The sequence below is a fragment of the Ananas comosus genome, linkage group 12 (assembly GCF_001540865.1).
Source record: "Ananas comosus cultivar F153 linkage group 12, ASM154086v1, whole genome shotgun sequence".
Classification (NCBI taxonomy): Eukaryota; Viridiplantae; Streptophyta; class Magnoliopsida; order Poales; family Bromeliaceae; genus Ananas; species Ananas comosus.
In genome coordinates this window covers 5,126,545-5,258,367 of record NC_033632.1, presented here as the reverse complement: position 1 = coordinate 5,258,367, position 131,823 = coordinate 5,126,545, and the positions used below count along the sequence as shown (strand labels likewise).

Sequence of the window (131,823 nt, the reverse complement as noted above, 5' to 3'; positions counted from 1 at the left end):
TTAATTAGAGGATAAACCTAACTAGATTAGGATTAATATTTAAATCTATTAGAGATTGATTAAGATAAATTTAGATATTAATTAAAGTATGAATCCTAAATATATTGGGATTGGGGTACGTTTTAAGTTGAGCATTATAAATAGGCATTGTGGCTCTCTTTTTTGGGTGAAGTACGGCTGGAACCATTAGGGTGTCGTACCAGAGAGAGAAAAAGAGAGAGAGAGAGTTATTTTAGTGCACCTTGTGCACGGGTGCACGCGGAGAGGTCTTCTTTGTGGGTTTATAGAAGACGAAAGAAGGGTAGAAGAGATTCAAGAAAGAGGGCTCGGGTTGTAGCTACTCTGTGCAGAAGAGGAGTCAGGTATAATCTTCTCTTATTTAATGAATCTTATTTTACCTGCATATTTTTCTCTTTTATGATTGTATCAGCTTTTGCTGAGGAGACGGGTTTATGGTAAAAACCCGATTTGACGTTTCCGTTGCGGAATCCCAACAATCGATACCGGATCCACAGCAGTCGGTATCGGAGCGGGTTGCGGATTCACAAGATCCGGTACCGGGGCGAGTATCGGATTCCCAACAATGTGAAACACTTGCCCTTATTTCTTTTCGTTTTTGTACTTAGAATGCTATGATTTTGCTAATATTGTCAATGGACTAAATGTCACTACTAACATGTATAGGTTGACACTTTGGAAGTGCACACCGGCAATGCTTTAGGACAATAAAAATTTCTACTTAGTTGCATGCTTTCTTTTCCATTACACACTAACACAAATATAACTGGATCATGTAAGAGATTTGTAAGTTGCTTAAATTGGTTATACGCCTACTAATGAGGGAAATGCATGATTCCTTCAAGTGTTCCTAAATTCAAAGAGCGTTTAAACTTCCATTTTTGTTGTAATGAATTGTACATAAGAATCACTCTCTTTCTAGGAGTACAATGTAATTATTTGAATGTAACATGGTAAAAAAGTAGGAAGAAGCATTTCTGCTTAAAATGAGCTAATGTGTAAGTTTGATTTTAGTAGTTATAGATGGTTTGATTTCTCCTACAGGGGAGATTAGCTGTTACTAGCTCCGGATGAGTATGTCCATTATCAGTTAGTCCAGCTTAGTTACGGGATTATTAGTCGCAGAATCAACACTTGCTACAGTATCCACTTTCCTGCCGATCTTTTTCTGGTTTAGCCTCCAACAACTATTTTCTCATCCCTTCACTCAGATGCTATTTTCTAGGGAGCTAAGGACTGATCTTCTTCGGCTAGGTACTTTTGAAAGCTTTTCAAATTTGCTTGAATGTCGATCATTTCCTTTACTAACAATTTTGTTCTTTAGATAGACCTTAGCAAATTTCTTGCTGCCATTTGTTGTCCGTCTCTGGGAATTAATTAGATGGCTATTTTCTGTTTCTTGTCTTTCTATTTTCTTTTGAAAAATCTATCTATTCTTAGCTTTTGGATTGATTGAGTTTGGATTAAATTGGTGAAAATAGTGTGTACTTCCCCTTGTTTCGTTTGGATGGAGATAATAGGCGAGAAATAAAGAGAAAAGAAAGAGAAATCAAAAAATCCCTCATGCTATTTGGATGAAAAGAAAAAAAATTTAAAAGAAGATAACTCTCATTTTCTCTCCACTTTTGGAGAAATGACACCCCAAATGAGTGCGGAATTAATAAGTGTCACAAAAGCAGACACGGAAAGAAACACTTAAATAAAGTGAAATGTTAAGCATTTCGAATCTAATTCATGAATTTGAATTTAAATTTAAATTTAATTTAAAATTTAAATTAAATTTTATGGATTCAAATTGAAATTTAAATTGTAATTTTNAGTTTTACGTGGAACTAAATTGCCCCTTAGGTAAAAATTACTTTTGTTCCACTATTTATTTTTATAACTATGGAAGTAAATTTTTTCTGCTCTGCCATTTTTAATGATGTAAAACTATAATTTACATATAAATAATAAATAATTTAATAAATAATAAATTGTAATATAATAAATAAAAATAATTTTTGAAATGAAATGAAGGTGTTATCACGCGGCAAATTAATGATCTCAAATAATAAATAAAAATAATTTAATTATTTTTCTATATAATTAAAAATTAATTAAAATTAGTGAATGACCCGCACGATACTACGAATATAAAATATTTTAATAATAAATTCTAATTAAAATATTTGTATTATTTTATTCTCTTAATTATTAATTAAATAAATTTTAAAATATAATTTAACTAAAAATAATGTAAATTGGTTTATGTGTCATATAAACTAGCGTAGGGACCCGCGCGATGCGGCGAGTATAAATACTTTAGTAAAAATCTACAAACTACAGATTTAACAAACAAATAAAAACGTTAAAAAGAAACGGAAGAAATATTTAAAATATTATGAAGGATAATAAATAATGAAAGAAAAACTAAAGAGGCTCAAATTCACATTTAACTAATCATATAAAGATATTTATCTATCCTATCATCTTTCCTTACTCAAATTAGATTTCTCTTAAAAGCTAATTATTATTGCATTTGCCTATGGACATCCAAATTGTCATGCGATCAGAGAATTAGTACGGAATGTAAAGGAATAGAAGAAAAAGTATGAAGAAATATATGATAGGATCTATATACTATGTTTAGTTTGTTGATGCAAATGCTAATTTAATCAGTTTTTTTGATAATTTTATTCCATCAATTTTTGTGTAACTCAAATGATTTATTCATGAACAGTAATGTACAATAAAAAAAAAATTGAGAAATAATATTTTTAAAAGTTGTAGCCTCTATTGGTCACATTAATTTTTGTGTAACTCAAATAATATTTTGTGTAACTCAAATTGGTCACACTAATGAATGGTGCTTTACACTTACAAGGGATGAGGTCTGCTATCCATGTATAGACCATATAACATTGGAAGACTGCTCGGATGTTAAGATAGTGGGAGAGTTAAGCCCAGATAAAAAATTTGAGTTTTTTTTTTGTCACACAAGCTTATCGAAGGGCACGAGATATAATTTGCCCACATAATGATCTAAGTGGTCTTCATTCAAATGCGCAAATGATTCGGATAAATAACTTCCATAGTTCACATAGATCCATTAATAATTTTGTTTTTAATAATATAGGACATATTGTGGGACTAACATGCTCTGCTGAACGAAGTATGGATTTGTCTATACATGTAAGCATGTTGAAACAATTCGCTCTTCCTCATATGAAAGAGGATAAAAGAAAGAAATCTAAAAAGGAAATTAAGAAAGGGTCAATGAAAATAAAAAGGAAGAGAAAAGTAGAAGATAGAAGCAAAATTAATAAGCAAAAAATCGAAAGGTCATTCTTCTGGTGTGTCTATTTCCATCCATGTGGTATTTCTTCTCTCGTTTGTTTAGTTTAGGATGTCTGGACTGTATTGTGAGAACTAAAACTCTTAAGAATGAAATTGACAGCAGAGTTAAACTTTCGGACTTAATTGTTATAATTGAAACCCTAAGGAGGAGAATGAGTCACAATTCAAACACAAATTTTGTAGTTTACCTTAGATTTTCAGCATTAATCACCCTATGCAGATATTACGAGCTATTTTTGTATTTGTTTCCATATTTATATGCAAAAGCAATTTGTTTATTGCTTGTTTACACCTGATATCATTTGTTTCATCTTTGGCCTGGACATTTCTCCTTATTTAATTTATATATATGTATGTATATAAATATATAAGCATTGATGTGAGAAAACTGTATAAATACGCTGTTATATTATTAATAGTGAAACAAATGTCCATTTCAATAACAAAAGTAAACTAATGGTTATTTAGGAGGAGACATCTTCCAGAATTGCACATTCTGATGAGATATTATGTATAAAAATTTTGTTGCCTTTCAAGATGAATGAAATAAAAAAGAACTAACCTAAAAAATGGGCTTATTCTTATAAAAAGTTAGACATTGTATTCTCTGAGAGAGAAATAGTGGATAGTGCTAACCATTCTCTTCTCTAACTTGTCAACTATTGATGACTTGTCAACCATTCTTTCTTTCGTATAACCTGTATATACTCAAATTATGTAACTAGTTGTTTTACACCGTATTAGGTTTTAATGTCTTTAGTATTTTTATTTTACTGGCATAAGTACTATTACGTCAGTTTGCTTGTAGGTTTTGGATGCATCTACCATTTTAACTACATAATTAATTTAAATTTTTCATCTTGTACGTCAAACTCTAAATCTGGATTTGTCTATTCGACATTTTTGATATTGTATGTGTGTTAGGATTTGGTTAGATTTGTAGTTAAATCCTATTTGGATAAGAATTAATATTTAAATCTGTTTGAGATAAATTAAGATTTAAATATTAATTAGAGGATAAACCTAACTAGATTAGGATTAATATTTAAATCTATTAGAGATTGATTAAGATAAATTTAGATATTAATTAAAGTATGAATCCTAAATATATTGGGATTGGGGTACGTTTTAAGTTGAGCATTATAAATAGGCATTGTGGCTCTCTTTTTTGGGTGAAGTACGGCTGGAACCATTAGGGTGTCGTACCAGAGAGAGAAAAAGAGAGAGAGAGAGTTATTTTAGTGCACCTTGTGCACGGGTGCACGCGGAGAGGTCTTCTTTGTGGGTTTATAGAAGACGAAAGAAGGGTAGAAGAGATTCAAGAAAGAGGGCTCGGGTTGTAGCTACTCTGTGCAGAAGAGGNTCAGATGCCTGAAATTGTTTGTTTCATTCAAACTCAGATTTTGGGTCGAACTAAAATTTAGGATGTGTTTGGCTTCTTATTAAATTATTTTAAAAAGGACTTTTTTTTGCAAATAGTCCCCTGATAAAAAAAAATTTTAAAATTGACCCTGTCAAAAATTTATTTGCAAAAATGGCCCTACCAACGCCACGCAAGCGCTACGTCAGCGTCACGCGGGCGGGGCAAGAGTTTAAGTTGAACACGATGAACCATTCACCGTGCTTGAACACGGTGAATGGTTCACCGTGTCCAATACAAGTATCCCCACTTAGCCAAAAATGGCTAAGTCGAATTAGTTGTTTTGGACATGGTAAACCATTCACCGTGTCCAATACAGTTAACTACCTAGGACTTAGCCATTTTTTGGCTAAGGCTGATAGTAAGAAGAGAAAAAGGAGGGAATCTTTTCATTTCGCTGAGTTATCCTGGTCGTTTTTACGTATCCATGTAAAGAAGGTTGGTTGAGGATCCAAACATCACTTTGTCATCATCATCATTAGAATAATGACACAATATACATCAAATGCATATAGAAAGAGATGAATGATGCCCTTTTGTGTCGAATGTACTACTTGTTCTAGACTTGGTCAATTTATTTTTATAATTAGGTCATTAATTAGCATTTTTTTATTATTTTAATTAATTTTTTTTACAAAATCCCTATAAATTTGAGGTAAATGTGAAGATTTATTTGTATCGGTAATTGTTCTTATCTATCCATTCATTTACTTTTAGGATCAGTCTGTTTTATTCAGTTAGATTCCTGAATTTTTTTATAGTAGCAAGTTTGTTGAGTAGAAAGTACTTTAATAGATGAAATTCAATTTTCGATATTTTTATTTTTTGCTATATGTTACTTAGGATAGATTTCTTGTTGGAATGAGCTTATGCATCTCATATGTTTTAATTTTCTTTATTTCAGATTGAAGCAACAAGCATGATTTGATGTTCGCATTTGAAGAATGTTTAGCTGGAGCTTTTCACTTTCCTTTTTCTTAACTTTCGAACATTTAGGGTTCAAATAAATTTCTATTGCATTGATTTCTATTAGAATATAAAAACTTATTTTGTTGTATTTTATCACTGCTCTAGATCATTGCTTATTGTTGTTTCAAGAATGATCGTATCATCTTATTGCAATTTAATAATATGACTCTTATTTTTTTTACGAATATTATAGATTGTTGGTTTTACAATTAATATCAAATGAAAAAGCGCTATTGTAATTTGTTGATATTAGTATTTTTTTCATATTAGTTTCAAATTGCCAACGGTCAAAAACTGTCGGTACATGCGCTTTACGCCAGTGTTTTTTTGTAGTTTTAACGACGGTTTAAGAACTGTTGCTAGAGATCATTTTCACCAGTGGTTAGTAAAAGTGCTGGGAAAAGGTTATACCAGCAAAGATATTGTAACGGCCACCTACACTTTTACCAGTAATTTTAGAACTGCTGGAGCAAATATTTCCAGCAGTTTTTGTATTCTTTTTCAGCAGTTTTGACTGCTGGTATATGCCTATTTTTTTTGTAGTGGAACTCAATTTTAAACTATTTTGCCAATCCAAATTCTGACGGATCCAACAGAAATGTTTAGAAATTTATTTTTATTTACAGTATCATAATTTTGAGTAATTTTATTTAAAATTTTAATAACAATTTTTTTTCAGACTGCTTAGAATAATTATATATTATTTTGGGTAATCCTATATTGTTACCTATAATTTTAATTTTCTATAATACTGGTTTTGAAAATATGACTTCTCTTTTACCTTTTCTTTTTTTTTTGTTGAGGAAATGATTATGTTTTGTTAACTATATTATTTATTAGAATCATATAAAATTTTGTGATTTATATGTTACCATATAATTATTACAATAAAAAAATAATAAAAACTTTATAATATAGAATATAAAATTGTCTTACTTTTTTAAAATTATTTTATAAGTTGCTCATTTATATTTTAAATAGAGTATTCAAAATGGTTAAAAATCATTAAAATGTATTATAAGGATAAAATTATTATATTAATTTGATTCCTTTTTTATATCTACCTAAATTAAATACCACCGATAATGAAAATTGTTCATTATGGCGGTGAAAGGAAAAGAGAGAGCTGGTGAGGAAGAAGGAAAAGATCGAGTTCAAGATCGGATTGCGGAGAAGAAGACAGGGAAGAAGAAAGGAGAACTTGCTTGTTCTACTCAATGGCGTAAGGCGACAGGATCTCGCGGGAGACATGCTTTATCGACGTCGTCGGCTTCCCCTATAGCAGAAGCTACGACAGTTTGTCTTCAAGGCAGGACTCAGCGACCAACGGCACTTAAGCAGCCTCGTGTTAATGAGGCCACCTACCCTGGCAAACATTGCTCTAAAGGATGCTTTGCCTCTAACAAGAAGGTGATATGGGCTGATGAGGAGCGGCTAGCATTAACTCACACTGCTCTTTGTTATCCTGAGGACCCCACTCCCACATCATGATCTACCGACACGTCGATGAATAACAACAGGAGGAGATCTGACACGGGATACGGGAAGCCTAAAGCCTCCTTTACTTCTGGTATAAACAAGACTTACAAGGAGGCTCTACTCACACCCACTCCCACACAGCTGCGAGATCCTCGCCGCCCACAGAGCGTCAACTTCACTCCCACCTTCAAAACCCCGACCAAAATATTCTTCAAGGGGAAGTGCTTCAGGTGTTTGGGCACTAACCACTGGGCGTCAAGCTATCGTGCGCCCCTCCGATGTGTGCGGTGCTCCAAGACGGGCCACGTTGCAAGATCATGCATGGACCGGTTGCCGATGGCAGTTTACAGGGAGATGCGGGCCAGACCATCGTACCTCAGCGCATTTGTCCCACAGATAGATGACTTCTACACCAGGCAGAATCGCTGTCGCAACGCGATTCTGGCTGACGTACTCCCCCCAAGAACCTGGGTCATTTCCCTCAGGATACGATAGCCAACAGGATGGCGAGTCGCTTCGGCGACTTCCCGACTGATTTTCACATCACCAAGTATAGTGAGCGTGATTTTCTAATTTTCCTCCCGGAGTGGGTGCCGGCAGACCAGCTAGTCCGAAGAGAGATCCTTTCGCTGGATAACCTGAGACTACAATGTTTTCCCTGGAATCCTTATTTTGGGCTTCGAAGGGCTTCGCTTATGTACCTTGTATGGATCCGGCTCGTAAGCTTACCATACGAGTGTTGGTCCTCTCGTACGGTGGCGGCGCTGGTCGGCGGATTCGGTCATTTCATACGGGCGGACGACTTCTCAAGACGCATGGTGGATCTTACGGGATACCGATGTCTCATTTCTGTCAACTACCTATCCGACATCCCGAAAAACTTGGAAATCACGGTGGGAGATTACCCGCTCTCGGTGCTCATCCAGCTTGAGAGATGGGGCCGCCGCGACGTCGTCAACCCTGGAAATCCACCCAACGAACTGACGGATCTTATGACCCTCTGCAGAGAGATCCTGAGGTTCATCGCCGCTCAGTCGGATCAGTAAGAGGGCGACGATCGTCGGCCGACGGTTCTTCAAGCACTAACGCGTCTTGGAATTCATCCGAAATTCGAGACAGAAGGAGGGAAGTTCTTTCTCCGGACTCTTCTCTGCATCAGAAATCTTCACCCATTCCGGCCGACTCCATACGGCAGGGCGAAGAGGAAACAATCAGGAAGGGTCCGGCGGTCGTCGGAACGCGCGAGGCAATGGTCTGGAATTCGAAATTCCCTGATGCTGACGTCGCATTAAATGAGATACCTGACGTGGAGGGGGGTTGTAGCATAATTGCGGCAGGCAGCTTTTATTCGGAGACAAAAGGAAAAGATTTTGTCCAGGCTCCTAGGTCAATGCTTCGGAGTTTGGAGCCAAAAGGAAATGCAAAGAAGAATCACCGCATTTTTTACTGTATCTGGGAAAAGTGGGCCAGCTTGTTTCCAGAGATTTGCTCATCCTCCTCGAGACCCGGGCTGGGGATGGCCAATTGCTTTCTCAAGCAGTGGGCCCACTCGACCCCGGAATCAGCTTGTCTCGGGCTTGGCCTTGTTCCGTGGGCCACTCACTTCACTGAGGGGAGGGGCCGACCTGGCCCATACAGACCAGAAGCCTGTTTAGTGTTTTGGTGGGGGCCTTTACTTATCTCTTTTGCCGGACCAAGGGGGCCTATTCTTATCTCTTTTGCCGGAGCTCCTCTGCACTTGGGCCCCCCTACTACTGTAAGTCGCCCGAGCCTCCCTAGCACTCTTTATCTCCTAGGCCCGACGGCTGGAGGTGTAGGCTGGGAGCCCAACACGAAGAGCGGTGATGCTTTCTTCAGGCAGGCCGATGGTAAATTTACACTGGGGACCACCGACTGCAGCTTCTCAACATTCATCTTCACCCTTATCTTGTCAACCATTGGGGGCCCATTTCGATCTATTCGATCTTCTCCCCTCTTGGGCCCCACTGGCTTTTCTACTTTTCCGGGTCTGACGGTTGGGCGGGTAGGACAGGAGCCCGACTCGAAGGTGGTTGCCGCCTGCCTCGGGTCGGCATTTTGGGACTGTGCACCGGGGCCCATCTCTACCCACAATTCTGCAAGCTTCGAATCCCAATCGTCCGCTGCTGATATGATCCCTGGTTCAAATGTTGGGGGAGGTCTACAAGAGGTCCGACATGTCGGTCGTCAGTTCGCCGCTTGGGCCAGTAGCTGGGGATAATAAAATCCCCCCCACTACCGTCCCCCTGACCGGTAAGGAGGGGGTATCTTAGCGCGATCTATTGGGATCGACCAAATATTGTGCGAGGCTAATGTCAGTATGGAAGGTTTCGGTGCTTGACCGGGTGAAACTGAGGAAAGCATTCCTCCTCGAAGGAGAGAACTCCGAGCCGACGTCCTTAGGTCACCAACGGAACATCAAAAAGGTTTTGAAGAAAAGTGCGCTCTGTGGAGTCAAGCTTACGGGGTGGAAGCCGAGGAGCTCCACAAGTTTATGCTGCGGGGTTGATCTGTAGCGGATCTAGAGGTGAGTTTGGGCCGCCTTTTGTGTGTGTGTCACTTCCCTTATATTTAATATTATTACTTGGAATGCCCGCGGTCTAAACGACCCTTGTAAGCATCGTAGTGTCAGGTTTACTGTCTCTAAACACTTGTGTTCGGTCGTCTGTATCTAAGAATCTAAAGTGGATTCTGTGTCTCGATCTTTTCTTCGCTCTTGCTGTGGTTCGAGTTTCGACAGATGCCACTTTATTCCAGCAATTGGAGCATCGGGCGGTTTATTCACATGTTGGAACTCCAAAATTTTCGATTGTACGGAGGCGTTGGTGCGCGACCACTCGCTCACCCTCAACTTGAAACATGTTACCAGTGGAACGAGCTTTTACCTGTCAAACGTATATCGACCGCCAACATGGGACGAGAAAGAAGAGTTTTGTTCTGAACTCCTCGCTCTCGGCGCGGTTTGCTCCAACAGTAAATGGGCTATTTGTGGGGATTTCAACTTTACTAGAAACCAGGCAGAACACACCGGGAACCGGTGGAGCACAAAAGCGATGTCCATGTTCTCTGACCTCATCTCAAATCTCGAAGTTATTTACCTGCCGATTTCCAACCAAAATTTTACTTGGTGGGGAGGACTTCTCAAACAACGTACCAATCTAGTGGAACGAAGTACCCGGTGAGAGGTCAGCTATCCTCACTTTAACGACGAAATTGAGACACTGCAGAAACAGGATGAAAGAATGGTGCAAGACGAAATTTCATAGTATATCCAACGCGATAAGGTATATACAGAAGGAAATTCGATGCATTGACCTATTAGAGAAGCGGAACATACTGCCTCAGAAAGTACGGGATAAACGGGTAGATCTTAAAGCACAACTCCATCTCATCTTGAAGGAAGAAGAAATCCTATGGAGAACGAGAGCAAAACAGCACTGGCTTAAGGAAGGTGATAGCAACACAAAGTTTTTCCACGCAGTTGCCAACGGGCGGAAGCGTAGTAATGAGATACAGTATGTTGAAGATGATGCTGGAAGACAAATCAGAAACGAAGCTCAAAAGAAATCATGTTTCTTTCAATCCTTCAAACGTCTGTTTGGGAGCGTGGAAGATGAGCCTTCTTCTTTCGGCAATTGGGCCGACTTGTATCGAACGGATGCCTTATCCGACACGGACTTCCTTACGAGCCCCTTTACTATAGACGAAGTTAAAAATGCTACCTTTCAACTGGGTAGTGACAAGGCACCTGGTCCCGATGGCTTCCCGCTAATCTTTTTCCAATATTTCTGGGAGACAGTAAAGGAAAACATATTTGATATCTTCATATTTGATATCTTCATAGACATTCAGGATACCGACCTCTTCACGGCACCGGCAGACTACTCATATGTATGTTTAATTCCCAAAAAGGAAGGAGCATGTCAGGTTAATGATTTCCGACCGATTTGCCTCATAAACGAAATTCAAAAGATTATCTCTAAAGTGCTCGCGAACAGACTCGCGGGCGTTTTACCATCAATTATCTCTCCATCACATTCGGCCTTCCTGAAAAATCGACTATTAGCTGACTCTTTCGTCACTGCAACTGAACTACTCAACTGGTGCGCAAGAACCAATAAGGAGTGCGTCAGTATTAAGGTGGATTTCGAGAAAGCTTATGACAAAGTCAGTTGGAGGTTCTTACAAAGTATACTACGATGGCTTGGGTTCAGCGACAAATGGTGGAACTGGATCGAACAATATATCTGCAACGCAAAAATCGCCATTTTAGTAAACGGCTCGCCGACAAAGTGGATAAAAACAAGGAGGGGGCTGAGACAGGGGGACCGACTATTCCCCTACCTATTCATATTAGTGGCCGACTGTTTGGCTAGAATCACGAAAGCAGCAAGGGGTAATAACTTGCTTTAGGGAATTGGACCGACAGACGAGTGTCAAACAGTGATTCTACAGTATGCGGACGACACATTATTCTTCTCTGAGCCCAAAAAGTCCGCTATGCATAACTTACTTTTCATCTGGAAGATGTTTGAATGGGCCTCTGGCCTTAAGATAAATATGAACAAGACGGAACTTTACCACTTGGGAACCACCGCAAACAGAGCTAAACGACTCACGGATATTTTGGGGTGTAGCGTTGGTAACCTACCGTTTCGCTACTTGGGGCTTCCGCTACATATCAAACCCCTTCGAAAGGAAGATTGGACTCCGATCGTCAGCTGCATTGAGACGCGCATTGAAGGATGGAAGGCAAAACTCCTCTCACAAGGGGGGAGACTCATCCTGGTCAACTCAGTACTCTCGAATCTTCCGTTATTCTACTTTGCAATATTCAAAGTGCCGCATTGGGTTCTGAATCGCATTGAAGCGCTTAGAAGATCCTTCTTTTGGAAAGAGTGTTCCAAAATTTCAGGGGGTTCATGCCTCGTTGGTTGGAAAACGATATGTAAAAGCAAAAAAGAATAAGGTCTAGGGATCAAGGATATGGAAGCAATGAATAAGGCGCTTTTAGCCAAATGGTGGTGGTGTTTCTTCAATGAGAGGCATCTGTTATGGGGGAGGTTGATCACAGCATTATATTACACCAAAAGAAGGCCGTTACACGAAGGCAGATCCTTCAGACCTTACTCCCAGTGGTGGAGAAGCGTGATGAGCTGTCAAGACGTGTTCAAATGTGGGGTTTCGTATGTTCTTGGCGACGGGAAAAACATCAGGTGGTGGTCGGACATTTGGATCAAAGAAACCCTTTTTAGTACCCGATTTTCAGGAATTTTCTGCAGAATTGCAAATTAGGATGCCACAGCCTCACAATGCTAGAATGAAAGAGGATGGAGATGACGCTTCATAACCAGAGGCCTTGCTATATATACCAATTGTCAGAACCGCCAATAGACTACGTTGCTCAAAAACCTGCTCTCTCAGTATAGCCCATCGGTCACACATGACAAACTAAAGTGGCGATGGACTGCCAACCAAATTTTCATCGTCAAATCCCTTTACGAATTCATAACCGATGGAGGTCAGATCGATCCTTTGTACGAGCATCTTTGGGGGTTAAAAATCCCGCTCAAGCACAAAGTTTTCATTTGGATTCTACTTCGAAAGAGATTACTTACAACAAACAGACTGGTTCGCCGAGGGTGCCCTGTGGATCAGCATTGCATGTTCTGTGTGTTACTTGCAGAAACCTGTGACCACTTGTTCCACGACTGTATCTTTGTCAGATGCCTTCGAATTAAAGCAGGAGCCTTAGTGGCGGCTGATTCGAATGTGGGGGATGTACGACGGCTATGGACACAGATCTCCGACAATCCCGATGTCGTAACGAGATCGAAAAGTTTAATCCAGTTGGCGGCAATCTGGTCGGTCATATGGACGAAGCAAAACGGCATTTGCTTCTGCGACGTGCCTCTTAATGCTTCCCCGACGTGCCTCTTAATGCTTCCCGAGCTCTCGAACGTGTCGCTTCTTTGATCAGAGCCTGGAACGATGCCCTTTGAACCCTCCCGTGCTCTGCCATCCGTTTTTTCCTATGTTTATTTTGTTTTCCCTTGTTTGCTATGTCTAACCTAGTTTTATTGTTTTCTCTTGTTTTGCTGGCTCGGTTCGGACGCCCTAGCTACTTCTAGTATGTATGCTAAATTCATTTTGCTTAATGAATGAAGCAGGTAGCTTGCTACCTATTTCTCAAAAAAAAAAAAAAAAAAAGTTCATTCCGATTCCGATTCAAGTGACTAGCCAAATAAAATGAAATAATGAGTCATTCAAATTTCGATTCCAGCTTATTTTTATTCCGATTCCAATTTTAATTTCGACTTTGAACCAAAGACACCCTAACATTTTAATATTTTGTGCATAACAAACTTACAACAGATACACCAGCCCTCAACATAAGGAAAGATCCTAAAGTTCCATTCCTATGGGTCAAACCATTTCATAAGAACCATAAAACTCTCAAGCATACAAAATCAGCTACAAGGTAGGAAAAAACAGAAAATGGTGATGGAGAAAAGCTATTTAAAAACTCTCATGCTATATCCTCTGAAGCACTCTTTCAGCAGCCTCAACTGTTTGCTCAATATCTTTAGAAGAGTGTGCTAAGCTCGTAAATCCTGCCTCAAACTGCGAAGGAGCAAGATAGACACCCTCCTCCAACATTCCACGATGAAACCTCGCGAACTTTGAAGTATCACTCTTCTTGGCATCCGCAAAATTGTGAACTGGACCACCAGTGAAGAAGAACCCGAACATTCCTCTTATATGCCCGCCGCACATTTCATGTCCCCCGCGCTTACCAGCATCCAAAATTCCATTAACGAGATCACCAGTAATATTATCCAAGTAATCATAGCAACCAGGCTCCATCAAACGCTTAAGGGTGTGAATTCCTGCCGTCATCGCTAAGGGATTCCCACTAAGAGTCCCGGCCTGGTACATCGGCCCGGCTGGCGCTACCTTCTCCATTATGTCTCTCCTCCCGCCATAAGCACCAACTGGAAGACCACCTCCTATGATTTTCCCCATTGTGGTCAAATCAGGAATTATCCCAAAATACTCTTGGGCCCCGCCGTAAGCCAAACGAAATCCAGTCATCACCTCATCAAATATCAAAAGAGCACCATTTTCTTTTGTAATTTTGCGAAGAGAATTTAGAAACTCAGGTTTTGGTGTGATGAACCCAGCATTCCCAACAACCGGTTCGAGGATAACAGCTGCTATATCGCCCTTATGGGTATTAAACAGATTCTTGATAGTTTCAAGGTCATTGTACGGAGAGGTTAGGGTGTCAGAGGTGGCCCCTTTGGGCACGCCAGGGGAGTCGGGAAGGCCGAGGGTTGCAACGCCACTGCCGGCCTTGACAAGGAAGGAGTCAGCGTGGCCGTGGTAGCATCCCTCAAATTTGATGACCTTCTGCCGTCCAGTGAAGGCACGGGCAAGGCGGAGTGCCCCCATACAGGCCTCAGTTCCAGAGTTAACGAAGCGAACCATCTCAACACTTGGCACAGCTGAGATCACCATTTCCGCAAGCACATTCTCCAGCACGCATGGGGCACCGAAGCTGGTGCCTTTCTTCAGTGTTTCAATTAGGGCAGCATTCACCTGTCATTACAAATATGATGAGTCATGATAATGTTTCCCAACAGTTAGTTAATACCATGTTGTATCAGGAATTAATTTCAGTTCAGAATCCAATTGATCCAAAATGGCACAGTAATGCATTTACCAAAATGAAGTGTTCTTGAGCATAGTTCATTTTACAAGGTTTTGATCAGTGGCAAAAATAACAAACAATTCATTGTGTTTCTCATATTTCCACCAACACATTTGGGAACAACAAATAATAACAATTTAATTTGCTTACACATAACACTAAAAGATGCAAAGCAAATTAAGAAGATTCCATAATCTCAAAAAGAAAAGCTTCTGGAAATAAAATATTTAACATCAATAGATTTTGCTTATCATCTTAGTACTGAAGGGATCCTGAAAAATGTAAAAAGAGCATATTCTCTGAATAATTGGGTTTATTAATACAAGTATGAAAAGCGGATTGAACTTGTGCTCCTACTATTATTAGGTTCCAAAAATTCCAGAAGATGTACCATTAAAAGATTGTAACGACATCATAGAGGATTGAGATTATCTTGTCTTTAGCATTTTTAGATCGAAATCTATTCATTTTTCTTAATGTAGGTTGTACCAAATGTTCATGAAACATATTTGATTATCATTAGACAATCGCATTATCTGCACAAGTATGTTTATGACTGAATAGTCTGTTCAAGTTAACATGCCTTTCTTTATGTTATATGGTGTATTAACTTGTCACAACCCAATCAATCATGCCGTCCTTGGTTCACTTAATTTGAAGGCCAATCTGATCTACAATTTTAACTGCCCTGAAGTCACATGATAATATGTAACACTTAGTAGTCCTACAAATCTAGTGCAAGCAATTTTTTAATTTAAACTCATTGCTTATGCATAATATACTGTCAATCCTCAACATTATACAACTAAAGCAAAAAAAACCACAAACAAACACGTTTTATTCCTTGCTATAACACCATCACAGTTGCCCTATACAATGAAATGTCAGGCCTGTTTGAAAAGGCAAAAGAAAAAAAGAAACATTAGGTATGGACAAAAAAAGATGAAGAGAAATAGACAAATAGGAGAATACTCATTAGGTTTAAAGCATTTCCTATATGACATGAGTCTCATAAAAACTATCAGATCTTCAAAAGGTTGTAGCTAGAAATTCGTGTATTTGTTTGTTTAAATATTCTTACTACGTAAAGTTAAAGAAGAGAAAAAAAAAGTCATATTTTCATGTCTTCAGTATATATCCTTAGCGGAGATCGAGAAGTCATCCAAATTCATAGGAATGTTTGTTTTGTATTATCAAAACCATCCTTTACAAAGGCAAATTTATACGCCAGAAAAACAACCTTTGCAATGGAATATGCAAAATTAGCCTTGTTTGGATGTTGGATGATAACTTACTCAGTATGGAGTTTTTCTTGTGTAATTGAAGGTAGGAGTTTGATTTTTTCCCCTTGAAAAGCCTTAGCATTCATAATTTAGTAGGATAGCATATTTTACCCATGAGATAATTTATCTAGTTATCTAATTCCAAAAAATGACTTGAAGGCAAAATATGCTATTTCCATTCAGAATATTTAACCACACTCTTAGCTTCCAATCATAGAAAAAAAAAATCCTTACAGCAAGTAGGATATCACCAGATAACTAATTCCGACCTCCAAACAAGGCTTTCAGGTTGAACAAGGATATATATGAAATTTGCAACGTCAGTTAAGTAAATATCTCAACTAAGATATGAAGTTCACCTTATCATCAGCATGACCAATGATAGCAGGACCCCAGGAACCAACATAATCAATGTATTCATTACCATCAACATCCCACATCCGGGATCCCTTTACAGAGTCAAAAACGATGGGCTGGCCACCAACTGATTTAAAGGCACGAACAGGTGAATTAACACCTCCAGGCATCAGTTCCTAAAACAAAAGGATGCTTTGAGATCAGTAAAATTACACTCGTTGGCCAAAATTTTAGAAAAAACTCATTAGAACTAAATTAGAAAAGAAACTATTAACATTAGAATGCAGCAACTGAAATCAAGACCGGCGACAAAACATTTTTTAATTAGTTGTTCAAACCAAGATACTTATAATTTGAATAACAAGAGATAATGTGATTTGTCGAGCCATTAGGTGCCTACAATCAGGTAAATGACAAAAATATAAAGTTGTGATGGCAAGAAACAACATATATTTACAGCTGCAGATATTGAAGCAAGCTTAGTGTCAGGGACTTGGCGACTTTTCAAACTGGCCCAAGTCCTTGGCCCAAATGGGCAGCTAAAGGGGCACCAAACCAGCAGCCATTGTGGGAGACAAAGGGTCATGTAACTGCCAACGGACTTGATGGCTCCAAAACTGCCAATGAAAACCCAAGGGCCATGGGCAACCCTTGGGATCACCTTGCATTCATGAGGGCTCTTTACCATGTGATAGTTGGTGAGTTAATGTATGCTTAATGGGTGAGTTATTGTGGACTAGGTTCATTTGTGCCTATAAATAGAGGGTTGGCTAAGGCCAAGAGAGAGTAGTTTAAGAGAGTGTTTTCTGTAATTTATATTTCTAAATAGTGAAGTACTTAGTTTTTGCAGAACCTCTATCCCTCCTCCCTCTCTCGTTTTCTTTTTCTCGCACTTAGTCTTTGAAGGCGGATGTCTGAACTTGCAAGACTGAGGTAGGTTTGCCCATCTTCTCGAGTAGGAAGGCAGGCGTCGCACGGGCTTTGGCAAGCTAAATCACGAAGTCCGTGACATTAGGCTGTTTTAAGGTTGTCCCATTAGACATAAACAGGTTCAGATAGAAGAAACATCATAGTGGTGGGAGCATCATACATAGGCTAATTGTTTTCTCACCCATCAACATTAAAGATGCCATCTTCTATTAGACAGATGAGAACCAAACTTGTCCAACCAATCATTAATCTTATTTCTGTCCCAAGGTAACAATATCTTAAGAAAAAGAAGAAAATGATCAGAAACAACAAAAATTCTACCCTACCCAACTGAAGCCTGTATACAATGGCAAGCCTAAGCCAAGAACTCAAAACCAACTTCAAATCATCTTATCAACATGGAAATCAAATCATCTAGTCAACATGGAAACTTATAGTTGATGGCTTAGCTCTTCAGAGTGCACTTGTCTTAGAAGTGTGTACAAGTGATTACTGTCCCGAGGCCTTGGTGAGTGGTCAATATCCATCCTTTATCATTTGATGATTTGAGCAGTCCTAGGTCTCTAACTCTGGCATTAGTTTTTTCAATTAACAATTTACAAGGATTGTTAATTTCTGGATGCAAATTTCATAGCACTAGTGTTGCCATGTGGTATGTCCGTATTGGCTGGTTCTAATTCAATCCAATCCACATGAGATGTCAATTAGGATTTATCCTAATAAGTTAAGGATAAAGACATTATATATTAGATATTCTAATCCTAATCTCTATGTACGTTTACTTGTACAGCGATAGTTAGTGGATTTAGTTTTATATCCTGCTCTAATACATGTTTAGTTGTTGACTCCTAGGAATTGTTGTATGCTAGTTGTAGATTCCTAGGATTGCTACAGATTTTGTTGGATGCTTCAAATGTGCAAAAAATTCTTGTACATGCGGCGGATTTGTTGACATACCCCTGGAGCTTCCGCTGTGGACCCGGGGCATGACAGAATGTATAAGAGAAAATTGGCTAATGTGGCCAAGTGGAAGATTGTTGCCATGTGGTTAGGGGTGGCAATTCAGCTCGCTATTCGCAAGCCAGCTCGTGTTCGGCTCGAAATGAGCTCGAGATCGAATCGCTCGTTTAATAAACGAGCCGAACACAAGCTGGGGTCAGCTCGCTCGTGTTCGGCTCGATAACAGCTCGAATACATATATTTTATATTTATATATATAAATTAATAATTATATATGCATATAATACAAATTTTTATTATTTAACGTTTAGCCCAACCTAAATATAAAGCCCAACTCAATTATAAAATGGTTCATTTATATGTAAAATTTTAACCATTAGATCAAAGAATAACGGGTAAGATCTTACAAATTTATTTTCTATATGTATTCTTTCTAATCCTTTTAAATTCTTATTCATAAGTCAGCTCGTATTCAGCTCATGTTCAGCGGGCCAAATTGTTCGGCCCGAACACGAGCCGACCCCAGCTTGCTCATGTTCGGCTCATTGACACCCCTACATGTGGTATGTCCACACTGGTCAGTTCTAATTCAACTCAATCCACATGAGATGTCGATCAGGGTTTATCCTAATAAGTTAAGAATAAGAACAAATTATATATTTTTTATTAGTTAAAAAATATATTTTCTAATAAATATCTTACTAGGAAAAAAGGAAATCCTCTTTCTTCTTTCTCTATATTCTATCTGAAATTTCCACCTACGTTTCCGGGGTTTTGGGGGTGGGCAATTGTGGAGACTCTAATAGCCTTTCACGAGGATTAAGCGTAGAGATTCTGACACGACGTCCGATCGCAGATCCAGGAGGTCATAAGATGAATACGACGATCCGAAAAGTTCTTCCGTTGGAACTACTATAAATATGATATTTTACAATCGTTAATTTTCCTACAAGCACTACTATTTAGCCACAACAGTTTTCTTATTGTATATCATGTGAAGTTTGAAATTCTTTTATATAATATGACTAAAAGAATCTACAAGTCTTTTCTAATCATTGAGAAAATAGTCCATATTTTCCAAAGTTTTACCTTTTAACGTTCAAAATAGCATATCACATAATCACTAAGATTACAACACAAGAAATCTTCACTTAAAAGCTCCTTCGCCGGTCATTTTTGTGTTCTTTAATTAGTATTGAGAGAGAGCTTAGATCAATTTCATTTTTATTCTATGCAGTATCGGTAGAAGAGCAGCACTATCTCTAATAACAAAGCACTCTAGTTATACAATAGAAAGCAAGCTTTCCAATTCACAAAGAAAAGCATAATATTTATAATCAAGCTATTCTCACACAATTTATTTATATTTTGTAAAGGTTTTTAACTATTAAAATTAGTGCCTACTTGTAAAAGGGTGTTTTCAAAATCAGAAGCAATTTTTATGCTGTGTGCACCCATGCTAAATTTTTATGCTTATTCAAACTAAAATTTAACTTGAGCACTCCTATACCAAAATGCTTTGTTCATTTTGATTAATGCATTATTTTGCAGAGTTCAAGTAGTGTGTTGGTATAGATTCACAAGCATTTTTACTAAAGCAACAATTTGTGAGTCCAGCCATAATGTCTAATAATGCATTAATCCTTTTTCAAAAGTAATTGGTATTTCAACTCATCGACTCAAGCTATCAGCTATAAGGTTTTCATAGAATGTAAAAATAATCAATAAGAACCAAAATCGACATAGCAAACTAACTCAAAAATGATAACCAAGATCATACTTTTCAGGAGTGGAGACTATAAATTAAATCTACTCGGACGAGCAAAACTCAGTGACTTCTTGAACTCAAAATCTTAGAATGCATAAACAAATCAACAAACAGATTGCATTCAACACACTAATCAGCATAAACAGTCAGGTGCATTCCATGAACCGACAAAACGAGCAAGCAAATAATCGAACACAAAAATAATGCAAAATTTCTCCTGAACCACATAAACCCATATTTACATCTAGGAGTTACAATTGATACTCCTTTAAAACAAAAAAAAAAAAAAAACTGAAAAAATAAAAAGTGAATATAACCATTCTGCAGGAAAATGTAAACCCATGACAGGAGAGAGCTAAGCAAGACCGAGCCATCCCAAACCAAATAACCGAAATTGTTTAAAAATAAAAACTGCAGACACAAAATACCCAAAAATAGCATAAAATTGTAGAGGGAAAAAAGAGATGAAAAATAAAAAAGGACATGAGAATGCAACCTTTGCAGCGTTGAATATTTCCTCAGATTTGTCGAGAGTGAAGCTCTTCTTCTCGACGGAGACCGCATTTCTTATCACGGAGGCTACGCGGCGGCTCGGCGAGCGCGATGGCTTCGTCGAGAGCGCAGGGAACAGAGAGCGGCTGTAGCCGACGCCGGAGACGCTCGTCATCTCCCTCCCTAACTCTCGCTGTATATTCGCGGATGAGTTGCAACAAGGAACAGATAAGAGAACTCTTTCTGGTTCTAGGTCTAGGTCAAAATAGTAGAGGTTGTGGATTGGGTTTTTCTTAAGCGGGTTTTGGTGGCCGAAAACCTACGACCACCACATATTTCAAAGACAAAGGAGGAGGCGAGGAGCAATGGGTCCCGCGGTACTTTCCTTCTTTCCTTCTCTCTTCGTCTCTTTGTCTCTTTCTCCGTGCACTTTTGAGAAGCGCGTAACATAGCAGTAAGATTTTTTTATAAAATAATTCTATAAAATTTTGGTACTTGCAAAATAAACCAACCAAAATTATATTTGAAAAAACTAATCCTCCTTTTGTCATATAGAAGACAAATTAAAATTTTCTCTTAAAGACGATGAATCCTCGTAAAAACGGTGAATTATTCACCGCCTTCTTAATTTTTCACAAAAGCAGTGAACTATTCACCGTTTTTTACTTATTTACTTTTCCTTTATATATGCCATATATAATTCTAATAACCACATAAATATTCCGACAAACTACATATAATTTTAACAATCTGAAAATTCTAATAATCTATCTATATAATCCTAACAATAAAAAAAAATCATAATAATCTATCCATAATTTATTTTTTGTATAATCTATGTATAATTTTAACAACCTCATTTTTTTTCTCTTTCCTATATATAATTCCCAACGCGTAATAAAAAATTGTGAAGAAGACGGTAAATCGTTAACCGTCTTAATAAATGCGGTGAACAATTCACCTCCTTTAAAAGACCTTGGGGTCTTTTAGAATGCGGTAAACGATTCATCGCATTTCGAAAGTTAATTTGCCAAATATAAATTTCATAGGGTTATTTCGCAAATTATAAAATTTTAGATGGTTATTTTGTAAGAAGGTTCTAGCAGCAATGAACATCGCATTCTCCCCTTTTCGAGGAGGAACCAACAACAAGAGGAAGACAGGGAAGAGGAGAGGGAAGGAAGAAGATGGTGATGATAATGGTGACGGATGCTGTGCTCTGCGATGAGCTCCTCGAAGAGATTCTCCGCCGCCTCCCGCCTTCCTCTTCTTCCTCCGTATCGCTTGTCTCCAAACGATGGCTCTTTCTCCACCGCTCTTCGGCTACCTCCTTATCTTTCCGAATCCCCTCTTCTCCCTTTGCTTCTTCAACTGCCGACAACAATAATAATAATAATAATAGTATGTCTGCTGCTACTATGGTTTCTAATATCCTCTCCCACTACCCTTTCCTCTCTAGTCTGACTGTCGTCTCTTCCGGCCATGCCGGCCATCCTCCTCCTACTGCTGCACCATCGTTGTCGTCCGATGATCACCTTCTAGTCGTCGCGACTGCCGCCTGCTCCCACCGCCTCTCCCACCTGCCACCTGCGCTTCCACCCTGCCGACGACTCGCTTTTCTCCCCCTCCACCCTCCTCTCCACCTCTTTCTCCCTCTGCCACCTCACTTCCCTCCACATCTCCGCCCTTCTCCCCCTCTCCTTTTGCTCGCTTAAACACTTTACCATATGGTATGTCCGTATTGACCAATTCTAATTCAATCCAATCCACATGAGATGTCAATAAGAATTTATCCTAATAAGTTAAGGATAAAGACATTATATATTAGATATTCTAATCCTAATCTCTATGTACGTTTACTTGTATAACGATAGTTAGTGGATTTAGTTTTATATCCTACTCTGATACATGTTTAGTTGTTGACTCTTAGGAATTGTTGTATGATAGTTGTAGATTCCTAGGATTGCTACAGATTTTGTTGGATGCTTCAAATGTGCAGAAATTACTTTTACATACGGCGGATTTGTTGACATAGCCCTGGAGTTTCCGCTGTGGACCCGGGGTATGATAGAATGTATAAGAGAAAATCGGCTAATGTGGCCAAGTGGAAGATTGTTGCATGTGGTATGTCCACATTGGCCGATTCTAATTCAACTCAATCCACATGAGATGTCGATCAAAATTTATCCTAGTAAGTTAAGGATAAGAACAAATTATATATTTTTTATTAGTTAAAATATATATTTTCTAATAAATATTTTACTAGAAAAAAAGGAAATTTCTTTTCTTCTTTCTCTATATTCTATCTGGAATTTTCACCTACGTTTTGGGGGTTTAAGGGGAGGACAATTGTGGAGACTCTAATAGTCTTTCACAAAGATCAAGCATAGAGATCCCGACACGACGTCCAATCGCAGATCCAGAAGGTCGTAAGCTGAATACGACGATCCGAAAAGTTCTTCCGTTGGAACTACTATAAATATGATATTTTACAGTGGTTAATTTTCCTACAAGCACTATTATTCAGCCATAATAGTTTTCTTATTGTATATCATGTGGGGTTTGAAATTCTTTTATATAATATGACTAAAAGAATCTACAAGTCTTTTCTAATTATTAAGAAAATAGTCCATATTTTCCAAAATTTTACCTTTTATTTTCTAATCACAAAGATTACAACACAAGAAATCTTCACTTAAAAGCTCCTTCGCCGATCATTTCTATGTTCTTTAATTAGTATTGAGAGAGAGCTTAAATTAATTTCATTTTTATTCTATTCAAGAGCACACTCCTATACCAAAATGCTTTGTTCATTTTGATTAATGCATTATTTTGCAGAGTTTAAGTAGTGTGTTGGTATAGATTCACAAGCATTTTTACTAAAGCAACAATTTNAAATAGTCCATATTTTCCAAAATTTTACCTTTTATTTTCTAATCACAAAGATTACAACACAAGAAATGTGAATTGAAAAGCTCCTTCGCCGATCATTTCTATGTTCTTTAATTAGTATTGAGAGAGAGCTTAAATTAATTTCATTTTTATTCTATGCAGTATTGATAGAAGAGCAGCACTATCTCTAATAGCAAAGCACTCTAGTTACACAATAGAAAGGCAAGCTTTTCAATTCACAAAGAAAAGCATAATATATGATAATCAAACTATTCTCACACAATTTATTTATATTTTGTAAAGGTTTTTAACTATTTAAATTAGTGCCTACTTGTAAAAGGGTGCTTTCAAAATCAGAAGTAATTTTTATGCTATGTGCACTCATACTAAATTTTTGTGCTTATTCAAACTAAAATTTAACTCAAGAGCACACTCCTATCCCAAAATGCTTTGTTCATTTTGATTAATGCATTATTTTGCAGAGTTTAAGTAGTGTGTTGGTATAGATTCACAAGCATTTTTACTAAAGCAACAATTTGTGAGTCTAGCCATAATGTCCAATAATGCATTAATTTTTTTTCAAAAGTAATTGGTACTTCAACTCAAGCTATCAGCTATGAAGTTTTCATAGAATGTAAAAACGATCAATAAGAACCAAGCTATCAGCTATGAAGTTTTCATAGAATGTAAAAATGATCAATAAGAACCAAAATCGACATAGCAAACTAACTTAAAAATGATAACCAAGATCATTTTTTCAGGAGTGGAAGCTATAAAGTAAATCTACTCGAACGAGCAAAACTCAGTGACTTCGTGAACTCAAAATCTTAGAATGCATAAACAAATCAACAAAAAGATTGCATTCCACACACTAATCAGCATAAACAGTCAGGTGCATTCCATGAACCGACAAAACGAACAAGCAAATAATTGAACACAAAAATAATGCAAAATTTCTCCTAAACCAAATAAACCCATATTTACATCTAGGAGTTACAATTTATACTCCTTAAAAAAATCAAAAAAATAAAAAGTGAATATAACCATTCTGCAGGAAAATGTAAACCCATGACAGGACAGAGTTAAGCAAGACTAAGCCATCCCAAACCAAATAACCGAAATTGTTTAAAAAATGAAAACTGCAGACACAAAATACTCAAAAATAGCATAAAATTGTAGAGGAAAAAAAGAGATGAAAAAATTATAATAATCTATCCATAATTTATTTTCCGTATAATCTACGTACAATTTTAACAACCTTACTTTTTTTCTCTTTTCCATATATAATTCCCAACGTGTAATAAAAAATTGTGAAGAAGGCGGTGAATCGTTAACCATCTTAATGAATGCGGTGAACGATTCACCGACTTTAAAAGACCTTGGGGTCTTTCAGAATGCTATGAACGATTCATTGCATTTCAAGTGTTAATTTGCCAAATATAAATTTGATAGGATTATCTTGTAAATTATAAAATTTTAGAAGATTATTTTATAAAAAAGTCATAGCAGCAACGAACCTCGCCCTCTCCCCATTTCGAGAACGAACCAACAACCAGAGAAAGACAGGGGAGAGGAGAGGGAAGGAAGGAGATGGTGATTATGATGGTGATGGATGCTGTGCTCTGCGATGAGCTTCTTGAAAAGATTCTCCGCCGCCTCCCTCCTTCCTCTTCTTCCTCCGTATCGCTTGTCTCCAAACGCTGGCTCTTCCTCCACCGCTCTTCGACTACCTCCTTATCTCTCCGAATCCCCTCTTCTCCCTTTCCTCTTTCAACTGTTGACAACAACAACAACAATAATAATAATAGTATGTCTGCAGCTGCTATGGTTTCCAATATCCTCTCCTACTACCCTTTTCTCTCCCGTCTGACCGTCGTCTCTTCCGGCCACTACGGCCATCCTCCTCCTGCTGTCACGCCATCATTGTCGTTCGATGATCACCTTCTAGTCGCCGTGGTTGGCGCCTGCTCCCGCCGCCTCTCCCACTTGCGCTTCCACCCTACCGACGACTCGCCTCTCTCCCCCTTCACCCTCCTCTCTGCCTCATCCTCCCTCCGCCACCTCACTTTCCTCCACATCTCTGCCCTTCTCCCCCTCTTCTTCCACTGGCTCAAACACTTTCGCTGCTTAATATCCCTCTCCCTCGTCTGCTCCTGCGCCAAGCAATTATCTGGACGAGAATCCGAAGAAGAAGAAGAGGAAGAGGACGACGACGATCGCGAAGATACTGATCGTGAGATTTTGGTGCTGCCTCTCGAGAGCCTGTCGCTGTCCGGCATTCGCTCGACAGACAGTGGACTCTCTTGGCTGTGGCGGCGGTGCGGTGGTCTGCGCCGACTGCAGCTGCGCGCCTACGACGGCACGGGCCCGCCCTCCTCCTTCGCACTCTGCCTGGCGGGCCTCCTCTGCCTCGAGCTCCGCACCTGCTGCGCCATCGCCGACCGCGTCCTCCACCAGGCTGCTGAGCACTGTCGCACCCTCACCATGCTCCTCCTCTACGACGGCGGCAGCCATGACGCCCTTCGCCAATTCATCCAGCAGCGCAGCGCCGCCCTCCGCGTCCTCGACCTTCGCCTAGCCCTCGACCTCCACAATGACCACCTCTTCGCAATTGCCGCTGGCAATAATCACCCTAACCGCCGCCCCCACAGTGCGACCGGAGTGGCAATGCAGGGACTCTCGGCCCTCCGCCTGCAAAGCTGCTGCCTGGTGACCGGGGATGGGCTCCGGTCCCTCGTGCGCTCGCCCGTGGCGGCAGCAATCGAGGAGCTCGCACTCGTTAACTGTGATGTTGTCGAGCGCGAGCCCAGCCTGCTCACTTTTCTCGGGCAGAGCATGCCAGGGCTCCAGAGGCTCGACTTGTCGCACAACGAATTGCTTGCCGACAAGGAAGTTGCGTCCATGCTAGCCTCATGCCATAATCTGGTGGACGTCAGGCTACGAGGATGCACAAGTCTAATAGGAACGTCCCTGCTCTCTTTACTTAAGCACTGCGGTCGAGTGCTCTAGGTCGTCGACGTCTCCAGTTGCCCCGGAGTCAGCGTCCACGCTATTGAGATCTTCGTTCTGAACGCGACTCGGCCGGATCAGATTACGGTCGAAGAAAGCAAGCTGTCTGATGCTGCTAGAGCCTTTGCATCCCGGAAAGCAATCAAGACCTCAGAAGCTACTTCAGCAATCACAACAAGGTGCATATAAATCTTTTAAGCCCACCGAAGGCTCTACTAAACCTTGTTCGAGAGTTTGCTTTGCTTATTCTGTATATAGTTATGATGTCCTGTCACAGATGTTTCTGTTAATGTATGATGCTGTATGTATATATCTATATCCATAGTCATGGCAAACAAGGTGTTGTGGATATACTCAGTCAAATATTTCCATAAAAAATAATGAAACAAAACAAAACTTGATGAATATTGATTACCCTTCTCGTTGAGCTATTGCCTGTAAGAGCTTAGCTTAGAAAAAGGTTCTTTCATTTTTCATTGTATATGATCAAACCAATAAAAACATATCATGTTTAATATGTTAGTCATGTTTCTATCTGCATGACCTCTTAATTTGCGTCTCTGTATGTTTTTTTTTTTTTTCTTTTTTCTATTTGTTAGTAATTTGTCCATGACATTTCTTTTTCTTTTTCTTTCAGTAATCGTGGTTTGTATTTCTCTTTTGTACGTTCTCTTAACGTTTCTCTTCGTTACGAACTAAGTGCCTTTTTATAATCATGTCTTAAAATTATCTTGATGGGCTTAGAGATTTTGATAGTGTTTGGTTCGGAAATAAGAGGAGAAATACGCCATTGTTCCTTCTTTTGTTCCCAAACACTATTTTCGATATTCGAGAATAGTAATTCTTTCATTTCTGAAATAAGCTGGCATAACCCGGTATAACTTTGGAACAGTGGTTCCAACTCTTTTTGGAAAAGCCTATCCTTAAGTAGGAACAACATTAATTAAAATCTAATCTAATTTTAATTATAATATTAAATTATTAATTAATTTAATTAAAGTATTTAAGTCATTACCTATTGCTTAAATAAATAGTAAAATAATTAATTAATTTATTATTTATAAATAATTAACTAATTAAAATTAATATTTTAATCAATTTATTCAATAACCAATATTTATTTTGATCAACCATTAATATTTTGACTAATCTATTTCATTTTTAACTAATTATCTAACTAAAATAATTTACTAACTAATTAATAAGTTAAGTTGTTTTTATAATTAACTAATTAATTAATGTATCGATTAATTATTTAGGATGCCTAAATGAGTAAATCATTCACAATTATCATTTTCACAAATTCTATTAATCAAACAATGCATTAGGTCTGTTTGTTTGGGTGAAAGTGGAAAGGGGTGAAATCATTTTCGGCTATAAACTATCACTTTCGCTATTTGTTTCCCCATAATAAAGATACGGCCGAAATTGAGTTATCCGAAACAGCGTAATTAACTTCGGCTCACTCTTCAATTACAGTGAAGAGAGGTGAAGAAAAAATAATAAAATAATACAATGAGTAATACTAGTTATATTTAAATATATTTAATTATGGTACTAATTGCTCTTTTATTTAGTTTGCATATTTTAAATATGATAAAATTTGATTAGTTAAGTTTTAGTATATCCTTCATTTCGTTTGTACATCTAAAATATGATAAAAATTGATTAGTTAAGTATTTATATTTTTTTAATTTATAATTCATTATTGTATATTATTATAATTTATGTATAAAAAAATAATTTAGTTGCTTTAGATTAATTCTTTAATTATATATAATATAATTATATTATTTTTTATTATATTATAATTATAATTTGTTAAGTTATTTATTATTTATACATAAATTATAATTTTATATTATTTATTTTTTGCGAAACAAATAGAAGAACTCAAGAAACTTCACGTTCATATATAGTTATAAAACAAACGCATAGAAGAAGTAGTTTTTACCGAACTCCACTTCAATCCAAAGTCTACTTTAATCTAAAGTCCAATTTTGATGAAACAAACATGCCTTAGTGAATAATGTGATCGATTTGGTTACAATATAAACCACCTTCACTCTCTAAGAAGTTAGGCCTAGGCCTAGGTATACTCCCCCTAATATTTTTTCAAAAAAAATAAATTTTATTTAAAAATAATTTCTAAATTTTAAAATTTTATATAAATAATTATTTAAATTTTAGAATTTAATTTTTTAAAATTTTATCTAAATAAATTTTTAAAAGTTTTATAATTTTTTAAATTTTGCCCAAATAGCTTTTAAAGGATTAAACTTTTATTCAAATAATTTTTCAAAATTTAAATTTTAAATATTTTTTTTTTAAATTATAAATTCTAATTTTGTAACACCAATACCCCACTAACACTTAGAAAAAAATTATTTTAGAATTTTTTAAAGGGAAAACTTCAAAAACCCCCCATGTGGTTTCAATTTTTTTCACTTTAATACCCTGTGGTTTAAAATGTATCGAGTTAGTACCCCGTGGTTTCTCACTTTATCACTTAAGTACCCTGTGGTTTTAATTTTGTATCAAGTTAGTACCCAATAGTTTTTTAAATCACAAGGTACTAAAGTGATAAAGTGAGAAACCACAGGGTACTAACTTGATACACTTCAAACCACAGGGTACTAAAATGAAAAAGTGTGAAACCACAGAGGATTTTTTTTGAAGTTTTCCCTTTTTTAAATTTCAAAAAATAAAAAAAATTATATGGCCCGGCCTGTGCCCTAGGTGACCAATGGTCGTGTTGTGCTTTGGGTGTAGTAAATTCTGTCCGGAACGACCTGACCCGAATTTGGGGCCGGGCCAGGCCAGATGTAGGCCTGTTTTCGGCCCGAATAGTGCGGCCCGTGCAAGCCGGCCCACATCACCCCCCTACGCCACGTTGGGATGTCAATATGTACGAATATTCAAAATTTTTATTGAATTTGAATCCGAAGGGGATGATGGGTTTACTCGATACTAAAATCATATCGAATACGAAAAATAAAAATCCGACATATTTAAATTCGAGTATAAATTTTGTTCGTATCAGATCTGAACCCGAACATGACGCGAACCTGAATTGATTTTACATTACATAGCATATATAAATATTTAATATTATATTTAAACTTATATTTTAAATATAAGTTATAATAAAAAATAATTATTTTAAGTTCGGATTTCAGATTTGAATGTAAATTTTTAAAATCTGCGGGATTTGGATTGAATTTTTAGTTTTGGACAGACCTAGCGGCACGTGAATAGGGGGTGATTGGTGAAGTGTGAACCCCACCACCTCGTGCGTTCGCCTGCGTGTGCAGCGTCCGCGATCTCTCTTGCTCCTTTCCGCCTTGCTCATCCAGCGCGGGCGGCAGGCCCGGAGTGCTGACTGCTGCTGAGCTCGACGCCATGGCCGACGAGAGGACCTCCAAGGTCAGCTCGTCTCCGCATCTCCTGCCACTCTTTTGCTTGCTTTGATTACTCAACATTTAGGCGCCGAAATAATTATGGTTATGTTTAGGGTATCTCTTGCTGGCCGGATTTTCTGAACGGTCGGTCGATATCTTTATGCCGTTCTTGAATTTCTCTTGGCATTGCTGTATGTGTTGTTGATTAGGCTATTGTGCTGATCTTTTTTAAGTCGCTCTGGCTTGTATTAAAGCCAAATATACTTGGGAAGAGAAAAGAAGAGAAAATGGCTCGCGACGCAGATTCCGATAGCTAGGGATTCATCAATCGACACCGCCGTGGAGTTGGAGGGTGTTGGAGGGGTATATGGGGCGGGACATAGGGGTGAAAATGGTCGAATATTGTCGGATTTTTGACAAAATCATATTCGCATTCATATATATATTTTTTTCAGATGCAGATATGTGTTGGATGCTAAATTTTTGTTACCATGTCCGCTAAAAATGAAGTCGGATTTGTATTATGATATTATTCAGATGATAATATATACTAATATGCATATATAAATATGAACTAAAATTTGAGTGAGTAAGACACACAATATATAATTAAAAGTTCACATTCGTGTTCAAACCCTCGCATGCCTATAATTTATTCAATAAATGTAATACTTTAACAGACATAAATGCAATTTTAACATGAAATCCTTAGTAAAGCAAACAAAGAACACCGCTGAAAATAACTTTATCTTCCTACAATATATTAACATCCCTCTTATCTCTAAGGGGTGAAAACGGTCGAATACAATTGGATTTTTAAGAAACCGTATGCACATCCATATTTTTTTTGATTTTTTTTTTCAGATGCGAATTTGGATACGAATATATGTCAAATGCTAAATTTTGACAACCGTATCTGCGTCCTATCGAATCAGGTGTCGGATTCGATCGAAGTTTATCCTAACAATTTACACACCTAGTGGGACATATGTTGGTGAGACGGGCATAGCGGGGTATCCCTCCTGCTAATGATCTTGCATCCCTATGCAGGGATATGTATAAGCAATTTTATCAATTATAAACTAAATGCGGTCTGTTGTTGCCCTACCACTGATGGTCGTATTCTGTAAACTGAGATCAAGTCGGCCAAATTCTTGCTTTGATTTGTTGGCACAATCCTTTTCTACACATTTGCGAGCGTTTTTGAAGGTAATGTTCTAATGGAAAGAAGAGGAGATTGGTTCATGATGACAGCCACTATGTAGTAGGACGGATTGCTAGTATAATGACACCATGCATCATGCATCATGAGCGAAAAGGATTGTTAGAGATAGGTTTAGATTTCTTTGTGAATCAGGACAGAAGCATCTCATGTATCTATTGGAACATCAAAATTTTTTTATTTTGGGAATTTAGCCCTAATTACATAGGATGTTTAAAAGTTCTCCTTTTTCCTTTGTCGTGATTCGTTATTAGTTTCCTCAAGATTGACTATGGTATGATAATCAATTGTAAACCATTCACACTTGTAAGAGACTTCTGAAATTTGTGTTGTGCTCCAGTTAAACCCCTGAAGCCACATTATTGTTAGAAGGCTTGGATAAAAATCACATTTTGTTTGAGTAGCTTGGCTTGATGCTTAAATTATTCAATTATGGTGGTAATTGTACTACATCTTACCCTCAAACCCCACATTGCTTGGAGCTTGTGCACCCTTTAGTGTTCAAAAATTGCTAATTAACAAATAGAGCTATATATTAAACTTTAACGTGTAGTAAACTTCTATGTTGTGACAATCTTCAAACTTGATGGGATATTTTGACGTTTTTATTATTATTACTTCAGCTGTGCACTTCAGCTGGTGCTAAGTTTAATATTTTCCAATAAAGCATGTAATCAGCTCATCAAACAGTCAGTTAAAGTTAATTTACTTTCCCTTTGTTTCCTTATTTAAATGTTGATTATTGTCGTTTTAAAAATGCAAGCATAAATGGGAACACTTTTCATAAGAACTTCAAAACCTAATTTTATAAGTTATTTGTATTTTCTAGTGATTGGTTACAGTTGTAATTTCTTGTTTGTGTGACCAGAACATTGACATAGTTACAGCTGTTCAAGAACTCAATGAAATGTCCTCTAGAGAGCTCAGCAAGTCGCTGAAAGAGTCTGAAAATTTTACAGTGCAGTACACAACAAGAGATGGTTTTGTCAAGCAAGTAATTTCTCTCTCTCTCTGTGTGCATGCGTGTGCACGCGCTCGCGCGCGCTCTCTGATTACTGTCTTTTTATCTACTTCTTCGTCATTACTTTTTTTATTCCCTGACATCAGTGTTCTTTTAGATTGATATGGAAAAACTTGCCTCTTCTCTTCCTCTGCACCTTATGGCTGTCATCTTGTCACCCGATAGAGATACAAAAATGGCGTATCTGCTTCGTGGTATTCGTCTTTTGCATACTTTGTCTGAATTGGCAACGCGGCATGCTAGACTTGAGCAGGTACGTCTTCACCTAGCCATATTCAAGTATAAGAATGTAACTAAAGATGAATTTACTAAACATGTCCTTTGTCATTGTCATGGGAGGTTTCCATGTGATAACTTCAGCTTTCAGTTGCTAATTCTGCTAGTGGTTGGCATCACTAGTCTATAAGTAAATTTAGTCATCATCCATCCTTTCTACATTTTGATGGTTGTTTCAAATTAGATTGAGAACAATACGCCATTTGGTACCTTTAAACTATCATTGCCCACTTAATGGGCTCTTTCTTCTTGTAAAAATGTTTGCCTAATAGATGGTTCAAAGTGTAGGATCACTTTGGGTTCCATCTCTTTCCAATTTGATACTCTTCACGCCATAGGAATTAAATTTTTATACCAATTGCCGTGCTTCTAATGTATGATTTTTCTCCAGGTTCTCCTTGATGATGTCAAACTATCTGAACAAGTACTGGACCTGGTCTTCTTCATTTTGATTGTTCTTGCACATCAAAAGCAGGTTCAAACCTCTGCAAACAAAATCACGATTACTATAACAGATTGGTTATTGGGCCTATTTGGCCTCGTTAGAACTCTGCAGAAGTTTTATTTGAGTGCAACTGTTTCAAGGAGAACTAGTTTCTTTCTCTTTATTAAAATCTCCTTAATAGCTTCTCATTATAGTGTAAGCAGAAGCTTCAAATTGAGTGTTTGCTTTAGGGCCAAAAAGCTCATTTTTCTGTCAAAGCCAGAGCAAACTGACAGTTACATCAGGTTCCTTATGAAATTTCCAATAACTTTTTTTTTTTTTCCCATAATTTAGGACAACCATCTTGGCGCATCCCCTTTTTTGCATTCTGCACTCGTAGCCTGCAGTCTCCACCTTCTAACAAGTTATCTTTCATCACAATGGCCTGATCTTGTTCATGCTTTACTAGCGCATCCGAAGGTATAAGTTATGCAAACTGTTGCTTGCAACAACTTCAACCCCGATTGTTATTCGAAATTTCCCTTTTCCTGTTAAGTGTTGTCAAAGTTTGTGAAGTTGTCTTTTCAGTGCTTTGTCTATGGTATTGTTCTTCATTGTAGAATATGTACTGCCTTGACTTTTTCTTGACGATGAAATTATCGTGAGTGTATACACAAACACAATAAACTTGGTTGTTTTACTGCATGCATTAAAAGATGGCAAAATATATAACCAAGAATTTGGATTATTTATAGGGCCAAAGCAAATTGATTGCTGAAAAAAGGACTACCAATTAACTATATTTTCTTGTTGTAGATCAAAGAATTAGGTATTAAAGGGTTTATTTTGTTTGTTTTCTTTCTAAATGTTTTACATCAAGTGCATCTCATTTGTGTATATATCAGGACCTTTTACGTAGTTTGGTTGCTTCATGTTGAGCTTGCAATACGTAAAGAAACAAAATGGGACCAGAACACACAATGCCAACAGGTGTTTGGATAGTGAGTGTGAATTTACAGTGGGGAATCATTGACTCGTCCAAGGAGCAAAATGTGAGTTTGAACAGAAAAAAAAAGGAGATAAAGGAAGAGAAGATAAATGTATGTTAAAGTTTAACTAAGCTGTGCTGGGATAGTTTGAGGGAAGCAAGGAGAAAAAAGTAAAAACGAGAAAGGACCAGTTGTACCTGGACGAGAACTCAACAAGAACCCCAAATCCAGATCTTGTGTCCTGAAGGTGCATTTCAACCCTGGATCACACGAAGTGGTGAATTTATGTTCTAATTTTATTTGTTAGGTTACACAAAAAGAAATTTGATTCACAAGATAAATAATAAAAAGAAATCAAAACGTACGAAGAAGGGGAAAGGTGAGTTTTAATTAGGATATAAAATAACTTATCCAAAAATGTAATGGAAGGGATGTTAATACACAGATGAGTTCATCTTGGCATAACATTCTTAACAGCAAATCTAATTTGGAGACTAGTTTGGCATCAAATCCACCTCAGACGATCTATAGAAATGACCCATTCATAGCAGTTTTTAGATAGAGAATACGCTATTTTTGACTGTTTGTTTTTGGAAGCATGCTTCCTAATTGTTGTACTTTAATTATTTATTTGTTTAACAAAATCTATACTAATTAACAGAAAAAGAAATGTTAAGTGTGTGCATGTGCATGTTGCATGCAGATGTGTTATCAACAAGTTTCTATGTACATATGAATGTATATATATAGAGTCCTGCTTTGGTGCTTTTAAAGGCACCAAGAACTTGGTGCTTGTAAGTTTTCCACCGTTAGATTTATCCCTTTGACCAGTTCCACCCAGATCATGCTATTTCACCAACCACCCACTCAACCCTAGGGGACCAATATCATCCTAATGCTCCAAATTTTCATCCAAAGGCCAAAAATTCACAAGCACTTATTACTTGGTAGTTTTAAAAGCATAGGAGCTCAATTATATATATATATATAGAACTAGGCTACTATACTATCGATAGCACGGAGCGCTCCGTGCTACCAAGTTGTTTTCGATGATGCGGCTTCCAAATCGACGATCGGCTCCGTTAGACTTNTTGGATGCTTGCTTGGCCCAAGAGGTCAAGAGAGTTAAGCGTGCTAGGACGACAGTAGTCTTAGGGTGGGTAACCCCTGGAAAGTTGGGGTGTCATTTTTTTTCTTATATTTAATTATTTAATAGTTAATTAAATTTATAATATTTATTATCTTCATATATATATAGAACTAGGCTAGAATACTATCAATAGCACCAAGTTATTGGTGCTATTAGTTTTTTAGCCCTTGGATTAAGAAATGTACGGTTAGGATGATGTGGGCACTCTAAGGTTGAGTGGATAGTTGGTTGAATAGTATAATCTAACGGGTAAAAATAATCAAAGGGTTAAATCTAAAGGTGAAAAACTCGATAGCACCAAATCCTTGGTGCTATCGATAGTACCCCAGCCGGACTTATATATATATATATAGAGTCCAGCTATGGTGCTTGTAAAAGCACCAAGCACTTGGTGCATGTAAAAGCAACAAGCACCAAGTACTTGGTGCTTGTAAGTTTTTTACCGTTAGATCTACTTCTAGGCTCATTTTCAACCATTAGATTATACTATTCAACCAACCAACCACCCACTCAACCCTAGGGGGCCCACATCATCCTAACCGCATATCTCTTAATACAATGGCTAAAAATCTACAAGCACCAATAACTTGGTACTTCTAAAAGCATAGGAGCCCAATTCTATATATATATATGAACTAGGCTGGAATACTATCAATAGCACCAAGTTATTTGTGCTATTAGTTTTTTAGCCCTTGGATTGAGAAATGTGCGGTTATAATGATATGGACCCCCTAGGGTTGAATGGGTGGTTGGTTGAATAGTATAATCTAACAGATAAAAACAATTAAAGGGGTTAATCTAACGGCAGAAAACTTGATAGCACCAAGTGCTTGGTACTATCGATAGCATAGCAGCCGGACTCTATATATATATATATATATATATATATTATTTATTTATAATAGAGTGGGCTGGTATGCTTATGGAAGCACGGAGCCCTCCGTGCTTCCAAGTTGTTTTCGATATTCGGACTTTCGAATCGACGATCGGCTCTGTTAGAGTTGATCTAGACTATTTGAAGTAACTACAAATAAATTTTGTGATTTTTCGATATCATTTGCCTATGATCGAAGGGGCTCAAAATCAATAATTTAATGGCCGCTGGTGAGCCGGTTGTAAGTTTAACGGTGTAGAAATATCCAAATCACATGAAATTTTGATAGAAAATTCTTTATATCATATAAAACAAGATCAATAACTTTGATATAAAATTTTAATGTTGTATCATCATATTTTGTAAGATTTTTATTTTCAGCCGTTGATTTTGAGCCATTTCGATCACTAGGCAAATGATATCGAAAAATCGCAAAATTTATTTTCTAGATACTTCAAATACTCTAGATCAAGTCTAACGGAGCCGATCATCGATTCGAAAGTCCGAACATTGAAAACAAAGTGAAGCACGGAGCCCTCCATGCTTCCATAAGCATCCTAGCCGCACTCTCTCTCTCTCTCTCTCTCTCTCTATATATATATATATATATATATGCATGCACTAATGTATGTGTGTACTATATGTGTTATATATATGTGTTTGTGTGGCGTGCACATGCCATGAGTTTCTCAAAGTACCATATCTGTACAATTCTCCTAATATATACCAACTATAGCCTTTTTGGGTCCCTGCCCTTATAGGACATGTTTGTTTCACCGAAACTGGACTTTGGGTTGAAGTGGACTTTGGATTGAAGTAAAGTTTAGTTAAAACTATTTCTTCCCCATTGTTTGTTTCGTAGCTGTGGAAGTGAAGTTTCATTAGTTCTGCTGATTGTTTGGTAGAGAGTGTATGATGTAAAACTATAATTTATGTATAAATAATAAATAATTTAATAAATAAAAATAATATAATTATATTTTTATATAATTATAATTTAATTTAAAATAATTAAATTATTTTTTTATACATAAATTATAGTACTACAACAATAAAATTATTAAGTAAAAAAATTATTAATACTTAATTAATCAATTTCTATCCTATTTTAATTGTACAAACTAAATAAAGAAAATATTAAAACTTAATTAATCAATTTTTGTCATATTTTAAATATGCCAACTGAATAAAAGAGTAATTAGTACCATAATTAAATATATTTAAATATAACTATCTTTACCTAGTATATTATTTTATTATTTTTTTGTCACCTCCTTTCACCGTAATTGACTTCGGCCCACGATGGGCCAAAATCAATTATGCCGTTTCAGGTTAACTCGAGTTTCGACCGTAACTTTTTTACGGTGAGCCAAACAACGGAAGTAATCGTTTATGGCGAAAACGACTTCCCCCCTCTTCACTTCCACCCCACTTCCACCCAAACAAACATGCCTATACTGGGGCGAGTGGATGTAGCCCAAGTTCATTATGATCTTGGACGACAGGTTGAGTATACAAGGCATTATTTACAGCTCGCTATATTTGAATTATAAAGTCAACTAAGATTCAAGAAATCCTGTTAGTACAATCCTCCTGATGTCATTGTGGAACTGGAATTTTTACAATTCGATTTAATGTATGTATGCTTAACTTGTGAACCCATTAGATGTTTCTGGCATTGCACAAATTTCTACAGCTCGTATATGTTTGTGTATTTTCATATAAGTCAAACATTTTTACTTTAATAACTGGTAACAAAAATAAACACCTGTGCATAGCATCCATATTAATTAATGGCACATGTGTGGCACACATCATGAACCCAAGGCAGGTTTTGAACCTTACACCTCATTTGATACTGTTGCCTTTTTTTTTGTTTCCTTAAACACAAATACATGCGATAGCGTGTGCAAGTGGATAATAAACTACTGTCATTTCACATATCTACGGTGCTTCTTTTGGCAACAAAAGAAATGTAAACTTAGTAGTAACTTCCTTTTTTTTTCGTTAATTCATTTTTTTTGAAGATGATGCCATTCCATATCCAAGCGTTGTACTTCACAAGCTAACTTGCAATGATAAGAATAGGAATTCCATTTGCCAGTTCAATCCAATTACATAGAAGCAAGAATTTAAGTGCCATAGCAAGGGGAGCTCGCAGGCCGTCAGGCACGGTACGACATTGTGCGCGCTGTATCGTACCAATGTACACTGGTTACAAAAATACCCATGTGCCGACACACTATAACATAAAATATTAAAATTTTTTTGGCACCAATATATTCTATTTGCTTATTATATAATTTTATCTAATCTTTTTCACTTTATGGAAATAAGTATTTGTTAATTTCAAAGAAAGAGGACGTTGAGCCGTGCCATCGACATAGGGTTCATATTGTGCTGATGCCTTATCAGCACGTTACGGCACAGTGGGCACGGCCCGTGCCGATAGGGACTTAAAACCTTGCATAGAAATTGTGTTTTAAAAAAATGCCACCGATACCTAATGAGGCCTACTTATTTACTTTTTTAATTTGTCTACACTGCTCATGTTCTAAATAGTTATATGCAATCAATAACACCTCCGTTGAAATTCATGCTAATAATAATTCTGAAAAACTTGAAAAAAAAAACTTGAAATTTATAAGATTGATAGTCTTTAAATTAATTCAAGGTACTCTTTTCTTGATTAGTTTATCTTGTACTTTAGGCAATTGCTAGCACCTTGCTGAGCTTGTTTCCATGGTCATCTTGAATCACAATTGATGGCGTGCGTGCGCAAAGGGAGCTTTACACTTGATTCGTGGCTTGTACTTTAGAGGCATTACTTTGACAGCTCATATTTATTTGTTTAGCCACATTCTTTTCCTTGTTTCTTGCATGCTTTCAGTGCATGTGTGCTTCAACATCTAGTTTTTCACCTCTGGTGTATATGAAATTTTTTTTTTTCTAATTTTAATCGTATTGCTATGTCTCATTTATTGCACTGATGGTTTAGCATGATTTGTTTCTTTCTTAGGTTGATATATTCATGGATGTAACCTTCAACAGTCTGCACGAAGATATTAGGATTTTGAGGACCAAGCTGTCAACTTTAACTGATGAAGTCTTACTCGACAAGTCTAGTCTTCCGGCTGCTTTGAGGACTGCTCATTACATCTGTCAACAATGTGAGGCTTCATTGCAGTTTCTTCTGTCGTTGTGCCAACAGAAATCATTCCGCGATCGTGTCCTTAGAAACAAGGTGAAATCGAACAATGTGCAGAATTCTTATTTTTGTTCGACTTCGTATGTAGGGCCTCTTTGGCCCGGCTGGATTTTTTTTGCACAAATGATGTCCGAGTTGACCTATAAGCAATAAAAAGTTTTTTGTTAAAGTATCCATGACAGCTTTTGTTGTAGCAGAAGCAAAATCTTCAATTTGGAGATTTCTGCTTTTGGCATTCAGAAGCTCATTTGAGCTTCTTGCTAGACTGAAAGCTCCAGATTTTTAATTGGCCAAAAACTTGGCTCTTGAACGTTTCTAGTTTTCTACATTTATAAAGTGGATAGCTCATTTGGGACCCAGCCTAAGCAGGCTTTTTCTGAAGATGGGGAAAAGCACAATTTTTAGTAAAATGGATTTATGAGCAGAATGAGATTTATGAATATCTTTTATACCATGCTGCTTTTCAACATTGCTATTCAAGTGTATACTTAATCTTATTGAACTAACTCTTTAAATATAATGCAGGAACTGTCTAAAAACGGTGGCATTCTATCACTGGCTCGAACAGTTTTAAGGTTGAGCGTTCCAGAATGCCTTAAGGAGTCTTCTGATGTTGTTTCTGCTGTTTCCAGACTGAAGGCAAAAGTTCTATCTATTGTAAGCTTTATCGAATTGCATCATTATATCTAATACGAACTGAGAGTTAATAATAAGCTACTAGTTCTATTTCTCTCTCTCTCTCTCTCTCTCTCTCTCTCTCAGTTGCTGCAGCTCTGTGAAGCAGAAAATATCTCTTACCTTGATGAGGTCGCTGGTTCCTCAAAGAGCAAGCAATTGGGACAGTCTGTTGCATTAGAGGTGAGTTCTTTTGCTCGGAGATAAATTACTAATTATTATGCCTCATATGGAACTTCTTACATTGCCAAAATAATATTTGTTTTTAATGCCCCATGAATGCAGTTTCTTGATTTGCTGAAAACCCAATTCAGAAGAGAAGGAAAGCAGCCTGCCACTTCTCATGAGAGGAGTAATCCGAGGGGTTTCCTGCTCATAAATGCACTGCGTCTAGTTGACATATTCTCTGATGACTCAAATTTCCGATGTCCTATTATGACTACTACCGTATAATAGACATCCAAATCTTGCTGTAATTTTTCTTAGGGTTATCTGCACCAAGGGCTATCCAGCCATTTCGCGAGGTTTCACTTCCATCCCAACCTTATATATGTTATAATTAAGTCCTTGTTGGTAGATTGTGTAGACCCACTTGCATCCGACGTGGGAATTTCTGTTCAGATGGTGTGGACAGTAGACCCAAATGCATCCCACCTGAGTCGATGGAGCTCTGTGGTTGTAGTACAACTAGAAGGATTTGATTGCATTAAATACGAAAGTTTAGGCGCAAATTGTAACGATTGAAAGGTCTGGGACCAAAGTGAAACCTCATGCAATGGTTGTTTAACCCTTGTGCAACTTACTCTTATCTAAAATCTGATTTATCTTCCAATTTGTAATCTTGTTTTTTCCAGGTTCCTTTTCTTACTGAAATTTTAGCTGTTCCGAATGAAGAGTTTGTTGGCAGTTGGTGCTCTGAGAATCTGCGAACAATCGAAGAAGATGCTAATCTAGAATACGACCCACTTACTGCAGCTGGCATTGCACTGGTTTCTCTTGGAGAATCAACTTCTTTTCTTTTGACTGAAACTAATTATGTATGCCCTTTTATTATAAATAGCATGCCTTCAGTTACGTATGCCCAACAGAGGACTTCATGTTTGGTCAAAATAATAGCAAATCTCCATGTTTTTGTTCCTAACATATGCAAAGGTCAGATATCTTACTCGTTATGGTCAAAGTGTTCACTCATTTCCTGTATATGCAGCTAATCAAGTTCTATTGCTGTAAAACAGAACAAGAAAGAGATTTGTTCCTTCGCGAGTTCCACAATTACTTGCTCCAAGAGAAGCCTGAATCTTCCACATATGTCCCAAATTCCTATTTACCGAGGGCTACCTCAGTTTATAAAAACTTATGTACAGTTATTTTACCATCCTCTTGGTTAAGTATATGGCTTTTTTTTTTTTGCAGAAAGAAAAAAAGAAGAAAATCTTTCATTTTTGCAACTACAGCTCACTTTCAATTTTTGCAACCAAACTGCTTCTCCACCAGAGGGTTCTGTACTTAAAAATTGTGAACTAATTGTCAAAAATAGTGCAACATGCTTATGTAGTGCAAGTGTTATATGGTCGGTTAAGGGCTATAATTGCAAAATGAAGGGGTGTCCTGTTATTGCAAATTGACCAAAAAAGTTTTTTTTTTTTTTTGTGCGAAAATGTGGGAGTATTTGCTCTTAGAGTTGTCACTACTATTTTCCCTCATTTGAATTTGTAAATGTGAATGTGCAGGTTCGCTGTTACTGTATGCGAAATCTTTGATACCTAACCTCTTGATTGAGGATGATGTCCAACTCCTAAGGTGACATGAGCAATTTTTCATCAAGAAAGTTTTCTTTTGTTGCTCATTTCCTTTTTCTTTACCAACAAAAGAAATAAAGTTTAGTGTACATATTATTTTCCTAACCTTTCATTCAAGATGGACTCTGTAGAGAGCTTTTCCCAGAAAGCACTCTTCTCTAAAGAAATCACATCAACAAAATTGAATACATTATCAGAAGTTAGAGTTGTGCTGTATTAGGAGAATTGCATAAATATGTTTGGTCTATTATTTTTATTTTTATTTTTAGTGATTCGATTGTTATAAATCAAATGTTGCTGTTTTTCATTGCTGATAGTTCTTTTGCAGGATATTTACTGATACACTTCAGAATTTGACTCATCTACAGGTTGGAGAAAATCTTGTAAGTATATCTAACCGTAATTGTACCGTGATTAACTTCATCTGATATTAATTTGTATGAGCCATACCATTTATTGTGCCTCACACATCTTTGAAATTTACTGCAAAAATTGAAACTGGTTATAATTTGCATTAAACGTATCTGGATTACTTGCAATTAAATGTATCTATATGGTTTTGATTACATACCATTCAGAATGATCAACAAAATAAGTTTAATTCTTCGGCTTTGACATTGTAGTTGTTCTTCTTTATTGAGAAACAAATGTAAAGCAAAAGAGAAGGCTCCTTGACTGTAATGTTCTTGATAAAATATTAGTGAGTCCTAATTATTTTTTTCCCTAAATCTTCCCTTTTTATCTATATATTTTCCTTTCAATTTTTACAGTCCCAATTTCTTTTTAGTTCACAGTAAACAAAAATAAACACATTCTATTCCCCCACTATAATTATGACTTTCGTTCAATTGCGATCCAAATTCCGCAATTTTTCGTGATAATTTTTGTATATATATATTTTTTTGCCCAATTGATATTTCTGATGAACCTAAAAGCTTTTATTCTTTTTTTAAACTTCATTTATGTCATATCCCGAATAGTCTTTTTTTTTTTTTCTAATTCAGAAAAATTAATAAAATCCAGAAAATACTGCAAAAATATAAAATTTTTTTGAAATTCAGAGAATTTTTCAGTGTTTCTAGAAAAACTTTGACTCAATTTTTGTTTTTCTTTATGCCCAATTTGATATATCCGATGAGCCTAGAAGCTATATTTATTTTCTAAACTTCTTGGATTACTCTAAAGCCTTATTTATTTTTCTTGTTCCATCTTATTCCAACGTTGAATTTACCTGATCAGTAGGAATGTTGGCACCCGCCTTAATTCATAAGTGAATTGCACGTTAATCTGATTGATCATTCTCATGAGGCCGACCCACTTTTAGCCGCCTGACTGTCAATGCAGCTATTGCTTTTGCATGAACTACATTAGGATTTAACCGAATGCAAGAGGAAAGTATTAAAGAGTTTATCTGCAAAAACATTATGAAAATGATTGGATTCAGTAAGAATTTATTGACTGTAGCATCCCCCTGGTCCCTGCCCTTGCCCAACACCCCCACACACCCACCCACAACACCACCCCCCCCACATTAAAAACAAAAAAAAAGAAAAACAATTCGTAGGATATTGTGAACTGCCCTAATGCCACTTATAGCTTTGACCAAACTGCGGCATGGCTGCTCATGCTTGATGTTATAATCTTAGGTCATGTAAACTCATTGTTAGTTTGCCACTGTTGCTTCTGATTAAAATTCAGTCATAATTTCACGTTCAGTCTCTTCTAGAGTCTTAAAGTTCAAGTTTTGGAAGTTTTAACAGTTTCATTGTAGTTAATTCTTGTAGTTCAGACTAAAAAATTTAGAAATTCAAAGATGAAGTCTAGTACAAGAGCAAAGAAACAAATTTCTATAAATTTGGAGATAGGTCCTTTTTTCTGTCTATTTTAATAGTTTCATTGGTCTTGAGCCCTCTTGGACTGGCGCTTTTGCCAATAATTGAGAAAATGCACCTTGATTTTTGTTATCAGGTTTTGTCATGAATGTTCGAAGTCAAATACTTCCACAAAGTTATAACTTTAAAATTGCAAGTAACAAATTTCTGCATTGAAATCTGAAAAGTGAAAACTCATTTTGTGGAACGAATAATTTTCCATTGCATACTTAATAGGAATAACAATGTAAACAACTAGGAAAAACTACTGTTCATTTAAGCATTATTGAGAATCACATAGGTCTTATAGTGTAAAATATAACTGTTATATGAACTATAGTTAAAAGAGGCTAAAACTTTTGTAGAAAAACGAAGTAGCTTTCTAAGAACAAATAAAATGAGGTTTCTCCTATTGAAAGTTAGATCTTTGCTTGAGCTTGTAGAGCCCCGTGTTAGGTCTTTAACAGGTTCTGTTCTGCTTTGTTGTCATCGAATAAGTTTTGTCATCCGAAAATCTTTTGTTTACTAGAATTTTGACCATGCTTGCTAGCATTGTTGGAGAGAGAAATTCAATCTTCTAGTAGGTGTTCGTGGGCTCATCGTTCAAAAGTCTCAAGCTGTGCAATTTCTAGGCAAGCAATATTGTGCTAAAAATAATTTCTCAGCCCTCCCTTCTAGTTGGAACCTTATGAAAGAAATCCTTAAAATGCTGATTGATCTAAATAGATCTTACATCTACTATTTGCATCATGCAGAAAATCCAAAAAATTTAGTACAATTTATTGTAAAACCCAAAAACTTCCCACCAAATTTATATAAATTGTTTTCTTAACTAGTTCTGAGCATTAAATTGCTAAAGTATTTGAAACCAAATATTACGTAAGGTGCTTCTTGAAGGTTGCTCTCAGCATTCCTTTGCCACTCCACATGTTCTAAATGAAGGGTCTGTTTTGCCTGACTGAAACTTTTGTAGAAGTTTGGCTTAGAGCCGTTCGAAGAAGCACTAACAGCTTTTTTAAGTAATACTGTTTTATCAGCTTCTCACTGCATTGGAATCAAGAGCTGCATTTGCGGCCTAAAGGCTCATTTTAGCTTCTCGTTGTAGCAAATGCTTCAGACGTTTTGTCACACCTTGTTTTTAAAGCTATTGCTTTCTAGAGCAGGCAAAAAAAAAAAAAAATCCTGAAGCCCAGCTGAGCAGTCAGTAAGCGAGTTGTGCATAAGTAGATAGAATATTCTGCACTTAAATTCCCTATAATTTGTATGGCACAAAGTCAAGCTGACCTAAGATCATTTGTGTTTCCTTCACGTGCCCTCTGTGTAGTCATATTGCAGAAGCACGAGTTCATTCCTTTGGTTTTGTGCATTCTAAAGTGTTCTAGATCATGACTAGCTGATTTGATGTTCAGTTTAGGGCGGTGATTCACATATGTTGATTCCATTGTAAACATCGTAAATGTACGCAGATCAATAAACGTTTACTGCTATTTGTGATGTGCTTATATTGGCTTTTTATTTGTTTTTTCCTTTTTGCTGCGTTTGTCTATTTGGATATGTACAGTGACCCCCAGCACTATTTTTACTATAGCTAACTTCATTAATGATGGTTTAGGCGGCCAAAGATGAAGGCAATCCAGATGATGGTGTTGAAACTATAAAGCAATCTTTACCAAAACTATCAAATTCTCCTGACTCCAATTTCAACAAAATTCACAAGGTAATTTCTGAACGGTTTTTTGCATATATTGGTAGGGTTTAGGGTTTAGGGATCATCAATTTCGCAATTGCTACATTAAGAGGGATAGTTCTTTCAATTTGGCGTTGTTTCTAATTTTAAATAAAATTGATGCTGAAAGGATATTCAAGATGGAAGTGGTAAACAAGAGACTTTAAATCTTGGAATTGACGTTGCAAGAGATCCTGCCAAAGACCTGCCTAACGATTTTGAGGTCAATCAAGCTACCAACAGAAATAAATATGGATCTTTTAGGAGCATAGAGAAAGAGATTTGTAATGTCGAAACAAACAGTGTGGAGCTCAATGGTGGCAAAATGGATCTTGATGTGATACCCCATGGTGGCGAGTGTGCCAAATCAGGAGAGTATATGAAAGAAATTGGCTTACAGGAAGATGAGAAAGCAGAAGCTACTCAAGGGGAAGAGAAGCAGCCGAGAAAACGAAAGCGTAATATTATGAATGATAAACAGATATCTGCTATTGAGGAGGCTCTTTTGGAAGAGCCTGAGATGCAGAGAAATGCAGCCTTGTTGCAGTCATGGGCAGATAAGTTGAGTAGCCAGGTATTGACATTAACAACTCTTATGTTTTTCTCTTTTACTATTACAATTTTTTTGTTTGATCACAGGATTGCTTATTACTTTTTCCAGGGTTCAGAAATCACTGCATCTCAACTAAAGAACTGGTAAAATCTAATATTCATAACATTACCTTAAATTCACCACTGGTCATAGAGTGGTAGTTCCTCCTTCTGGCTTGTTGTTTTGTTTTAATTAGATGCTCTCTCTCTCTCTCTCTCTCTCTCTCTCTCTCTCTCTCTCTCTCTCTCTCTGCGCGCTCTCTCATGCATGCACGCACACACGGTGTGGATGTCGGTGTGCTTGTGTTACTAGTGTGTGGCTTGCATGCATGCACACTTTATATATTGATTCATACTCATCATGGTCAAGTTACAGTAATGTAATCTTTACACACTTATAAGTGAAATCAGACAGCAAAATCTGTAAAAGTGAGATGTAAATGGTAAATTATTTGGTGTGATCTTCAACAGCAAAATCTGTAAAAGTGAGATGTAAATGGTAAATTATTTGGTGTGATCTTCAACATCTAGAGGGTTTATACTTTATGTACTTAAAAATCATAAGGTTTGGACACCCAATTTTTATAATTCCAACATCGAATACTGCCCCTTATTTGAAAAATTATAGATCATTGATGTGTTTTTTGGTGCCTCATAAACAGGTTTTCACACTTAACAACATGTATTATGATAAACTACATTCGTAAATGAACTTTGTGGTGAAGTTTTGTTTTAGATTACTGAACTTCAGTTTGTTTTAGTCAAGGCAATCAAACTTCAATTACTGTTTTAATTAGGTTATGCCATTGAATTTCATTTAATTTTCTCATAAAAGGATGATATGATAATTGAATCAGCCGTCACAGGATGATGTGATGATGACTTGTTAGCTGACTTACTGTGTCATCCCAGATGTATTATGATTCAATTATCACTTTTATCTTCAGGAAGTGATTTGACAGCTGTATCGGCTGGACACATTGTCACCAAGAGGTGAACTACTAGTTATCGCATTTTTAAGAAATGGTACAACAATTGAATCAGCTTTACATTATCGTTTTGTTCGGAAAGCTAAATAGAGGTCATAAAGTGATCTGACTGGAAGGGGTTAAAAAAAGTGTAGTGCCTCAAACAATTCGGAAGCTTGGTGACTTGCAAGAAATTTCACATTTAACTTGTATAACCATTGCTGTAATTTACCCTATTTATATAGGCATTTTACTGCTTTAGATCGCATGCAACAATTCATATTTCAATTTAGGGCCTCTGTGGCTTGATTTTGTCGCGCTCTCCATCATTGATCAATGTGTTTTACGATACTGCAAATTATTGCATGAGTTTCAACCATTCTTAAACTGCAGGCTGAACAATAGGAAAGCTCGGCTTGCTCGAGCAGCGAAAGAAGCCCGCCATCCGTCGGAAGCCGAAACTCCCGACAAACCGTCTGGACCCACGACCGCTCAGTTCTATGATTCCCCCGAGAGTGCTGGTGAAGAAAACTATGTACCCTCCACAAGAGCAAGCAATCATCCATCCGTGCTCAAATCCGCAAAAGCAGCAAGCGGAGAGGATAACAATGACATTATCCCTCAGCCGGCCGGACTCGCTCATGGAGTTCAACAGCTGAACAGCCCTGCGGCAAAATCTGCATCATTTAAACCAGACGAACCTTCTTCGTTAGTAGATAAAGAAAGTAAGGAAGCAGGAAAAGAACCTTGACTTTACCAACATAAGGTAACAGTAATGTAAAGCTACTGACAGGACAATTAAATCGCAAGTCTTGGGCATCAGTAATGTAAAGCTACTGACAGGATAAGTGGAACTAAATGATAGCCTGTTTTCATTGGTTCTGTTTGCTTCTCTATTTCCCAGATCATATGCAGGAGATGCAAAGCTGCAAAAAAATGGCAGCCAGAGGCGGAGTATTACATGCGGTACGGCTCACGCCATTACAGTCTTTCTGCAAAAGGTGGAATTAATCAGGATGAATTGATCCACTCCATTCAAGACCGGTTTGTGTGCGATGCCCAAAATATGCAAGCCAGTCTGCTACGCAATTTGCTGTCTGATCAATCATGGTAACATCAAAAGACTGGAATGTGTTGACAGCTTATAAACTATCTTCCATGCGATTCTGACAGGCTCACGGAGGGTCGTCTTTGGATGTATCATGTCGACCGGTTTAGTTAGAGTCGTAATCAAGGTTTTAATTGCCGAGACATGGGCTCATGTGCTGCTGAGTAGTGGTTATAGCTTACATACGGCTAATATTATATCCCTGTGGAAACTGACAATTTTTGTTTGGTTCGATCATTTTGATTGTAGATGGTTTGGTTTTAGTTCGAAAAACTTTCGAACCAAAGGTGTTGGACTAGTTTTGGATTGAAAAATTATAAAATTTGCTGGCTGTTCAATCATGCTTTCGAAAGTACAGGGGCTTTCATCTTTGTAAATCGTTTTTGATGATGGGATATTCAATTCGGATATTGGTTTCGTTAGATATGATCTACGCTATTGGAATTATTTAAAAGTCAAATTTTATAATTTTTTGACTTCATTTGCCTATTGATTGGGTAGCTTCAAAATGAACAATTGAAAAAAAAAAAAATTTCATAAAAAATAGTAATAAAAGATCCAAATTTTAAATTAGAAATATTTATCTTGTTATTGGTGTTAAGTATTAAAGTTTCATGTAATTTGGATTATTTTATACCGTTGAATTAAAAAATGTGCCACATCGACGGTTAAAATAGTCTCTTTTGAGATCTTTTGATCACTTGATAAATGATGTCGAAAAATTAAAATTATGAAATTTGTTTTCTAGATAAGTACTAATAGTGTAGATTATGTCTAATAGAGCTGATCGTCGAATCGGATGTCCTATTATTGAAAACCACTTACAAAGTATAAAAGCTTCTGCACTTTCAAAAGCACAGGAGACGTACTACGTAAGTTAATTCTAAGCTCAACTTTATAAATAAAAAAAAAACTTAACGAATTTGCTATACAAATTATAATTAAAAAAATTAAGTGTTCAAACCGGTTAAACAAATCGAAATCAAACCAAAATTTGTGGCTTGAACGAATTGGTGTTCGGATCCCATTGGTTTGGTTTTGATTACAATTTTTCTCAAACCGAATGATTTAATTTCAATTTATCTTGTAACGTCAACCGAATCCAACCATTCCCACACGAAAATGGGATTTTTTTTTTAATAACAATAAATCCTGATTGTTCTTTTGTAATCTATTGAGGAAATTTGTTATAAATTTTTTTAAAAAAAATCTAAAAGCGATATGAGAGTTGAGTAAATTAAGAGCGTACGTTTGGAGAAAGCCAATTTCATTAAAATTTTAAATGTGATTGCATGCGTAAAGCTTACAATGGATGTTAAAAGATTTATTCACTAGTGACAACTCATTGTATCAAATATTTCATTAGTTGACGAAATTAAAGAATTTGGGAAGTAATTTTGCACTAATTTGGTGGCAAATTTATTCTAAAAAATGAAAAAACAAGAGGGGAGAAAAATAAAAAAAAGAAGTTTGAAGTAAACTCTGGAATTAAACAAGCTTAAGCAACAAAATGGAACGAAATTCACTTGAACTTCAATATATTTGAAACAAAAGATTTGAACTTCAGATTTAATATTTATAAATGAATTCAGCTGTTCTTGTTATTTGAACGCGGTTAATCACACCATCAGTTCGTCCCTAACCTTTATCTGCTTTGCCAAGTTGGTCCCTAACCTTTTTAATTTTTGTTATGAGGTCTATAAGCTTTAATAGTTTTACTTGAGGGAAGTTCCAACTATCCAAATTCTTCTTAATTTTAATGAAATAGGTCATGTCAACTCTAATAAAGTATTGTCTATTGATATAGATCATAGTATAATCCGATCATTTCTTGATTAATATCGACACTGATTTTTTTTAAAATTTTTTACAAGAGTTTGGTGGCACACCTGATTTGATGCCATGAACATTGAATACTTTGAAAAAGACAGTAGTCGTTGCATATGTAGTAGGGATGATTGTAAATGCAAAGGACAATATCGGAAGCCATAAGATTGGGCTTAAAGTGATGAGCACGCATGTGAAAGAAGGTATTACAGAATAAAGCGAAAAAAACGAATAAGAGATTAATTAGGGACCGACCGTCCCTAGAGCAAGTGGCAAAGGGTTTGGTGGTTGGTACCCGAGGTCCCAAATTCGAGTTCTAGTTGATTCACATTTCTAGCTAAGTTTATTTCTAAATGAAATAAATGAAGCAGATAGCATGCTATCTATCTCTCTAAAAAAAAAAGGTTAATTGGGGGCCAATGGTGCAATTAATTCTCAATTCTAAGGACGAGTTTGATTAGCACTATTTATATTATATGAAAATTTAATATATTCTCAAAATTTTACTTTACCTGCTTAAAGTGATGGGCACGCATGTGAAAGAAGATATTACAGAATAAAGCGAAAAAAACGAATACGAGCTTAATTAGGGACCGACCGTCCCTAGGGCAAGTGGCAAAGGGCTTGGTGGTTGGTACCCGAAGTCCCAAGTTCGAGTTCTTGTTGATTCACATTTCTAGTTAAGTTTATTTCTAAATAAAATAAATGAAGCAGATAGCATATTACCTATCTCTCTAAAAAAAAAAAGATTAATTAGGGGCCAATGGTGCAATTAATTCTCAATTCTAAGGACGAGTTTGATTAGCACTATTTATATTATATGAAAATTTAATATAGATTGCAATATTTGAGTTTATCATCCCGTGTTTTAAAATTTACACTTTTATCATTAGAAGATTTTCTCAAAATTTTACTTTACCTTCTTATTTCATATATAATATTTTGGTAAACTAAAAATTAAACTATAAGAGGGGCAAAATAAAGTTTTTTTGAATTATAAACGGACAAAGTGAGAATGAGTTAAACTATCAGACACAACTTAAAATTTATTTGTTTTTTATTTGAAATGAATAAATTTTTTTCTTAAAAAAAGGTTTATTAACAAGAAGGAAAGATATCTCGCGAAAAGAAAAAAATCTAAAAAAATATTTTCAGAACTTCCAACTATAATTAATTAATTTACGAATAATTCACGAATTTTCAGAACTTCCAACGATAGATCAGTAATCGGGTGGTTCTTTACAATTCAGGTACGATTTGAGTTTTCATTCTTCAAAGCAAAAGTTGGAAGCTTTTAGTCCATCTGATGGATACATTTTTATACACAAATGGCTCGAGTGCTTAAATTGAATGTATGTGTCCATTCTCTGTTAAGCCCAAACATAGAAGACCCAAACATAGAGCTAAATAATCTTAATTAACTTAGGGATCAGGAACTCTTGTATTATACCTAATCAATTTCATGATCTTGTCAACACTTGCAAAAGGAAAATTTGTTGTGGTCTTTCATGGATCATTGACTTAGTGGGGTTTCTACTTAATTTTTGAAACCTAACTTTTTAGTATTAGAAATGTAGCAATTTTTCACTATAAAATGAGAAGATCTGGAGAATAAGAGTTTGAAGATGTCTAACTTTAGAATCCTTCTCTTTCTCTTAACTCCGGATTTCCATGTTAGTCCTAGTTAAGTTGTTGTTACTTGTTGTTACATTCATTAATTTGCTTATTGTTGTATGAAGAGTGAAGACTCAGAACCGATGAAGTGGGATTTATTACTTACGAGTTAGGTTATGTTTGATGCATGATTGATGGGTAATTTTAATATTCTTTCGATGTAATTTTATTCTTTCGAGAATCCATGTTAGGCGGTCATGTGTTAGAGCTTGAAATATTTGAGTCGTTAATTTTTTTGTGCAGAAAAATGGTTCGAAAGAAAGATAGGTTTTGGATTCACGCGGAAGAATTGAATGAAAAATTTAAGTGCAAATATTGTTCTAAAGTGTACTCGGGTGGTGTCGCAAGACTCAAACCCCCCTAGAACTTTCTGTGCTTGTATGCTTTATGTTTATTCAAGCTTTTATGTATGCTTATATGCGGAATTATGAACTTTATATATCTTTTATTTGTTTACTGTTTAGACTTTAGATATGCTAGTATGCACTATGCAAAGTGCAAGTTTTAACTTATATTTAGTTTCCAACTATGCTTGTATGTGAACCTTCTATCTTTTATTTGTTTACTGTTTGGATTTTAGATATGCTAGTATGCACTATGCGAAGTGCAAGTTTTACCTTGTATCAGTTTCCAACTATGCTTGTATGTGAACCTTCTATGTTTTATATTTATATATGGACTATCTTGATCTCGTATTTGCTTATTTATTTATTTGTTTTGGGGCATAATATTGTTAGAAAATAACCGGCACATTAGAAAAAACGCAGCGGAAAATAATTTTGCACTTTTAAAATTTTTCGAAAGCTAAATACATATCACATATGAAAACCGAAAACCAATAAATCAAACCGTTGCCGGCGGATCATTCTCATGTTACTATGCAAAAATTAATCTAAACAAAAACTCTTTATGTTTAGAAATCTTACCATGGACCAGTTAAGGTCTCTTGATCTACTGTACGGTTGAAAGTGAATATGACGAATAGAGATTCCGATTAGCCACGCACATGCCCGGCCTCTACGCGTATCCACACGGAATTGGCGCATACCCGATCGATCTTCGTCTCACGAACCGGATGAGTCACGGACCATCTGGACGGTGCTAGCAATCACTTCATGATCTTTCAGTCGATGAAGAATAGAGAAGTTGATCGGAAAGAAACACGCGCGCATAAGAGAGATCGGAGAGAGATTGATTTCTATATGTATATAGATCAATAGCTATCATGGATCCAATTAATTAAGGTGCATGACCACCTTAATTAATTTAGAATTCCATTCTATACAGCACAGGGTGCCGTACGGCTCCATCTTTTATTATTATTATTATTATGTATTCACACATACATATTTATCTATATATCTATATTTCATAAAATCTTATCTAGTAAGATTTTCTCTCTCTCCAATTTAACAATTAAATATTCATGCTTATCCAAGTAAATCAAATCTAGTAAAAATCTTACCTTATAAGATATTATGAATATTAATTATTCTCTAATCCAATTAGAAATAAATATTAATCTCTCCAATATTTAATTAGATCTTATCTTATTTTAATCTTATCCAATAAGATTACTTACTAATATTTAAATCTCATTTAAATAGCTTTTATGATTAAATATTATCTACTAATCTAATTAGAGATAAATATTAATCGCACTAATATTTAATTAGATCTTATATAATTTTGATCTTATCCAATAAGATTACTTACTAATATTTAAATCTCATTTAAATAGCTTTTATGATTAAATATTATCTACTAATCTAATTAGAGATAAATATTAATCGCACTAATATTTAATTAGATCTTATATAATTTTGATCTTATCCAATAAGATTACTTACTAATATTTAAATCTCATTTAAATAGCTTTTATGATTAAATATTATCTACTAATCTAATTAGAGATAAATATTAATCGCACTAATATTTAATTAGATCTTATATAATTTTGATCTTATCCAATAAGATTACTTACTAATATTTAAATCTCATTTAAATAGCTTTTATGATTAAATATTATCTACTAATCTAATTAGAGATAAATATTAATCGCACTAATATTTAATTAGATCTTATATAATTTTGATCTTATCCAATAAGATTACTTACTAATATTTAAATCTCATTTAAATACCTTTTATGATTAAATATTATCCCTAATCTAATCAGAGATAAATTTAAATCTCGCGCATAATTCTCAAACTGATTCTGAGATCCTAATCTAATTAGGACTATCAGTTATAACCGAATCGAATAATTAAATCTAATTTAATTAAACAGCTTTTCATCGCTTACACTAAACTCTTTAGTGAATAACTCTCATCCAAACAATTAGGTGCACACAATTCCTAATGTGTGTGACCGCATAGGTTCATTACCATTCGGCAGTGGAACTCAACATCAAATTCTTTGATATTTAATTAGAACTCTTCTAATCGATAAATAAGAACAATTCAATTCGAATTATTCATATTCTCTCACCGTCCGTGAGTGACACCTAGCAGTATATCACGGCAATCCAGAATGGTGATGAAGAATGAACCTTTCCGCTTACAGTTACCATATGATTAATTCCTTCCAACATGCAATGTCCCAATCGAACTAAGGTTATGGTTACTCGCCAAACCTTATCATTCGACCATATGACTAGACTATCTGAAATCAACTCAATATGGCAACACAGTTGGAAACTCTTTCCATATACCATGTACCCTGGCCAGGGGTTTTCCGAGTCGAGTTTGATAGACTGCATAGGACATTCTCCCTCGTCATTGAGAGTGTTGGATTCCTTATTGCGCATTCACATGCCTCATCGCATAAATCACTACAGCCAATCAGTACCGAACATAGACCCGTGTCTAGAGTCTAAGTATTAGTACTGTCAAACGGTAGCAATCTATACGTGAAGCAACTATGATGCCTCAGGTCCAAGGAGTACTTCACACAACTGTAGCAATGAACTTGTCACTGGCGAGCATAGAACCATATGACTGTTCAACTAAATAGTCACGCTCAGTGTACTTGTTCTCTAACAAGCACCTGTATGCTTGTTCTAGTGTCCCTACACTAGTGACTTGAGATCCGTCACCTCAATTAGAAACATAGCATACACCGGCCTATCCGGAATATCACCGTCCCTGTAATATTCCTCTGGCTAGGAGCATTTAAAGAGTCTCGTACAGAAAAATACATACCTCAAATTCCTAACTCTTAGAAATATGTTTTTTCAAACAAAGACTCTATGGACGATTCATGTCAATATTGAACTGCTATACAATAGACATGAATAGAATATCTGCCCTCCTATTATGAATTATAAATAATTAATACATAAATACCCTTAAGCTAGTGTCACCAGATTGGCTTTTGGGCATATAACTAACAAATATAGTTTGCAATTTTGTTTTTACGTAATTAGCTTAATTTTGTAGCTTTTTATTCTTATATTCTTAAGAATTATGAGTATTTATGCTAATATCATAAATCTTGAGAGAAAAAAAAAATAATTTAATAGCCGAATTTTTTATTTCGAATTTTTAATTGGTGAACGTATAATATCCGTATAAATCACGTATCCGACTAATTTGCGAATCTATTTTTTAGCCCCTTTTTTCAACGAATTTAAAAATTAAAAGATGAATTTTATCCGAATTATATCCGTACCGAACTTTTGCCGAATCTGAATTAACTAACTATGTTTCCAACTATCCAGTAACCCTCATCAATAAACCCTCCTTCCGCCCTCCCCTTTGTTTTTTAATATTCATTCTCTCTTCCTCTCTCTCTTTCTCTCTCTCTCTCTTCTTTGCTCATGATCAGGTAAACTCCTCATCTCTCCCACTCTCTCTTCCTCTCCCCCGCGCTCTCTCTCTCTCTCTCTCTCTCTCTCTCTCTGTAGCAGATCTAGGGTTAAGATCATAATTTCCCATTTGCTTAGACATGGGGTTAAAGACGCACATTAGGGCTAGGGCGCAGAAAAGCGGTGCCCGCGAGGAGGGAAAATAGGAAGGTGAAGAAGGAGAAGAAATCGGAATGCATGGTACTTTTTAGGACAAATTTGGGTGCATGAATATCTTGTTCGATAGTTTTTTTTTTTTTTTTTTTTAGGCCTTATTTGGATGTATCAACGTCTTAATTCAGTGTATCCCTTTGTTGATCAGTAGTGTGACAATGTGATAAATTGTCTTTTTTTAAATTTTTGGTATTATATAAATTACCTTGTTTAGATTTCAATTTATGATCGCCATAATGACTGTTGCTATATCTATAAGAAAATCTTGATGATTGATCCTTTTTCAGCATTTGGTTTGGGAATTTAGTAGCATGTAGAAATGGTTATTCTCATAATAAGCTGTTTGCAATTTTTTTGTCCCTAAAACAGGCTCTATCCATCTGTGTCAAAAAATAATGCACTTGGTGGATATAGTTCCTGCAGCCACCAACACTGTAAACACAAAATTCATTCTACTCGACAACGGCAGAATAGTCGAAGATGGTAAAGAAACCACATGCTTGGCTCTGGTTGCCGACGAGACGGCCTCGGTTCACTTCCAGATGTGGGGGAGCGAGTGCGGGGCATTTGAACCAGGCGACATCATCCGTCTGAGCGACGGCATTTTCTCGTACCACAAGAACAACCTGGTTTTGAGGGCTGGCAAGAGAGGGAAGGCCGAGAAGGTGGGTGAGTTCGCGATGTTGTTTGTCGAGACGCCCAACATGAGCGAGATCCGGTGGAGCCGTGATCCCAATAACCCCAAGAAGTTTGTGCAGGAGTCAGTTATCTCACCTTACTCCCAAATCTTTAAGCCTTTACATTAGTTTCTTGAGCAAGTTGATAATTTTGAGGTTAATAGGATATATATCTTCTCTTTGTAAACTGATGAGTCACTAGTTTTCGTCATTAGTTTCGGTTATTCACTTTTGTGATCATGTCGGGTGGAAAATGCTCACAATTCTTTGTAGTCATGTACCTGATTTTATGCTGAGAGATAATGCTCATAATTTTGGGGTGACCATTTTTTGTTTATCCGGGGGATCCATGCACCTGGGGGAACTTTATGTAAATTCTCTCCCCCTCTCTATGTGTGTATGTTGTGTTCTTTCATCAATTCTATAACTAGTATTGATTGGTATTGGGTGTGTAGAAATGATGTGCTTCCTCTTCTGCATCTTGCATTTGATTGCAATCTATTTAAAAGAATGTACTCATCTGTGATAGTTTACTTACCCTGTTTATTACTCTGCTCGATTTTGATTTCAGAGACTAAAAAAAAATCCTCTATTAATTTAATGAACATTTTTTGCCCCCCTCAAAACAATTAACTTCCTTTAGTTCTACTGTGAAAAGAGTAGTCTCTGTTGGTGATGATTATATTAATTATTTTGGATGCTATAATTTTCATAAGAGTTACTTTGGATACTGTGAACTTCCATTTCTGACTAGTTGGTGATGATTATCATACAAATCATTCCCTTGGTTTCATTCTTAGCAATCTAATATTTTTGTCACCACCAGTAATGTATATTCTACTTCTAAGTTTCCAAAGTTTCTATATCTGATTGTCTTATTCAACTAATATTATCACTTTAAACTCACAATTCTCATATTGTGTCCTTAAATTGGCCAAAAAGATTGACTTTCAAATACCATGATAAGTATTTTTTGTGTTAATCTGTATTGGTTAAAATGTGTAGAGAGCTACTAAACTTTTTTTTTTCCTATTAAAATCTATTTAACTTTTTGTCTTGGCAATTTAATGAAGTTATGATTCCATCGGAATATTACAAATCGTAAACCAAACAGGCCTTAATGTTTTTTTTGTTTCGGCAATTGAATCAAATTACTTAGACATTTTACTAAATCCTGTCATCATTTCATCAAATTTGATCTCTCTAACTACTTACCAAATAGAATTACAACAAGAAATGACCACTATATAAGAGAGCTATCAAGTTTTACAAAATTGTCAATTTAATTAACAAAAAAAACTCAAATAGAAATTAAAAGATATAAAGTTGAGGAGGTGTATATAAAAATATTATTGTAAAAGCATGAGGGGCCAATGTTTGATTTGAGATTTCATCACTGTTAAAAATCTTTTAACATGTTATTTTTTGATTTGACCTAAATGCTATTTTGATGGAAGCTGACTTTTAAAATTAAAAGCTAATTCTACATAAAATAGTTTAGTTTTATTGGTACCAAAGAATAAGAGCTATTATATATATATATATATATATATATAGTTACGAAAGAATTGAGCTTCTATACTTTTAAAATTATCAAGTTATTGGTACTTGTAGGTTTTCGGCTTTTAAATTAAGGAATATGTGGTTAGAATGATAGTTGTCCTGTAGGATTGAGTAAGTGGTTGATTGAATAGTATGATTTAATGAATGAATATGGTTAAAAAAATAGATTTAACAGTGAAAAATTTACGAGCACCATGGTTGCGTTTGGTTCCGATATAGATAAGTATTCTAGGGGTTAGATAAAAGTTAAGGTATCAGTAGAAATTAGATCAATTTTGTATTTGGATGAAAGTTAGGTTGTTTCTGAGAATAAGATAATAGTGTTTAGATGGTTAGATTGAAACAAGAGAAATAAAAGTTATAAATTTAAATTAAAAATAGTTTATCTAATTATTTAACATCAAAATATTAATTAAAAATAATTCAATAAATTAATNTTAATAATTTCATAAATATATATTAGTTAATTAATAAGTTAATTAAGACATTAATTAATTAGTTAATTATAGAAATAGCTTAACTTTTTAATTAGTTAGTAAATTATTTTATTTAAATAATTAGTCAAAAATTAAATAGACTAATCAAAATATTAGTGGTTGATCAATATAAATATTGGTTATTGAATAAATTGATTAAAATATTAAATTTTAATTACTTAATTAATGATAAGTAATAAATTAATTAATTACTTTACTATTTAAGCAATATGTAATGATTTAAATATATTAATTAGATTAATTAATAATTTAATATGATAACTAAACTTAGATTATATTTTAATTAATTTTGTTCCCACTTGAAAACATGCTTGTTCTGGGGGAGGGTGGAACAGTTGTTCCAAAGTTATACCAACTTATTTTAGAGGTAGGAGAACTACTGTTCTCGGATATCAAAAATACCGTTTAAATAGGAATGAAGGGGGAACATAGGCTTATTCCCCTTTTTGTTCTCCAACCAAACGCTACCCAAGTGTTTGATACTTTTAAAAGCATCATATAGCAAACTCTAGTTATTATAACACATTTGACAATAAATTAAATAGTTTCAGATCAAATGACCAACAACATACAAATTCAAAATTTTAATTTTATATTATTCAATTTAATGAAAATGATAAATGGATCGGTTTACATCTTGTAATTAGCATTATTTAACTTCTATTTTTTTGAAAAAAATTTTAGTAATATCAGCTAGTTAATTTAAAAGTCTTACAAAATTTAATAATTCTGTTAGCAATTGATCTTTAATTGATTAGATTTTATTTGCTAAATCCTGATTAAAACCATTAAATTTAACGGAATCACCAATAAATTTGATAAATTTTTAATTTTATTGAAAAAAATATTTAATTTTTAAAAATTTAAAGTTGAAAGTACATCAAAGAAAGTTAATTAAGTGGCTATTTCAAAATCGCCAGCCTGTAGTCTCTGTATACTTTTATCGCTAATGGAGATTATTATTCAAGGACTGATTTTAATTAGTACTAACTCTGAGAGGTAACTTTGCTATTTTAAAAAAAAAATTATTTGATTCTGTTTAACCTAATCGTAAATAAATTAAAAAATTTATTCTGTATGTTTTCAAACACACCAAATAAACACTTTTAAGTTCTAACACTGTGAGTGTTTTTGGGGCTCCCAAATGCAGTTCCATACATTACCTTCAACCTCCATAATTAACCATAATTAATTTTCTAATAAGAGAACAAATTATCTTGTAAGTAAAATGTCACACCCCAATAATTTCATATTGGATAGAAATGAGGATGTGATTGGGTATATAAGAGACTTAGACACTAGTAATAATAACTGGGCTTAATCATTTTGGGCCAGTGGTTGGGCCCAATGAATTATTATTGCTAGTGGAGTGTGTCGTTACATGAAATATACTATTTCAACGAACTGTACCCAAAATTGTGCTTAATTAATCTGTAGTGTTAGGTAGGAAAAAAAGAAAATTCTTCCACTCTCCAATCTTAGTGTTAGGTAGGAGCAAAAGAAAATTCTTCCACTATCCAATATTATTCTCGTATTAATATTACTTAATCGTGCTAATTATCAACTGTTGACTGTACATTTCTAGTCTCTGTTAGATAAGTTTGATAACCAATCAAATCAAAGAAAAGATTTTAAAATGAACTTCTACTCCTTGGAAAATCAAAAGAAGAAAACTTTGGGGGCTGCTATGGGAAAATTATTTCATGGACCTGGTCCGCCACGGCGGTATAGACCAGCTAAGAGTTATGGGCTATAAAATAATATATCCGAAAAGTTATATTTTAAGAATAATGCTATGTTTACAAACTGTTGTATTAAAGAGTAATGCTCTGCTTACAAACTAATGTTGTTCCCTCGATCACATATGTCAGTATAAAATAGCACCTCCGGTGCCGCCGCCTCCTCTTCCTCCTCCGGTGCCGCCGCCTCCTGTTCCTCCTCCGCTGACGCCGACGCCTCTTCCTTCTCCGCTTCCGCGGCCGGCATTTCCTCCTCCGCTTCCCCCGCCTCCTCTTACTCCTCCGGTTCCGCCGTCTACTCCGACGCTTCCTCCGTCGGCGCTTCCATGTCCACCACCGCCGCCGTGGCTGAAGCCGTCGACGTCGCCTCCGCCACCTGTTATTTTGCTGAGCGCATTGATTTTCACATTCAACTATAATGTAGCTATGAAAACCTTATCACGTTATATAACGATAAGCACATTATATTGGGAGAAACAACGTGATGTAATATAAGAAACATGTCCTGTAACTTTTTTTCCTCTTCAGAGCGGGCTTTTCTGCGAACCACGCAGACAGCTGCCGCTGTTTTCTCAGATGTGTTTGAAGCTTCAGAAAGTACGTTTTTGTGTCGTAATGTCTCCACACACTTATAAAGTTGCTACGTAAAGTAATTACGCTATGTGGAATATTATCACATTCAGGAAGGACGTTACCACATTCTTAAAAGACGTTACCACATTAATGCTAGAGTAAGAAAGTAACAAACCATTGTCGTGGGTTATTAGCAGCTGTAGGGGGGGAGTAGCCTACTATGTAGTTCTAATTTTTTCCCTTTTTGTGATTTTAACTTCCAGTGTTCTAGGAGTGGCGGGGACCTTAATTTCATGATGCCGTTCCCACTCAATGGCTTCCTCCTAGTCCTCGCTTAACTTTTTAAGGACTGTTCGTGGTGGGGGAGGCGTAATCATGACGGAAGCTTTCTATAACTGTAGCCCTCCTTCCTGAACCAACTGGATTGTTCAGTGTACCGGAAGCAGTCGAGGCTACAATAATTGCGGATGGTCTTAAATGAGTTCCTCCGCCTTCCCCTGTTCACGTATATGTGCTGCAGTAAGGAAATAGTCTGGGATCCCTGACGTTACTCGGGGCTCTACAAAAACCAGCTGTAGTGGCTCCTCTCCTAGTTACTCCGCTTTATGACCAAGTAGGGCGAGAAGCTGAAGCTTGTGACCGTAAACGACCGACAACTAGAGGTTCCGCCCTTCATGGAGGTGAATAGTAGGTAATTTTTGGGATTTATGTTGCGCCCCAAACTTTTTCGTCATTCACAATGGATTACGTATCTTTAACATGGTCGTAATGGGCTAATATAAAAATTAATCACGTTACAAAGGAATACGTCACATTTAAGTATCCTTTAATAAATGTTCTTGTAAAAAAACTAAACAAACCCGCGGCGCCATGGGCAGGGCAACTGACCCTCTACTAGTTAGACCTTCTATAGGGGTACGTTCTAGTCAGTTTACTGACGCGTTAGAAGGACAATCGTATGCTCCTTATGAATGTCTTCCCCTCCTTAAACCTGAAGACGGTCTTCCTATACTGCTCCTCTGCGCCGCTCTATCGTCGTCTTAAGAACGCAGAAAAACTGTGCATTATTAAGCTGCGACCAAGCTCAATGTTAAGAAAGTATACATGCTAGTAAAAAAAGTGTCATACTGCTTAACCACATGTATAACATTAAGAGTAATGGAAACAATATTTATATACCCATCCTTAAATGAACATTACAAACAGCAATGTGATAAATCATCTTACAATTTGATAATAGGCAGGTACGAAGTTCCACAAAGGTGACCACGCTTGATAACAACGTGCGAATCTATCGTCAATGTACTATAGTCGAACGTAAAGAGAAGAGCAACGTGATAATAGAGTCTGAACAAACCAAAGTGTATAAAGCCTTTTCATTATGGGCTTGTCGTTTGTAGCCCCGACCGCTTATGATTTGTTTTACGTTTTTTTCACGTTATGATTTCTCTATAATGTCATTGCAAGCAGTATTGCCACGTTGCTATCCGACATTATTATCACGTTGCGGTCCTTTGTTTTACCTTATTTTGAAAGTATTAGCGTTATATAATGTCATTGTAAGCCGTTACTATCCGACATTATTATCACGTTGCGGTCCCTTGTTTTACGTTTTTTTTCACGTTATGACCGCTATATAATCTCATTGTAAGCGGTATTGTCACGTTGCGGAAATGCGCGTAACTTTGACTTCTTCGGTATAAATTTGTTGAGCGAAAATGAAAAGGGCTCCGTTGAAGCTATATTGGCGGCCACAGAGGATAGGACTGTCTTATCTGGGATACTGCATCTGCAATGCGATGCATGAAAATCTTCGTAATTTACGAGCGACGCCAGCCTCGCGTATAGGTGCGATAAGCGGTCTTGCACACAAACGACAAGGTACTTGGGTAACGTGATAATCATAATGTATCAACGTGTAAATACTTGGATCAACATGATAAAATGGCCTGCAACGTGATAATGTACTGAACGCTTGGGTAAAGAAAAGAAGAAAGACTATAGTAACTTGATAATACAGCTGGTGTAACGTGGTAACGTTAGTAGCAACACCAGAAAGTGGGATGTAACGTGATTATTAGCGGCACGCGCACCGTGGGAATTAGGGGAGCGAAAACTTACGATCACCTTCCGTGCTACTCACTGCACATTCCATATAAGCCAATTCACTCCTTCTCTACGTGACCGCCCAAACAGTCGGGTGCTAAGCAAAAAAATTTATAGCCAAGAAGTCTACGAAGAGGGAAATGCCTTTGTGTTGGAAACCACTTCCTCCACTTAGCTGTTGCCGCAAGGGACGTTCTCCTTTGCGTCGCGGCTTCATGCTCTACCTCGGAGGAGGATGTGACGGCGCCGAGAAGGAGGACGGCCCTTGCGGCAAGGAGCGGAAGCGTAGGAACTGGTTATCAATGATCCGATGTCAAGTAGGTACTGCAATTCCGTTGCTGCCATCTATCGACTTCGTCTCAAGCGCCTCATCCGCCGAGCGACGCTTCCCTCGGCTTCGTCTCAAGCACCTCATCCGCCGAGCGAGGCTTCTCATGATAGGTCGTTACTCCGCAATTCTAACTAAGCACGATAGACCTCACGCAATAAACGGTGCTCGGGTAACCGGGAGGAGAGTATGTCCAAGAATTTAAGAATGTCTAGAAATAACAATAACTACCTAAGAATACAATACGACTAACTTGACAGATAAAGTACCATCTCGCCTCGAGGTTTCCCGAATTCTGTTTATTTCGTGAGGTCTATCACGTTTAGTTAGAATTCCGGAGCAACGACCTAGATGTGAAGGCTTGCTGGGAGGAGGATGAGCGTCAGAGGAAGCCGTCAGAGGAAGAGCGTCAGAGGAGGAGGAGCGTCAGAGGAGGAGCGCCAGAAGAGGAGCGTCAGAGGAGGAGCGCCAGAAGAGGAGCGTCAGAAGATGAACGTTAGAGGAGGAGCGTCAGAGGACGCCTTCAGAGGGGACCGGATATGTACAATAGAATCCGATACACGCGCACCTTAACGTCTGTTCGAAGCTACTAATCTATAAAGACATTGTATTAAAAATAATACGAGTTAAACAATAACAACTTCATTATCTTAAAAAGTAACATCCGTTTAGGAAAAACATAACACATTTAAACATATTTTAGCACATGAGCCTAAATTCCTTCTTTTATATTAAGAACAAGTGTTTAATTACATGACGAATCCTTAAACAACGTTATAAATGGTCAATGTTATAAAAAGTATTTTACAACGTGACAAATGTAGTATCTTATTATATTTAAAGCTGGAAAAACGTGATAAAACAAGTACAATTGCGGTTTAGAAACTTTTAAAGCATGATCCATAGTAGACAATGTGCGAAATCGTCTCTAAGAATTTGAGAAAACTAGACACAATGTTATGAATTTTGGAAGAAATTTAATTTAAAAGTAAAGTGGCTGGACCGCAACGTGATAATAATATGGAACATAGTTGGAGAGGTTGCTTGGGAATATTCGAATTATGCTCAGAAAAGTTTTATAACGTGACCAAATGTTGGAATAACGTGAAAGCAACGTGTACGAAAATTTAGCTAACGTGATAATAAATATGGAATAACGTGAGAATGTTCGTAGAAACGTGAGAAAATTTTTATAACAAGACAAAAAGTGAGACAGAACGTGATAATAACCGCAAGTAGACACTTGGATAAGTACGCAATATTCTTGCGACTAGAAAGCATTCTTGTCAAACGTGTTAGCAAATCGGCGATACAGTGCGGAGAGCTTTTCGCAGGACGCGGCCGCTGGAAGGTCGGGGCGGCGGCTCGAAGGACCGGACGGCTGAGAATACAGCGTGTAGCGGCTGGAAGCTTGGGGCGTCGGTTGCAGGACGCGGCGGCTGCGAAGCAGAAGTAAACCTCCCCATCGGCAATTAAACGTCATGATACAACTCTAATATAATTCCTTATCTTTTTCATTTTAAAACTGACTAAAACCTCTCCAACGTGACCACGCTGGATCGCTACGTGACAATATTACCGTCAACGTGGTAAAAAAGCCTGCAAAGTGAAACGCAACGTGATAATAGGGACGAGCCCGGCACGTATAAAAGAGTAAATAGCACTCAATAACATAATTTCTTAATTTCGGTTTGTCCTTTGTCGCCCCGGCCGCTTATCGCCCCCGCCTACAACAGGCCCAAGGCTCTTTACTGACTCTAACTTGCCCAGTAAATTACGCGCGGTCTTGCATGCCGTCCCATCATATGCATACAGTTCTTTATGCGCCCTCCGATAACATATCCTCCTCGTAAAACCAGTCCGCCGCCTTTTTCGCCTGGCTTAGACGTTTTTCCTTTTTCCACCGGGCCAAAACGTTTTGGGGTTTTATTCACCTAAAAAATACGTTTAACCGGAAAAAATAAATATAAGTCGTAATTTAACGTAATCAACTTTTCACCATAATCCTGTTGACTGACAGGGATCTCGTTCATCGTTTCCCGACCCACCAACCATGAACTCTGGGTTCAAGCTTAGAATCAACTAAGTGTAAAGATTGATTCAAATAAAAATTTACTTTATTTGCTTCGCCTATCGTACGATGGATAGAGAGTTTTTTTTTTCTTTTCACCATAATCCTGGGAAAAAAACTAAAAAAAAAAAAGGTAACTCATAAGTGTTGATCAATTCAATTGTAAAACAATATATATTACTAGATAATCGATGATCATTGATTACAAGATCAAAATAAACGATTCTTCACTAACTTTAACGATTTAAATAATTTTATATAAGTACTTAAACTATCAAAGAGATTAAATCAACTATTCTTTAATTTTCAACTTGTTCGTAGGGAGGTTTTTTTTTTTTTTTTCTTTTCTTTAACATCGNTAGTATACGTATGTCAAGAAATACGCAGGAGGCTATTGTATAGGAGGGGCATTTTGGTCAGGCGGCGGAAAAAGCGGACCGAATCTGCAAAAAGGAAAAAGGTGGCCCGGTTTTGCAAAACCCCAAAATAAGTGGATTTTTTATGCAAATTGGCCAATAAAAAATATGCTTTCTTACGAATTAATACATACTATATTTAATGTTGTTTCTTTTTTTGTTACGTGGTACAGATACGAACTCGAAAAAAAAAAAAAAAAAAAGAAAAAAAAAAAGAAAAAAAAAAACATCTCAAATCGTATGTGTAATGTGCATGTAGGGCTGAAAATTTTTTCATTGGCTAAAGTGATGTAAGATTCAGCAGTTCCTTAAATCTTACAGCAATTCCTTAAATCACATGAGTGAATTTAATTGTGCATGGACATGTTAGAATTGGGGCTGCTGCAGGTGGTGTATGGCTGATGTGGCGGACCCAGTCCAAACGAATTTTCATTCGCTGCAAGGGAAGGTTCCGTGGGCAATTCAATTTTGCGGACCCTGACATAATTTGGTATTTATTACTCGATCACGACAAAGTTCCACGCAAGTTCATTCAATAAATATATTAAGCTCGATCGATCAGTTTGTTACTATATAAAAGACCCATCACCTCGTCCTATGCTAAGCAATTAAGCAGCTGCAGGAAATTAATTAATTAAGATGGCCTCCGCCGAAGTAGAGGGTGACAAATATCGCTCCTTCATTTACGGAGAGAGTGAGAAAAACACTGTCTGGAGGGATGGTGCTCCCCCAAACTACGATGTTGTCAACAAGCTCTTCGAAGAAGGTAGAACTCAGGTAATTATACAAAGATTACATGCATATATATGCTTCTAAGTTTAAAATTTCGATTTACTATTCGACGTCACAATTCGTTTTGATTTAAGTTATTTAAGTTATTTGATAGAACAAATATATAGATGGCTAAATTAAAGAACTTCACGCAAATTCAGTGCGTCTTTTTTCGTCTGATTAATTTGCAATTATGTAGGTGACAATATTTGTTTTTTCCTTCGTTTTCAATGTTATCGCGCTTTTAGTTGCTATTATAGATTAATTCGACTTTATAATAATCTTATATAAAACGTTTCTTTCATAATATTTGTGTGCAATTTTTAATTAGGAATGGCCAGTGGGATCTCTCGAAGAGAAAGTACAACGCCTTGTGAAGACCTGGGAGATGGAGATGGTTCACAAGATAAGGCCCCAAGACTGGAAAACTATTAACCCAGACAAATTCCGCTTCAGCGTAAATGGTACGTGCATATAAAGGTGTTTTCGTATGCATAAAGGCGCCCTTTGTATTTTCGAATTCAATCTAATTATATAAGAAGAGCTTTGAATCGATTATCTGTACAGTTACGCATGATAAAATATTCGACTAATAAGTTTTCTATTAAAAAACTAACAACTAATACGGACTTGTATCTGTTTTGGTTAACAAGCGAGACACATTATATTGCTGAATAAAACTCTTGATCATACTCTAAATCTAGATCATATTTAGTTAGCAGTATCAATTGTAGATCCTAAGGCTGAATTGTTAAATTTGACTTCGTAAGCACAAAGAAAGAACTTTGTACCTATTTATGAAAGCATCGTATTTCAACTCTATGCATCTTGATTGTTTTTCTTTTCAGTTGATCGAGATTTTTTATGCATTGTTCAAGTTTAATTTGTTAATTTAAGGAGAAAAGGGAAAACGTAACTCATAGTTTTCTCCTTTTTTTTTTATTACCTAAGAATAAATGGGAGGAAAGAAGCAAATTAAGCAAACCCCTCTGGAATAAATTTAAATGGTAAAAAAAATCATAGCAAGCATAGACAGGGATGAAGCCAGAAATTAAGATTGGGGGGGGGGGGGTCAAGATTTAGATTTAATAGAAAAAAAAATTCGACCTCGGATAATAAGAAAAAAAACTTTGTCAAATTTTACTGATCAGTTATTACTAGCAACAATAACGATAATATACTCAAAGAGGAACAAAACTGTAAAAGTTGAAGGGAAATGACTAAGAAATTCAAAAAAAAAAAAATTAGACGCAAATTTTATTAAAAAAAATTAATTTGGTCCCCTAAAATTAAATTTTATAATATTTTAATTTTTATTATAAAAGACTTTTATGTAATTTTAAAAAATTTAGGGGGCCATGGCCAATGTGGGTCCCTCAATGGCTCCGCCCCTGAGTAGAGATAGTATAATATCAAAAAGCCATCAACATTATTTCTAATTTTTCTAACTTTATATTATGATGATAAAAAGGGAACACCTACTAAGGTAAAACGTAATTGATAGTTAAGATAGTTGGCCTGCATGTTTATATATATATAACAGGTTTGCAACTGCAGGTGCAGAAGAGATAACAGCAAAACAAATAGGAGAGAGGGGAGGGAGCTACAATGTGTTCCTGCAGACAACCTTGCCGCCGGAGCTGCGAGTGTTCGACCCGGCGCAGGAGTCGACCGAGACGTCGCAAGCGACCTTCACGACGGCGTTCCCGCGCGGCTTTGCCGTAGAGATACTGCAGGTCTACAGCGGGCCCCCGAAGATCGTCTACAAGTTCCGGCACTGGGGCTACTTCGAGGGTCCCTTCAAAGGCCATGCTCCCACCGGCGAGCTCGCGCAGCTCATCGGCATGTCCATTTTCACTGTAAGTCGATCTAAAACCTACATGCACTGTAGCTTGTGTTTCAGTTATCTTCCTACATCTAAAATTGCATCAATTTTAATCCTTCATTCTTATCTTTGTCTTAATTAAATACCAATCGCTCGCATTGATTCCACATATCTATCTAAGAAAACGACTTGTGTAATGATTCTAAAATCAGATAGAAAAGATTTTCTAATTTACTAGAATTATTACTACATGAATTTGCTATTTATTGCATAATTTAACCAACTTTTTTCCTGTGAATTAAGTTCTGCATTTGAATTATATGGGCATTGCAAATTTTTAGACCTATCTGAGATATAAATATATGGAAAAAATTAATATAATTTTTTTTCACTGTAAAATAAGAGAAGATTTGGTAAGCTGAAAAGGTGTTAAAAATATTATAATCCTATAATATGTAGGTTTTCTCCGCCTTATAGTATAAGTTTTTGAAGGTATATAAATGATTATTTCATATGGTATGTGAGTAGGGGTGTGTGCCAGTCTGGCACGGCCCACATTATTCGGACGGATTCGTTTCCGGGAGCGGCCCGGCCCGGCCTGTCCTGGTTACTAATCCGGGCCGGGCCGTGCCAACCTGTTTATTTATAGGGGAGGCCCGGCCCGGCCCCCTGGCCCGCCCGGCACGGGCCGGGCCGGGCTTCGTACTGGCCTAGTAATAAGGAATTTCTTCCTAATTGTTCTTTTTGCATTTTTTTTAAAATTTATTTTTTGAAGAAAAAGAGATAAGCAGTTTTTAAATTATAAACTTTTGATTTATAATTTTTAATTTATATAATTATATCTAACTTTTTTAAAATTTTTTAAAATTTTTTATAAATTTTAAAAAATTAAACACTAACAATAAATTTAAATTTTTAATATTGTTAATTAATATTATATAAAATTTAAAGTTTAGATATAATTATATAAATTAAAAATTATAAATCAAAAGTTTATAATTTAAAAACTATTTATCTTTTTTTCTTAAAAATAATTTTTTTAAAAAAATACAAAAAAAGGCCAANAAAAAATTAAACACTAACAATAAATTTAAATTTTTAATATTGTTAATTAATATTATATAAAATTTAAAGCTTAAAGATAAATGAAGGAAGAGTTTTTGTTGTGATGAGTTTGGAGATTTAGAGGAGTATTTATAAATGTAAAAAAAAAATTAATTTTTTAAATAATATATATATTTTTTAATTTTTGACCAAAATGCAGTCTCTAACAATTAAAATTTTAAATGTTAATGAGGGCATTGTTGCCATTTTGACTACAAAAAATATTTTTAAAATATTTTTGACTTTTTGACCATTTTTTTAAAAAAATAAAAATAAAAAAGTATTTTAAAAAAAAGGATGGGACCCAACGCCTTAAATGCCGTTGGGCCCACCCTCCAAGATTAAGCCAGGCAACAGCACCCCACATGTAGGCTACAGGCTACATGTAGTCCCAGGACGCCAGGACGGCAGGCCTAGTAATTTAAAATGCTAGGCGGGGTCGTGCCGTGCCGGACTGCCGGCCGACGAAGGCCCGGTACGGCCCAGGCCAGACGCAGGCCGTACGGTACCGAGCCTGCAGGCCGCAAAATCTGAGCCCGGCACGGATGCTACAGTAATCGTGCCGGGCCAGGCACGGCCTGCAGTCGTGTCGGGCCGGGCGACCCACCCTATATGTGAGTTACAGATCCTAAATTACAACACCCGTTAGGCCTCTAAGCTTCATTTAATTAATTTTTTTTATTTAATATAAGTTTACATCTTGAGCCCATAAAAAATTCACAAATTCAGTGCGACAGGGAGTGTTTTTTTTTTTTTTTGAGAAATAAGTAGCACGTTATCCGCTTCATTCAATGCAAATATGAATTGAGCTACAAGGGTGAGGCATCGAAGGCCTCGAAAGAAACTCGAGACAACACGAAAAAAAAAAAAAAAAAACAAAAACAAAACCTTAGACTCGGTTAGTCGAGAAGGCTAGTTTCCAAGAGTTCGTCGATAATTTGATCTTGGGGACTAACAACACGGGGTTTGGTAGGACGTTACGACGGAGAGTATTGAATACATAAATTATCAAAAACAGTTTTTTAATAGCATAACCTTTTGGATTGGTCATGATCCTTTTAACAAGGGGATTTTTGTAATTAGGCCATAAACTCAATTTTAAGTTTGCTTTCGCTTTATCAAATCTCTCATCAATCGTTATGATGCTCAGATAATTGATTAATGATAGGTTGATGACGAGAATCGGGTGGAGAAAGTGGAATTCTTTTATGAGCGCGGCGACTTCCTTTCAGACTTCCTCAAAGGTGCACCGATTGACACTTCATTGGCTGCTCAGTCGAGCTGCCCTTTCTTGAAGTAGGCCTCGAACGAAGAAGTTTGGAAAGTAAAAAATCAAGCAAATCTGCTAATGAATAATCCTCCACAAAATTACTTGAACTAGTTTCTTTTTTTTGCTTGAATAAGTTGTTCCGAATTAGTTCTCAGCAAAAATATTACTGAAACTTTTGAAGATCAAAATGTTGTACTTTAGTTTATTACCCCATGTACGGTGTTATAAAATAAAATGGACGTGTCCGTATCTATCTGCTTGTTTGCTCACTTGTCCTCACTATATATACATTTAAATAGGCGGAAGTAGAGTGCTTCTGGAAGCACTATCACTCCCAACTAGTTAAGGACCCGCGCTTCGTGGCAGGCAGTAAAATTTACGCTTGCCTCGCTGCAAACAATTCGGCAGAACTCCTTGCACATGCGATCTCGATCAGCACCCAGTCGCTGACCGCCGCTTCCCCACTGCCTTAGTCGCAAGCGCCGCGTCTCGCTTTGCCGGAGAGTGTCCACAGGACCATCGCTCTCTGCATCCAAATTGAGTTTTCCTGAAAAAAATTTCAAAAATCACTTTAAAAAAAAACTACACATCAACATCTACATCTACGTAACTAAGCCTCGATCGCGGTAAAATCCTATCGATTTCATCCTAAAATTTGCTTCTTTCGCTCAACAAAACCTTCAACAATGCACACATATTAAACGAAAATAGATGAATCAATTTTTTTTTTAAAATGAAAAGAAACAGAGAGATCGTACTCTCCACGGGGTCGACAGATGGAATCAGATAGAATTCTACAACACATCAATGAAGGCAAAACAGAACTGAAGCAACATAATATTGTTGTAATATAGTTACAAAAGAAAGGAAAGATGAACTCACTCTCAACAGACCTGAATCGGATAGCAAACATCTCCTCCTTCAATTCCCCGTCGACGAAGTCCGTTGCGTGCCAAACGCACGATTTGTCGTTCCCACCATGCTCCCGCATCTTTGTCGTCGAAACAACTGCAAGCCACACCATCTCGCACATCAGATAACAATTACAAACCCTTCAAATCAAGAAAAACATAGCCCAAAGAAAAAAAAAAAAGAAAAGCAAATGGCGAAAAAAGGGAGGGAAAAAAACTAAAGGAATAATTTGGCTTCTACACAAAGTGACCAAAGGAATCCACAGCAAATATTTGTAGTGGAGTCTACAGAAGCCATATTTGTGACCAGAATCTGCACAACATTGGAAACAAAACTATACATAAGTAAATAAAAAAAAAAAGGAGAGAAAAAAAGAATTATCTCGGAAAATGAAATTAGCCACACAATAGAATAACTCAAGCTATTTTACTTCACTAAAAGCCCATCAGATTAGGTAATCCACTAAAAGAAATAAAGGGATAAAATTTATTACTTAAATAATGAAACATATAGCAGATAAATCATAGCAAAAAGAAGAAAATCTCACACAGAACATGAGGTTCAGGGAAAAAACAAAAAAAAAGGGGGGGTTCGGCAAAAGAGTGAAATCGAATTGAAAAAGGGCGATTGATTCACACAGGTAAGAGGGGGGGAAAAGAGCATTCTAGCAAAGGTTGAAGAAAGCAATATTTGATTCCCATAAAACTAATAGGTACGACGACCTTCTCGAGCTTGACGATGGGGGCAACCTGGGCCCCGGTGTCCTCGTCGTCGCCGGCCCCGGGCTCGTTGGTCTCCTCCTCGTCGCGGCGCTCGACGTCGGCGGTGCTCACCATGGCTACGGTGGTGGCAGAGACGCTCNAAACTAACAGGTACGACGACCTCCTCGAGCTTGACGATGGGGGCAACCTGGGCCTCGGTGTCCTCGTCGTCGCCGGCCCCGGGCTCGTTGGTCTCCTTCTCGTCGCGGCGCTCGACGTCGGCGGTCCTCGCCATGGCTACGGTGGTGGCGGAGACGCGCGCGCGCGCGCGCGCGCGCGAGAGAGAGAGAGAGAGAGAGAGAGAGAGAGAGAAAGAGAGAAAGAGAGCATGGGAGTGAGTGGGGGAGATGAAGGGGCAGAGCTCTCCTATTACGCGGAGAGGAGAGAGAGAGAGGGAGGGCAGCGCATAGGCGGCGGAGACGGCGCGTAGGGGTACGGGAGCAGCGCGTAGGCGTACGGGAGAGAAGGAAAGGGAGAGAGAGAGAGGAGAGGAGAGGAGAAGAGGAGAGAGTGGCGGACAGGAGGGGACCACAAGCTGGAAAAAAAAAAAAGAAAAAAGAAAAAGACAGAAGGTACTTGGGCCTACCTCCGAAATCACGGTAGAGCCGGTTTTCGATTCTCCCTTTAATGTATTTGTATTGATACTTGCCTTTTGTTTCAGTAGATTTTTTATTTTTTATTTTTGAGAGAAAATGATTGTAAACTATTTACTTTATTCATATAGAAATGAACTCAGTTAGAAATATAAAACAATTAAACTTTATAAATGAACTTAAAATCTCGGAGACCAACCACCAAATCTGTAATCAATTACATTATATACCTAAATCTAGTTATTACAGGATTGTGTGGGAGAAAAGAGTCTATTTGATCCTACTATAGTATATATTGCAATTTGACGTCGTTAGAAGTATATAAGCAAAATATTGAAATCCTACCACTAAGTTTCGTTTCGTCAAAATCAGTAGTATCAAATTGAAGTATATATTTTAATTATTTTAAAATTTTCCGAATCTTATTTTTGAATCTTGCTACCAAAAGAGGTTTTTTTTTTTATTATTAAAAGTGTACTGGCGGTTGCTACTACCAGAAGCTGATGAAGAAGTGGGGCCAAGTAGTAACCTAAATTAGATCTACTGCACTAGTTGTGAAGACACAAATGTCTCTGAGTCCATTTTCGATAATTAACCTACAACTATACTTTCGCGTATTTCACATCGATCATTTATTAAGGTGGCGTTTGGCTCGAATATAAAAGGGAGAATAAGGGAGATATCCCCCCCTTTATACCCAAACAAAATTTTATAGACAAGTTGTTCCCACCCATCCGGTACAATTGTTCCCACCCAGGGGTGGAACAACTTGTTCCCACCCAGGGGTGGAACAAAAGGTGGGAATAAGTTGTTTCCACCCCCGGGTAGAGAGAGAGAGAGATTTTTATTTTAAATTTAAAATTTTAAAATTTATTATTTTAAAATTTAAATTTATAATTTAAAATTATAAATTTTAAAGTTTAAAATTTAAATTTAATATTTTTAAATTTTAAATTTAATATTTTTAGTTTTTAAATTTTGAATTTGCTATTTTATATTTTTGAAATTTAAATTTGTCTTAAATTTAAAATTTGATATTTAAAATTAAAATTTTGAAAATTAAAATTTTAAATTTTAATTTCAAATTTTAAAATTTAAAAGTTAAAATTTTCAATTTNAATTCAATTATAGAAATAATATCATTATTTTCTATTTATAACTAACAACTAATCCTCTTATTCCCAATAACCATCCAAACACAATTTTTGTACTTTCAGCTTATACTCACATTTTCATCTAAATAAAAAAATATTTTTATTCTTATAAAAATTTATATTTATATCTATTTCCGGTACGACTAGTTCTTACTCATTTTCGAGCCAAACAAAGCTGAGAGCAGGGGATTGGAGATGATCATAAGACATCACTAGCTTGCCGGATGACTTTGAATATTATTTGATACTGTAAAAATGCAATTTGTCCGTACATCAACTTTATGATCGAGATCTGGCCCGAGAGCGTCCACAATAAAGTGATGGTACTAGACATATACGTCAGGGACTATTAAAGAAAGCTTTTAAAGAAAGCTTTTTGTGTGATCATGAGAAATTAATATAGGAACCGCGCGATGCGACGGATATAATTATATTTGATTAAATTTAATAATATAAAAAATATTTTAAAATTTTTAGAATAAAATTATAATTTAATAAAAAATAACGAAAGATAGAAAAAATTATAGGAGAAAAAAATATGTTACATAGAAATCGGACCCCTTTGTATTCTCATTTAGGGCATTCTCTACTAACACCGATGCTTTCGTGAAATATCATAGCGCCTTCAACCCTCTTTCGGTAAGTCTTATACATTACAAATATAAGTGGTCGATATCGAGGGAGAAAGGTTCGAGGCTAGGGTTAGAGTTCGACTCACTCGACGTTGACGGTGAGAGCGAGGGCGGTGCGCTTGCGGGCTTGAGGGGAGCGGACGTAGTAGGCGAGGTTGTTGTCGAGAACACCATTTGCCGTGCCACAGGCTTCTTGGGCAACGATTCTTAGAAAATAGAAACTAATGAGAGGGAAGTCGAAGTAGCGACATTACAAAGAAGGAATTATGAGATGGGAAGTCGAAGAGACATATGTTATAGAAAAAAAATAATTAGACGGGAAGCCGAAGAGGTAGACGTTACAGGAAAGGAAAGCCGAAGAGACCGCTTAGCCATTTGGTTCAAAAGAGGGGCAAGTGAGGGTGAAAGATAGACTGCCACGGGGCAAGATTAGGGGAAATAATGTTAAGGTATAGATTTGGGCTTTATTTAGACTATTCTACCCGTAGATTTTCAGAGTCAAAAAATCGACTGGGGCATTAAAGATGACGCGACGCCACTACGTGGAGATTGAAAATTTTCACAAAAATCAAAATCTTTTTCTGGTACTAAAAGAGAGATTGCCTACTGTGAAAAAATTTTCTTAAAAAGGGATGGGCAGATAACAGTGAATGCATCATGTGTGGCGCAAATTCGGAAAGCGTAGACCACTTGTTGGTGAGATGTGTGGTCAGCAAGTTTTTTTTATTTTTATTCTTGACGAGTCTTACATCTGCCCCTTTAGTGCGGATGTCATTTCTGTTTAGGATGAGCTGCTTGGCAGGGGGTCGGCGTCTGACACTCTGAAGCCTTAGATACTTGTGGCGGTCCTGTGGTGGACGTTGTGGTGCGAGAGAAATAACGTCATTTTTCGAAACCTTACCTTGAATGCTACCTCTATGGCACATCGTATTAGTGTACCGGCGAAGGAGTGGACCGATTTTTGTAGACGTGGGTGAGGTCATTTATTTTGTTAGACTACGTGTCTACGTGCCCTTTTTAGCTCTTTTCAAATATTTTTAGAGTTCCTCTTTCTTTAATTTTGTCACTCCTTGAGGCCCTACTTGCCTCACCCTTTGTAGCCAAATTTATTTACCTAATGAATGAAACAGGTAGCGTGCTACCTTTCTCTCAAAAAAAAGAAAATATCGAACTAACATTCCCATTTATCCTCCCCTAGAGAATAAGTGCAAAGTATTACACCCTCTTATCCAAGTATCCATATTAAGTTTTTTGCTTATAAAAAAATTTTATTTTTTTAAATGCTAAAAATATAGAGAGTTTTTAATTAAATTCTTGGATGAAAATGTGTGAGATTTTTGCCCCTTTGTTGAGTGTACGAGTAGCTTTTTTTAAAAAATTTTTTACAGAAACCTCTCAGCCTCTAATTTTTTTTTATTTGAGTGTTGTTTTAATTTAGGTTGACATTTTGTTAAATTTAAAAACGCTTATTTCTTATTAGTTGTTAATTGGTCAGCTTTATTTATTGAAAAATAAATAATATTATTAAATTTGGTGGATCATTCATAAATTTTGTGAAATTCTCAAAATTTTGGATTAAAATTACTTGACTCTCGAAAAATAAAAAGTTACGAGGTTTCGTCAAGAAGACTAAAGTTGAGGGGGCCATTTCACAAATTCCTATAGCTGAGGCGGTCTACATATATTTTCTTATACCTTCCAAAAAATCAAAATGAAGTCAGTCTCAATCAAAAAAATTTAAAGTTGAGAATTTTCAAAAATAGCCGAATAGTTGAAAGGGGTTTTACACATTTTTTAAAGTTGTATACAGTAGTGTACAAGGCAGGAGTAGTGTTGGTGTTTAATATTTATTATTATGGCAGTTTGACAGAATGTTATTGTTAAGAAAGGTATTTGTGAGTATTTCTGAAGTTGTGAGGAGTGTTTATAATATTTTGAATTTTAAAAAACTATTGTTGAAGTATGTGTGAATTAGTTTTAATCATAATTGATGATTAAAATACTACATTTTATCACTATGTCAATAATATATCATCGTTCAGTTTATTAAATTAGATTGTGAATCTTACTTCTAATAATTATAAAAATTCAATTGATGGTTGGTATTCGAGACCCAAATTCGAATCCTAGTTGATTCACATTTTCAGCTAAGTTTATTTCTAAATAAAATAAATAAAGCGAAAAACGTGCTACCTATCTCTCAAAATAATAATAATAATAATAATAATTTAAAAAATTCGATTCAAAAATTTTGATAAATTACCGACTGTCCCTAGCATAAGTAGCAAAAGACTTGATAGTTGGTATTCGAGATTCCAAGTTCGAATCCTAATTAATTCACGTTTTCAACTAAATTTATTTTTAAAAGAAAAAAAAATAAAGCGGATAGCATGTTACCTTTTTCTCTCTCAAAAAAAATAAAAAATTAAAAAAATTATCATCTCTAGAATCAAAAAGAAAAATGCTAAGTCTACATCTAAAAAATAACTATGGAGATTACAAAATTTAAGATCTAGTTTTTTAAGGCTCCGTTTGATTCGAGGATAGAGAACATTGAGATACCTTTTTTTATTTCTAGAATTGTTTACTATTTGTAATAGTTAGGCATAAAAAAAAAAATTATGCTTCCTTTATAATGCTACTATTTTTGAAAATAACTGAAAGTACCGACCGTCCCTAGTACAAGTAGCAAAGGATTTAGTGGTTGATACTCGAAGTTCTAAGTTCGAATCCTAATTGATTCACATATTCAGCTAAGTTTATTTCTGAAATAAAATAAATGAAGCGGGTAGCATTCTACCTATCTCTCTCTCTCAAAAAAAAGAGAAAATAATTGAAAGTGTGCTTAGTTAATTATATGGAATAGTAGAGATAGTGAAAAAAATAATTATTTGAATTTAATATAAAATTTAAATTTAATAAAAATAATGGCTAATTCATATAAAATATTCATCGGTTTTGCATTTTTGCAAAAACCTGCCATCATTTAGGATTTTGTATTTTTGGTCCGAATTTTTAGTAAACTGAACAAAATATTTTTATTCAATTTTTTCTCATTTTTTTTATCTCGTTCGTTTTTCTCCTCCTGCTCCTAGTTAATCTTTCTCCTTTTTTGTTGTTTCTTCATCTTCTTCTCCCCGCGGTTTTTTTCACTTCTCTTGCTCTTTCAATGCCCTCACATTGACGTTGCGTGCCACTCTCTTACCTTACGCACACCTCTGCCGACGGTAGTTCGGATATGGCGCAGACGCTGCGGTGAAGCTATGGTGGAGCGTATGGTCATGAACGACGATGGCGATGAGTGTACCGTTGGATTTAAGGACACTTGGGAAGGAAAGCGCATCGGGACAAGAGGGAGAGTGGCGGAGGGCGAGTGAGTGGGTGCAATAGCAAAAAATGATGTAAAGCATGAAAGAAAAAGGAAGAAAAAAGATTTAATAAAAAACTTCTTTTTTTTCTTTTTTGAGAAAAGGTAGCTTGCAACCGCTTCATTCATTAAGAGAATGAATTAGGCTGCAGAGTGAGGCAGCTGGGCCTCGGAGAACCAGACCGGAAGAAAAGAAGACAAGTAGAAAAGAAAGAAGAAAAGAAAAGATAGGTAACTTAGGCTACAAACTCCCTTAGGGAGGCGCCACCCCACCCCATAACATAGACCTACACCGAAGTAGAAGCGTTACGAATGTTCTGGACAACCGTAACCAACTGCTGTTGCGAGTGTTTGAGCTTCTGGAAAATACGTCTGTTCTGTTCAAGCCAAATCACCCACCAGATTCATGCAACGGTCGCCAACTCTTTTCTTCGTAAAGTGCTTTCACTGTCCCGGCTCAAGACCCAGAGTCTGCGAGTTGACGTACATTGATTGGTTCCCTTCCTATTACTCAACAAGCACCCCATAAGATTTCTCGTCGCTTGACAAGTGACGAATAGATGATCTATCGATTCCTCATCGTCTAAGCAGAGAACACACATTTGATCTCCCGACCACCTCATTTTTCAGAGGTTGTCCCTCGTAAGGGCCCTTCCTTTAAGAACCAGCCAAGTGAAAATTTTTACTTTAAGCAGGGTGCGGATTCGCTATAACTTTGAGTGTCCGCAGCACTTGACACCCCCATCCTACAAAAACGTGTAAAGCGATCTTACAGTAAAAGTTCCGGACTGAACCCATCACCACACCACCATATCCTTCCTATTAACAAGTCTGATATTAGACAGACAGTTTTGCAGATCCAGAACTGCATCCCTGTCTAAAGGCGTTGCCGGGATATTTGGAGCCAGAATTACTTCCTATTTCCACCCGTTCTCGTCGAAGCAATCACTAACGTTGCGGCAAGTACTGACAGCGTTCTTAAAAATCTATGGATGCACAGTACTCAAGGGGGCCTCCCCACACCATATGTTACACCAGAAATTCACATTCCGTCCATTCCCAATTAAGTAAGAAACCCCCTTTTTGAAAAATTCTCTAGTACGAAGGATCCCTAGCCACCACTACAAGGAAGGTCTAAAGGTTGATCCTTCTCTCAACACTTTCCTACGATAATAGGAAAGAGCCTTAATCAAGGGACCCCACTGGTGTGTCCACTCCGAGAGAAACCTCCACCACCATTTCACCAAAAGCGTAATGTTTTCTTGAAAAGACTATCATGTGTCGTCAAAGTAATAAAAAAATCAAGAAATAGAAAAGAAAGAAGAAAAAAACAACGTTATACCATATTTGAGACGAAAATTAAATTATTCGAGAATGAAATTTTGAACTGTTTGAGATAAATATTGTATTATTTAAAACTATTTGAGATTAAGTTACATTATATAAAATAAAAATTATAATGTCTGAAATTTAACTTACATCATTAAAAATTATTTGAGACTAAATCTCAAATAATACAATTTAGTTTTAAATAGTTTTAGATAGGACAACTTAAGTATCAGACAGTGCAATTTCTATTTTATATTATACGTAGTCTCAAATAATTTTAAATAATGTAACTTTCATCTCAAATAAAATAATTTTTGTTTTAAATAATACAATTTTATTTTCTTTTTCTTTTTATTTTTTTTCTACTTTTAGTCTTTTTGTAGCGGCAATAACACATAATAGTCTTTCTAGTGATTTTTTTTTTTTTTCGCTATTGTGCCCCCTTCCTCGCTCTCTGCCGTAGTCGCCGTCCCCTCCTTAACGCGCTCTCTCTTCCCGTTGTCATCAAATTCTGCGGCAGTCTCGTCGTCGTCGACGTCACACGGTCATGCGCTCCGCCGCAATATCATTTTCGCAATCTATGCCATATCCTATCCGGCATTGACAGAGATGCAAACGAGGTAACAGAGAGCATAGCGTGACGCTAATGTGGGGACTGTGATGGAGGAAGAGAAGATAGAGAAAGCGGAAGAAGAAGAAGAGAAAAAAATGGCAACAAAGAAATGGCAACAATGAGGGAAATGAACCGGAGGAGAGAGGTGAAAAGCGAACAAAGAGAAAACAAATAAAGAAAAATGAATAAAAATATTTTGATGAATTTATTAAAAATTCGGACTGAATTTATAAAATTCAAAATAATGGTTTATTTTTATAAAAACATAAAATCACAGATTTTGTATGCAAAAAGGATTTTTATTAGAAAATTAATCTATTTTAATATTTAATGACAATAATTTGCTATAAACTACAATTTAATAAAAAAATATTTATTATACATATGATTTAATAAAAAAATTATTATAATATTTAAGTACAAATAATATGTATTAATAAAATATAATTAATAGTTTTTATAATAATAATAATAATAATAATAATAATAATAATTTAATTATAATATTAAGCTATTATGTCTGGATAATTTATTTTAATTAATATTACAATTGGAAAAATAGTCAGAGTAGCATAATGTTCTTTTTTTCCTAAATAATCACCTCATCACTTAACTTGCGCCATGGTAGCTTTGTCGAGCTTGGTGAATGCCAGCCCGCCGTCATCGCACTGGAAGTCATCGTAGCGCCTGAACATCTCCGCCACCAGCAGGCACGCCGTGTCCACCACGTAGTCCTTGGCCGCGCACTGCTTGTTCTCCGTGGTGGGGCGCCCGGTCTCCGGCCCGTTGGACCAATACAGATACTGCAGCAGGGCTCTCCCCCGCTCCCCCACGAACCGCTCCGGCACGAACGAGTCGGGGTCGTCGAACACCCGCGGGTCCCGCATCGCCGCCGGCTGGTACCCGCACAGCAGCTCCCCCTTGGCCACCTGAAAGGCGGCGTCGTGCGACCGCAGCACGAAGTCCGCCCGCGCCCGCCCGTACTGCAGCGGCACCGGCGGCTTCATCCGCAGCACCTCGTACACGGCCGACCGCACCAGCTCCATCTCCCGCACCGCCTCGAACCCCAGCTCCTTCGCCTCCAGCACGCGCCTCGCCTCCTCCCTCAGCTTCGCCCGCAGGCCCGACCTGTCGCCCCCGATCGACGAGATCAGGAAAGGGAAGAAGACGGAGAATCCCCCGAAGGCGTTGAAGCCGAGGACGAAGAGGATGTTGTTGATGGCCTCGTCCTTTTTCAGGCCGTACTCGGCCTCGGCCAGCCGGACGACCTCTCCGCCGTGCTTGTCGACGAAGTCGTAGAGCTTGCGGTAGTCGCCGCTGACGAGGGCGAAGGGGAAGGGGAAGGAGTGGAGGAGCAGCTCCTCCAGCGGCTGGGGGATGACCCCGACCTTCTGGGTGGGGAGGAGCTGCAGGGCCAGCCACTTGTCGAGCATGGCGAAGCCGAATTCCGCGATGGTGGGGTCGGCCGACGGGTCGGCGCCGACCATGCACCTGCAGAGGAAGGAGAATATGCACTTCTGCAGGGGGAGGACGAAGTTGGCCGGCTTGCCTGCGGAGGGCATGTCGGACTCGACGGCGGAGAGCATGGCGTCGAGGCTGCGGAGGAACTCGGAGGGCCAGGCGCGGGCGTTGCGGCGGAGGAGGTCGAGGCAGAAGGACTTGACGCGGGCGTGGGCGGGCTCGGAGGGGTCGAGGTAGACGGCGACGCGGGTGCCGCCGGTGAAGGCGAGGCTGGGGGTGTAGGGGCCGATGAGGACGTCGCGCTTGTCGACGAGGGAGGCGTCGAAGAGCGCGGCGAAGGAGGCGCAGTCGAGGAGGGCGACGACGCGGGGGTCGACGCCGACGAAGAAGGGGAAGGTCGGGGGCATGTTGGTGCGGAAGACGGTGCTGCCGTGGGCGGCCATGCGTCGGCGGAAGAACTCGTCGGGGCCTTGGAACCAGAAGTAGTCCAGACGGTCCTTCAGAGGGCCCAGCAGTGGAAGGCCGTAGCTGCCCGGGATCGCCCGCGGCGGCCCCCCGCTGGCGGCCGTGGAGGCTAACAGTAAAGTCGGTCGCAGGGCCATCGATGCCGTAGTTATCATCATCTTAATTAATTTCTTTCTGATCGATCGATCGGTTTTGCGCTGCTATAGCTGGACAAAAATTTGCTGGGCAGCGTGCCCAAACTAATTAGTTTGGGCAGNACGCTGCCCAGCAAATTTTTGTCCAGCTAGCTACCCTAATGTTTATTAATGCTCATGTCTTGTCTCCTCGTAATTGAAGAATATATATAAATAAGAGCAAAGCTAGCCCTACAAGCAAGATGATGTTCTGATAGGGATGTCAATGGGTATGAATATCCGAAAAATTACCCGAACTCGAATCCGAGCGGGACGGATTTACCCGAGCTAAACGGATATGGATTCGGTTATGGGTATAGAAAATAAAAATCCGACGGATATGGATACGGATATGGATTTTGTATATACCCGACCCGAATCCGAAACCGAACCCGAACCCGAAAATTATATATATATATATATATTATATATATGTTTATCATTGATTTTCATCCAACAGTATACAAAAATCCCTCTTTATTTTCCTATTTTTCCTTACTTTTCAGATCCTCGCCGCATATATTTTCCTATTTTTCCTTACTTTTCAGGTCCTCGCCTCCTCGGGATATGCGGCTTCGACCAGAACCGAGCGGCAGGATTTCTCATCCCTAAGACCCTAAACCCTAATTCCCTTTTGCGTTTTGCCCCGTCCGCCATTCGTGTTTCGCCGCTCGACCTGCTTTGCCCCATCCGCCATTTCGTGTTTCGCCGCTCGACCCGCCCCCTCCGATCTGTCGTCCGCGGACCGCGGTCTCCCCGCCTGTCTCCACTCCGGGCTCTGGCAATCCTTCCTCTGTCGTCAACCCGCCCTTCGATAGTTCGATCCGTCATCCGCGGTCTCCCCCACCTGTTCCCACTTCGGCAATCCTTCCTCTGCTGTCCACCCGCCCTTCGATCTGTCGTCTGTGGTCTCCCCACCTGTCCCCACTCCGGCAATCCTTCCTCTGCCATCCACCCGCCTCGCCCACGGCCCGTTCCTAGACGCGTCGTCCGTGGCCGGTCCCTAGTCCCATGTTCGGGTTTTCGGGTTCGGGTTTTCGGGTTTGGGTTCGGGTTTCGAGTTTTTGGTCGGGTGCGGATATGGGTATGGATTTTTAAAACCCGTCGGGTTCGGGTTCGGGTTCGGGTATCAAATTGGTATTCGGGTTCGGGTTCGAGTTTTTGAAAACCCGACCCAAATCCGACCCGTTAACATCCCTATGTTCTGATCTTAAGATCTCATCATCCAGGCTAACTTCTCTGCGCTAACATTGTTATTTTTATTTTCTCTCAGGCCCCATTTCAGTTCGGGAGTTATCCTTCCCTATTCCACCAAACATAATGTTAGGTGGCTGAAATATTTTATTTCGATCAAATCTTATTATTTCGGAATAATATTGGATAAACTACTTCCGTCCTAAAATGCTTAATTCTCTTAAATTTAGTCAACACTCAAAATATTTAAATCGGATTTTAGCGTTTTAGCCTATAATATTTTATATATATAACTATATGGGGTCTTACACCCACTTCTTAACGGATTATTCTAAAATAACCGGTTAAGGAGTGTGGGATTGTTGTTCCCAAACCTTGTGGGAATAGAGGTGTTTCCATCCCTGTTTAATTTTTAAAAATTAAATTTTAAATTTTAAAAATTTATAATTTATTATTTTAAAATTAAAATTTTAAATTTTAAAATTTAAATTATAAATTAATATTTTAAATTTTTAAATTTATAATTTAATATTTTATATTTTAAAATTTAGATTTAGTCTTTAATGTAAATTTTGAAATTTAAAATTTAAACTTTAAATTTTAAATTTGAGATTTAAAATTTTTTAATTTTTAATTTTTAAAATTTAAATGTTATATTTAAATTTAAAAAGTTAGCATATAAATTTTAAATTTTAAATTCAAATATAATATAAAAAGCAATATTATTATTTTTTATTTACTATTCTTCTTATTCCATTTTATTTATCTAAAGGTTTTTTTTTTATTCTCGAAAATAACTCAATTTTCATCTAAACGCAAAATTGGTCTAGTTTTTGTTTATACTTGAACTCATATCTATTTATGAAATAAATAGTTTTTTTTTATACCCGAATCAAACGGAGACGCTTGAGAACAAGGGGGTATAAAAGCTATTGAGCTTGAGAAATGCCATCTTTACGCTATTATAATATTTTGTATCTTTAGGTTGAAGCATCAAAATTTTAAAATAGTTATATGCGTAAAGTATGATATGACTAATTTTTTTAATTTGATTATTATATTTTGGACGATAGTTAAGTTTAAAAATTAAAGAAGTTATTTGTGTTAGGACTATAGTAGTTTAAGAATAGATGATCTTTTGAGAAGTGGGGCGTTATAATTAGTATCAGAGATAATTTTTAGTAGGAAGTTTGCTCAACTGATTCAGAATCTGAATGATTGGCTAAATGAAAATTTACAAATGACCAGCTAAGTAAGAACCTGGATGACAAGATAAGGGTTCAGGGTTTAGGGTTTACAAGATAAGGGAGGACAAATGTTACACCATTAGTGGTGAATGTTACATCACCTGTAATCTTTACTCACTAGTGAATGGGATTGGACGATGTACTGTCTGGCTTGAAACAACGACAATAATGGGACGTTGATGTCGACACTATTTGTCTGCGAGGCGCATGGCCCTCATTCCCCACGCGTTTTTTTTTTTTGCAATGTTAGAAAGATATTTTTTCAAGAACTAAGGTTAATCGCACTGTTGTTTCCAACTTTTGCAACTTTTTTTACTTTAGTTCTCAATTTTTTTTATTTTTTTATTATAATTAGATTTTTAACTGTTAAAAATAAATAAATTTGATAAATATATTGAATCTTGGATTATTACTGTTAGTACAGGATCCAGACTACTAACAATAACAACTCGCCGGTCCAACCACCGGCCCAAAATGCTTAAGCCCAGTTATTATTAAGGCCCTGACGTTCTCGTCAGCCCAATCACACACACAGCCGAAGATCATCAGGCGATGTGAGATTCGTCTCGCTAGCCCTGTCACCCAGACCTTGACATAACCGGTCACCTTATCTTTCAGACCCTAGCTCAGCCGCAAGATCACCGGGCGATGTGAGACTCGCCTTGCTAGCCTTGTCATCCAGACCCCGACATAGCCGGTCACCTTGTATTTCAGACCATGGCTCAGTCGAGAGCCGCCACACATTTTCGGCGGATGAATTGACTTTGATACCAAATGTAACGATCCAGCCCACTAACAATAATAACTCGTTGGGCCCAACTACCGGCCCAAAATACTTAAGCCCAATTATTATTATTAGTGTCTAAGTCTCTTATATACCCAATCATATTTCCATTTATATCCGATGTGGGATTATTGGGGTGTGACACCGCACTGCATGACAGATAGTTAATATTTCAGACAATTAAAGTTATTAAAAAAATTAATATTAAAAAAATTATAATTAAAAAATATAAGAAATTTATAAAGTAATATTATGTGTATTATAAAAAATAATTTTTATTGATATTTTCTTAACTTTTAGCATTTGTAAAATTAAATTATACTAATAATTTTTTTAAAAAATTCAATCAAATTTTTAGTTTTGATAGTTATTTTATAAATAAATTTTTTTACAAAAAATTTAAAGTTAGATAACTTATTTCAAATTGAAGAATAGATGAGGTGTCTTTATATTGTTAAAATTGATTGAAAAAAGAGAAACTATTAGTGTATATTAATATTCCATACACCTCAACTTATATTAGATTACTGTTCTAATATTAAAATTTAATTAAATATATATATCTAGAAGTCTAATAACGTAAATTATATTTGATGAATTAATTTTAAAATCTCTATTAAAGAATTTTAGGTATGTGGTGTATGTAAAAGTATACACTTAGTACAAAGAATATTAATTGGACGAACTCATAATTTCAAGAGAGAGGAGAAATCTTTATTTACACCTGGTACATACCAATGCTGCATATACCGCACTGAGTATTAGATTATTAATGTAATATTTGATAATTAATATTTTAAAATAAAAATATAATATCTGATAATTAATATTATGAAATAAAATATAATAATATAAAATTAATATCTCAATAATTTATTGCACTACAAAAGTTTATTTTTGATGCAGATTTTAGAATCGATTAATAGTGCAACTAGCCTATCCAAAACTTTTTGTTAGATATGTGGCAAACTCTCATTGGTTTATGACTTAAGTTGCAATGTGGTGCAATTTCTTAATATGACGGAACTCACAAATAATATATATATATATATATATAAAAAAGATATAGATAATAGAGGTCCTGTTTGGCCTAGTTTTTTCAAAGTAATTTTAGGTTCAAAATCACTTTTGGGCTCTATAGAGTGTTTGGTAAAGGTCTCTCAAAAACAGAAAACTGATTCTTCAACCCCCAAAAGTAGAAGCTGAAAAACCTGCTTCTTAAAACTGATTCCTGCACAAGCTGTTTCAGCACTTAAAATTTTTTATTAAAATACCAAAACTACCCCTAAACAAATAATAAAATTCTACTATATCCGTTTTTAATTAATAACATCTTCTCCACTACACTATCCTCTCTCCCATTTACTTCACAGCCAACCCATCCTCTCTCCCACTTCACAGCCAACTCTCCACTCTTAAAAAAAAAAAAACTCACCTCTCCTTTCTTCTTCATCTCTCTCCCTTCTTCCTCTCTTGCAACGTTTTTTCTCCGGCAACGCCTTTCCTTTCGGCAAACCTCCAAGTTACTCACTCTTTTTTTTTTTCATACATATTTTTCTCCCTCCCTCTCTTGATTTCTATGCCTAAAACGCTCAACCCGACCCCAGATCCGCGTAGGTGGGCTCCGGCTTTGCCGGATCCAGCCCCGGATCTTCCTTTGAGCCAGATCCGGGCCCGGATCAGCATTGGCGGGATCCGGCAAAGATGGATTCAGCCAGCATTGGCTGGATTCGTGCCGGTGGGCTCCGGCTATGCCGGATCCTAGCCCGAATCAGCACCGGCGAGATCCGACAAAGGTAGATCCCGCCGGCTTGGTCGGATCTACATCGACAATCTGCATGTAATGTAAAACTATTTTATATAGAGTTATATCTTTAGTGAGTTTTTATTATGTTTGGTGGGATCTGCATCTAATGCAAAATTATGTTTGTATCTTTAGTGAGTTTTTATGTGTTTGTATCTTTTAATACTATTTAATTTGTTTACCAGAAATCTGAAAAATGAATCCATCACAAGGAGAACTATCTACCAAAAAAAAAAAAAAATTAAAACTATGTGGGATGCAACGTTATTTAAAATTTTTTACGAAACATGTGTTGAAGAGATCAATGACGGAAACCGACCGAATACTCATTTTAATAGAATTAGATGGCAAAATATGGTTAATAAATTTAGAGAGAAAGCAAAATGTGGAGTAACAGATGATTATATCATGACCCAAGCTCGCGATCGTATTGCTGCATCATTGATGAGTACATTTTGATAAATTGTTATCATAATGAATATTTATCATTACACACTTTTGTTATATTAAATAGTTATTAATAACTTGAAATATTGGTATGTAATATTAATTACTTTTAAGAATGACTAATATTAAAAAACATTACAAAATCACTTCAGCAAAAAAAATTGCCAAATAGTTTTTTAAAATTACTTCAGTACAATCATTTTTCTACCAGACTCAGCCAAACACTCTACAGCTTTTAACAGAAATCACTTTTTCAAACCAAAATCAATTCTGGAGAAATCATTTTTTCAGAAATTAGACTAAACGGGCCCAGAGAGAAAGAGGGGAGGGGAGAATGAGAGAGAGAGAGAGAGAGGGAGAATAGAGAATAATATATAATATGATAAAAAAAATCTAAGAGAAAGTTGTGGGAGTGAGAATTAGGATATGCCTAAAAGAAGAGAGAGAAGGGGGAGAGAGAGAAATCATAAAATATATTATAGAGAAAGAGGGGAGGGGGGAGAGAGAGAGTGGAAGGGTGAAGAAGCTGTCACATACTCACGTGGCGAGAACAAAAGAGAGAACGCTTTGTGGATTGGAGAGAACTCTCAAATTATGTATTCTTATGTATTCTACCGACCATCTATTCAATCCTAAATATTTAATAGTTATAAAGTGAATAATATCATACCCTCAATTGCCACGTTTTCTTTTTCTTTTATTTTTTTTCTTTTCTTCTGGCCCTCTTCTCCTTAGCAAAGATATTTCTACAAATTTATTTTTGCATTTAGTTTTCTTAATTTTTATTTTACAAATAACTTTTGTAAAATTATAATTACAGGAATGAGCCTCTTATTGTAAGGACTGAGATTTTGACAGTGCAATTAGACTCTCTGTTGACGATTTTTATGTGTGTAATTTAATTACATAAGCACACGTCAAATTTCAGGCAAAACCGAGCTAAAGTGGAGAAGTTATGAGACCCGGAAGTTCGACTTAAGTGAATAGTAACTCCGGTTTTCCGGAGAAGCCACGAAGCAAACTTGGCCTCTGGNGGTTGTGGTTGTGTGTGTATCTATACTCTGTTGTACTTGTGCGACGCCGTGCAAATACAGGGGAGATTCTGTCCGTGGGAACAGTGGATTCCCTGTGTTTGTGGCGGATCTGGCACTCTGGGGTCAGGTTTTCAAAAAAAAATTTATAGCTAATTTTCCGCTGTGCTTTTGAACAAATAAAAGGACCCCGGGGCGTGACACTTATTGTCCATACAACTATCACTCTAGATAGAAAAGTCAACTATAAATTTTAAATTGAGTATGATGATTTATTTACCGTATCCTAAAACACGGTATTTGGCCTACTGTGTTATCTTTACTAAATCATGATAATCTTTTTAAATTTTTTTCACGTTGCTAAGTTAAAGAAAATACGGTAATTAAATTATTGTATTCAATTTAATATTAGAGTTTGCACACTCCATTTCAGTGTACTGTTTGCACAAAGAAAAAGAAAAAAAAAAAATCATTCCTACAATTATTTGGTGGGGCTATTTGTGAAGAATTTTTTTTAGGGGACTGAATGCAAATTGTTTGTTTTTCAAGAACAATGGTATCTCACATCTATTTTATAGATTATTAATTTTACATTTTATTCAAAAATCATTATTTTTTCATTGATAATATTATTTTTTTTAATTCTGAAAAGCTAAAAATATATTTGTGAATCTTAGAATACGTGAGGTATAAGATTTACACTTGTTACATGTAACATTAATTTTTTTATAAGACAACTAACATAGTTGCTGATGGACATTATCCGGTTAAAAGTTTATTTCTATAAAGTTATGATATATTATAAATATTTATATCTATTTTTATATGTTTTAAAAAATTATTAAATATATCTCTTGAATAGTCTAAAGAAATCAAAATTTATTTAAAACAATTATTTTGACATTATTCGCTTCATATAATTTAAAGTTTTTAACCTATTTTTATAGTTTATATAAAGTAACAAATTAACTACTAGTTAATATGCACATTTAAATGTATTTGTATCAATTTGATGTTTTCTCATTTTGCTAAAACTGAAGCTAATTCTGAGGTTTTTTCTTTAGCTATTTGTAGCTCACTTGGCGTGATAGAAGCCGAAGTTTTTAAATTTAAGTCGATTTCTACAGTTTAATAAAAACTGAAGTATTTTTTAATATCTTCTATTTATATTTATAACTTATTTACCTTCCTGAACATGAAGTTGAGGTTACCTTACATATTTTCATACAATCTTATAAGGCCTTATTTTTCAATTACTATACAATCTTACCATGAACCAAAGTATGTCAAGAATTTTTACATAGCTGTAGGTAAGAAAAAAAAGTTGAAAAGAAAAGAACGTACATATGTGAAAATAAAAATTAACTAATCACTAGCGCAAATGGCAAAAGAGCTTGATGGTTGGTACCCGAGACCCAAGTTCGAATCCTAGTTGATTCACATTTTCAGCTAAGTTTATTTCTAAATGAAATAAATGAAGCAGGTAGCGTGCTACCTATATCTCAAAAAAAAAAAAAAGTTAACTAATCACTTCAACCTTTACTGACGCTAAAATAACTTTCCAACTAAGAATGTGAATGAGAGAAATGACGAATTAAAAGTAGTTGCATCCTGAACTTGTTCAATTCGAAGAAAAGTTAAAAATATTTAGGCTATGATTTCTTTACTTGCTTTGGTTTGTGGTTGAATTGAATATAATTGCAAGTTTCTTTCATTTAGGTATCTTTACTTTGATTAACATGCAACTAAAAGTTATTTTAGCTTCACAACTTTATTCAGCAAAAATGTTGAATTGGTTAGTTGAGTATCTCTTTTTTTTTTTTTTATCTTTTCTTCTAACTTTCAGCTATGTTATCATTTTTGTCATACTTTGTTTTGCTGTTAATTGTGCTGCGGAGAGTTATATCACACTCAGAACTTTGCTTTAGTAAATATTGACAATTGATAAGCCGTAGTTCTTAAGTATAATTTCTCTTCTTAATTCACTTTTTCTTCCAACCTGCCATAATGTTATAATTCTAGCCATATTTGATGCTAACTATTTTATTTTTCTAACGATTAATTTCAGAGTGCAAATACTACAGTAGTGGGACATATTTACTGATGGTTGTATGTAGGGATGTCAAACGGGTCAGGCAACCCACGGGTTAGAGCATGGCACGAGTGCTACAGTATCTGTGTTGGTGCAGCTTAGCCTGTTATTCTAGATCGTGCTGGACTGCTGCCTTTAGGTCTGTCGGCCCGGTACGGACCCCGTAACGAGTCTTGGCCATGCCGGGTCGAGGGAGCGGCCCGCGACCCGGTATGGGCCCTAAGGACGAAGGCAAGTTGCCTTGGGGTCTGAGCCCAATGTTTGCATTAACAAACCATTGGAGGAACCCTACCAATTCATTTTTTTGTTAAAAAATATAAAATTATTTTAAAATTTTAAAATTTTGTTATTTTATAATTATTTTTATAAATTTTATATTTTGATCGAAATATTAGTTTCAATAGGAATATTTTGATCTTTTATAATTTAAAATTTTATGTATTTGTTAATAAAATTAAAAATAAAAAAAAAATTAAGGAGCCGGCCGAGAGGAGCTTGGCCTTCCAAGCCGGAGGCCCGTGCTAGGCCAAAGTCTTGGAAGATCCGGTCCGGCATGGCCCGCCTTACATTTGCAATAGGACCGGCCCTTAGCCCGTTTTGGTTCGGGTAATGTGAGCTGTGTCGGGCTTGCACCCTTAGTTGTACAAAAGAATAATCAGCCAACATATTATTGCCAAAAAAAATTTACATCTCAAAACAGGATAGCGTTATATTGAGAGGGTTATAAAGCTGATATAAGGGTGGTGAAATGGTGTTGTGAGAGTGGCAATTTCGCGGTATCAGAAGGCAACTAATGCTTTTTTACTTAACATGTAATGTAACTCTCATTATCGTAGACTTGTTAAAGCCTTGTATTCATGTAGAAAAATTTTGTTTAGTTGATTTAGGATATGCGACTACTAACTGCTTCCTCACTCGCTATCAAGCGGCGTAATATCATTTGAGCCAATTCAACGTTAACGCAGTTGCCCAAAGGCATTGAGGACCTCGAGATTTGCATCTACACTCAATTGAGAAATGTAATTGAGAAAGCCTTCGGGATCCTTAAGAAGCGCAGTTCGAGTTGCTTTGACAAGCAACACCTGCCTACAAGGTGCAACGTTGTATTGCCTCGCATGTTCTGTGATATACGATTTATCAAAGGGCTAAAAAGACCAACAAGTATTTCAACATGTAAACGGAACCATTCCCCGTCGGCGAGCAAAATGACAATCCGACATCTTTAGCTGGCCTAGATGCGTCTCGGAGAGGTGACAACCATTGGCATCATGATCATAGAGCAATTGTGGAACAATAGATAGGAGGTAGCATTAGAGATGATTTAAATTTTTTAATTTACATTAGCATATGCACTTATATATATGTGCATAATACATATATATCTTTCAACTGTTGGGTTCTTTGGTTCAGTAATGTTAACTTGATTAATTAAAATTCTTAATTATAATTTTTCCTATCTTCAGCTTTTCTTCTAGCTAGTATACAGCTATAAAATAGTTTTCGCCTTACTTTGTTGCGGGGTTGAATTGAATGTATTGTAAGTTTCTTCCACCTCTTACTTTGTTATATGCGCAGCTCAAAGTTATTTCAGCTTCAGAAGTTTAGTTCAATTAAATATTAAATAGATTAGTTGAAATTTTAGAATAAGTATGGTTTGTGGTTGAGTTGAATGTAATTACAAGTTTTTCTTCTTTTCTTTTCTTTTTTTTTGCGTTGTTATTTTCACTTATGTGCAGCTCGAAATTTTTTTTGTTTTAGAACTTTGGTTCGGTTAAATAATGAATTGATTAGTTAAAGTTTTTAAGTATAATTGCAATTCTCTTCTGCTTTTTTGCCAACCTGCGTTCTTGTTATAATTTTCAAATAATTGCAACTTTCTACTATTTTTATATATATTGTTATTTTGACTCATGTGTAGCTCAATTTTTTTTCAAATTCAGAATTTTGGCTTAGATAAATGTTGAATTGATTAGTTGAAGTTCTTGAGAATGTGTCTCTTCTCTTCATCTTTTCTTGCAAATCTACAACTATATTATAATTTTGAGATAACTTTTGTTGTATAGTTGAATTGTATGTAATCGTAAGTTTCTTCTATTTTGCATTAATTATTTTATTGACTTGTGTGCTGCTCAAAGTTATTTAAGCTTCAAAGATTTGTTTCAGTTGAATATTGAACTAATTAGTTGAGGTTTTCAAGGGAGTGTTTGGCTAGCTTTTAGAAACTAATTTCAGTGCCAACTTTTAAAATTTAAAATTTTACAATATTATTTCAAAAAATGTGTCAAACAGATTTACAAAATCACTTTAGAAAACTTACATTTCTACAAGACCTAACTAAACACTATAGAACTGTTAACTAAAAATAATTCTCCAAACAGGCAAAAATTACTTTTCAAAAACTAAAAATAATTCTCCAAACGGGCAGAAATTACTTTTCAAAAAGTTTTTTTTTTTTTTTTTGAGAAAAAGGTAGCACGCTACTTGCTTCATTCAATAAGAGAAATGAACTAAGCGTACAAGATGGAAGCAGCTTAGGCTTCCTTGATAAAAAACAGAGGGAGGGTTAAAAAAAGGAAATAGAACGACAAAGCCAAAGAGAGATGGGAGGTTAGAGGGAGCTAAAGGGGAGAGTGAAAATAACAAAGATGAAGGGTTACAAGAGCGAGATCCAAGAGTTAGACAGGTTTGAAGCTCTGTCCAAGGCTCTAACGACGTTAGGAAGAATCAAAGTGAAGACAAAGCTGTTCCGCTCGGTCCAGACAACCCACCAAGTAGCCGCTAGCTTGGTTAATCCTTTAGCTCTTAAAGTGGCGTCGGGGATATGCGATAGTGAGTTCCAGCGATCTCGAACATCCTCTCCCGAAACACTGCTGGGTATCTCAGCCAGTCGGAGAAGAAGAAAACGGGCGAAGACGCAATTGCTGAAAAGGTGGTCGCAACTTTCGAAGGACAACGCGCAGAAGACGCAGCAAGGTTCAGCTTGAATCCCACGATTGATCAATCTGTCGGCCGTGAGCAACCTCTTGCGGAGCAGCAACCAGACGAATATTTTGATTTTAACGGGGATCTTTAGTTTCCAAAGTTGTAGATTGATCGGGTCAGGTCGACCTGTGAAAGTGATGAATTTATAGAGTGAGTTGACAGTGAAGTTTTGATGTAAAGTCCATCTCCATTTAAGTGAGTCTGGTCCATCTCCATTTAGGTCAGACATGCTCCTAGTTTAACCTCTTTTCTTTGAAGTTTTTCCTCCGACCTATAACTTCGTTATAATTCTGGTGAATTTGTAGTTAATTTTTTTGATTAAATTGTTTAGTAGGTTCGGCTTAACTTTAAGTTCTTAGTTCTTGCTTAACTTAGTAAGTTTTAATTAAATTAAATTTTTTCGGAACTTATAATATGGTTAAATTTAAGTTTATGTAAAATTTAAACAAAATATTATTATTTTATTTCAATATTTTTTTACATAGTATATTTTTTAGATGAAAGGTGAGTATAAATTAAATAAGTATTTTAAAAATTCAACTTTCATCTTCTTTCACTGATCTTTACTATTTCACTAAATTAATCAAACACAATTTAGATATTTCCAAAAATAACAATTTTATAACAAAAAAAATTATTTCCATTATTTCAAAATAGCAAACTATTTTAAGAATAAAAAAATTTATATCATATGTACAAATGAAACTTAGGCTCTGTTTTGCAAACAGAGATAATGAATAATAAAATATTTTTTTTTTATTGCTTTGATAACTTACTATTTCGGAATAGTCTAAATAAAAGTAAAATTGTGTTTGATTTATAGTTCTTCTATTCCCTAAAATAACTAAAATTGTATTTTATTAATTCTATAAAATAGCAAAAGATAGTGAAAAAAATGACGGTTGAATTTGATATAAAATATAATTTGATAAAAAAATTATTATAGAAATAATTTACTATAATATTTAATAAAAATAGTTTAATATGATATTTAAGTTTAAATAATACGCATTAATATAGTGTAGTTTATAATTTTATAATAAAAATAATATATTATATAATTATAATATTGATAAAATTTAAAATTAAATCTCGGAATAACAATATTTTATCAAAGGTGTGTAATCCATCCTAGGACTACTCTCGTCCTAAACGCTTAACTCTCTTAATCTTTTGGACCTAACCACCATACAAAACATTTAAATCTGATTAAGAGTTTAGTCATGTTATATTTTATAGAGGCAATTGTTTATATACCAATAAAAAGTTTCTGACTTTTTGATTTACCTCTCTTAAAAGGTTAATATTGAAAATACCTTTCTTATATTCCAACCTATTTTAAATATACTCCTATAGTTAAAATCTATTAATAAACTCTATTATCTGTATAAAATTACTATTTTGCCCTTTCAAATAGACCCTTCCACCCTTACTGATTTTTCTTATTTGCCCTTAAGTCAGGGGCATAAAAAATATTTTGACTTTTGATCTTTTCAAATATACCTTTCTGCTGTCACCAATATTTTTTATTTGCCCTTAAGTTAAGGACAAAGTTGATATTTTAATTTTTTTTAATTGTGATAGATATTTAATTCATGTTTAACCCAAGATAACTTAACGGGTTGTAACTGCAGGGGTATTTTGGAATAACGGAGGAACATATGAGGGGTATATTAGAAAGAAAAAAAAAAGTTGGGGTAAATGAGATATTTTCTAAGTTTTGAGGGGTATATAGGCAATTATTTCTACTTTATATATAGAACTAGCTGGGATCTCCCAATCTCCCCCTTTTTAAGTCCTGACGTTCTCGTCAAGCTCAGACTCACAAGTAGCAGGCGATGTGAGACTTGTCTCGCTAGCTTTGTCATTCAGATCCTATCTTAGCCGAGACTTATTTCATACTTTCGACTGGTAATTGACTTTAATACTAACTGTGACGCCCAAACTTTTCAGAAGGTCATCCATTCTAGGACTACTCTCGTCCTAACACGCTTAACTCTCTTAACCTCTTGGGACTAACCACTATCTAAAATACTTAAGCCGGATTAAAAATTTTAGTCTTATTTTATTTTAGGGATAATTTTCTGAGTACCCTTTCAAAAGCTGATATTTACATAAGTACCCCTCTAAAAATTGAAATATCATAAATACCCCTCTATATATGAAAAACTTTCAAAAATAGCCTTTAAAATAATTTTTCGTTAAAATGTTAACTAACAGACCTACATACCAATTTTACCCTTATCACAATTGCCCTTATAAAATTTTCAAAGGTCACTGACTTATAATAAATTTCATAAAAGCACTTCAAATTTAAAAATTTCACATCGAACTTAGTTTCGCTCAACGGTCATTCTTTCAAAAATACCCTCCTAAAATTAGTTCATAGTTTAATTTAAGGTTTTAGTTAGATCAAAGAGAAATCTTTTGTACATTCGAAAACTTTTCTTATGGATTTTTTCAAATTCCAAGTTTGCATCTTTAGAAATTCAAGCTTAGTATAATAGCTACATGTCTACCTTAACAAGTCATTCTTGCTGATAATCTCATGACTTGCTAATAATCTCAAAATTGTTCTGTGGTAAAGGCCCTAATATTAATAACATGTTTTTCTCATCATACACAAACTCTTTGCCGACAAGTACCTTGAATTTTGATATTTTAGATGAACCTTTTTTTGACTATTGTTTTGTTATTTTAATACTATTGCCATAACCAACCTTTTATATTAATTCGCATTCTGAATTCAAAATCTAAATTCTAAATTCTTAACATGAATTCTAAATTCTCAAAATTGTTCTGTAGGAGAGACCCTAATGTTAATAACATCTTTTCCCCATCATACACAACAATGCAGCTTAACTATCTCAAGATATTTGATACATACAAAAAGGTTCAAATTAAAAATGACGACCTACCCCTTACTTTCAGTATGCGTGTGGGTTCTTTTGCAATTACCGCTGCAAATCGAGTTGGCTTTAGTCCCCATATCTTTTCATACTCGTCGCGGAATGTCTTGCCAGACTGACTAACGAGGCTATTAGTAATAATCTCATTACTGGCATCGGCCCCACAGAGACATCCAGAACTACCCTCATTCAATTTGCCGACGATACCTTCTTTTTCTGTAAGGCCAAGAAAAGATGCTTGAGAAACCTAAAATTCATTTGGCAACTCTTTGAATGGGCGTCTGGATTGAGAATTAATAGAGAGAAGTCGGAACTCTACTATACCGGCCAGACGCAGGGAAAGGCCAGCTGGATGGCGCACTTACTCGGATGTAGAGTCGGCAGTCTACCCACCAAGTACCTTGGCTTGCCTCTGTCGATCAAACCCCCTTCCAAGGAGGACTAGAGGGGCATCATCCGTAGAATCCAAAGTAAAATCGACGGGTGGCAAGGAAAGCTGCTTTCGAGGGGGGGCAGACTTATCCTTGTAAACGCAGTACTCTCTAATCTACCCCTTTACTATCTCTCGGTCTTCACGACTCCTAATTGGGTAATCAAGCGCATCGAGGCAATACGGAGAGATTTCTTCTGGACTGGACAAATAACTACGCCTGGAATAAGATGTTTGGTTTCATGGCAGAGTGTTTGCCGGAACAAGAGGAGGGTGGACTAGGCATCCGCGACATTAGTACGATGAATCAAGCCCTACTTGTTAAGTGGTGGTGGAAATTCCAGACCGCCCCCAAGTTACAGTGGACTAAACTAATTCACGACTTATTCTATCGTAAAAGAAGACCGCTGAAGGAGGGACGATCGTTCAGGCCACCTTCCTACTGGTGGAAGGGAGTACTAAAGCTAAAAGATATTTATAAATGGGGAGCATTTTATAAGCTGGGTAACGGACGAAATATCAACTTTTGGGAGGACCGCTGGAGCGGGGAAACAACGCTACGTTCGTCGTTCCCCGAGTTGTTTAATTTATCTCCTCGTAAAAACCTGAAAATCAGTGACGGATTGAGTAGCAATGGTTGGTGCTGGGAAACGATTCTGAGTGGTGACATCACTGTTAATCCTAGTGCGTACCCTGGCATTACAGCACTTATGAACAGGATTTCCAATGCCCCTATTAATCAGGGACAAGACAGTGTACACTGGCGTTGGAGCACTGATGGACGTTTTACGGTGAAGTCAGCTTATTCAGCTCTGCGTGACGGAGGCACGAGGGATGCACGTACGAGTAGGATTTGGTCACTACGCCTACCCCTAAAAGTGAAAGTGTTTTGTTGGCTTCTGCTTAAGAAGAGGTTGCTTACAGCTGACAATTTGGTAAAGAGGGGATGGACCGGCAACACGAAATGCATGCTCTGCGGATTGGAAGAGGAAACGGTCGACCACTTATTCACACAGTGCATAATTACCAGATTTCTTATGGTAACGACCCAGGAGGATGTCCAGTTAGGAGATCTAGGCGAGGAAGTGCGTCAAGTCTGGGATAGATGGGTAGGAAGAACGAGAACACATCCGACCGCAACCGGTCTGATAGGAATTATAGCCTGCTGGTGGGTCTCTTGGGAATCTAGGAATAAAGCGATCTTCGGAACGACACAGAGCGATCCATCAGTCGGTATTTATAAGATTAAGCAGTTGACAGACCTGTGGAGGAAACTTAGTCCAGTAGAGTGACCGTTTTTTTTTTTTTTTTCCGCCTTTCGTCGAGGCCTTGCTGCCTCACCCATGTAGCTTAATTCACTTACTGAATGAATGAAGCGGGTAGCGCGCTACCTTTTTCTCAAAAAAATAATGTTCAAAATATCATAGAATTTCGAATTACCTAGCTGAATTCCGTATTATCTAGCTGAACTCTGAATTTTCTACCTTAATTTTGAATTGGGAATTCATAATAAAAATTCAAAATTACAAAGTTATTCAATGCATATAAAAGTTTAGAATTTAGAAAAATTAAGATTCAATAAAATTCTATATAAAATCATATATTCAAAATGTACAAACTGAATTAAGATAAAATATATTTTTTAAAATTTAAATTTCTAAATTTTAAATTTCAAATTTCAGGATTAAAAAATAAGGGAGTTAGAAATTTTAAATTTTAAATAGATTACATAAATTTTCTGCCATGAAGCGCGGGCCTACATTAGTATCTAATTAATACATCAACTCTCTTTATTAAGGTATACCCTCCAAAACCTCCTAACTCATGGGCAAAATAGGTATTTCAAATTTTAACCTTTGGTAAACCATCATCTAACCAGAGTCAAAATAACTTGAATAGGCGGAGTATAACAGGAACGTCATTTTTGAAAGAAAGTATGCATTTGGAGGGGTAAATATGATATAACAAAATTTGTAGGGATATTTATAATATTTTGAAACTTTAGAGGGGTACGGATGAAATTAACCCTATATTTTATATATAGGACAATCTGAAAGTCTGACAAGAATAGCAAAATTTTATCGAAAGAAAAACATTTCGACTAAAAAGGTTTATGTTTGATTGAACAGCGGGAATAACTTTCGAATCAAATGAGGATCAGAAGCGTTTGTAGAGGGGAAAACTTCAAAAACCCTCCCTGTCGTTTCGTACTTTTTTATTTTAGTACCCTATAGTTTAAAGTATATTAAGTTAGTACCCTATAGTTTCGCACTTTCTCACTTTAGTGCCCTGTAGTTTAAAGTGTATCAAGTTAGTACTCTGTGGTTTATTTTCGTATCAAGTTAGTACCCTGTGGTTTTATTTTTGTATCAAGTTAGTACCTTGTTGTTTTTAAACCGTAGGATATTAAAGTGAGAAAGTGCGAAACCACAGAGTACTAACTTGATACATTTTAAACCACGAGATACTAAAATAAGAAAAAATGAAACCACATGGGAGGTATTTGAAGTTTTTCCTAACTTTGTAAGCAGAAACAGGGAGTTAGGTCCTTATAAATTTTTAACTCTTTTACGTGAAAGTGATGTGACGGATGCAGCGGTCCGAAGCCCAACGTTCGGTGAGCTGCAGTATTCCTCACGAGAATCCTGCGAACGAAGGAATGCCCGATGCTCACTCTCTAACATTGCTTCCAAAGCAGCTACTGCAAAAGATAGCACCGACACACCTCTCTATAGACTCGGGGCTTACTTGGTCACGCGTCTACTCGCCTTTCAGCTATAGCAATTTTAAATAGGATTAATTTTATACATATTTCTATAAATATATAATAAATTATAAATATATTTTTATATATTATTTTTGTAAAAATTTTAATATTTTCAAATATGTCCTTCTTATTTGTTACCGTTAAATCACTATTTATTTTATAAATAAATTAATTTCTTTGTCATCATAAATATGTTTCTTGAAAAATTTCAACCGTTAATTGAAAAGAAATAAAAAGGTCTATTCACTTCATTAACTAATTAGAGTTAAGTATTTTAATAATAGTTAACTAAGCTTTTTTTAACGGATTCTAACGGTATGGATATATTTAAAAATATCAGAACTTTTGCAAGAACAATATATAAAAAGTGAATTCTGTAGGGATATATTTGTAATTCATTATGTTTGCAGGGATCTGTATGAAATTAATTTTTTTTTAATAATTGCTCATTAGTTTGCAAACAGAAGTAAAATTTTGAAGATTTATTAAATAAAACTTCTAATTTAGTTGAAAAAAAAATTATCTAAAACTATTAGTGTTAAGACGGTTCATAAGTCGTTTATGTTTCTTTAAGAAAATCTGATACCAGTATGAAAATCTTTTTCTTGTTTAAAGAGACCTTGAATTTATTTTTTTTATATTAAATTTGTGAATCTATTTTTTCTTTCAGTTCTTGTACATAATTCACCTTGAATAAATATATTAAAATTATTTCTACTGCTTTGTATTTTGGCTAAATTATAAAAAATTTTCTTATAAATATCTATTTTTTTATTTTTTTCTTCTAACTTTCAAAAATTTATATTTTACCATCTCAACATTTTAAGTTATTGCAATCAGCCCTCTCCGTTAGAGTTCTATCACTATTCTTTTTATTTTGTATAATTTATACTAAAAAAATTTCTTCAAAATAACATAAATGTATTAAAAAAATATTTTTTTCTTATAAAAGAAGTAAAGGCAGATTGGTCATTTTCTTTTCTCTCCATTAACGTCGTACTTCTCTTGAAATATTTCTAAAATCTTAGAGGGGTGCAAACGATAAGTTTTTAAAAACCATAAAAAAAAATTAAAAAAATAGATATTTATGTAAAAATTTATTGTCTGTAATTTAGCTTTGTATTTTTATATAAACATATTTTTTGAAAAAAAAATATAGAAAGTAAGCAGTACACTATCCAAACAATAAAAGAGCACTAGAGCTCTTAGCCCATTTAATCGCTGTCATTTGGTCTGGTGGAGCAAGAGAGAAAGAAAAGCCGAGATCCACAGGCCAGAGCCGATCCATTTGCATGCTCGATCGGGAACATGAGAGCTGTCAAAGACCCTCTCACCCTACACCTACAAGAACCCTACGGGATATTGCAGCCTGCATCATCACCGCTCGCAGCATATGCAGCAGTGCTGCTTCTCTTCCTGCTCGTCGCGGCAGCCGTCGCGGGCATGTGCGTGTCCACGACGTTCGCACGACGCAACAAGCGGTTCAGCGCCAAAAAACACGCCGCGGCGGCGGATGCAGCAGCAGCAGCAGCAGATTCGAATGAGAACGAGTCGACGCTGCGTAAGGCGTCGGAAGTGCAGCGGATCGCGTCGGCCGGCTGGTGCATGATCAAGAGAATCTTCGTCTGTTCCGCGCGTACTTCGAGGCCGAAGCCCGTCGGCTGCGAAGCGTCGGAAGAGGGCGCGAGATGGGAGCTGACGGTCGACGAAGGCGCGTGGGACGGATACCGAGGGGCGGCGGCGGCGGCGGCGGCGGCTGCTCTGCCGCTGTGGCAGCGCAAGATATTGATGGGGGAGAGGTGCGAGCTGCCGCGGTTCAGCGGCCTCATACTGTACGATGAGTGCGGCCGCCCGCTTCAAACCAGCCCCCGAACAGGAACGATCATTCCACGGCAGGTACTTCTTTAGTAGGAATTCGGCTCAAGTCAACCGAATCGCATGCTAACAAGCTGTACTAGAAATTCTTATTTTAATATTTCGATGGCTAAAAAATTTTTACAAAAATGTTCTTTAAAGTTTTCCTTCTTTAATTAATGTAAAGCTTAAAAACGAGTGCTTTCGAAAGCTTAATTTCAAACTAAATCTAAATCATGTGAATTCAACAGAGTTGGTTATTTCATCCTATTTACAGTGTATCTGTACCCGAATTAAAATTACGATCAAATTAGTTATAGATTTATCATATAAATTGCATTACTAGTCCCTAACCTTTTCTAGTCCCTAATTTTTTTTTTTTAAGTAGTCAAAAATTAATAGCGCAATGCTAGTTGTACATCCCTAGAGAAGTATAGGATATATACTTCATCTATCTAAGAGTGGAGACTTTAGTACTAATCATATCGATGTAACTAGTAGAGTACATTCCACTCTTGAATGAATGTGGTATACATCCTGCACCTCCTTAGGAATGCACAGATCGTATTTTTCATAAAAATATATAAAACTTATTTGAACTATAGACCATTTTGGTCCGACCATCCAACTAATTTTTCAAAATTTTAGTTTTAGTACTTAAGTTTTTAATTTATTCTATTTAAGTAATTTGATAGTTCTTCTAATATAAAATTTAACTAATTGCTTAAATAAATAAATTTATTGTTATATAAATTATATAAAATATACTAATTAAATCTATAAAAATCAGTAATGTATTTAATTTTAAAGTGAAAGAATCATTACCCGTTGCAAATCTAGGAAATTAAAAAATGAGGTAGCAAAATAAAAATTTTTAAATGTTAAAATAGGAAAAAGTTAAGGTAAGCTCTCTCTCTATAAATAGAGTTTGTTTGGGATACTATTAATACTAACGATTATTTGGTGCTATCTAGTTTTTAATCATTAGATCTATATTTTGATCAATTACGTTCTTTAGATTATACTATTCTATCAACCGCCTACTAAACCTAAGGGGCACCACTACTAAACTCTTAACAACTATTATTCTAATACTATAATTTTTCGTTTAAGGGTTAAAAACTGGACAATATTCATAGTCAGATACTATAAAAACAATATTCTAGTCTAACCCTATATATATTAGCCCATCTAGGGTACTATTAATAGTATTAATCACTTAGCACCTGTTTGGTTCGGGGTTAAGGGATGGAATAACACCCAATTTGGGAGGGTGGGTTAGCTAACCCCACACTATCCAACTACTCCAACCAAACAAAACATTATTTTACCCACTATCCTTCTTATCCCACCTACTCCAACTAAACACTATTTTATCTATATCTGGACTAAACCCAATTCTCAACCAAACATAAAATTACTCTAACCCCACCTTAACCCTGAACTTAACTCTATCTCTGGAATAACAAGTTTTACTTAACCCCGAACCAAACGGTGGTACAGTGTTATCCAATTTTTAACCATTAGATTTACACTTTGAGCTAGAATATTATCAGGCATGATCTAAACTATTGAAAATATTTAGAAACTAAAATTCATATTTTTCGACATTATTTGACTAGTGATCAAAAGATCTCAAAATTAGTAATTTTAATAGCAAATATAATGTGGTTGTAAATTTAATGGTGTAAAATAATCTAAATTTGATGAAATTTTCTAGAAAGTTCTCTTTACTATTTAGGTAAGATTAGTACTTCTAATCTTAAATTCAAATATTTTATTATTATTTTTTATAAGATTTAGCTTCCGTGTTACCGATAGTATAATAATAGGACTATATATATATATATATATATATATATGAGGAGTCCGGCTGGGATACTATCGATAGCACGAAACATTTGGTGTTATCAAGTTTTCTACCGTTAGATTTACCTCTTTTATCATTTTCATATGTTCGATTATACTATTAAACTAATCACCTACTCAACCTTAGGGGCCTATATCATCCTAACCGCACATCTTTTAATTCAAGGGCAGAAAACTTAATAGTACCAAATCTTTAGTGCTATTAATAGTATTTCAGCCTAATTCTATATATGAGTTCGGCTGGATACTATCGATAGCACCAAGTTTTTAGTGCTACCAAGGTTTTCGCCGTTAGATTTAATATTTTGACTATTTTCACCCGTTAGATTATACTATCCAACCAATAACTCACTTAATACTAGGAGGCCCACATCATCCTAACCGTACATTTTTTCATATAAGGGCCGAAAACCTAATAGCACCAATAGCTTGGTGCTATTGATAGTATTCCAATATATATATATATATATAGTCCGGCTACTATGCTATTAATAGCACGAAGCACTTGGTGCTACCAAGTTTTCTGCCGTTAGATCTACCATTTTGATTATTTTCAACCGTTAGATTATACTATTCAACCAACCACCCACTCAATCCTAGGGGGCCCACATCATCCAAACCGCACATCTCTTAATCCCATGGCCAAAAACTTGGTAGCACTAGTGACTTGGTGCTATTAATAGTATATTAGCCTAGTTCTCTCTCTCTCTCTCTCTCTCTCTCTCTCTCTCTCTCTCTCTCTCTATATATATATATATATATATATATATTCCGATTATGCACTTCAGAAGCATCACTCATGTGGTGCTTCTAATATTTTAATCCTTTGATCGTTTCAAATCCTTGGATTAATACTACTATTCTAGAGGAATTACTAAACTCTATATATATATATATACACAGAGACATAAAGTTTGATATTTAGATTCCTCAATTTTTAAAATTATTTCACTTTAGTCCTTCAGAAAAAGAAATTGTTACACACTTATTATACTTGTCAGCGCTTTTTGAAGTAATTCGATTTCTTTTCATGTTATGCTTTTAATATAGTGCCTTGATTTTCAAATATAGAAAATGTTGGAACTCAATAGGCAATGGATTTAAAATATCAGATTTAGATTAAGGATTGATGGTGAATAGCAAACGAGTATCGCCATGGACTGAATGTAGGTACACTTTTTCTAGTAATAAATAAGGACAGGTACTAAAGTGAAACAATTTTAAAAGTTCAAGATCTTAAATATTGAACTCAAAAATTAGAGGGCAGAAATAAAACTTGACCAAAAGTTTGAGTACTAAAAATATAATTTAGCAAGAATTTATTCAAAATTAGATGCATAAATTTGGAAGATACTTTCACGGTGCAGGTTGGTGAGTGCGTTGTTCACCTAAGCCAAACTAATTTACTCCTATTTATACATCTACACAAATACGTCACCTAATCTACTCCTATCTATATATCTATCTATATCTATACATCTATACAATTACGTTAAAGAAAAACCTAAAAACGGTACGGTGGAGCTCTCTTTCATTTGGGGAAATAGGTGGGCCCACTTTTTTATTCCCCTCTCTCTCTCTTTCCCAACATCCTTTCTAAGTCTACAAATTCATCACATAAACTAAACCTATTGTTTAATAATTAATATACTAAAATTAAAATTTATCTGATAAGTATAATTTATAATATATAAAAAATTTAGACACAAAAATTAATAGATTTGTACCTGTATAATAAAACTTTATAAATATAGTGTAAAAAAAATTATACACTCTGTATATAAGACATCCTTATATATTATTCAATTTAACTTTAACTTTAACATAAATAAAGTTTAGTTTACAGCTCGTCTTGCTTGGAGCATTTGTTGGCCCACCCACTTTCTCCACTCCTCTCTCTCTCTCTCTCTCTCTCTCATTACCTCTTTTTTTTTCTCTTTCTTTTTTGGCCTATTCCACTTCTAAGAATTTTTCTATGAACAAAAAAATTTATTTTTTAATAAATTTTATAAATACAATATAAAAAAATAGTAATATATCTAGTTGATTTATTTTTTATAAATAGGAAGTTGTTGTGAATCTTTTATTTTTTGGCAGTGCGCTATTTTGTATTCTCTTATTATTTTAATTAGGCAATACTTTTTATAATTTTAATTTTATTTAATATTAGAAAATTTATGAAATAAATGTACTTCATGTAAAGTTAGTGTGAGATATTATATCTGATTTGTGAAAGTATATTTTCTATTTCATATATTACTATATATTTATATATATTCATAAAATTATACGTGCTTAAAAAAATAAATATTTTAAAAAATAACTAAAATATTATCACCCGCTGCATCGCGCGGGTTCGTAGCTAGTGTTTACATATATGCAGTATCAATCAATCCTCAGAATAATGTTGTCTTTTGCTACTGCAGGAAAAGCAAGCAGCAGCTATTACTACTCTGAAGGACCTACTTTAGCCACTCTTTCATGTTTAAAATAAAATAAAGGCTAATATAAAACGTATGTACTTAATCTCTCTTAAAAGATCAAAAATATTTTAGTAAATAATAGTAACTAAATTTGTTTTTATTTTATTACTGTTTTTTCTACCCAGGAGAGTGAAGTACATATTTTTATCTTCGAAATGTTAAATGCTCACAACATAAGTTTTTAGAAAAAATAAGTGCATTAAACATCATAATATATTGAAAAGAACAAAGTACATTTTAGTCTAAAATAAAATTATTAAGTGGCAAAAAGTTTTCTCCTTTGTGTAGCAAGAGCTTCTTGGAAGAGGTTAAGATTGTTGAGAGAACAAGGCCGGGCTCGAGTGAGCAGAGGTATCAATAAGGGCATATTTGTTTCATTATCGAAATTGGACTTTGGATTAAAGTGGAGTTTGGTAAAAACTACTTCTTTTCCGCTATTTGTTTCGCATTATGGAAGTAAAGTTTTATTTGTTTTGCTGTTTGTTTGATAAAAATGTATAATATAAAATTATAATTTATATATAAATAATAAATATTTTAATAAATAAAAATAATATAATTATATTTGTATATAGTTAAAATTTAATTTAAAACAACTAAATTATTCTTTTATGCATAAATTATAGTAACACAGCAATAAAATTATAAAGTAAAAAAATATTAATACTTAATTAATCAATTTTTATCATATTTTAATTATACAAACTAAATAAATAAAATATTAAATGTGCCAACTGAATAAGAAAATAATTAGTACCATAATTAAATATATTTAAATATAACTATCTTTACCTAGTATATTGTTTTATTATTTTTTTCATTTTTCTTCACCGTAATTGACTTCGGCCCACGATGTGCCGAAATCAATTATGCCGCTTCAGGTTAACTCGAATTTCGACCGTAATTTTTTATGATGAATCAAACAACAGAAGTGATCATTTGTGACAAAAACGACTTTTCTACTCTCAACTTCCACCCAACTTTCACCCAACCAAAAATGCCCTAATTGCTTATTTTCGTACACCCGACAATTCTCGTCTCTTTCTGTTATTTTTTCTTGGTGTTTTGGGGTTCGGATGCTCAAAGGTGTAGTTGGGACAAAAATTCTTTGGAAAGCACTGCTGAAAATTGATTCTCTTGTTGGTACAGACAGAACCACAGTAGACATAGATCTTTCAATGGTGATGCAAAGATTGATTAGGAAAATTTGTGCCCCGTGTAGAGAAAATTCTTTAATTTTGTGAATAATTTTGAAGTAATATATACACACACCAACCTTCGGTTGGTTGGTAGTTGTCAGGTCCCAAATTCGAATGCTAATTGATTTATATTTTTAGCTAAATTTATTTCTAAATGAACTAAACGAAGTAAATAGCGTGTTACTTATCTCTCTAAAAAAAAAACTTCAGCGGGGATGCAAAGCCTCACCAAGGAGCTCCGATCGATGCACTGTCATTTTTTGTATCGGTTTTGTCTCAATTAAAAGATTATAAATCTTTCCTTAAAAATTTTCTTTTTTTAATTTAGCATTATAAAATATCTAATAAATTTTTAATGAAGAAAAAACTGGCATGTGATAATATATCGAAGATTTCCCAACTAAGCATCATTGTGGAGTTCACCGTGAAATTTTATTTCCCATAGTGTAGATCCGAATACCAATAGGAATGCCTAAACGGCTAGAAGAAAGTCTAATATATAACTCTCGCACCTTATTATTCTTATCTGGAACATAAATGACGTGGTGCAACTGCTACATAAGTCTTCCTCCATGGCAAAGGTCTACCGCGGTATCTAAATGTTTGTACATGTATTTAAATAAATAAAAAAAATAAAAAAACAAAACAGAACGAAACTTACTTGAAATATAAGTTATTTTGAGTTTGCTATCTGTTCTTTCAAAAATTTAATTTTATAATTCAATATTTCAAATAGTTTGATTTAAGTCGGTCAACGGCACTTTAATTTTAAAATTTAAGTTATTTTCTTTCATTAACAAATTATAGTAACGGGAATAGCTAATAATTTATAAAGATAAATAATGTATTCAAATTTTAAAGATAAAGAATTACTATCTGACTAAAATTAAATAAATTGAAAAATTGGATAGTAAAAAAAAGGTTATAAAAGTTAAATAATCAACTCAAAATAATTTATAATTCAGATAAATTATGTATATTTTTACTAAAAAAAGAAAAAAAATCTAAATGGAGATTGTGCACTCAACGATTGTATGTGGACAGTTACGATAAATGATATTTTACTTTTGCAATAAAATTAACATTTGGCATATTCGTTATTCTTTTTTTTTTTTGTTTAAATATAATTTCTGTGTAGTAGAATTCGCAAGCATTTTTTTTGGTAAACTTTAAATATCATTTCTGTGATTTTACACTTTTTTACTTTAGTACCGTATTATTTAAAGTGTATCAATTGAGTACCCTATGATTTTATTTTTTTCTTTTTGTTAGCTCCTCCGCTAACATTTCGTTTAATTATATATAAATAGCTTCAGATATTTCACCTAAATTTATTGAATATTCACTTTAGTATCTTTTAGTTTTAACTTTGTCACTGATTTAACAAAAAAAAATAATAATGGAAGGAATAATAAAAAAAAGAAAAATAAAACCACGGGATACTAAATCCCTCTTCGTTTATTTTATTTAAAAATAAACTTAACTGAAAATATGAATCAACTAGGGTTCAAACTTGAGATCTCTGATACCAACCATCAAATTCTTTGCCACTTATTCTATAATCGGTCAGTTGTTGGTGTAGTGCTTATAGCTATACATCTAACGGCTTAGTTTGGCATGAAAAATAGAAATGTGATGGAAATTTCTTTTCACTCTTTTTTGAAAAAAATATGTTTTTAATATTCAAACGATTTGCATTACAAGCTAACCAACAAAAGCAGGATAAGACCGTCTATGGCTAATACATACATTCAGCCATATAAATTTTTTATTTATAAAATGAACACAACCAAATGAGGCACTACTCCTAAGTGGTCACTGGTTGGAACCATAAATCTCAAAAACACTGAAGGTTAGAAATACGGGTCTCGATTATGACTCGGCCCAATCCGACCTCACGCCACTTCAAATAATTATCAAACATAAATAATAAAAAAAACCCTTTAAATTATTCGATTTTTAAATTTAGGAAAAACTTCAAATACCCCTCGTGTGGTTTCGCACTTTTTCACTTTAGTACCCTATGGTTTAACGTGTATCAAGTTAGTATCTTGTGTTTTCGCACTTTCTCACTTTAGTACCCTGTGGTTTAAAGTGTATCAAGTTTGTACTCTGTGATTTTATTTTTGTATCAAGTTAATATCTTTTGGTTTTATTTTTCTCTTTTTATTATCCATTTCGGAATATTTTTTTCGTTAAATCAGTGACAAAGTTAAAACTAAAGGATACTAAAATAAATATTCGATAAATGTAGGTAGGATATTTGAAGTTTTTGTATATAATTTAACAAAATATTAAACCACAGGATACGAAAGTAAGAAAGTGCGAAACCATATGGTACTAACTTAATACACTTTAAACCACAGGGTATTAAAGTGAGAAAGTCCGAAACCACATAAGGGGTATTTATAGTTTTCCCTTAAATTTATTTCTAGAAAAGTTTGAGAGAAAATTTACTTCTATTTCTTCCTTATTTATGGATGCCATAACGTCAGTGGATCTCGAGCTACTCATGGGTTAACTTCATTCTCAGCCAAACCCTGAATTAAAATGAGCGGCAAATTTAAAGAAATTAAAACTTTAGAAAAATAAATTTCATCACTTAAAACTTTAAAAGTATATTTCAAGAGGCAAATGAATCTTTTATTAGAGTTGACGACTTTTAGCAGTAGACTAATTAATACTTAATGTTAAGTATATATATATATAAAAGAAGTTAGAAACTTTTAGAGAATAAAATCAAGGGATGAATGTAATTTTTGTCTCAGAACTATCAATTTTAGTAGATAGTGACAACCTAACAAAATAAATAAATTTATTGAATAAATCATCATCAAGTTCTATTAATTGAAGTGAATTTTCATTAGTATTGATACTGTTGTCAAATGAGGGTGAAAAATATTGGTGGCAATTTCACAAACACTTGGTGGGCAATTTCACAACCCACTTTCTATAAGCATCAAATGAAAAGCCAAGCACAAGAGCAATAACAAAATAAACCAAATCACAAGAACACAAGGATTTACGTGGTTCAGCTATGCCTACATCCACGGGAGAACAATGTAAAAGAAGCTTCCGATATAAATTTGGAGATTACAAGAGAGATTCAAATGGGAGAAATATCACCTTAACTCCAAGATATAAAAGAGAGCTCCAACAATCTCTAACTCTATCCAAATGGTGTAAACCACACCTCACAAGGAAGATCTCATCTCCTTTTTGATAGAACCAAGATCAAAACCAACTCTAGGGTTTCTCTCTTTCTCCCACTTTTTTTCTCACTCTCTACTTCTCTCTATTTTTTCTCTCTTTTCTAATATCCCACTTTAGCTCCCTAAGAGAAGAGGCTAACAATATGGGCTTTTGGATCAAAAGAATCATGATCCAAAAGCTTACAAATATGGGCCCACATACATGATAAGAAAATATAGAAAGAGGAGATTTTGACTTCACCAAATTACATAGCCCAAATAGCAAGGCCCAAATAAGAAATAGGTCCAATATAATTAGCTCAACAATCTCTCACTTGAAGGCAAATCTCCATCCTTCAAATAAGTAATCTCCATCCATCAAATGAGCTTCATCACAATGCATTGTTCTCCAACCACTCCATCTACATCTCGATCAATCCGGAGTGCTTCCTACAAAATATGAGTTTTTCCGTAGGAACAACCTTTGTCAACATATCCGCAAGGTTTTTCTTTGTATCGATCTTCTCCACATTCAAGTGTTGACGATCTAATGCCATCCGAATAAAATGAAAGCGAACATCGATATGCTTATTTCGGGAGTGATACGCCGCATTCTTTGCAAGATGAATTGCACTTTGATTATCACAATGCACAACATATTTATTTTGCTTCACTCCAAATTGTGCAAGCAATCGCTTTAACCAAATCATTTCCTTCGCCGCCTCGGTCAAGGCAACATATTCGACTTGCGTAGAGGACAAAGCAACAATGTCTTGAAACCTAGACATCCAACTAACCGCACTACCTCCAAATGTAAAAACATATCCCGTAGTGGACTTTCTTGTCTCTCTACAACCGGCATGATCGGAATCAACATATCCATTCACCTCCAAAGAAGTTCCACCAAAACACAAACAAATATTTTGTGTGCCCTTCAAATATCGAAGAATCCATTTAATGGCTTGCCAATGCTCCCATCCCGGATTAGACATATATCTTGAAACAACTCCAACCGCGTAAGCTATATCCGATCTTGTACAAACCATAGCATACATCAAACTTCCAACGGCGGAATTATAAGGAACATTCTTCGTTTTATCTCTTTCGACCTCATTCTTTGGAGAGTTCTTCTTGGATAACTTGAAATGTCCGGCTAATGGAGTAGAAACCGGCTTACAATCATTCATCTCAAACCTTTCAAGAACTTTAGAGATATAGCCCGATTGACTAAGCCACAACTTGCCATGCTCCCTATCCCTTTTAATTTGCATGCCCAAAATTTTCTTTGCTTCACCAAGATCCTTAGTAGCAAACTTCTTTGACATATCAAGTTTCAACTTTGTAATATCATTTTAATCATTACTGGCAATCAACATGTCATCCACATATAGTAACAAAATAGTAAAAGAATCATATGTTGAGCTTCTAAAATAAACACAATGATCAAAATCACATCTTTTGTAGCCTTCATCTTGCATGAAAGAATCAAACTTCTTATACCATTGTCTAGATGGTTGCTTTAAACCATACAATCCTTTCTTTAGTTTACATACTAAATTAGGATTAGCTTCTACAAAGCCTTTGGGTTGAAACATATAAATTTCTTCATCCAAATCACCATGCAAGAAAGCGGTTTTAATATCAAATTGCTCAAGCTCAAGATCCAAATTAGCAACCAAGGATAAAACAACTCTAATTGAGCAATGCTTAACAACGGGAGCAAATATTTCATTGAAGTCAATACCTTGCTTTTGTCCATAGCCTTTAACAACAAGCATTGCCTTATATCTCTTGGATCCATCGGCTTCATTTTTTATCACATAAACCCATCGATTTTTCAATGCTTTCTTTCCGACCGGAAGCTCCACCAACTCCCAAGTATGGTTTTGATGTAAGGAATCCATCTTATCCTCCATTGCCCTTTGCCACTTTGCTTTTTTGGGACAATCTTTTGCTTCCTGAAAACACTCGGGCTCACCCGAATCAGTAAATAAAGCATAAAGAAGGAGAATACCTTTGGGTGGGTTTATGTAGCCTAGTTGATGTTCTCAAATCATGTGCCGGCGGGGTAGACATATCGTTCTCACTCTCATGAGAATCATGCCGACTTTCACTAGATTGTGTACTTTCTTCATGATCAACATTATCATCATGACCAACATCACTATCATGAAGTGGAGAATGAACTTCATGTATATCTTGAGAAGAACCATCAATTTGTACATCAACAACAAGTTTATCTTTCTTTTGCTCTTCTTCCGTGCCTTCTTTAAACATTACATCCTCTCTAAACACAACATCCCGGCTCCGAATAGTTTTTCTAATAACGGGATTCTAAAGTCTATAGCCCAACTCATCACCTCCATAGCCAAAAAATACACATTTCTTTGATTTCACATCAAGCTTTGTTTTATTTTCCTTCGGAATATGAACATAAGCTTCACACCCAAATATTCTTAAGTGCCCATAGGAAATGTCTTTGCCACTCCATATAATTTCCGGAATGTCTCCATCTAATGCAACACTAGGTGATCTATTAATCAAGTAAACGGCCGTATTTGCCGCTTCGGCCCAAAAGGACTTTGGTAGGCCGGAGTGCGACAACATACTTCGAATCCGTTCCACAATTGTTCGGTTCATTCTTTCAATGATCCCATTTTGTTGTAGTGTGTAGGGAACCGTCTTCACTCTTTTGATGCCATTCTCAAAACAAAAATCATCAAAGGCACTAGAGCAAAATTCACTACCATTGTCGGTTTGCAAGCACTTAATAAAATGATCACTTTCCTTTTCAACACGGGCTTTAAATTTCTTAAAAGTTTCAAAAACTTGATCTTTTGAAGCCAAAGGATAAATCCAACACTTTCTAGAATAATCATCTAAGAAAGTAACAAAGTAGTATGCACCTCCAAGAGACTTAATATTGAAAGGACCGCAAACATCGGAATAAACCAATTCCAATTGCTTGCCCTTTCTATGCATCTCATTTCTTTTAAACTTAACTCTATGTTGTTTTCCCATAATGCAATGTTCACAAAAATCAAGAAATGAATGCTCAAAGGAAGGAATAAGTTTATGTTCTTGTAATACCTTCATACCATGCTCACTTAGATGACCAAGCCGATTATGCCAAACTTGCATATTTTCGCCTTTGCTTGCGGTAGTAACCATCAAATTTGAATCATCACCCTTTTGAGCGGTTCCATGAAGTGTATAGAGACTTCCATCCTTTTGCCCTTTCAAAATAGTCATACTACCCCTTGATATCTTCCAAGAGCCCTTTCCGAAAGTGATAACAAAACCGGAATCATCCAATTGTCCCGCCGATATTAAGTTCTTTGTGATCTCCGGAACATGACGCACATTTGTCAATGTATGCTTTTGACCATTTGTTTGCTTTATGACAATGTCACCCATGCCAATAATTTTACATGCCCGATCATTACCAAGATAAACAAATTCACCATCTACTCCTTTGTATGTAGAAAAATATGATCGATCGGGACATATATGAAAAGAAGCACCGGAATCCAAAACCAAAGTGTTTGCACAAGAAGAGACCGCGCAAGCAACACTTAATGTGACTCCACTTTTACCATCCGAAGTGTTGTTAGCTTCATTCTTGACATCCTTGTCTTTACCTTTTTGCTTATTTTTTAAAGCATAACAATTCTTTCTTACATGACCCGTCTTCTTGCAATACCAACAAGTAAGCTTTCTACCTTGTGATTTTGATCTTCCTTTACTTTGAGATCTTCCCTTTGTGTTGGAATATTGGCCTCGCTTCGGTGACCTTCCTCTTTCATCAATAGTTAGTGCTTGACTCAAATCACTAGACAATTGATTTGTGGCTTTGCGAGTTTCCTCATTCAACAATGAAGCAACAATATCATTCAACTTGAATTTGTTCCCCATTGTGTTCACCACCATAGTAACAAGAGTATCCCAACTTGAAGGTAAAGAACTCAAAAGTAGTAAACAAAGGACTTCTTCATCAAGGTTAATTTTGAGAGACTTCAATTGTGCCGCAATAGAGTTAAACTCACTCACATGCTTACGAATAGTAGAACCTTCTTGCATCTTCAAGAGAAAGAGTCTCTTCATTGCATGCATCTTGTTCACACCGGAAGGTTGCTCAAATGATTGCTCCAAAGTCTCCCACAATTCGGATGCGGTCTTGCATTGATAGACATCAAATAAAATTGATGATGAAATGCATGGTCTAATCGCCGCCAAACATTTTCGGTCAAGTATATCCCATTCATGATTATCCATATTAGTAGGCTTTGCACCTTTTCCTAATATTGGTAAATCAAGCTCTTTTGCAACTAAATAATCCTCTATCATGATTTTCCATGTAGGCCAATTGCTCTCATTCAACTTCTCAAATTCCATAGCTTTCTCCATTTGAAAGATGAGTGAATAAACACAAATGAATGCTTAGATAACCACCAATCAAGCTCTGATACCAATTGTTGTCAAATGAGGGTGAAAAATATTGATGGCAATTTCACAAATACTTGGTGGGCAATTTTACAACCCACTCTCTATAAGCATCAAATGGAGAGCCAAGCACAAGAGCAATAACAAAATAAACCAAATCACCAGAACACAAGGATTTACATGGTTCGGCTATGTCTACATCCACAAGAGAACAATGCAAAAGAAGCTTCCGCTATAAATTTGGAGATTACAAGAGAGATTCAAATGGGAGAAATATCACCTTAACTCTAAGATATAAAAGAGAGCTCCAATAATCTCTAGCTCTATCCAAATGGTGTAAACCACACCTCACAAGGAAGATCTCACCTCCTTCTTGATAGAACCAAGATCAAAACCAACTCTAGGGTTTCTCTCTTTCTCCCACTTCTTTTCTCACTCTCTACTTCTCTCTCTATTTTTTCTCTATTCTAATATCCCACTTTAGCTCCCTAAGAGAAGAGGCTAACAATATGGGCATTTGGATCAAAAGAATTATGATCCAAAAGCTTACAAATAGGAGCCCACATACATGATAAGAAAATATAGAAAGAGGAGATTTTGACTTCACCAAATTATATAGCCCAAATAGCAAGGCCCAAATAAGAAATAGGCCCAATATAATTAGCTCAACAGATACAATAGATGCATTGACTTTAATCATACGTATTATATGAATATTGTTCATATTTAACGTGTGCTATGAATCAGCAAAATTTAAAAGACACGTCTTTTCTCGAGCAAAACTGTAGAAATCACTTCACATTCCGAATTATGATAACACGCAGAACAACAATAACATTATTGCAGGCCAAGAGTTATGCAACTCTGACGGTCAAAGAATTGAAAAGGACGCAAAAAGAAGGGGGAAAAAAGGAGAAGGAATAGCCTCCGCAGAGGCTCAAAATTGAGGTGTGATTATCTTCAATCACACGTTATATTTAGCGGCCGCCAAAAAACTCATTTCGCCTTCAGAATCTCTCCAAATCAAATAACAGTAAGACCTGTCGTCAGTACCTGCTGCTTCACGAAGGCAAGAAGATCCCGAGGAATTTGCCTTTTAGTTGCTTGCCTTTTTGACAGGGTCGTAGTCGTAAACATCACCAGCCTTGACAAACCGGCCCTTGACGCGTTTTCTTGTATCCGCTCTTGCTTTCCGTGATGCGTATCTTATCTGCTTCCCAAAGCTGCATAAGTGCATTTATTCAAAATGTCGTTTTAAAACGTACGAAATTTACTGTCATATATGCAATCACAATCCCAACAAACAGAGCTACCTTATAACAGAAGAGAGTGAAGCCACCAACAAATGCAAGAATTATGTGCGAACACTAGATAAGGACCTTCTTCAAGTATTACATAGATTTCCAAACACACGAGAAAATGTCCACAATAATCACCAATGTCAGAAAGTTATAATGCAGTGTATCATTTCGAAGTAAAGATGCGCGTGCACTATGTTACTTTAAGGGCAGCAACTCTATACGATTAAAACAGCACCATTTCTAACACTTACTATGTCTAAGAAGCCTCGCTAGAGAAAGGGCATGCTGTACACAGACAATGGTCTATAAATGCATTCTCATTCGCAACCAAACATGCGAATGTCCACTAATCTATACCTAAAATGACTATTAGAATCCTCTGAGAAAAATACATGAGTGCAAAGATATTACAGCCAGCTTGTTATTCTGCCTATTTTTTCAAAAGAATTTCATATTCCAACAATAAAATATTGAATGCTTCTATCAGATGAGATGACCGTTCCATGGTGCAAGATATTTTTATACATACGTCCAATGCATGCCGACTCATTTATACATATATTTGAGGAAAAATGTATATACATATGTGCAGGAACTCGAGGAATAGACTCTTAAATGAGCAAACAACTTATATTAGCTCTAGAGAGTGTCAGTTCGTAAACTACTTCACCCGAATTTGTCCAAACACCATGACTCTTTAGTTTCTAGAAACTTCCAACACTTTTGATTGCATCAAATGGAATGGATCATTAATATAGGTGTGCTTGCATCAATGCTGGGATGGACTAAGTACGACTGACTTAGTGCCACTGTTGCAGATTACTTTTCCTCTAGTGATAAAAGTACTACTCTGTGTTCAAATGTGTTTTCTACCTTAGTGGACAATTGCTAGAAACCAAGAAAACTGCACAAAGCTACCAACCCAAAGCGAATATAGTTAAATTATAGATATTTAAAATTGTAGATAGCTAACATAGTAAAGTATATAAGCAGAATCATACGAACAACTAGTATCAGGTCAAACCACATACAGCCGGCTTTTTTTCTTCTCGTTGTATCTCATTTTCGCTTCATTCCTTGCCTGCGGTTGCCCAGTTTCCATATTAGAATCGCAAAGTGACTCGCCCGCAAGGAATATAGGTGATGCCTCGCAGTCCTGGTAGTCAGCTACGCTACTTTCACCAGTGAGGTTTGAGATTGAAAGTGAGATATTCGGATAGACATTGCCGTGAGGAAAACTCAGGTTTATGTTTCTGTTGCTGCTCATGCTTAATAAGAAGTGGTCCGAATCACTCAAAGCCTGCAGAACATTAGCTGGCTCAACAATATGGGAAGAAGGAATCGTCCTGCAATCATATTGGACTAAAGAAGATGCCTGCAACAAAATATTGAAATTTCAAACACCAACATTTCAAAAGCTTGGATAAACTACATGATTAAATACCAAATATTATCTTTTCTACATTGAAGCTCAATGCATGATAATAAACATAAACAATGCACGCAGGAAAATACTTTCAGAAGTTGTGTAGCAAATTGATGGCCAAAACTTAGTAGCTTACCGTAAGAGTATTATATCGGATATTTTATTGCTTACTCCTTACACTTCACACAGGAAGTCAAGTGGTCTGATAGGAATGATACAAAAAGTCTTAGCAGAAAATAATATGTTGGCAAACAGTTGTGGTTCTGAACAATGGGACCTGCATCCAAGAGGCCAGAATGGAAGAGCAATTCAAGAATCTAAAATGAAGATTAAATCTTTGTAGTAGTCAAGATAGAGGGCAGCTTTTGTCCATTCAACAATTAGATTTATTCAATGTTGTCATTAAAGCTTCCGTTATTAACCACAATCATTAGTTGCTACAGAGGATTCAACAACGAATGCTTAAAAAAGCCAAAAGAGCCAGACGTTGGAAAAGATTGTGAGGTGGTAATAGAGTAGCCGAGCAATTTTGTTAGATGTTTAATTCACTGATGCCTGCATAATATTGTGTGATTACATTTTCTCCCATATTGGTAAAGGAAAAATATAAACAAAACCACAGTAAAGCATACAAGAACATAGTGGACAGAAGGTTTTAAAATCATTAAAAATTAGGATATGTATTTTCATTTGAATAAATCATTAAAAATTGAGCAAATAGTTTTGACTTTTAGATTAGGAGTAAGATATATATTTTTCCAATAAATCAGCCCTAATAGACCATTGTATTCGGAGAATAAAAATTTCGGAAAGTCAAGATCTATGTTATCTTCTTCAAGTTTGTGTAGTCGAAGCCTTATTCCCCAACTTCTACTTCTTCCTTTTCTTCTCTTTCTCTATCCCTCTCTCTCTGGTTGTGATTCCACGAGAAATTGTCATTGTTGCTCCCTGAACCATTGCCAGTGTCTGCCATTCTCAGAACACTGTCCTTTGTTTTCTGGATCTAGTAAGGTTCAGTGGTTTTCATTTTAAAACCTCACAAACCATCTAAAAGTGGCGATTGGTACTGATGCTTCAGATGCAAACAGTAGGGAGACTGGCTTTTTTGTGTCACTAACAAATATGTCTTTCGAAGAGGACTGAGATGAATAAAAAGATGATACAAAGGAGATAATATGGAAAACCTTTCGATTACACAACTTGGGACCAAGTGGCTAATCCTCAAAATCAAGTATCGCAAATTATAATTGGTTTTTGTGTCGCAAACGAATAGTCCATCTTTTCGCTTTTGGAAATAATTGCACTTCAAGAAAACAATCATCATAACGATGTATTGCTACTTCACTAATAACTTATCAATTGGCATCATGTCGCCTTTATTTTGACATCTAATTTAACATCGCATAGAGAATCGCATCAAAGTTCATCAAATTTCTTTTCCATCGAGACAAATTCGGACTACTAAGTGCATCGAGAAACAGGAAGTACCTCTAAAGCATTTTCGACACGACCACAGGAATCTGCAGCTGAAATGTTCTTCTCCGACAATACGCCCTCCAATCTCGCCCCTTGGTATGGGTACTCGGCAACGCTATGAAAGTAGCCAATCATCTCGCCATCGTCGTCAATCGTGAAGCCAATGTCACCACTGCTGACACAGTCGTAGAGCACATCGTGATCATTATTGTATATTCCCATAGAACGAGGACAATTCACCTGTACACCCCAAGTTTATGCAACTTATAATAAATGGCAGTAATAAAACATAAAAATAATGCTTTGCCCCTTTAAGGATTAGGAGTAATACGAGGAAATTATCAAACCGATTAACAAGAAGGCATAAAATACAGCATGGCAATGCAAACTCAATCAGCACTAGTTCATAAAATGGAAAATCTTAGCAAAATCAATAAGAAATTAAAAGAAAACAAATTTAGTTATGTTTAGATGTCGGAATAAGTTATTCAAGTTTAACTTATTCGGTATGAGAATCCTCATCCATAATTAAAAATAAGGAGTTTGGTTTTCGCTCCTTGAGTAGTATTGTTATTCATAATTTAGTAGAACAGTATATTTTTACCTTGAAAGTGACTGATCTTATATTTTTCAAAAAAAGAAAAAACTTGATGGTGGAATATGATATTTTATTTTAGACATTAGAGAGCAATGGGAGCAGGATTATTGCCTTGGGCAGATCAGATCGGTTCTGCAAGAAGTCCTGCAGTTCTTCGGCATCAGGCACGAGCAAGGAGGAGGAAGCGGCGGCGATCCAGGGGTCGACGATCGTGGCAAGGCCCTCGTCGGGGAGAGGGGGGAGGTCGAAGGCGGGGACGGTGGAATTGGAATTGGCATCGGACCAGAGGCAGGAGAGGTCGGCGGGGGCGGCGGGGCCGGAGTAGCAGGCGAGGGGGAGGAGGCGGGCGGCGCGGTGGTGGTGGTGGTTGTTCGAGCAGGAGTGGCAGAGGGAGAGGCGGAGGTCGGGGGAGCGGAGGGCGGCGGGGAGGGAGAGGCAGCGGTCGCAGAGGAGGGCGCGGGGGTGGCGGCGGGAGAGCGCGTTGGCGGAGTGGACGATGCCGTCGCACGGCAGGCAGAGCGGCGCCCCGTCCGCCTTGCAGTACACCAGCGCCCGCTGCCCGCAGCAGAACTCGCACAGCGGAGGCGCCTCCATCCCGACGACGAATCCCCCCACTCTCTCTCAAGGCGGGCCAGAAAAAGATGAAAGAGATGGAGAGGATACCATTCATCCACACTAACCGATCGGGAGGAAAAAATAGAGATCGGAGGGAGGGAAGGTTATGCGTTAGGGTTAGGGGTACTGCGGGGAGCGGAGGCGGAGGAGTCGGCGGTGGGGCATAGCGGGGAGCGCGGGATGGCGGGCCGCGTGCACGACTGCTTGGGAACCCCTAGCGCAGCTGCAGACTGACGTGGGATGGAGGAAGCGAAAATATCTTCGTAAAATCTACAACAGTAATTCTCCTGTTGCCGTTGAGGATTTGTTTGGAGTCCGATATAGAAGGGCTATTCATGCGCGGTCGCCTCGAGAACAAGTATAGTAATATACGCACGTGCAATTTTTACGGTAATATGCACGTTTGCTATTTAAGAGGCAGTTGGTCCTGAGATTCAGGAAAGATAAAAAAAATGGTTGAATCATATAACTACCATATATATGCTTCTAAGTCCTCAAAAATTTAGTAGGTGGTCCATTGAATATTATAATCTAATATGTGAGAATTATGAAAGGGATATAAATCTAATGGTAAGAAACTTGATAGTATGCTTGATACAATTAAAAACATCATAATCGAACTCAATATATAATATACTACTATCATATACATATAAATACATCATATATATATATGAGTTCGGTTAGTGTGGATGAATGGTAGTTACCATGATAGTGATCTCCTATGGTTGAGTTGATGGTTGGTTGAATAATATGATCTAATGGATAGAAATGGTCAAAGAGGTAAACCTAACGGTGAAAATTTTGGTAGCACCAAGTGCTTGGTGCTATTAGAAGCACCCGAGTCGGATTCATATTTCATTTCTGAATTCAAATATAGATTTAGTATTTAATTTTATCTTTAAATCCAGATTTTGAATTCAAATTTTAAATTAAAAATTTTAATTTGAATTTAAATTTAAATTTTAATTTCAGATTTTAAATTCAAATTTAAACGCATATTTGTGTTTTGAATTTAAAAAATTGAATTCAAATTCAAATTTTAATTTTGAATTTAAATTTTGAAACATAATTTAAATACTGAATTCAAAATAGAAATTCAACTGCAATTAATCCATTCATTTTGACGTGTAAACACATTGTGTCTAATAACTATTTATATTCAAATTATGGATTCAAAATTAACTTGAAATTTGGAGTTTTGTTTATAATTAAATCTGAATTCATTAATTTAAAATTTTGAATTACTTCAAATTTTTAAAATGTGGATACACATTAAAAAATTAAAATAAAAAAAAGTAATTGACAAATAGATTTATACCACTAATAATTATTTAAATTTAAAATATAAATATAAATTTAATTTAATTAAATGTGATGTGCATCGCTCGCATATTATAACTAGTCTTTTCAAAAGCCTCAACTGCTAAAATTGTGCAGAAATATCATTCCAAAAAATATTTTACCTAATAATATAAAAAGAATTAAAAAATCAACTTAACTCATTCGCTAACCAGCATTAAGTATTTTAGTACTCATGGTTTACTATATTTTTCTAACAGCTCCTAACAACATCGGTATATGTAAAAACGACAGAATTTTTATAGATACAAAAATAAAAAATTAAACTTTATAAAAATATATTTGTTATTCAATATATTTACAGAAAATTATATATAGTTAACCTAAAAAGTAAATACAAAACTTCACATTCCGCTAGGGACGTAATGTGGGACGTGCCGCCCCGGCACGGCCAACATTCACTCGGGCCAAACCAGGCCAGGGGTCGGCCAGGGCCGGCCATATTAGAATTCAAGCCGGGCCGGGCCAAATTTTATGGATGTTCAACTCTCCAGCCCGAATGGCATAGGCTGTACTGGGCCGCTCTCCGGGCCCTTTAATTTTTATAACTTTTTAAAAAATAAAAAATTAAAATGGTTTTCTTTTTATAATATGTTAGCTAAAGAAATAAAATTTATTAAAATATTTATAAAGTAATAAATGTTTAAAATAAATTTTAAAATTTTATAAAATTTTTATACTTTTTTTTAAAAAACTCTTTTCTAAACATATTAAAAAAAGAGTTTTTTAGAAAAGTTTTTTTTTTTTTTTGTCCCCCAAAGACTTAGGACAGCTTGGGGAGTTGGGCCTGGTCCCCAATTCCCTAAGGGCCACAGGAGTCTCAAGACCAGGCCATGCTGGCTCTGTAGGCACGGCTCATGCGGGTTATGCCGTGCCCGACCACGGGCCTAACTGTTGGCCTAGCAAAGCCCAGACCCGTAACGAGTCGTGCCGTACCAAGTAAGCCGACGGGCTCAATTGAAGTGGCCCAGCACGATCGGTGATGTTGGATCGGGCGAGTCCAGCACAGCTTCTATAGTATCTGTGCCGTGCCTGGTCCGACCCATAGTCGTGCCGGACCAAGCAGCCCGTTTTACATTCCTAATTCTACACATCAATATTTGTGTATTGGGGTGACCGTCAGGGATATCTTGAGTATTGGGAAGGCCGTCCGTTGGGGCAGTTGTCACTATAACGATAGCGACAATCTGTAAAACTAATGGGTACATCCCAACTGAAGGACTAATACCTTATTAATTTTTTTATACTAAAAATTTAAAAAAATTATCTAAATTCTTGAATGGATGAGTGTAAAATTTATAACTCATTTTTATACAAGAAGAATAAAACTTCGGTAGAATGCTCCCCAACGGCGTCTCGTTAGGGAGCCTCTAATCTGCTATCACTTGTAGTTTTGCCTCCATCCAACGCTCGTTGGATGTTTTTAATACTAAAATTCAAAAAAAGAATTACCTGTGCACAAAAATAAAAATAGCATGTGGCGACGAATTGCAACATCTTAATAAAACATCGTTGGGGAGCTCCATACTAAAGTTCTTTTCTTACATATAGGGCATGTTTGTTTCAACGTAAGTAGACTTGGGGTGGAAATAAACTTTGAGTTGAAGTGGAGTTGGGGTGAAAATTAGTTCACTTCTGCTGTTTGTTTCTAACTGTGGAAGTGCAGTTCTACGAGTTCTGTTATTTGTTTGATAGGAAGTAGATAACGTAAAAAGTGTAGCTCTCCACCCCCGTATACTTACCTCCAAAATAATATCATTGTCTATTTTGTAACTTATAGTAAATAATAAATTATAATAAATAAAAATTAATATAATGATATATGTATATAATTATATATATGTATAATTATAAAATAAAATTTTAAAAAATAATATTATTTGTTTGCATATAAATTATAATAATGCAACAAATAAAATTCTAAAGTTAAAAAATTATTAACATTTAACAAATTCATTTTTCATCATTTTCTAAATATACAAATTAAACAAAAAATATATTAAAGCTTACCTAATCAATTTGATCATATTTTATAAAAGGTAACCCTAACACATTAATCCATTTTTGCCTTTTTTTCACTTCACCGGAATTGACTTCACCCTATGGGAGGGCGAAGTCAAGTTCATTATTTTAGGTGAACTGGACTTTCGGGCGTAATAAAATTATGGTGAACTAAACGGCGGAAGTGGTCAGTTTTCACCGAAAATCACTTTTCCCGTCCCACTTCCACCCCACTTCCCTCGAAACAAACAGGCCCATAGCATTTCACATCCAATCATATGAAATTAATGTAAAAAAATGGCGAGAATAGCAAATTTGCCCTAGACTTTATATTACCAAATTTGTCCTAGATGTTATATTTTCTCATTGAGTACAAACAATTAGGAAATTTTTTTACCGAAATAGTATACAATCTTTGGTACACCAATTCAAACCTTTGGTACACCAATTCAAACGTAGCTTCGGAAAATCAAAACAGCGACAAGTATTCAAAGTAAAGAACTAGAAACTTAGAATTAATCCAATAAGAATAAACAAAACAATGATCCGATATCGTTGAGTCGAAATGTTGTTATAACTTCGATTGCTTGATGTGCCTTAATCCAGCAATTAGACCAAGGCAAAAATGTACAAACACCCCCTAAACTTTTGCATATTTTCCCTAAACAACCTCCTGAAATTTTAATTTCTGTAATTAGCCCCTCTAAATTCTATCAAATAGTTTGAAAGACTCTTCTCCTCAAGTAATGATTTGAAGTTACATATTAAACAATCATTCTAGTCACAAATCTTGTACATCTACGCCAAAAAAAAAAAAAAAAAAACCTATTTTTCTCTTCTGGTAAATGAAATGAAATAAAGCATCAGGATTAAAGAACAGAATAAATCCATCTTCGATTTTATTATTTTTAACATTTTAGAACAAAAGAGAGAGTTCTCTGTGCTTTGAAGCTTTCACAAAATCATGCGCAAGATATGTGACCAGAACATTTGTTTGATTACCAACTTCAACTGATGAGAACCAAACATTACACGGTTGATGCCTTAAAACTGATAAGCATCATCCCTTACATCTGTTATCGGTATATTAGAACAATGGATCACCTGCTATGAGTATGTTTTCGACATATATCTATTATGACATGCAAAGATACCTATCAGTAATTCAGTATCAAAACAAAATTGGGATTCATTTGATTTGGCACCTAAATTTGGACTAAAAAATGGACAACAAAATCAAGACAATACAGGTTAAGGAGTACATAGTAAAATCTTCTGATGAGATCAGGAAATGCATAATTAACGACATTTTCAAACTCACAAGTACTAATCCATAAACGACATCACAAATTCAGCTAACTAATGGACTCCTACTAAGATCTCAATCTATGAATACTACAAGAACTGATTGAAGCTTGTACAATAGTTTGACATCAGTAGTATCATACGAGAGAACCAAATACAAGCACAAGATTCTACAAGATCTCCTCATTCAAAAGGCCAAGATAACAAGTGAATTTAAGAAAAAAAAAAAAGAAGTTATGCAACTCATCCTTATGTATGAATGTATGACTTTATATTCGACTGCTCCGAGAATCGGCAGTCATTCAGATTCCATGCTTCTCTTTCTTTTTTTAGGCTTCTTCTCGGTAGCATCTTCGTTGGCTATAACTTCGTCCTTGGTTTTGCTCTCGATTCTCATTCCGGAGGCGGGGTCGTAGTAGATGGGCAGGGCCAGCGACTCGGCGGCCTTGATATGGAAGGCGCGCACATTGGCCCACTTCCTGGGCACGTGCCCGACGGCGGCCTCGGCGGAGGCCGCNATATTTATAAAGTAATAAATGTTTAATATAATTTTAAAATTTTATAAAATTTTTATACTTTTTTTAAAAAACTCTTTTCTAAACATATTAAAAAAAGAGTTTTTTAGAAAAGTTGTTTTTTTTTTGTCCCCAGAGACGTAAGACAGCTTGGGGAGTTGGGCCTGGTCCCCAATTCCCTAAGGGCCACAGGAGTCTCAAGACCAGGCCATGCTGGCTCTGTAGGCACGGCTCATGCGGGCTATGCCGTGCCCAACCACGGGCCTAACTGTTGGCCTGGCAAAGCCCAGACCCGTAACGAGTCGTGCCGTATCAAGCCGACGGGCTCAATTGAAGTGGCCCAGCACGATCGGTGATGTCGGATTGGGTGAGTCCGGCACAGGTTCTATAGTATCCGTGCCGTGCCTGGTACGACCCATAGTCGTGCCGGACCAAGCAGCCCGTTTTACATTCCTAATTCTACACATCAATATTTGTGTATTGGGGTGACCGTCAGGAATATCTTCAGTATTGGGGCGGCCGTCCGTTGGGGCAGTTGTCACTACAACGATAGCGACAATCTGTAAAACTAATGGGTACATCCCAACTAAAGGACTAATATCTTATTAATTTTTTTATACTAAAAATTTAAAAAAATTATCTAATGGATGAGTGTAAAATTTATAACTCACTTTTTGATATGCAAACAGAATAAACTTCGGAAGAATGCTCCCCAACGGCATCTCGTTAGGAAACTTCTAATCTGCTATCACTTGTAGTTTTGCTTCCATCCAACGATCGCTGGATATTTTTAATACTAAAATTTAAAAAAAGAATTACTTGTGCACAAAAATAAAAATAGCATATGGCGAACATCGTTGGGAAGCTCCGTACTAGAGTTCTTTTCATACATATGGCATTTCACATCCAATCATATGAAATTAATGTAAAAAAATGGCGAGAATAGCAAATTTGCCCTACACTTTATATTACCAATTTTGTTCTAGATGTTATATTTTCTCATTGAGTACAAACAATTAGGAAATTTTTTTACCGAAATAGTATACAATCTTGGGTACACCAATTCAAACGTAGCTTCGGAAAATCAAAACAGCAACAAGTATTCAAAGCAAAGAACTAGAAACTTAGAATTAATCCAATAAGAATAAACAAAAAAATGACCCGGTATCGTTGAGTCGAAATGTTATAACTTCTTCGATTGCTTGATGTGCCTTAATACAGCCATTAGACCAACGCAAAAATGTACAAACGCCCCCCAAAACTTTTGCATTTTTTCCCTAAACAACCTCCTGAAATTTTAATTTCTGTAATTAGCCCCTCTAAATTCTATCAAATAGTTTGAAAGACTCTTCTCCTCAAGTAATGATTTGAAGTTACATATTAAACAATCATTCTAGTCACAGTACACGTACGCCAAAAAAAAAAAAAAGAAAAAAAAAAAGCCTAATTTTCTCTTCTGGTAAATGAAATAAAGCATCAGGATTAAAGAACAGAATAAATCCATCTTCGATTTTATTATTTTTAACATTTTAGAACAAAAGAGAGAGTTCTCTGTGCTTTGAAGCTTTCACAAAATCATGCGCAAGATATGTGACCAGAACATTTGTTTGATTACCAACTTCGACTGATGAGAACCAAACATTACATGGTTGATGCCTTAAAACTGATAAGCATCATCCCTTACATCTGTTATCGGTATATTAGGACAATGGATCACCTTCTATTAGTATGTTTTCGAACATATATCTATTATGACATGCTAATATACCTACTGTCAGTATCAAAACAAAATTGGGATTCATTTGATTTGGCACCTAAACTTGCACTAAAAACTAGACAACTAAATCAAGATAATACAGGTCAAGGAGTACATAGTAAAATCTTCTGAGGAGATCAGGAAATGCATAATTAACGACATTTTCAAACTCACGAGTACTAATCCATAAACGATATCACAAATTCAGCTAACTCATGGACTCCTACTAACTACTAAGATCTCAATCTATGAATACTACAAGAACTGATTGAAGCTTGTACAATAGTTTGACATCAGTAGTATCATACGAGAGAACCAAATACAAGCACAAGATTCTACAAGATCTCCTCATTCAAAAGGCCAAGATAACAAGTGAATTTAAGAAAAAAAAAAAAGTTATGCAACTCATCCTAATGTATGAATGTATGAATTTATATTCGACTGCTCCGAGAATCGGCAGTCATTCAGATTCCATGCTTCTCTTTCTTTTTTTAAGCTTCTTCTCGGTAGAATCTTCGTTGGCTATAACTTCGTCCTTGGTTTTGCTCTCGATTCTCATTCCGGAGGCGGGGTCGTAGTAGATGGGCAGGGCCAGCGACTCGGCGGCCTTGATATGGAAGGCGCGCACATTGGCCCACTTCCTGGGCACGTGCCCGACGGCGGCCTCGGCGGCCGCCACGACGTTCGCGACGATCTCGTCCTGTCGCGCGACTCCCGCCCGACTCTGATCGCGCTGCAGTTGCCGCCGGTCGAAGGTGAAGTGCGTGGAGCCCGCAGACGCCGGGAGCCGCGCGCACGACTTCCCGCATGAGTTTTATCGCACTCGGGATGCAAGCTCCCTGCTTCTTGCTCCTCTCCTGCTCCTGCTCTGCTCGTCGATTGTTAGTTGTTTGTTGAGCACAGGGACGAGAGGGGAGGACGCGCCGGTCGGCGAGGAGAATAATATGACGATGAGGGGAGTCGGCCGAGGGGAGGTGAGTTCGAGGCGAGAAAGGGGAACGTCCGGCGTACCGGGAGGTGAGATGGAGAGACGCGGCTGCGGAGCGCGGAAGGGAGGGGGAGGAAGGCGGTCGTCTACTTGAGAGGCGCGGGAGAAGGGTCGGGTGACGGCAGCGAAATAAGGGCGGCCCTTGTCGTCCAACCTTCTTGAATTCAAGAAGTACATCACTCGTCGCCTCTGCCGCCCGACGCCGTTGAGCGGCGACAGCCACTTCAAAGCACGAGAGACGCTTCTTCTCATTCGCGCGCGACCCGAGATCCCTTGACTTGCGCAGTGATGACATCGGTCGGTCGTGACCCAGCGGGAAATGATCGGGTGCGGTAAAGCCTCTATGAGTTTTTAGCTTCCTGCCGCTTTACCTTTTGTGGTAAACCTTCATAGGAGCTTTCACTTCGACTTTATCCTGGCCTGAACAAAAGGTATCAGCGCCGTGAGAAATTTACTCGTGTCCTTCACACGTCTCGTCCGTAATAAAATCCAAAAATTTATGCTTCGTAATCCAATAACATCCGAAAATAATATAAACCTGATCAAAAATATTATAAAATTACGTTCTTTAATTTGCATATATAAGCCGCTACCTTGGCAATATTCTTATTTGCAAAATTGGCTCTCTTGTGAGTATAAATTTTTTAGTTAACAAAAACTTGACCCTGAAGTACCACACAGGGACTGCGCTCAATAATTGACGCCAGCGCATCAGCGCCTACATATGGATACCAGCCCTCGATGGGACTCCAAGAATTATTCAGTCAAGCTCTGAACACAGGTATCTTTCACACCGTGTTAGAACCACACAGGAAAGCCAACAATCACCGTTTCAATATAACTTATATCAGTCTCACCAGTATTCTCACTATATCAAACCGCACGCGGTTATGCACATTAATCAACGGTGATATTTTATTCGTCTCATCCGGGTTTAGATTCTCGAATGAACCATTTACTTTAATCATATATTGTAGTACCTACATTTTAACACTTCTCATTTTAATGCCTTATCTATACTTTTTGCGCAATTGCTACTTTGTATTCATGGTAACTGACTTAACATTTTCGGTTAGGGGATACATTTGTAATACACAGGTGAATGATCCGTTGTTCAGAGGGATTTTGATAACTGTGAAATACACCGTTCCATTACTTGCTTGACACTATCCATTCACCGTGTCCAACACAACTACCCCAGTCCCAACCAGCAGTTTGCCGCAGAAAAATAATTACATAATTCATTACAAGAATACGATAAAATATACCCTATCAATACACATCAACAACATCACAAAAGTAATAACATCACAACATCAACAAAAATTAATACACATTACAACATCACAAACAATAAATCTCAATAATATAATCAATACCAAATAATGCAAAACTATAATATACAAAAATAAATTCCAATATTAAATAATATATAAAATAATACATATCATAGTTCTCCTTCACCCGATCCATCCTCAACCGCATCGCCTATACCAGTCCGCAAGACCAACCACCAACATCATTGCTCATTACCAAAGCTCCAAGATCTCCAACTGCTAATCTCTAATAGCAAGCCTCTACAAAACCGCTCAATCACAAGCAGAAGCTCCCGGTAGATTTGTGCCAGTGGTAGAATCTAAAAGGCTGATCTGGCCGTGAGAGCCTGAAATGAGGGCAGTCTGTATGTATGACCACGATCTGGCCGCCGAGCTAAATATAATACAATATCACCTTCTCGAGTGATCCTGGCGGACTGGTGCTGGTGTCGGGTCCGTACATCAGCATAAGTGGCTCCCTATCGTGAATATGCATCGGTGGACATATAACGGGTGTTATGCCGACGTCTACTCTCCACCATAGCTGCTGGTTCTAGGATGTACATATTGAAGCGTATAAAAGTGCTCCCAAAAGCTCGCCTTTTCCATAAACTGATCAGAAACAGTACCTCCATGTGATAGGGTAATATAACGATCCACTCTCTGACATATCGGTAGAACAATGTCTGATCAGATAATGTTATCGTCTTGGCCAAACGTATCAAACTGAAATAAACACCAATCCAAAAAGATATCAAATCTTTCTTGTATAAATAAGTAAAATACAAATTTAAATATAAAAAATATTGTGCAACTATACAATTCATAACACCATATATATATACCTTCTCGACGTTCCACTTAATATCGCTTAGAAGGACAGAGATGGGTTGACCAATACGCTGTAAAATAACAGATCCATATTTATACCACGTCTCCTTCTGTTGATATCTAGTTACCAAATACTTATCCACTTACGCATTAACAGGGTACAACTCTAATCGATATTGAATCTTCCCAATATGGGTACCTATATCTGCTAATATCTCTACTAATTCTATCATTCTCAACTCACAAAATTATAGCTGTTTCCGCCTACATATATCATCATCTTGCTCTACTCGTAAATTGATGCGATTTATCTAAAGTAACACCAGTTCAGTATATAATTAGCTTATTTATTCGGATTTACTTTCTTAGAGACTGCTAAGCTAATCCGCAACAACAGATATTTCGGCATATCCATAGCACTGTATGAATCTTTCCAATAGAGTGTGAAACAGACTAAGGTAGTCCTGATCGCCGACGGCTCGGCAGTGTGGGCCACAGAGGAAATAGCAGAGACCGAAGCATGAGAGAGAGAGAGAGAAAGCTTCAGGTTAGCGAAACAGAACAAGCTACCTTATTCTCGCACAACAAAGCTGCGCCGTCTTGGCTTCGACAATCATAACAATGAAGAGCAACAAAGAGAAGAAGTCGAGAAGAAAGAGATAGATCGGAACTTGAAAGAAAAAAGAACTAAAACAGAGTTCACGGGGGGGGTACGGGGTGGGACAGCAGTTGAGGGGGGGGGGGGCTCCTACCGGCGCCGTCGCATGGTTCTTAGACGACGTCGTGTCGACAAGCGGCGACTGATACGCATTCGATGCTCAACAGGCGCTGCGCGGGTCATTTTCGGCCAGAGAAGAAGAGAGCAAGGAAGAGAGCGATAGAGAAGGGGAAATCCAAGACGACGAAGAAAGATCGAGCTTAATAAAGCACCATGACGTCGCATGGGTGCGGAAAAAGAAAAAATATGATTCTAAAAGGACACGTGAATGATCACCGTTCCGACACGTGAATCCATTCACCGTTCTCTAAACACGGTGATCCATATCACCGGTGTCCAAATCTACCGTCAAACCCCGAAAACGTTAAGTCCGATGCACCAAATACAAAGACGTCAGGCCGGTTGCAAAAATTGAAAGTAAAGGACACCGTAAAATGGTTCCACTCGTCTAAATGCAAACCACACCCCCGCTTCGGTGCAGCACGACTCACGTGGACCAGAATAAACACGTTGATTTGTTCACCCGTGTTTAGACACGGTGAACCAATACCCTGGTTTCTCCAAATCTTTCTACAACGTGCCCATCCCCGGCCCCCCGCGTGCCTGACTTTTTTGCGGCTGCGTGGCAGTGCGACCCATGGCCTTTCTCAAAGTAAATTTTCAACTGGCTAGTTTTGCAAAAATAAACTTGCAAGGCCCTGTGCGACATTATTGAAACAAAAAATCCCATTAGTAAACACCTTCATATATTAATTTTATTTAATTTATCATTTCTATATAATTTATATATTAATTATTAGTATTTGAGTAATATTATAGAAGACGAATTTATATAACCAATTAAATTTTATTTAATTAAATTTAGAGGACAAATTCACGTCGGTACTGCATTTTGCGGTGAGAAACAATAATGGAAAAATACCGTTTGTTTCCGTTATTACGGTTAGTCGGTTGTGACATATTTTCTGCGATTTCATCGGAGAACGCAGAAACATATCCCTATATACTTTTTCTTT

The 131,823-nt window shown here is 36.2% G+C and overlaps 9 protein-coding genes across 16 annotated transcripts; 5 read left to right on the top strand and 4 right to left on the bottom strand.

Moving 5' to 3' along the window:
- On the bottom strand, positions 13,506–21,054 carry LOC109718358 (glutamate-1-semialdehyde 2,1-aminomutase, chloroplastic-like). The gene is made up of 3 exons (XM_020244553.1): positions 20,752–21,054; positions 16,600–16,773; positions 13,506–14,845 (listed from the first exon to the last, which is right to left on the bottom strand). The coding sequence occupies exons 1-3, from the start codon at positions 20,920–20,922 to the stop codon at positions 13,778–13,780; spliced, it is 1,413 nt and encodes a 470-aa protein (XP_020100142.1). The 5' UTR covers positions 20,923–21,054; the 3' UTR covers positions 13,506–13,777.
- Positions 25,248–26,837, top strand: LOC109718501. Its single transcript, XM_020244753.1, is given in 1 exon segment — positions 25,248–26,837. A coding segment is annotated over 1 exon segment (1,590 nt).
- LOC109718191 (nodulin homeobox) lies at positions 29,924–48,303 on the top strand. 7 transcript variants are annotated; one of them, XM_020244259.1, is made up of 19 exons: positions 29,924–30,074; positions 32,140–32,265; positions 32,390–32,545; positions 32,960–33,043; positions 33,347–33,472; positions 37,337–37,510; positions 39,025–39,249; positions 39,739–39,870; positions 39,976–40,071; positions 40,174–40,335; positions 40,743–41,040; positions 41,124–41,246; positions 41,619–41,688; positions 42,016–42,070; positions 45,171–45,275; positions 45,415–45,858; positions 45,946–45,980; positions 47,237–47,609; positions 47,748–48,303. In XM_020244259.1, the coding sequence occupies exons 1-18, from the start codon at positions 30,051–30,053 to the stop codon at positions 47,592–47,594; spliced, it is 2,793 nt and encodes a 930-aa protein (XP_020099848.1). In that variant the 5' UTR covers positions 29,924–30,050; the 3' UTR covers positions 47,595–47,609; positions 47,748–48,303. The 7 variants fall into 7 exon arrangements, with proteins under 7 accessions (XP_020099848.1, XP_020099853.1, XP_020099847.1 ...); XM_020244264.1 differs by lacking the exon at positions 47,748–48,303 and adding an exon at positions 46,823–46,868 and having other exon boundaries at positions 47,237–47,370; XM_020244258.1 differs by having other exon boundaries at positions 47,237–48,303.
- LOC109718101 (SOSS complex subunit B homolog) lies at positions 55,193–56,611 on the top strand. Of its 2 annotated transcripts, XM_020244121.1 has the most exons (3): positions 55,202–55,280; positions 55,399–55,500; positions 55,843–56,611. In XM_020244121.1, the coding sequence occupies exons 2-3, from the start codon at positions 55,494–55,496 to the stop codon at positions 56,277–56,279; spliced, it is 444 nt and encodes a 147-aa protein (XP_020099710.1). In that variant the 5' UTR covers positions 55,202–55,280; positions 55,399–55,493; the 3' UTR covers positions 56,280–56,611. The 2 variants fall into 2 exon arrangements, with proteins under 2 accessions (XP_020099711.1, XP_020099710.1); XM_020244122.1 differs by lacking the exon at positions 55,399–55,500 and having other exon boundaries at positions 55,193–55,280.
- Positions 66,011–70,664, top strand: LOC109718074 (pathogen-related protein-like). The gene is made up of 4 exons (XM_020244088.1): positions 66,011–66,220; positions 66,546–66,678; positions 67,772–68,073; positions 70,312–70,664. Exons 1-4 carry the CDS (start codon positions 66,083–66,085, stop codon positions 70,441–70,443), a joined length of 705 nt encoding a protein of 234 aa, XP_020099677.1. The 5' UTR covers positions 66,011–66,082; the 3' UTR covers positions 70,444–70,664.
- On the bottom strand, positions 70,529–72,321 carry LOC109718500 (ran-binding protein 1 homolog b-like). Its single transcript, XM_020244752.1, has 3 exons — positions 72,048–72,321; positions 71,296–71,421; positions 70,529–70,960 (listed from the first exon to the last, which is right to left on the bottom strand). Exons 1-3 carry the CDS (start codon positions 72,319–72,321, stop codon positions 70,752–70,754), a joined length of 609 nt encoding a protein of 202 aa, XP_020100341.1. The 3' UTR covers positions 70,529–70,751.
- Positions 80,281–81,929, bottom strand: LOC109718934 (probable inactive linolenate hydroperoxide lyase). The gene has a single exon (XM_020245430.1). It carries the CDS (start codon positions 81,856–81,858, stop codon positions 80,380–80,382), a length of 1,479 nt encoding a protein of 492 aa, XP_020101019.1. The 5' UTR covers positions 81,859–81,929; the 3' UTR covers positions 80,281–80,379.
- Positions 100,744–106,193, top strand: LOC109718750. The gene is made up of 2 exons (XM_020245144.1): positions 100,744–101,456; positions 105,710–106,193. Exons 1-2 carry the CDS (start codon positions 100,869–100,871, stop codon positions 105,752–105,754), a joined length of 633 nt encoding a protein of 210 aa, XP_020100733.1. The 5' UTR covers positions 100,744–100,868; the 3' UTR covers positions 105,755–106,193.
- Positions 115,211–120,265, bottom strand: LOC109718986 (putative zinc finger protein CONSTANS-LIKE 11). The gene is made up of 4 exons (XM_020245508.1): positions 119,512–120,265; positions 118,815–119,042; positions 116,932–117,275; positions 115,211–115,822 (listed from the first exon to the last, which is right to left on the bottom strand). The coding sequence occupies exons 1-4, from the start codon at positions 119,992–119,994 to the stop codon at positions 115,696–115,698; spliced, it is 1,182 nt and encodes a 393-aa protein (XP_020101097.1). The 5' UTR covers positions 119,995–120,265; the 3' UTR covers positions 115,211–115,695.

Excerpts from the sequence above, each read along its gene's own strand:
- LOC109718358 (XM_020244553.1), bottom strand. The coding sequence starts at position 20,922 with ATGACGAGCGTCTCCGGCGTCGGCTACAGCCGCTCTCTGTTCCCTGCG. Across the intron at positions 16,774-20,751 it reads AAATATTCAACGCTGCAAAG|GAACTGATGCCTGGAGGTGT; the intron begins GTTGCATTCTCA and ends CTTTTGTTTTAG. Across the intron at positions 14,846-16,599 it reads TTGGTCATGCTGATGATAAG|GTGAATGCTGCCCTAATTGA; the intron begins GTGAACTTCATA and ends TTGTAATGACAG.
- LOC109718191 (XM_020244259.1), top strand. The coding sequence starts at position 30,051 with ATGGCCGACGAGAGGACCTCCAAG. Across the intron at positions 40,072-40,173 it reads GACAGTCTGTTGCATTAGAG|TTTCTTGATTTGCTGAAAAC; the intron begins GTGAGTTCTTTT and ends CCATGAATGCAG. Across the intron at positions 45,276-45,414 it reads ATTTCAACAAAATTCACAAG|GATATTCAAGATGGAAGTGG; the intron begins GTAATTTCTGAA and ends TGATGCTGAAAG.
- LOC109718074 (XM_020244088.1), top strand. The coding sequence starts at position 66,083 with ATGGCCTCCGCCGAAGTAGAGGGTGACAAATATCGCTCCTTCATTTAC. Across the intron at positions 66,679-67,771 it reads ATTCCGCTTCAGCGTAAATG|GTGCAGAAGAGATAACAGCA; the intron begins GTACGTGCATAT and ends TTGCAACTGCAG. Across the intron at positions 68,074-70,311 it reads TCGGCATGTCCATTTTCACT|GTTGATGACGAGAATCGGGT; the intron begins GTAAGTCGATCT and ends GATTAATGATAG.
- LOC109718934 (XM_020245430.1), bottom strand. The coding sequence starts at position 81,858 with ATGATGATAACTACGGCATCGATGGCCCTGCGACCGACTTTACTGTTA.
- LOC109718750 (XM_020245144.1), top strand. The coding sequence starts at position 100,869 with ATGAGAGCTGTCAAAGACCCTCTCACCCTACACCTACAAGAACCCTAC. Across the intron at positions 101,457-105,709 it reads GAACGATCATTCCACGGCAG|GAAAAGCAAGCAGCAGCTAT; the intron begins GTACTTCTTTAG and ends TTGCTACTGCAG.
- LOC109718986 (XM_020245508.1), bottom strand. The coding sequence starts at position 119,994 with ATGGAGGCGCCTCCGCTGTGCGAGTTCTGCTGCGGGCAGCGGGCGCTG. Across the intron at positions 119,043-119,511 it reads ACCGATCTGATCTGCCCAAG|GTGAATTGTCCTCGTTCTAT; the intron begins GCAATAATCCTG and ends TGGGGTGTACAG. Across the intron at positions 115,823-116,931 it reads GAGAAGAAAAAAAGCCGGCT|CTTTGGGAAGCAGATAAGAT; the intron begins GTATGTGGTTTG and ends GCACTTATGCAG.